At 36.6% G+C, this 142626-nt stretch overlaps 15 protein-coding genes and 1 non-coding gene across 24 annotated transcripts in view; 7 read left to right on the top strand and 9 right to left on the bottom strand.

Moving 5' to 3' along the window:
* Positions 1-473, bottom strand: part of LOC140796248 (uncharacterized) — a 5884-nt gene extending 5411 nt beyond the window's left edge. For 2 of the 4 annotated variants that reach the window (XM_073149186.1, XM_073149187.1), the window contains exons 1-2: positions 189-473; positions 65-115 (exon numbers count right to left, since the gene is read on the bottom strand). In XM_073149186.1, the coding sequence (XP_073005287.1) occupies positions 65-115; positions 189-334 (197 nt within the window). In that variant the 5' untranslated portion in view covers positions 335-473. Of the gene's footprint in view, positions 1-64 lie in introns of all 4 variants that reach the window. The other 2 variants (XM_073149188.1, XM_073149189.1) reach the window with 2 other exon arrangements.
* Positions 474-2615: 2142 nt separating this feature from the next.
* Positions 2616-9657, bottom strand: LOC140796247 (signal recognition particle subunit SRP54 2). The gene is made up of 9 exons (XM_073149185.1): positions 9203-9657; positions 7617-7716; positions 5918-6071; positions 5223-5373; positions 4986-5134; positions 3835-3935; positions 3589-3746; positions 3366-3480; positions 2616-3290 (listed from the first exon to the last, which is right to left on the bottom strand). Exons 1-9 carry the CDS (start codon positions 9431-9433, stop codon positions 2938-2940), a joined length of 1512 nt encoding a protein of 503 aa, XP_073005286.1. The 5' UTR covers positions 9434-9657; the 3' UTR covers positions 2616-2937.
* Positions 9658-13941: 4284 nt separating this feature from the next.
* On the bottom strand, positions 13942-16900 carry LOC140797018 (rRNA-processing protein fcf2-like). The gene is made up of 6 exons (XM_073150283.1): positions 16627-16900; positions 16030-16252; positions 15897-15957; positions 14951-15029; positions 14720-14831; positions 13942-14379 (listed from the first exon to the last, which is right to left on the bottom strand). The coding sequence occupies exons 2-6, from the start codon at positions 16245-16247 to the stop codon at positions 14271-14273; spliced, it is 579 nt and encodes a 192-aa protein (XP_073006384.1). The 5' UTR covers positions 16248-16252; positions 16627-16900; the 3' UTR covers positions 13942-14270.
* A 3722-nt stretch (positions 16901-20622) lies between these two features.
* On the top strand, positions 20623-21924 carry LOC140796473 (uncharacterized). Its single transcript, XM_073149516.1, has 2 exons — positions 20623-21382; positions 21479-21924. Exons 1-2 carry the CDS (start codon positions 20623-20625, stop codon positions 21922-21924), a joined length of 1206 nt encoding a protein of 401 aa, XP_073005617.1.
* Positions 21925-24816: 2892 nt separating this feature from the next.
* TRNAF-GAA (transfer RNA phenylalanine (anticodon GAA)) lies at positions 24817-24889 on the bottom strand. The gene has a single exon. It is a non-coding gene; the product is annotated as a tRNA-Phe (tRNA).
* A 2028-nt stretch (positions 24890-26917) lies between these two features.
* LOC140796470 (vicilin Cor a 11.0101-like) lies at positions 26918-28969 on the bottom strand. The gene is made up of 5 exons (XM_073149514.1): positions 28339-28969; positions 28092-28267; positions 27928-28008; positions 27552-27827; positions 26918-27454 (listed from the first exon to the last, which is right to left on the bottom strand). Exons 1-5 carry the CDS (start codon positions 28967-28969, stop codon positions 26918-26920), a joined length of 1701 nt encoding a protein of 566 aa, XP_073005615.1.
* Positions 28970-30295: 1326 nt separating this feature from the next.
* Positions 30296-35424, top strand: LOC140796752 (proteasome subunit beta type-2-B-like). The gene is made up of 3 exons (XM_073149842.1): positions 30296-30503; positions 30602-30725; positions 34908-35424. The coding sequence occupies exons 1-3, from the start codon at positions 30346-30348 to the stop codon at positions 35238-35240; spliced, it is 615 nt and encodes a 204-aa protein (XP_073005943.1). The 5' UTR covers positions 30296-30345; the 3' UTR covers positions 35241-35424.
* A 105-nt stretch (positions 35425-35529) lies between these two features.
* LOC140796753 (non-specific lipid transfer protein GPI-anchored 5-like) lies at positions 35530-37752 on the top strand. Its single transcript, XM_073149843.1, has 3 exons — positions 35530-36098; positions 36819-36914; positions 37471-37752. Exons 1-3 carry the CDS (start codon positions 35750-35752, stop codon positions 37566-37568), a joined length of 543 nt encoding a protein of 180 aa, XP_073005944.1. The 5' UTR covers positions 35530-35749; the 3' UTR covers positions 37569-37752.
* Positions 37753-38397: 645 nt separating this feature from the next.
* Positions 38398-39230, top strand: LOC140796574 (uncharacterized). The gene has a single exon (XM_073149624.1). The coding sequence runs from the start codon at positions 38497-38499 to the stop codon at positions 39007-39009; it is 513 nt and encodes a 170-aa protein (XP_073005725.1). The 5' UTR covers positions 38398-38496; the 3' UTR covers positions 39010-39230.
* Positions 39231-39791: 561 nt separating this feature from the next.
* Positions 39792-42830, bottom strand: LOC140796741 (FCS-Like Zinc finger 8-like). Its single transcript, XM_073149821.1, has 3 exons — positions 42253-42830; positions 41211-42107; positions 39792-40164 (listed from the first exon to the last, which is right to left on the bottom strand). The coding sequence occupies exons 2-3, from the start codon at positions 42089-42091 to the stop codon at positions 40077-40079; spliced, it is 969 nt and encodes a 322-aa protein (XP_073005922.1). The 5' UTR covers positions 42092-42107; positions 42253-42830; the 3' UTR covers positions 39792-40076.
* Positions 42831-60225: 17395 nt separating this feature from the next.
* LOC140796892 (uncharacterized) lies at positions 60226-60840 on the top strand. Its single transcript, XM_073150059.1, has one exon. The coding sequence runs from the start codon at positions 60345-60347 to the stop codon at positions 60639-60641; it is 297 nt and encodes a 98-aa protein (XP_073006160.1). The 5' UTR covers positions 60226-60344; the 3' UTR covers positions 60642-60840.
* Positions 60841-61208: 368 nt separating this feature from the next.
* On the bottom strand, positions 61209-71206 carry LOC140796891 (single-stranded DNA-binding protein, mitochondrial). The gene is made up of 6 exons (XM_073150058.1): positions 71023-71206; positions 70734-70894; positions 70430-70638; positions 70238-70338; positions 68128-68187; positions 61209-61675 (listed from the first exon to the last, which is right to left on the bottom strand). The coding sequence occupies exons 1-6, from the start codon at positions 71093-71095 to the stop codon at positions 61659-61661; spliced, it is 621 nt and encodes a 206-aa protein (XP_073006159.1). The 5' UTR covers positions 71096-71206; the 3' UTR covers positions 61209-61658.
* Positions 71207-81208: 10002 nt separating this feature from the next.
* LOC140796437 (ARF guanine-nucleotide exchange factor GNOM-like) lies at positions 81209-86270 on the top strand. The gene is made up of 2 exons (XM_073149474.1): positions 81209-82309; positions 82454-86270. The coding sequence occupies exons 1-2, from the start codon at positions 81557-81559 to the stop codon at positions 86021-86023; spliced, it is 4323 nt and encodes a 1440-aa protein (XP_073005575.1). The 5' UTR covers positions 81209-81556; the 3' UTR covers positions 86024-86270.
* Positions 86271-87453: 1183 nt separating this feature from the next.
* Positions 87454-93475, bottom strand: LOC140795882 (uncharacterized). Its single transcript, XM_073148657.1, has 4 exons — positions 93206-93475; positions 93027-93118; positions 88540-88656; positions 87454-87799 (listed from the first exon to the last, which is right to left on the bottom strand). The coding sequence occupies exons 1-4, from the start codon at positions 93420-93422 to the stop codon at positions 87632-87634; spliced, it is 594 nt and encodes a 197-aa protein (XP_073004758.1). The 5' UTR covers positions 93423-93475; the 3' UTR covers positions 87454-87631.
* Positions 93476-94345: 870 nt separating this feature from the next.
* Positions 94346-140455, bottom strand: LOC140796198 (uncharacterized). 6 transcript variants are annotated; one of them, XR_012110419.1, is made up of 45 exons: positions 140096-140455; positions 139457-139642; positions 136188-136277; positions 133541-133614; positions 133293-133448; positions 132998-133109; positions 132746-132801; positions 129865-129919; positions 129707-129763; positions 129492-129593; positions 128674-128754; positions 128548-128600; positions 126444-126516; positions 120662-120725; positions 116713-116864; positions 116499-116626; positions 116349-116406; positions 116040-116137; positions 114600-114684; positions 114403-114468; positions 114259-114318; positions 113717-113803; positions 113457-113631; positions 110147-110190; positions 109934-110065; positions 109734-109862; positions 109581-109633; positions 109424-109472; positions 103192-103250; positions 101915-102066; positions 101599-101789; positions 100408-100536; positions 100240-100325; positions 100010-100125; positions 99806-99918; positions 99488-99611; positions 99267-99385; positions 98852-99059; positions 98558-98705; positions 97340-97664; positions 97114-97267; positions 96125-96246; positions 95774-95975; positions 94988-95172; positions 94346-94824 (listed from the first exon to the last, which is right to left on the bottom strand). XR_012110419.1 is itself a non-coding variant. In XM_073149119.1 (44 exons), exons 1-44 carry the CDS (start codon positions 140198-140200, stop codon positions 95094-95096), a joined length of 4893 nt encoding a protein of 1630 aa, XP_073005220.1. In that variant the 5' UTR covers positions 140201-140455; the 3' UTR covers positions 94933-95093. The 6 variants fall into 6 exon arrangements, 1 of the variants encoding a protein (XP_073005220.1); XR_012110418.1 differs by having other exon boundaries at positions 94346-94821; XR_012110415.1 differs by having other exon boundaries at positions 94346-94821; positions 97128-97267.
* A 1139-nt stretch (positions 140456-141594) lies between these two features.
* Positions 141595-142412, top strand: LOC140796542 (ferredoxin C 1, chloroplastic). Its single transcript, XM_073149586.1, has one exon. The coding sequence runs from the start codon at positions 141674-141676 to the stop codon at positions 142154-142156; it is 483 nt and encodes a 160-aa protein (XP_073005687.1). The 5' UTR covers positions 141595-141673; the 3' UTR covers positions 142157-142412.
* The last annotated feature ends 214 nt before the right edge of the window (positions 142413-142626 follow it).

Below are 142626 nucleotides of genomic sequence, written 5' to 3'. Positions count from 1 at the left end.
TTACTCTATCAGAGAATAAATTAATGCGAAATCCCCGCATAATAGAGTGAAAGAAGAATCTTACAGCTTCAAGCACCTGGATTTCTTACAGCTACAATGCTTGCATCCATCATCCCTGAGCCAATAAAAAGAGCACATCACATAGCAATCAACCGAACTAAACAACAAGTCAGCAAACTCCGCCGTACCTCTTCTTATCCGAATGGCTATCTTGGCTCAGTAGCTCTTCCGCGCTCCCGTGCGCGTCCTTCTCGGCCTCTATTCGATCTTCGCTCATAGACGTCGTCGTAGCGATCAGCTTCTTCTCGGAGACGGGGGCTTCCGCGGTCGCCATGGATAGCGACTTACAGGCATCCGACCGTCACGGCGGCGGAGAGCGGAGGAGGAGCCGCTGTCGCCGGAGACGGCGACGGAGGAGAGGAGGTTAGGTTGTGTAGAGAGAGATCGAGGCAGTGAGAGATATGGGCCCTTAGATCTGGAATGTAGGGTTTGAGATTATGCTTTCTGGGCCCGAGGTTAAGATCCAACGGTTGAGATACAGTCTTCTTGATTTGGAAAATGGTAATACGCACAGTTGTAGGAAGTTGGTAAAAATGGTGTATTATTATTATTAGGGAGGGTTTTTTCTTCGTTTTTACCAAACTAACCCTCCCAAACTATTTTTTTTATTTTACGGTCCAAAAACTTTATATATATATATATATATATATATATATAAAAGATATAAATTACTTTTCGATTCAGCGGTTTATATTTAAAAATTTTAGTTCAAAAAATTCTCCGCTCCCTCTCAAAATTTAAGCAATTTACTAAATAATTTTCAAAATATTTGCATAAATTATTGAATTAGAAAACTTATATTTAAAAATTATGGTCTTGATTCTTAGTGACAAACTTAATATAGTAAAAAAAATCTCATGTTTTTACCTATAGTTGCCACCAAATTTTTTTAAATATTATAATTATCATTGTATCATTTAAAAATATCATAATTATCACTAAAATCATTTAAATCTTCTAAAATTATCATTATGATTAGATTTTGAGGAAATATTCTTAACAAAAGTTGTCATGATAACAAAAAATAACCCTCGCTCTTTTAAAGCATAAACTATTAATCACTATTTTTTTCTTACAAAAAAAAATAATAAGATTTTCTTTCTGGTAACTTTTTAGAACCACTTTAAATAATTTATAATAATCTTTTGTTAATAAAGCCCTCGTGTATTGCCAGTATTAAATTTGAATTGTATTCGAATCGAATAGTTTCAGAAGAATAATTCGAATGGGATACTATGTTTATTTAGATATAAATGTACCATAATTACATAGAATGCTATTATATCTAATATATAAATTTTCTACTTATATACCTGTATATATAAACATGTAAATTTTATATATGAGCTATATTATATTCGATCTATTACTTCTATGATTTTTTTCTTTATATTTTATATATATATATATGAGAGAAATTTGCATGTATATCCTTTAAAGCCTTTAATCTCCTAACTATTAAAATTTGAATAATTTAAATATATAAAAAAATATTGTTATTCTAGTTTTCATATATTTGTTTTAGCTAAGAGTATATATACGGATATCAAATAATTCATAATAACCTCCAAATAATAAAGATAAGCATATCTCATTCTCATATTATCTTCTAATTAATCTTCAAACTAGTGTTTCCTTCCTTAAAGGATCTATGATTATTAACATGCAAACAAAAAATATTAGGTTAAGGGATACTGTTCCTAAGAGTTTTTTTTTTTTTTTTTTTTCTCTGAGAGAGAGAAAGTCTGTAGACTAAATTCATTCATGTTCAGAATTATATAAGGCTTCAAGAGGTAGGCCTAACCAGGCTTTACAACATACATTGAGAACAGAGAGCCTATCTAGTGAGATTATTAGCAGTTATAGTGTTACATCTATCCGTAAAATAGATCATAATAGAGAGATACATAGTCAACCACCTGGAGTATCAAAAGGATAGTCTGAAAAGTATGAGCCATTAACTAGTTTTAACATGTTAAGAGCCATGGTAGAGCCATTAACTAGTTTGTGGGTATAAATGAGGATATGAAGTACATTAGGATGCCACTAAGAACCAAACAATTTAACAAGAACCTACTTCATGAGAACAAAATATGTTGCATGGAAAAGAAGTTTACTCTTCCAGCCTTCCAATTTTGATTGTAAGCAGAGGCCGGATTTTGGTTGGAGAAGAGGCGAGACCAGGTAATTCTCTCCAACGGCGAAGGTAGACCTTTCGAAAGCATATAATTATTCATCTGCTTCTCACGTTATGTAAATAACTGAGACACTGAGGAAGATCTAAAAAGGCATTTCGAGAATCTGTTCCTTTCGTTTGAAGAAAGGAACAGATTCCTAATTCATATCTTTGTTGAAATTATTATTATTATTTTTTTCTAATTCCTAATATACTGAGGAAGGATTCCTAATTCACATACAAGAGATATGAATTATGACTTATTTACCTATGTCCAAGATCCTGCATGAAATCGGAGCAAGTACTTTGGCAATGATCTTTTGCACGTCCAAGACTCCCCGCTCTCTCCAGCCAATTGAGAATTATCAACTCAAATTAGTTCAGATGCTACAATCCAATTCTTTCATCCGAATAAACACCAAAATCACATTTCTAACCTGGTCTGGCCATTCACCAAACAAACTATCTGTCAAGTAATAAACTTGTTAAACAAATTTCAATGCCTTTCTCAATGCCATAGGCTATTGGTTACAGCGAATACAGCTCTCAATCTACAACTAGATGTATGATTCAACTGAGCCTTGATGGACCGCGGCTCTCTGCAGTGTTTCCTTACGGTGACCATTGAAACTAAAAATCCTGGATGGCTGATGATCTGTAAACTAGTCTTTCCCGTGCTAATACTTGTGTTGGATTAGATTTTATCTTTCCCCGCCTCCAAACATTCCACCCAATCCACCCAATCCACCCATTCCACCCATTTCCTTGGAGCCCATTTGTTTCATCAAGCTCTGCAGACCACCCATGCCACCAATCTGCTTCAGCATCTGCGGGGGAAGAACCTTGCTCATGTGCTGGGCATTCATGTTGCGAGACAGCGCACTCATTTCACCCTTCTTTGGGATCTTGAGCCCCTTCATCTTGCTCCAGATCTTGGCCAGCCGCTTGTATTCTTCAAGCATATCCATAACATCCCTCATGGGCCTGCCTGATCCCCTGGCTATCCGCAATATTCTCGACTCATTCATGAGCTTAGGGTTTGTACTATCCAGCTCTGCATTGTTTAGCAGCCAAGAAGAATATTAGTTTTTGGCGTCACTACTTACTAAGACATACAGACAAGATTTACCTGCATTTGTCATTGAATCCATCATCGTCATGAACCGCTTGATCTTAGCCTGGCTTTCTTTTTCATGACCTTTTGGCATTAACTCTGCACTAAATCCAGGTAACATAGAGAAGACCTGCAAGACGAGTAATGCAGATTAAATGCTGTGTGTTATTCAATTTTATCTCTCCAGAATAAGGAAAAAAGAAGTCTGATACATCCCAAAAAACTATACATAACCAACCTGTCCTATAGGACCCATTTTCAGTATGTTCTGAAACTGCTCATACATAAGTCGCAGAGTAAAGCTTCCTTCAGAGAGCTTCTGCAGAAGCTCAGGTTGTTGATCAGTAGGTACAACCTCGTGAATTTTGTCCATAAATCCAGACCAGTCACCCATACCTAGTAATAGAATCGTGGATCAGTAAGCCAACTACACAATAGAGCAAACAAAAATGATATCAACGAAAATAACAGGTCCATGGATCACCTAAAAGACGGCTAACAAATGGTTTGACATCAAAAATTTCAAACTCATCCATGTGCTCTCCAGTTCCAATAAATATAACTGGACTTTTTGTGGCTGCAACCCTGCAGATGAAACAAGTGGAATATCAATGTCACAACAAGGTTTGTCGGTTAGATGTGTTCAAATACGATAGATGTGATGTGTTCTGCCTTTCAGAATGCCAGCTTACAAGTACAAGAACAATTAACTTTCTGAGAGCCATTTGGACTGCTTATCAACCAAAGAGGAGTGTGCATAGATGCAAGAACATACAGTCCAAGTGACACAAATATTACAATTTCTACTTTTTTAGGTTATCTTACATTAAGATATCCTAATTGAATGTCTCTGTGCTTGATGTTCCCATCCAACATGGGGTCCAGCAAAGGAGACGAGCATAGCTTAACATTACTGGGATAGGTTGTCTCAATTACTTGAAACCACGAGACCATGACACTTGATGTAAGAGGCAAGCCTTATTTGTCACACCAAGCGACACCCTCTATAAGCCAAATATCTGTACATAAAAAAGATAGAACAAACAGGAAATAAAACCGACTATATTTCATTAACTAGTGATACTCTCTTGATATATTTCATATCAGTTTGCTTACATGGTGCAAACATATTTCCAGCCCATTAACATTGATATATAAGACGAAGAGCTTTCAAATGCATGCTTCTGCCAGTGCAAGGTCCAAGGGAGGACAGATGTGCAATCATTACCCCCATTTGCTGAAGCGGTTGTTTGCCTTACACAAACCCTCTAGATCAAAGGGAATGGCGACCATTGGCAAGACTCACACTACAGATGCTTAAATTAAACTTATATCTGTATTTAATTGCTTAGTATTCTAATTAAATAGGAAAAAAAAGGCAGATCTTCTCCCAGTCATTTGGTGCCTATTAAGAAGCAAGTCCCATTCAGGATAGATTGGAAACATATCAAGTGCTTTGGATGTTTGAAACAAAGAGTATCTCAGGATAACATTGCATCAAGAAGAAACACTAAAATTCTAGAAGTAATAATTTCTAAATGAAAGAGGCAGTAAAGAAGTGAATAAGATCCGACAGAAGAGCTTGTCCTATAAAACTATTTGAAAATTGTAGCTTGTCCTACCAACAGTACTTACGCACTAAGTGCTCCACCACCTTTTGCATGACCATCCATCTTGGTAATAATCACAGCTCCAACTGCAACACTTTGTTTAAATGCTTGTGCCTGATCAAATGCAGCCTGACCAATGCTGCTGTCCATGACAAATATAATAAGATCGGGTTTCTGCAGGAAGGGTACAACAAAAGTTAATTGATTTGGTTGCTAGATGGATAGTTTGGTGGAACATCCTTAAGCATGAGAATATATCTACCGTTGCTTCTGAGACTTGACGCATTTCTTCAAAAAGTGCAGCCTCTTGTTTGTGCCTTCCACTTGTATCTACAATAATCAGATCACAGTTTTCTTTCTTGAACCTTTCTACACCCTCAACAGCAATTTTCACAGGATCAGACTCCATATAGCTGTAAAAGAAGTGACTAATCAAAACTCCCGGAGAGAAACAAAATTTTCAATGTCTTAACAAACAAAATAGGAGACACAAAATTAGGCCGCTTGAAGCAAGATCCTGTGCTCTCTAATATTTATGACTACACAGTCTGTAGAAGAAAAAAAAGACCCATATCCGCAAGAAAATCATATTTACAGATGAGAGACATTGAGCTCTTTACTACTATGAAAAACAGCCTGCAGTTATGAAAGAAAATAGAAAAAGTCCATGTGATAAATAGACAAGTACTATAAGGAGCAGCTATCCTCGCCTTCACTAATTCTACACCTCATTCAACAAATACAATAAGTTCAACCGAAAGGAGTACACATGCTACAGGGTACAGAAGATTTTACAGAGAAGCAACAAAAAGAACATTGAAAAATTGACTGTGATCATCACTAGGCTTTATATAGATTTGATGATTTAATAAAATCAATTATCAAGTAAATCATAATCAGAAGCATGTAATCACAGTATGTTTAAGACAGGCAACTTAAGTAGGAAATATACAATACCTTCCATAAAAAGGAATCTTAGTTTTGGTTGCGTTTTGCTTTAACTGATCAAATGCACCAGCTCTAAATGTATCAGCACAAACCAATGCAGGTTTCCATCCCTTCTTCTGATGATAATATGCATATTTTGTACATGTCGTGGTTTTTCCAGAACCTGGAAACACAGTGACAAGAGCAAATCAAGAGCCAACACATGAGAAGTTCCCAGATCAATTAAGAAACCTTTACAAACTAGCAAAAGCAATTATGATGCATGTTATATCATGAAAAAATGAACTAACAGAGTGTGTATTGGTCCTGATACTACACAGGACCTACTTCAGCAACAAAATATAAGGCCCAGATTTAGACAATTGCAATAAAAAATAAAGCATTTCATTCAAGATAAGGGGATATCAAAAACATTGCCTAAAGTCTATAACATTTGTGCAATCATAATCTGCTTTCAAATGGTCAATGTGATGTTTTTTATGTGTCAAACATTGTAAATATGTGTTGTTTTACAATGATATATACGCTTGCAAGTAGTTCAACAACCCTACCTAATGAGGTAACCATTGCCCCCTTTTTCATTTTTATTGTAAACTACACTCAGAAAATGTAATAGATACAAAACCATATCAGCAAGCTTAACATGACTTATAATCTTGTGATTCTAGTCCAAAATCTTGTCACAACCCTCTCTAATACATATATCAGGCAAAAGGATTCAATCAGTGAAGTTGCCACATAGCACATACACAACATGTAGGTTACACATTGTATATAAGCCTAGCGAAAGAAATATTAAAAGTAGTATATATTTACGTTATACATTGTATGTTTGATTTTTACAAAGAAAAAATTAAAAAAACAAAGTAAGAAATAGAGAAAAACAACTAAAAGATGTGCGAAGAGTCATCTTCATCAAAATCCTAATCATGAATAATCGAATAATTATTGATACTTTCTAATTATATTATACAAGCCAATATTCCTAAAAATATGATGTCACAAGGTACTGCTGACAAAATATAAAAAATGCCAAAAGCTAAACAAGCAAAAACAATAGATTAACTAAACACCAGAAATGCAAATTACAACCACCAAATAGCTATGAAAAAAATGAAGAGATACATAAACATGTCATTAAAACAAAAATGCCACTATAGGTATGTATGTTTATGTGGGCACATCAACGTATTTAGTTCATGTGCCATTCACATGTTGTATATGCTGACGCATATGAATAAGACCAGAAGCTGCATATGCCATATGACGGGCGGTTTACCCAACCCCACTGCTTACCAGCCAACACAAGGTGCTTTTTGAAAACTGGATCCACCAATGCATTGTCTAGGAATTGCAAGATGTATGCTATTCCCACTGATGAAAGGTTTTCTTCATGATGGAACTCGCAAACCTATGCCATTAGGTGCTCTATTGTCAGACTGAACTACAACCTATAGAACTAGAATAGTGCATGAAATTAGTTCAGCTTGCATTTCATGTTGTTTGATTACTCTAGTCACTAACATATAAGCATATAATATTCTTTGCTACTCTCTCCGCTTTTATGTGCATTGGCAAATGCTAAATCATTGTGGGAATGAAACTTAATATTAGAAAATAATCAAAATATAGCTTTGTCATAAGTCATAACATTTTCCGTGATGTTTTATGCTGCAGTATGAATGTTCAAACTGCAAAGTAGCCTTACCTTGTAAACCCACAAACATGATCACACTTGGCTTCCCTTTCTTTGGAGCAAAGGAAGGTTTTCCAGGATCCAACATCTTGCATAGTTCATTAAAGATAGCCTGAGGAAGGAAAAATCAAACAGATTTTCTTATAACATGGCAAGAGAGGAAAAAGAAAGGCTATCAAATTAATTTCTAGAGACAAATGTAGGTGCTGTCCCAGAAAAATAAGGATATTATTTTAATAATCACAACAATCGCAATTAACTAGCAACAAGTCATACAAGCAAAAAATAACACAAGCATTTTGTTCTCTACATCAGACCACTGGCACTACCATACATAATAGTATAATACCATTCATTACCCAACGCAAAGAAAGAAAAACATACACTTATGGTCCCACAGCCAGGACATGAACTATAAAAAAATCAAGATTTACAGTTGTGAACAGTAACACTAAAACAGTAATGTACCAAGTACCTGACTATCTAAAATTCAGGTGCTCAACCATCTATCGCCTGAAAGATCCTTTAGTTTAACTTTTCAAACTCTTCATCATGTAGAAACTGGATGAAAAAATTTTAAACTACTGATAACATAAGAAATGATGAAGCAGTCAAGAAGTAGTCAGTAGTCACGCATATAATTGTTATGTTATTATTAAGCAATGCGACAGCCTTATTTGCACTATATGAAATAAGTGATCTTATCATGTAAAAATTTAAGATTAGTGCAAAGCCTATTACAAGAATTTTAGACCCATCACCCATATAAGGGAAGAGAAGAACTTTTACTGCAATAAGAGAATTAATTGGTCACTCAAACTCCATCAGCAACACTCTTGCCAAAACTAGTTCATAAGCTTTAAAGTGTAATCTAGATAAAACAATAAATAAATTACTAAAAATGAATACCGAATCATTTCCCTCCATCAGAAAACATCTTTCTGATTTTCAAAGTCCCAATGAACATCCATCTCACATCTTTAGTTTCACTTAAATCATAATGCTGCAAGCATCTTCATAGCCATTCACCAACCAGGTGTGCTCAGGCTTAATTAGGCTTCTAAAACTTAGAAACATCACACAATTCATCAACTCGTTCTTGACCCAATGCCAATTTTTTATATGACTACATATCTAATAATGTTTATAAGCACAAAGTCATCATGTGATCCATTGCCCTCATTCATTTCTTCAATACATCATCAACATAGATCAAAGCTTATATGTAGTTCTATCTTACAAAGAAAATGGTCGATAGGTCTCTTTATCTCCCACTTCCCTTCCAAAGATAATATGCCACAAATCATCAAATGACTCATGAAACATATGCTAACAAAACAATTCCTCATCATATGATAACAAATTATAACATCCAATTGTTTCAAATATGAAACATCCTTTTCATTAGATTCATAAATTTCGGTAATGAAAACTATAATATCAATAAATTTTAATAAAAATATGTCAAATTTGATTAATTATATCCAGATCATCCATCATGAATCAAAATCTAACCTAATTCTGAATCAACGCAGCGCACGCACAATCGATGATACAAGAAGCAAACGGATTGAAAGGGTAGGGGAGAGAGAAATCACCTGCTGGATGATGCGGCGCTTGTTGTGGCCGGCGGCGAGGTCGTCGAGGTTGACGATCCGCTTGATGTTGGCCTGCATGTCGCGGACCATCTTGAACTGGACATCAGACTGGAGGAGCGCGCGAGAGATCTCGTTGAGGCACTCGCTGAGGACCTTCTCGTCAATGACGGTGGCGTTGCTCATCTGCTGCAACGCGCGGGAGATGCTCCCGCCCAGCTCCGCGAGCACCATGGCGCCGACCTTGTTGATCTGTCGCCCAAGGAGGGAATTAGGATAAGGGTTAGGGTTTTGGGAGGAGGAGGTGGGAGGAAGGAAGGCTGAGAGGAGAGGAAGGAGAGGGTGGGATTTGGGGGAGATGGGCGTCGATGGAGAACGACGAAGAAATTAAATTAGAATTCGATTTATTTGTTTTTCTTCAACTCGGAATCTCGGATAGACTCGGACCTGCACGGAGCGAGTCGGAGGCGAGCTCGACTAGATAGATTAATAACTTATTTCACGGGATAATTACACTAACACCCCGAAACTATAGCCCATTTACTCATGCACCCACTCGTTAAAAAACAAAAGGGAAATTTGCATATGATACCCAGGCTTATAACGAAATTACAATTTGCACCCTATATTTTTATTATTTGTAAATAGATCCTTATAATTTAACGAACTAAACTTAATCAAACTCCTATGTTAAATTAATTATACTAAAAAGATTAAGAAACTATCCTCAATTATGTTATACTTACCTAATATATACTCAACTCAACTATACACAATTTAACATAATCCAACCCAATATAAGGGTATTTTAGATTTTAGCCATCTTATTTATAAAAATTAAATTTGATAGAATATTATCATCTGCCCAAATAGTGTTAAGTTCAAACCTAACCTGAGGTGTTTCCTATACATATTCGCTAAATTATGGGGACTCAATTTATAAATAGTTAAAATATATGGTGTAAACTGCAATTTCATTAAAATGCAAAGTGTTATATGTTAATTTTATTTTAAAAATTCACTTTACCCCCTACTTATTTTTGTATCAATTTTTTATTTACTTAAGAGAGTTGTTCTATCATAGTCTCGAAGTTGTCAAATAAAATAAAATCCTTAAGTGGGAGGAGTATTTCCTCTGTCTCACTCTCCTAATACTAAATTCTCATAAGGTTGTAATTCTTCCTATATTGCTAGCTTAATAGCTATCATGTTACATTATCTATAGACATATCACTTTAAACTAGAGCTACCAAATAGCTCATTGGCTCATGAGCTCAGCTTGTCTAAAGCATCAGTCGAACCCTAAATGAGTCGAGTTGAGCTAGATTTTTTTTGTTCGAATTTGAGCCAAGTCAAGCCAAACTCAACTCACTCGAGCTCGGCTCAATAAGGGCTCGATCATTGTATCTTATATATATATATATATATATATATATATATATATATATATATATATATATAATATGAGTTATAAGAACTATTGGATCTTAGATCCAATGATTCTAATAAAAAAACCATAAACCTCACTATGTCAAAACATATCTCATCCAAATGCCAAATTCATCTCATCTTTCTTCTTCCTTGTCGACGTTTGCACAAATCCACCGGCCACTCCTCCACGATGCCCTAGGATTCATGCCAACCTCGCCACCACTATCACCGAAATTTTCACGTCCGCCTTTGAGATCGAAGTCGGTTCTCTTCTCGCATGACATTAACCTACTTAGCCCGTCCTATGTCCATTCTCTTTCTGTTGCTGCTCAACCTCCTTTTATACCCATCTCTTCTGCGTCGTCATCCTCCATCTCAAGATCTACGCCACTAAATTGTGCTCTAGTTCGCACTAGGATTTGATCTTCCCTACTCGAATTCTCCCTTAAATCTTTGTTATAACATTGTTTGGAGTTGGCTATTTAGTTATGTTACAACTATTCGACAATTTGTTTAAATTTATTATTTGGCTCAAAATTCTAATTATCAGTTTGTTGTTGGCTTCCAATTATTTTTGTAGTAAAATTTTGTTGAGAGCATGGTAGAATATTTCATACTCTCTTACCTACTTTAGGTATTCTAAAGTATTTTCTCTTGAGTTTTATATTTCTGGTTCTAAAGATTGATTTTTTTTTGTTGTAATCAAACTAGGTTCTCTTCCTACACCGCACCAACTTGCTTGGCTTCCTCCTATGCCCATTCTCCCTCTAATGTGGCTTTGACCGGCATCTCGCCTCCTCCTAGGGCTTGTGAGAGATGAAAAATTCTTGAGCTATCAAGCTTGAGATGAGCTAAGCCGAGCTAGCTTTATCCAACTTGTCTCAAGCTCGAGCCAAGCCGAGCTAGGCCCAGCTCACTCAAGCTTTGCTCATTTACACTCCTATCTTAAACCCAACAAAAAAGTCTAAATTTATAAGAATTTCATGTGTACATAATCTAATGTGATTCAATACATTATTTACTCTTGTCAAAATGTAGGCTAACTCAAGAGAGTCTGATTCCAAAATAACTCTAGGCAGCCCTTTGTCTTGTGCCATCCTTAGCCCTCTAAGGGCCTCCTTTGCTTTTGTGCCAGTGTCATCCAATTTCACATGGTTCACACCTACAATCAAAAGTTCACCATTAGTGTCCCTAACAATCCATCCAATTCCGCCTTGTTGTGCTAAGGGCCCTTATATGACCCATCCACATTTATCTTAGCCCTACCTAATGGGGAGGGACTCCATTTAGTCAGAAGCACCATTTGGGTGCCCATATTAGAGTGCTCAAACATAATTGTACATAGATCTCAGTATACCATTTGTCTAGGTGAACTCTTTTTACCACCAAAGACCTTAGTGTTTCACCGTTAGGCTGGTAGGCACTTTCCAAAGCAAACTCACCTAGGCCATGAGCTCTTATTAGCACTTCGAAGGAAAGTATCAATGGACTTGGCCTTTGGCAACCTAGCAGCACTTAGCCCCCTATATTTATGACTAGTAAAACTAATTACTGTCATTAATAGAATATTTAAAATTAATGAAATACTTTTATTATTTCTAATAAGCAATGATCTATTTGGGGAGAAGGATTTAGGTTTAGACAATAATACTTGTCTATTTTTCTATTGCACTAGATTAAAAGATAGATCTTTCAACTTATTCTCTAGTTTATATATAAAGGAATATTTTAATCCATAAAAGTAATTAAAAAAAGTGGAAATGAAGATGGTCAACTAATTTTGGAAGTCAAATGAGATGATATGTTAATTTTGATAAAAATTCTAATTGTTTCACTTTACACATAAGTATAATGTATTGAATCATGTATACATAATTTTGAGTTAGTCTACCTTTTGACAAGAGTAAATAATGTATTGAATCACATTAGATTATGCATTATAATTAGAATGAGATACAAGAGGGTAAAGAGGGTTTAACCCCTTTTTTGTATGCATTATAATTCTCTAAATTATAAAAAACTTCTCACCCATTGACGATGTTACCAGAAAATATTAAACGACTATTTTACTTTTAACTTTATTTTCTCTCTTTTCTTTTATAAGGTAAAACTAAAATAGTCCTTTGGATAGTTTAAAATCGATCGTGTGACACTCATATACTATTTTTTAACAAAAAAAACTATAACATATAACTAACATAACGAGACATTTTAGAGGTTTATTTTTATAGTTAAGGAGTCAATATATCATGAAAAATAAATGAGAGCTATATGAAAATGAGCAATAGTTTATGAGATCTAGGTGAAATTATCCCAAATTTTAATCAGAATAGCTTAAAGAGCAATTGCATATTCTCTATCTAGATTCTCTATCGTGTTTAAGAGAATCAACTTTTTATAGTTGTCCCTGTCAAATTCAAAGCATGTCATTGCAACATATATTCTTTTTGAAGGATTTAAATATATTTTACCTCTTATAATTTAGATGAAAACTATTTTATCCCTAAAGTTTTATTTGTGTTACTATGTCTCCTTAAATTTTTAAGTGGAACTAGATCTAAAAATGTCTTTAATCGAAATGTCAATCTATTAAATAAATATGGATAGAAGAAAAAGTTTGAGGTAACTTAGTCATACAAGAAGTTAGAGAGTGATATAGCTTTTGTTCAAACTAAGTAATATTTTTTAGGATAGAAAATCAAAGACAGGTAAATTGAAGCCAAAGATTGCATTCAAACGAAAAGTTGTAGAAGTATAATAATGTATTTGACTCAATATGTGTGATTGCTAAAAAGTAAGAAAATAAAATTCACTTTTAGAGGCTTCTTTATTTTTTATGTTTGATTGCAGAAATAGCTTCATTTTTTCTTTTGAACTTTTTTTTTCTTAAAAGGAGTCACTTTATTAAAGAAAAGTATTTTTCAGAAACCAAAAACACATTTAAGATAGATAGAAAAACTGATATAAAAAGCATAGGGAAATTATTATTATTATTATTATTTTATCCCCATATGGTTAGATCTAAATTTACTTCATCTCTTTTTATAGGTTTAAATAGTTCACCTAATGTGCTGTAATAAATTCCCTGTAAAACTGACAAATTTAGCTAAGGCAGAAGGAAAATTGCTTGATGAATTACATGTTAAATGACACAGGAAACTTTTGCTTAAAATGTTTTCAAGTTCCCAAAGAATGCCTTATGCATTGCATCCTGTGGGAAAAGATGGCTTTGTTACATATGGTACCTTCTTCTTCATGGCTGCTAATCAATGATAATCCCCAACCCCCATAATAGTAAAACCAATTCCTGGTTATAAAAATGTAAAGACTGCCAGTGTAGCACAGCAGTTTGAATTGTTCAAGTTCAGTGGTATTTGATTTGTATCCACTTACATGTCTCTTTTCTGAAGGATGAAAGATACAAGTTTGAAGTTTGAACAGTTTCTCAGCATTTCCATTATCTTTCCTTTCCAAGAACATTTTGGTCTAGTACCAATACAAGTAGATGGAACTCATAAATGGAACATCACAAGGCAAAATGTGGGCCTCTATCACTACCAATGTGCTAGATATGATCCGGATCTAAATCTTTTGAACAACATGTATGATTTTCCGTAGCTTGCACAGATCATCCTTAACATCATTCTCTTCTATGTTTGGCTCGTTTCCATGACTTTTTGCCCTTGATCTTCCACTTGTCGACACCGCCAGGTTGACGAATCTCCTCGATTTCTTGCACCTTACGCTTCCTGCATTACATTGGAAGCATTGATGAAGGGATCCACAAAAAAACAATCAGAAAGACTCAGTTGTATCTTCTAATGAGCAGACTTAGAACACTAAACAAGGATTAAGTTACTTGGTGGAAAGAATATCAGAGCTCCTGCTAACAAGTAGCTGATTTGTATCTACGACAGAACAGGAAGATTTGGTAATGATAAAACATTTCGATTTGCATGTGTCTGGGGGCTTAAACCTTGTGAACCAAAGCTTGCCATCCAATTCCAAGAAAATATTCAGCTCGGAAACCAGATCAAACTTAAAGTTGATGATTGATGCCCAAGAACTCACTCTAATAGACAATCTTACCTATAAGCCTTAAGAGCATGGTCAGATAGCAGTTCATCAGCCAATGTCATCTTCCTCTGTTTCTTGGTCAACCTGCCTGAGAAGAACTCAGTGGCAGGTTCAATAACTGTACCTACCTAAACATATGAGGAGGAAACAAGTCGGTTATTAATACGCACATATATCAGTTAGTAACAAGGAATAAAATGGTGCGGAGTACTAGAGATAACGATTTACTTTGCATAAAGAGACTTGCCTGAAAATACTTGGGTGGGGCTTTGGACTTCTCCCCTTTCTTGAAGTGCCTTTTGGGATCAATTACACTCCTCAACTGCAGCACAGGTAAAATGTGATATCGCAATAAAATCCAGATAAATCATAAATAATACAACCAGCATACGTTTGTCTAAGTTATATCCCAATTAGAAAGAATTTCACTAAGAAGCATTTTCTGAAACTAAATCTAAGCCACATGACAATCTTCCTCTCAAATTAAGTACCAAATATGGACAAATAAGTCAAAAACAAACATATATGAACTTGCTAAAGGTAGTGAAAAAAAAAAGAGATTAGGGATATAAGCAAGGTAAAATGAGTAAAAATGAGTATCAAACACTCAAATAGTACCAAGTTTAGGTTATTTTGATATATCATTCAATATATCAAAATTTTATATTAAAAGAATCACACTCCTCAAATGCTTCTCCAGAATCTAGCACATCCAAAAGATCAAGCTCAACTTTATGGTGAAAATACATAAAAATACAAGCTGAGATGTATAATAAACTGCATTCCTCACTCTGTTCAGATTTGTATGTTACTGTGGTGTGTTAATTCCATGTTTAGATACATCACCTCTCTCACAATCAAACCTATCTCTTTACATATGTATTGGGGTGTGTGTGGATGGGTGGATGTGCAAGTGCATGCACATCTATTCATGTATGCATTCACAGAGAAAATTAGAAATACGCCTACTTATCAATTCTCCTTCCAACACCAACACCACAAGCTCAAGAAACTAATCATCTTTTCTTTCCTCTATAAAGGAAACTTAATAAAAACATAAGAATCCAGAACCTGCGAATTGGATATATTCTCCTTAGTTTCAAAACATTTTTAAGGCATTAAACAAATAGCTGAAAAGAAAATTGAACTTTGCTTTCAGGTACTTCAAATAATGTAGTATGAAACACACCTTGAGAATCTCTAGATCTTTCTTCAACTCAGGGGTGATATTTGGGGCAGGCATGTCAAACCTATGACACTAATAATTATCGAAAACCATGTATAACAAAATAATCAACAGGATTTGTTGTGAATCAACTTACCAACTAGCGCCTGCGGTATCTTTCACATTTTTCCTCAGCAACATATTCAATTTTCTTGGGTCCCTAGGAGGAACAAACAATCCATCCACAAGTTCATTCTCAGGCTTCCAAATAGACTCTTTTATTCGTAACTTTGCCTCATTATTCTTTACTCCGTTAGATAAAGGAGGCATCTTTGGAGCCCATGATAGACCAATTACCGTCTTGTTCTCTGACATTTCAGCTGAAACAAACGTAGAAAGAGATATGAAACAAGAAATAAACAGCAGATGCACTATTCTTTTCCATCTTTCCAAGTTCCAACCTTGCCATAATTCTATAAACTAGCACCCGAATAAAATTTAAACAAATCATAATAGCGAAAGTGTAAGGCTCTTATTCGAATCTAGATTTGCCAATTCTGCAGTCAGTTCTGCAATCCAACAAAATACTCAGCATGCAAAACATGATGAAAAATCTGAACAAAACTGATACAAATCTAAAACAAAACAACAATTCTAATAGTAAGCATGCCCTGAATACTTAAACTATCATATCTCAGAACTTTTCAGCTCAAACAACATCAAACAACCAGAAACAAACAAATCTGATGCAGACCGCGTTTTATAGTCCGGGGACCGACTCCGCCCAAACCCTCTAAACCCTGATCGACGAAGCCGCGTCGGAGTTGGAAGTCCGCCGGCGACGACCTCCTTGACGAGTCCAAGTACCAAGAAACTGCGTGTCTAATCAATGAATCGAGATCTGGATGACGAAGAGAGAGCGGTGAGGAGATCGGCGGCGAAGAGAACGGAGGAGTTCGGGAAGAGATTGGTTTTGATGACCTATTCAGGGTGGCCCAGTTAATGGGCCTTGATGGGCTGAAACTTTTAAACCCAATTAAACTTTGGGCTGGACCTCATAGTATTGCCCTTTTATTTGGGTTTTTTACACAATTGCCACCGAATTTGAAGGAAAATCTCTGGTGGGTTAGGCGTGACGGTAACACGAATTAATTTAAGTGAACACCCCTTCAACTATACCCAATTTTTAAACTCCTAAACGATTTTAAGTTACAATGTCACCCCTAAATATTCTAAAAATTTTAATGTCACCCTTCCGTTAGTGTACCGTCAGCAAAATTGGACGAATCATCTTACGTTACAGTTATATCATACGTAATTAATATTAAATAACCTAAATGTCCTCATAATATTTACGCAAACCATTAATTAGATTAGAATAAAAAAAAATTCTTCTTCCTCCACTCCTCACCGTGTGACCAGTCTATTCTCTCCCTCTCTCTTTCCCTCCCTTCTGCCCCGAACTGTCGCGCCGCATAGGAACGGGAGGCCACGGCGAGTTCACTACTGCGCCACGTGGGAGCGGAGGCCGCGGTGAGCTCCGTTTGTCGAGCCACGTGAGACGCGAGCCCGTAGGAGAGGTAAGAGAATAAGGAGAGAGAAGTGTGAAGTACGCCGGAGAGAGAGTAAGGAGGGAGAAAAAAGAAGAGACTAGGAGAGAGAATTAATTTTTTTTTTAAATTAATAATATTGTGATATATTAATTATAAGTAAATTTTAGGTGACATTGTTATCTCCATAAAAAGTAAGTATAATTCAGGTAGTGTCAACGTAATTAACGCATTATCAATCATAATACCTCCGGGATTCAAATTCTCCACTCATGTTCAAATTCTTATTTGTTAGATAAATTTAACCCGAATAGATTTTTGCATAGGGTAAAAATAGAGTGTAAATTTTAATTTTGATAAAAAGCTAAGTATTATATACAATGTTTTATTTTTTAATAATATAAAATAAATAAATAAAGGAATACTTTTTTTCATATACTCAATAACAATTTTTGTCAAAGAAATTGTAAATATGAGATCTTTCAAATTCTTATAAGAAAGATCTCATATTTACAATTTCTTTGACAAAAATTGTTATTGAGTATATGAAAAAAAGTATTCCTTTATTTATTTATTTTATATTATTAAAAAATAAAACATTGTATATAATACTTAGCTTTTTATCAAAATTAAAATTTACACTCTATTTTTACCCTATGCAAAAATCTATTCGGGTTAAATTTATCTAACACCGTACAAAAAGGTTATTCCTTTTATTGATTTATTTTATATTATATAGTGTCACTTTCATGGGCCTTTTCCTTTTGTATGTTCTTTGGAGAATGATTTCATGAACAGATTGGTGGGTGTGTGTCTTGTTTGTTGTCTTCTCTATTAGGACTTGCTTGTATTGATGGCGACGACGGGGGGAGAGGATGTGCACCAGCGAAGAGCTACATCGTCAAAGGTGTCGGAGCCGGAGGAAACCAAGCAGACAGCAACGGAGGGCGCGAGATCCTGGGCCTCCGTTGCGGCGGGGTGCAGGAAGGCGAAAGCTAAACCGGGATCAATCCGGCGGAGATGCGGCAAAGCCGCGACACCGCCTAGAGGATAGTGTGGTGATAGAACCAGAGGTCTTTGGAGCAATGCCGACAGCGGCGGTGGAAGCTAACCTTATTCGGTAGATTCTGGGCAAGGGAATACCGATGGTGTGGCTGAAAAACCGGCTAGCTAGCCATGCTATGGGAGGGAATAGAAGGTTTCTCGATCTCCGACATGGCCGAGGATACTATGTATTCAGATTTGAAAAGCAGGAGGATCTCGACCACGTCCTGACCAATGGACCATGGACAGTCCAAGGCCAAGTCCTCAACCTTATTCCTTGGCGAAACAACTTCCGGCCGTCCCCGGAGGCCTTCACCTCGGCGCCGGTCTGGATCCAGCTACATAATCTGCCGCAGGAATACTGGGAACTGGAGGCGCTCATCCCGGTGGCAGCCTTCTTTGGCAAACCTCTACGGGTAGACGAAACTACCTTAGATCATTCCAGAAGCAGGTTTGCTCGGGTGTGCATTGAGGTAGACCTCAGCAGACCTCTGAAAACGGCGGTCTGGCTCGGGCTGAAGGACGAACGAGTGGATCAACGAGTGCAGTACGAAAGCATCCCGATCATATGTTTTAAATGTGGAAGAATCGGGCATAAGGAGGAAGAATGTGCGTTCTCAACTAAAGAACGGGAAGTGGAGACGCCGGCGATGAATGCCGGCGAAGGAGGCGGAGTACAGCAAGGCACCAACCCTAACAGGGAGAAGGACGCTACGGAGGAAGACCACATTTATTATGGGCCATGGTGCACCGTGCACAGGAAGTCCAGAAGGCAGGCCAATCAGACAGGAAAGCGACCCAGCTACGCCAACGGCACCACGGAGACGGTCAGGAGAGAGCAGTCCTCCTCGGGTACCAAGGACGGTGAGGGAAACCCTAGAGCAAAGCCACAGTTCTCACAGAGATACATGGCCCAAGGCAAGGAAAGAAACGCGGACAAGCAAGGCACAGAGCACTATCAGGCCAGTACCAGCAGGAAGGCTGAGCAAGGCGGGGGTGCAGAGCAACGGTGCAATCGGCATCAGGATCTGCATGCAGCTGCCGAGTACGTAGAGAAGAAGAAGAAGACGAGGGCGCCTAACAAAGGCGTGGAAAGAGTGCATCAGAACAGGCCGTACGCAACGCCAATCACGTCAGAGGGCATCGCATTAAAAGCTACAGAGGCGGGCCCCGGCCGAAGGAGGCATGTGATTGGTGAGGAACGAATGGAAGAAAAGGAGGCCGAACCGGCAGTTGACACCGAGGGAGATCATTTAATGCCAGAAGTGATGGAAGCGGATGGCAGAGAGGGTAGCCAGTCACATGCTGGAGAAGCGATCGGCAGATCGGCTGTTGTCCAAGGGATAACGGTCCTGCTTGGCTCGGGAGACCGCCGGTCGCAAAGGTCGGGCTATGTCAAAACCTCCAAGAGCACGGGAGGAGTTCGAACGAGCTCCGGTCAATACCCGCCCCAGCTCGTCCAAGATGGCCTGGTATCAGCAGCTTTCAACCCTTCCTCCGGGCAACAATCCAGCCCACCCGGAAAGCACGAGGCCACAGTGGCTAGAGTTAAGCGCTGCCTCCTTCTGGCGGACCGAGGGGGTAAGGAGCTGGAAGGAGATGCGAGGCAATTACGTGGTGGTGCGGCGTCAAACAAGGAAAAAGAAGCCGATGGAGAGATGGACCCGGAGCGCCCCGGCTATCGAGAACCCTAAAGGAGGTGGGGCGGTCTTGCCAACCTCCAAGAGGGGCGGGACGCACCGACGATCGGTGGCAATCCATACTTCAAGGTTTCCCAAATGTTAAAAACCTTAGTGTGGAATTGTAGAGGCGCCGCAAGAAGGAGGCGCTCGACCAGGTGTAGGGTTACGATTAGAGATCATAAACCGGAGACATGCCGGTGTTACTCAAACGCACACCAACCGGCTTTGAAGCGGAGCAAGTGCAAAAAAAAACTAGGGCGAGGATGGCGGTGGTTTGCCGTCCGGCGCAAGGACGATCGGGAGGCATTCGGTCCTCTCGGAACAAAGAGCTAGGGTGGGTAGATGTGGCGGCGGTCTCACGATATGCCGCCCACCTTACTATCACCCTTCCCTCAGACAAACCCGGATATGGACCACCGTCTATGCTAGCACCAACCTTGAAAGAAAGCATGAGCTCGGGAGGAAGCGAAGAACATGGTACCCATCAACGTGCCGTGGGCGATCATGGGAGACTTCAATGCGTTCCTGTCAGTAGAGGAGAAGAGATGCAGTGGAGTCGCTGCTCTCGGGCCTAAAGGGCAGGCATTCGCGCGGTTCGTGGATGAGTCCGGGCTGTGCGACCTAGGCTATGAAGGCATTCCATATACCTGGTGCAACAACCAACAAGGTGCGCGACGAATCCGGATCCGGCTTGACAGGGCTCTAGCCAACACTGCCTGGGTGAGTGAGCATCCGGAGTGCAAAGTCCAGCACTTAGACCGGGGTGCGTCGGATCACGCTCCGCTGCTCCTCACAGTGCCTGCTGGAATGCCGAGAAGCAAGAGACCGTTCCGTTTTGAGCTCCTCTGGATGGAGTATGAGGAATGTCTGAACGTAGTTCAGGAATCCTGGAAGCGGCACGCAAACGGAAACCCCATGCAAGCCTTCACGCACCGCCTGAGTGAGCTGAGAAGGAGCCTGACCAACTGGAACCGCTCGGCGGTGGGGAACGTGGAAAGACGGCTAAGGGACACCAACCAGAAGCTGGCTGACCTAGAGGAGCTTGACGCCAATGGGCTGCTGTCGGAGGGGGGCACGCAGAGCCTGAGAAGCTGCTACAACTACAAGCTCGCCCTCAACAGGCAACTTAACATTAAATGGCTGCAACGATCCCGCCTAAAGTGGACGGAGGAAGGAGATCGCAACACCAAATTCTTCCACCTCTCGGCTACCATGGCGCAGACGCAACTCGATTGTCGGCATCCGGGGTAACGACGGAGAGCTGGTTCCGAGAGCGCGGGAGGCGGTGAGCCGCTGTTTCACCGACTTCTACCATCGGCTCGGGGTGAAGCGGATGAGGTAGACCACGGGAGCCAGTGTGGCCAGCCCTTCCTTCCATCTCGTCGGCGGAAGCGTCACTCCCGCAAAGACCCGGTGACGGAGGAGGAGATCAAGGAAGCGGTGTGGAGCCTACCGAAAGGAAAGGCCCGGGCCGGACGGGATGCGGCGGAAGTCTACACCAAATTCTGGGATACTATGGGTGGTGACCTCTGCAGGGCCGTCGGGCACTTCTTCACCAGCGCCTCGATGCCAAAAGCCTGGGGGGATACCTTCATCACCTTGATCCCAAAGAAGGAGCACCCTGTTAAAGTGGAGGACTATCGGCCGATCGCCCTGTGCAATGTCAGTTACAAGGTAATAGCAAAGATCATGGCTAACAGGCTTAAGGCAGTGCTGGCAAAGCTCATTGGACCGGAGCAGGTGGCTTTTGTGGCTGGTCGGAGCATTGCGAGATAACACTTTGGTCGCCCGGGAGGTGGCGCACTCCATGGCCACCGACAAGAGCAAGAGCGAGAGCCTATCATGATGATCAAAATGGACATGGAAAAGGCGTATGATCGGGTCAGTTGGCCGGCAGTGGTAGAGGCGCTCCGGCGGATGGGTTTTCCTCTTAGGTGGTGCAACCGGGTGTGCTTGTATCGCCTCCCTAGGTTTGCACCGCCGATCAACGGGAGCCCGACCTCCGGATAACGCCTAGGAGTGGTCTACGTCAAGGTGACCCGATATCTCCTACCTCTTCATTATAGTTACGCAAGTGCTATCGGGACTTATCAACGAGAAGGCAGCCCAAGGCCTTCTGCGAGGATTCAGAGTCAGAGAAGTGCAGCTGACTCACCTGCTATACGCGGACGACCCGTCGGCGTCTTTGGAAGCCACGCCTACAAACGCCCACAGCATCCTGGAGAGCCTGAGCCAGTACGAGAGTCTCACTCACCAGCGGGTGAACTCTGACAAGTCGGAGCCGTCAGATCCGCCTAGCGGTGGCCTGGGGCCGAGGCGGGATCAAACCTCGGTGCCCGGCTCGGGGTGAAGGTGGCGGCATGCCTTTCAAATACCTCGGGGTGCTTATCTCGGGGAGGAGGGTGAAGGTGCGGGGAGCGGCGGGAGCTAGTGGAAAGGATCGGCAAGAGACTAGCGGGCGGGAAAGGGACGATCCTCTCCCAGCCGGCAAGCTCACCCGATCAAGGCGGCGCTGCTAGCGATCCCGTCTTACTGGCTAGGTAGCACGTGGGTGCCGAACGGAGTGCTGGAGGAGATAGAGAAAAAAGCCCGTAACTTCCTTTGGAAAAATCCCAGGAAGGCCATGGCCTACACACGATGGGCGGGCGCGGTGACGCTCCCCAAACGGCAGGGAGGTCTTGGGGTCCGTAGGCTGCGGGAGGCCAGAATGGCTCACCTGGGTAAGCTAGTGTTCAAATTCCTAAACAAGGAGCAGGCGCCTTGGATCCATCTCATGCAGGCTAAATACGGGAGTCTTCACCCATGGGAGACTTCGAAGAGCCTGCATCCTTCATGGATGTGGAGGGCGCTAACAAAAACTGCAAACCAGATTAGAATGGGTTGCAGAGTTCTGATAGGAAATGGAGTAGGCACTCGTGCTGCGTTCGACCCGTGGCTGCATGCGACCCCATGGTCCAGACAGCCTCGGATCCTGGCGCCCGGGCTCATGGACGAAACTCTGAGTGTGGCACATCTCACCAGAGACGGTCGATGGACCCCGGAGCAATTGGCTAGGGAGGCAGGATCTGAGCTGGCGTCCGAGATTACCAACTGCACCATGGGAGCCGCCGGCACCGAGGACAGGTGGATCTGGTGGCCGCACCCTCGGGGAACGCCCTCGGTCAAGGCGATATACCAGTCCCTGCTCCCTCAAAATGCTCAGCTCTGGGCAGGGTGGAGTAACCTATGGCGTCTCCAGGTATCGCCAAGGATCAGAGTCTTCTGCTGGAAGCTCCTGTGGGGCAGGCTCCCGACGCGCGCCTACCTCCGCTACCTTCATATCGGCCCAGAGGATCGCTGTGCCATGTGCGGGCTATTCAGTGAGACGAGCGAGCACCTCCTCTTCACGTGTAGATACAGCAGGGAGGTATGGGAGATCCTGGGTACCAGAGAACGGCTGCCGGCGGCGGAGATCGACCTAGACTGGATCACGAAGGAGTGGAGTGTGGGCGCGAGGGAGACGGACGGGCCAAAGGTTTGATAGCATGCACACTATGGTCCCTGTGGAAGAGCAGGAATGGCGTGGTGTTTAGAGAGAAGCGTACGCCGGAGCTGGCCGTGGTCAGGGCTGCGGTTCAAATGGCGGAGGAGTACAGGTGCGTAAGCAAGCGGAAGATCCCGAAGCTTCGCACGACAAGGAAACCCTGGGAGCCGCCGGAGCCGGGATGGATCAAAGCAAACACCGACGGAGCCCTGCGAGTTGGTGCGTACCAAGGCGGAGCAGCGGCCATCTTCCGTACCGCGGAGGGAGAGTTTCTTCAGGCAGGGTGGGAGCCGTGCCCGGGCGCCGCCGCGCTTCAATCCGAACTGGGGCTATCCCGCCGGGCGTTGAGGATGGCGGGGAGGATCCGGACTACGGTAGAGACCGACCGCACCGAGGCCATCGGTTGCGTGCAGAACCCAGAGTGATCCATGGCGCGTCCGAAACCTCGCGAGTGAATGCGCGCGTTTAGCTAGTGAGTGTGGTGAGGTCAGGTTAACCCATGTTGGGAGAGAGGCCAATGCGGTCGCAGACTGGGCAGCAGCGAAGGCCAGTTTGGCCTCGGCGTACTGCCACGTGGAGCGTCTAAATAACGCTCCACCGGAATTATGTAACCTGTTAGCTGTCGACGCGGACACGTGGCGACAGCAAAATAATTGAAGCTGACCTCAGCTCTTTTGCAGTCAAAAAAAAAAAAAATTTATTTTATATTATTAAAAAAAAGAAAATTTTGTATATAATACTCGGGTTTTTTACAAAATTAAAATTTACACCCTATTTTTACCTATAATTTAAAAACATAGGTGCAAAAAAGCTATTGTGGGTTAGATTTAAACTAACACTTAAATAAAAATATTTTATTTGTTAAAACTAAAATATTTTTATTTCTAAAATAAAAAAATGGTTAAATTTAAAATTATTGAATATAACGGGTAATTTTAGTATTTTCAAAAAATTGATGTGACAAATAGAGCCTGGCTCCATTTTCATGGTGGGGCTCCCACTATTTATGGCTCCAAATTTGGAGTCTCATATAGAGCCCGGTTTGAGCTAATTTGGAGATTTGAAGCCCGGTTGGAGATGCTCTTATATATTTAAAGTGCAATTAACCCTAAATAATACTATAAAAAAAGATAAAATAAAACGAATGCGGTGAGCGTGGATCGAACACGCGACCTTCAGATCTTCAGTCTGACGCTCTCCCAACTGAGCTATCCCCGCACGTGAGTAACATGTTTCCATATTTAGATATACTAATATACATTTGCCTTCTCTTACAGTCTCACTTCTCTGATATTAATTTTAACCACACATGTAAATGATTAAACTATGTATATTATCATTTAAATAAATCTAAAATTAAGTGATCTAATTAATTGTCTTAAGTATAATTGTCATATAATTTATTATGTAATTTTCTTTTTTTTTTATAAGAGTCAGAATTAGAAATAAAAAAAAAACTATAACCGTCAAAAAATAATAATGATCTCCACTACTTTTCAGAGAGAATTTCATGATATTAAAAAAAAATAGAGGAAAAAAACAGAAGAGGAAAACCATTACAAGGATAATCTCGCTTTATTTCCTCCATCTAATCTCTTTCTACTCACGGTTTTAACATCATAATTTTAACACGAATATAAAGCATATTGTTTTTTAATCTCTAGGAATTAAACTAGAAATATTAATATCTATGATTATTCTCTAACACACCAGACTCACCGCCCTCTCTCTCCCCTCCTTATACTCCTCCTGCACTCCTGCCTCCGCCGCCGCCCTCGCTCTACGCTTCGGCACTGCTTCTGCTTGCACTGGTGAAGCCTCTCGTCCAACCCCTCACCCCCTTCTCCATCTCCTTCACATCCACCAGCGTCCTCCCTTCGTACTCCTCCTCGCATCGGCGCTCGCACTCTCTTTGCTCGTCCTCGCTCCGCCGGCTCGCCCGGCACTCGTGCTTGCAGTGCTCGCGCTTGCGCTCCGGCTCCTCCTGGGTGCCGGCGCCCCCGGGTTTTGTTCTCCTCTCGATCTCCTTCTTTAGTCTGCCGTACTCCTCGCAGCCTTGGATGCATTGCTTTTTCTGGGTTTGGTCGAATTGTTGTTGGAGCTGGCATTGCTTCTTGCAGAGCTGGACCTCGGGGTCTTCTGACGATGATGGTGATGAGTTGGAGTGGATTGATGAAAGGTCGGAGAAGAGGAAGAGAGTGAGGAAGAGGAGGCGTTGGGTTTTGCTGTTCATCATGGCTCCATAGAGAGAGTAGTAGTTGTTGCTATATATATATATATAAAAAGAGAGAGTGAAGATGATTAATATAATAATATACGTTGGGGTTGGGTAGCCATGCAACTGTCCACGTGTTTTATTATGAGGTGTAGACGTGGCAACTTACGCTGATGCTTGTGTTAGTAATATTCAAAGCAAGCCAACTTACGTGCCCATCATTGGTGCATGAAAAATTCGCCAGGCTGTGCAATATATCATGCCTCGGAAATCGCGAGTAAGAGAAAAACATTAAATGACTACGAATTAAGCTTCAGGATGGAGATTGGCAGAAAATTATGCATGTAGACGAAAGTAAAATATTTAATCAGAGCTGAAGAAGATAATGAGTACTCTTCACGTTTGGCCTTCAAAGAAACAACTAACAAGCCAAATAATGAGCTAAAGTGACTCTTATTTGACATTGATTATAAGAGAGAGAGTAACAAGTTAATTAAAGTGGATCTCGTATTACGAATTACCTGAGTACGAACACAGAATATCAAAAGGAAAAATTATCCACATAACTTCTTATTATTATTATTATTATTATTATTATTTGAGAAATTACACTGGTGATATTACCGGTGGAGGAAACGAAGTACTCCTCGAACTCCTAGCTAATTAAAATCCATCTTTTACAATCCATCTTTTACAATGAGCCTTGGCAGTGCAGTATGTATACGTAATCTAACATCAATGTACGTAAATCCACGTACGAATGCATGCATATACATTGTCTATCTAGTGTACGTAACAATATTGACGAACTATAACACAAGAAAACTTAAACAAAGAACATATATAAAGAGAATTATAACCAGGAAACTTAGGTACATATTATAGAAAAGCTTTGAGCATTGCAGCAGTGCACTCCGAAGTGCTTATTATTCCTTGTTACTCCATTACATTACACTCAGCCCCTCCCCCACTCTGGTACTTACAAAACTAGCCTCTTACACTCTCTCTCTTTCTCTCTCTGTCGTACACTCTCAGAACCCAGCTGCTACCTCCAAGATATTATACCCCTCGACTCCCCTCCCACGCCTCTGCCACTCCTCCGGCCCGGCGACGAAACCCTCCTCTTCCTGCGCATCAAACACCTCCTCCACCTCCCTCGCCGAGCTATCGAAGGATAGCTCCTTCGCCTCCCTGGGGAGATTCTTCAGCACGTTGTTCTTCCCGGCCACGAATATCCTCTCGTTGTTCTCCGCACGGATCTCAAAGCAGATGACCTGGAGGTTCTGGCTCCTGCCGCCAGAAGATGACGCGATCTCGACCGTCGGATGACCCGCCGGGACGACGAACGCCACGCCGGGGGACACCTGGGCCCGGACGTTTTGGTATTGTTGACCGGTTTGGCCCTCCCCCTGCTCCTCCTCCTGCTCCTCTTCTCGGCGATGACCATGGCCCTTGTGTCGACTCTGTCTTGTTATGTGGGGGCAGATGATCTCGATCTCGCCGTTGCCTTCAACGACCAGGGCTATCTTGGTCGACCGGGAGTTATAGAAGGGCGCCGTCATGGATCCCTATATGCATGCCACCAAAAGGGACGTTAATCACAAAACTTCCAAAATATGGGGTGTGATTTGAAAACTTTTAAAAGAGACTAGTATTAGTACTTACACTGCTGATATTTGCAAAAGTAACCTTGACGTCGAGCTGACGGAGCCATTGGTAGTCGTTGGCGTCGGCCTCGTGGAGGTTCCCGTGTCGGTTTGCAAAGGTCGGACGCTTCCTCAGAAGGTTGAAAGTGCCTCGAGATTCGCTACCGCGGCCGCCGAAAGGCCAACGTCCGCCGCCTTCCTGTCGGCTCAATGCTCGGATTTGTTCCTCCGATGCTCGGATTATGGCTCCTTTGCTCTGCTTACCAAAGATCCTCTCCAGCCTCTCACTTGGAGTCTAAATAAATCACAACCATCAAATATACTTCAACTCTCTCAATATAAGAAATATTATACTAGTAATTAGCTAGTAGTTGTTTAAAAACAAGAAGCCTTACATTAAAGGCAGCTTGTAGGACTTGGTCGCTAAATGCTCGATAAAATGACTGTGGGTTTTGTCCTCCAGCTCCAAAAAAGTTCTACATAGATCTCAGTATAAGTATACACATATAAACACACGTACACTTAGAAGTTGTAATAGATTATGCTCGATTAATATTACCTCAAAGCGTCCTGGAATATTCACAGGCTGGAGAAGCTTAACTATGACTAGCCTCTCACTGTTGTCACTATTAATCAAGTAGATGACTGCACCTGCAGGCGTTGCAAAGATGTCCCCTTGGTTGATCTCGAACGACTGCTTCTGCTCCCCCCAAAGAACACTTAGTGTACCTCTCCCTGCATATATACAAGAACAAAGTTGAGACTTTTCTACTAACAAGCTATAACTATAACTATAATGTGTTTACCTTTCACTACGTAACAAACGCAGTCGGCATCCCCGTGATTAGGCAGCACAAAAGCATGAGGGTCGGCCTCGAAGATAGCCAATCGATAATTCGCAATACCAGACAAAAGATTAGACTTCTCATCGAACCTCTTTAGCACCCTAATATGCCCATGCTCGGTTCTAACTCGATGCCTAAAGCTCTGGCGATCGAAAACGTAAGGGTTCTCCTGCGTCCACTCCTCTTCCTCCTCTCCTTGGTACGGATTCGATCCAGTACCCCTCTCTCTCTCCCCACTATACCTCTCCTCGCACCTTCGAGTGCATTGCTGCTGCTTCTGCGACCCTTGGTGTTGCTGGTAGCATCTCTGCTTGCATTCTTGGAGCCTCTCTTGTGGGTCTTCTCGATCTTCCGTCCCTCTCTCTCTCTCCTGTCGCTGTTGCTTCTCTTGTTGGTATCTTTTCTCGCACTGAAGCTTGCACTGTTGGCGCTGCTCGCCGCGCTGCCCGCTCTCTTCGCATCGTTGGCGGCATTGCTGGAAGCGCTGCTCCGGGCCTTCTCTCTGGTAAGCTATGGCAAACGTCGTGGCGAGGAAGAAGAAGAGGGCGAAGAATAGAAGGAAAGGGAGAAGTGATTTGGGTTTGATAGCCATGGCGCTCAGCTTAGTGGAGTGATGTGAGAAACAAGAGGAGGCGGAGGAGCATTTATAGCGGCGGAAAATGGAGAAGATGATAAGGTCTAACGCACTACGTACGTGGCGACGGGTTCCTGCGTGCATGGCTACGCGCATGCGGCTCGCCACGTCCGCACGTGAGCTCGGTGCTATCACCCCATACTACACGTGGATGTGACGTTGCCGCCACGTCGCGGGGGTGAGCATGGCACGAGATTTAAAGGGCTCTTGCTTGGAATCTCACCGCACTGAGAGTTGGAGATTTGTGCGAATGTGATTAATATTTCTTTGTAATGCATAAGAAAAGAATGGTATTCATATTAATAAGGATATATAACTTCTTTTTTTCCTATTTATCTTGTAGTATAAATCCAAGAGATGTTCGAAACTTCGAATACGACGTGAAAACCTATATATCCTTATCTCTACGTATCCACACGGCAGCATGCATGACCTCCAGTGTCACAGAAGCATCTCCTAATGATCAATTAATACACTACCAGCTAATTAGCCAACTATTTCTCGTCAGGTAGTCAATTGTTTATTTATTGGCTATTGTTGTTATCCTAATGTTGTTTGAGTTTAGTTTAGCTTCTTCTTCTTTTTCGTTTTACTTTATGGTTAACCCGGAAGGAATGGAGACATGTTCAGGGGCACATTCATAGGGCTTTTATAATTTAATTTTAATGGTTTTTTTTTATTTAATAAGATTGGGCTTTTAAAAATGGACGACTTGTACCAAATTTTTTTTCTTCTGTTTTTTAATTAATAGAAATATGCAATGCTATTATTGAATTGCAAATAGAGTGTACATTTTGTATAAGCGATGCGTATAAATTACATAAATGATGATCGACATTTTTCTTTTTAAATCTCAGTGCATATATAATTGAAAATTAGAATGTACTTTTTGTATAGACAATGCGTATAAATTACATAAGTGATGCGTGATTTTTTTTAAAAGCTTGAGATACATATTTTTAAAAATTAAAGCGTATATTCTGTATAGACAATGTGTATAAATTATATAGGTGATGTATAATTTTTTAAGAATTTATTATGACTAAATCAGTAAAAAAATCAGAAATTATAATTTGATGATAAGGACGCATATTTCTACAAATTAAAAAAATTAAAAGATTTCTTTTGCAAATCGCCCATAGCTCAATTGGCCCGATTCCTAGTCAGACTCCCGGGTCGGGTAAATTTGTAGCTCAACCCGGTCCAATTAGCGCCTTGGGCCGGGTTCGGTTAGACCCAGGTCCGGCCCATGGATCACCCCCCCTTTACTTCTCTCTCAAGTCTACTTCTCTCTACTCCTCGCTTCCTCTTCTTCTTCTACCAAATCGCCAACAATGGAGTGCGTGTTCGGGTTAGTCGGCGATGGTTTCGCCCTGATCGCGGCGGACATGTCGGCAGTCCACAGCATCCTGGTCCACAAGACAAACGAGGACAAGGTCATGCTCCTCGACTCCCACAAGCTCCTCGGCGCCTCCGGCGAGGGCGGTGACCGGTTCGTCTTCTCCGAAAGATCTAATCGCCCAATATCGATGTCTTTTTCATCATGTGCTGATCTGATCTAATCTGGTGTGGTTTGATTTGATCTCGCAGGGTGCAGTTCACGGAGTACATCCAGAAGAATGTCCATCTGTACCAGTTCCGGAATGGTATTCCCCTCACCACCGCTGCCGCAGCTAACTTTACCCGCGGCGAGCTTGCCACCGCGCTCAGGAAGGTAGGGTTTTGTTGATCTGATCTATATTCCTTGGGCTAGGGTTTTGGGACTAGGGAACTTGCAGATTGCGAGCAAATCAAATTTGTTTGAGAATAATTAGGTTGATGTTTTAATTATTTGTTCGGCTAACTAGTCATATTATCCCCGTTTTATTGCTCATGTGTTTTTGACTATTTTGCGATGCTTATAGTCTCAAACGGATTTATGCTTATACAACACGACCTGTGTAGTATTCGTGTAATGATTATTCAAGTGCCAATTACTTTACTGATCTTTGTGGTGTCAGGAATTGCAAGAGATTTTGACCAAACTAGCCCTCTTTTAGATTTTATTTATCCAAATAGATCACACCTTAAATATCAAAATGAGTCTGTCTACTCTTATCTGCATTTTACTTTTAAATGAAATTGTCAAAAAATTCCTTCTATAAAAAGCTAGATTGTTCATCATCTTACGTTAAAAAAAACGCAGAATAGTTGATCATTTTTTTAAGAAAATTAAAAAATTTAAAAGTAAAATTTGGAGCGCTGTTGGCTGCAAGGAATGACTACATGATTCTAATTTATAAATTCTTCTTATATCTTCATAACGACATATTTTATGACTAAAATGGATAACAGAGCAAAAAGTTATAATGCTACAAACTTTTTCTTTATATTTATACTTATATATTTCTTGTTTGAGATCCAATTAAGCTTCATCAACATTATTATATTCGTTTTTCTTTTACCTTTATAACAACATATCATATGTCCAAAATGGACTATTAGTTAGAAAGTTATGCTTGAGAAGTTCAGCATTTTAATAAGATGTTAAATAATTAACAATAAGGTGTTTAACTGTTCATTTTATGCGTATTTGCTTTATCTAGTAAAACATTTTAATAGATATACTAATAAGATTAGCGTTTTACATAGAAAATACTGATATAATCAACATTTTATTTTTAGATGAGGAAAATGCTTAATAGTTCAGCGTTTTAGTTATTGTTATAATGAATAGACTCTTTTCAGTATGACGTTTGGGGCGGTGCCTATTTTGGTAAATAAAGTTTAAAAGATGGCTAATTTAGTCAAAAACTCCTTTTCTTTTATTTCTTTTTCTGAATGCTGCCTTTTGGATCTATTTCTAGGGCTAGGGTATTGAGATATGTAATTGAGGCTGAAATCTAGGATTGCGGTTGGGGAATTTGTGATATTTTAGTGGGTCTTGATCGCATTAAGTTTATTGGAAATTATTTTGATTAACTTTGGAGATCTTTAAGAATTTTTAAGATTGCCCGGTAGATAGTGTTGTCCAATACTCAATAGTGGTATGTCTCCTGGCGGCCATACACGCTTGTATATTTTTGGGCTACTTTGTGATCTCTACTTTGTTGGAACTGTGGACTCCTGGGTATTGCCCACGGAACCAGCCATGTGAGCTGCACGTGTCAGGGAGGATGCGTGGGATATGCATGGCTGAAAGGGATGCTATATAAGAGTGAAAGGGGATGCATATCTAATTCCACCGTTCTATGTGTAATCTTGCATGGAATTATGCGTAACATGGCTTTTCTTGTCTTGGATAATGATAACTTAAGCATACAAAAAATTGGATATTATTGTTTGACTTTGGCAACTAGTGATTCTTGTTGTGGACTGGGAAACACACTTGGAAACTAATGAATAGTTTAAAAAGGAGATTTGGAGACAACATACTAATTTATATGTTTAAGACTGGTAGATAGTTGTATTTTCTTAGTGCCCTTATATTTTTCAACACCAACTACCTTATCTATGAAAGTCACAAAGAAGCTGATGAGGAACAGATATATCAACTATTGATGACTAATGAAACCACAAATTGCACAATCTTCCTAATTTGATTGGCCCTAGGTAGGTGGTTTATGCATTTCATTGCTTAACTTTCTTATGGTATAGCTATCCATTCAATATGATTGGCCCTAGGTAGGTGGTGTATGCACCCACTATCTCATATGCATAAGGGATGCACTTAGGTCCTTAGGATGCCCAAGGGATCACATATGTTGCCATAATTGGAGATAAATAAACCACAGTCTAATAATGGAAGGGCCGATACCATATTAAGTGCAGGCATCCAGCAAAGAATCTATTTATGGAGAAGTCATGTTGACAGAGAATATTCAAAGACGCTGTGGTCCTAAACATTATAAAAGGGACCAACTGATTTAATATTGCAATTATCGCATTATTCTGAGTTTTATGATCTAGACAATCCCTTGGGACCTTTCTGCAAATTAGTTTGTTATTTCACTATGGCTTCATGGATGCTATTTCTTACCAAGGTGATGTGAGGAATATAGTTTAGTTAAACTGATAGAGAAATCCTTGTATTGAAGCAAGCCTGTTGCCATTGTTTGTTCCGAGATTTTCCACAAGCTGACTTTGGTGAGGAGCTCAACCACAGTAATGATGGTGGAGTAGTGAAAGAGATGCCTCACATTCTCATTAGTCGAGTTCTCAAGCAAATTTTGTATAGATTTTGAATTTAATTCTGAAGGAATAAGCAAAGCTACATATATGTAGCATTGCAAAATATTCTAGTGAGGATACAACAGAATAATGTAACTGTTTGATGCATCAATTATATTAGAATGACTACAGAAGTGCATAGTGGAGGTCAGACAGCTCGGCTCTTTTTTATTTTGAATCGCTGTGGAAGAGAAGCTTCTTTTTATTGCATGGATCATTCAGTAGGCCAAGACAAACTAAGAAAAGAGACATTCATCTATTTGTCTTCTTTCCTTGGTGTGTCAGTTTGAATTTTGTTCCTACACCAAAGAATTCATGCTCTTAAGACTGCTATATTGCTATGGTTGATGTGGTATTTAAATCATTAAACTAGACATAGAAAGATAGCTAGATGGTAAATGCTATACCCGGACCTTCTTGGTGTGACATGCTCAATCAATAAACTCATCCCATGGATCTTATTTTATACCAAATAATGGCTGCATGTGCCAGCCAGTATGAGCATCACAGGAATCTCTTGTTTCGAGCTTACAACAGAAATTTTAACATAGATTCCTTTTCTCTTACAGCCTTTTTATGAATTTTAGCCCTCTCTAAGTAGGAGGTCTTGTTTAACTGCATTTAAATGACGCATGGAACAAGTGCCTATTCTAGGTCAGGAAAATCGACAGAGTAATTCTGTCGATGTGTTTTTTAAAATGATTGTGCAATGCTTTATGACCACTTCTTGTTTTGAGCTTTACAATAGAACTTTTAACATGATTCCTTTTCTCTTACAGCCTTTTTGTGAATTTTAGCCCTCTCTAGGTAGGAGCACTTGTTTAACTGCATTTAAGTGCCTTCCCTAGGTCAGGAAAACATCCCAGTTGTGATGTTAATCAATTGTTTACATCTAAATTTTCTGAGACCTAATTTTCATTTATATACTGAATATAAAGGTTTCTGAATAGTCAGTTGCATTGCCTTTCTTGTGTGGGCGTCCAAATGCCATATTTTCAGTTCGGACAACCTTATGAAAAAATGATGATTTCGATGTTCTTTTTTCGAACTTTGTTTTCTTTGCACAATCTGATCTTCCATAAAACGAGTGACTTGACCATATACATGAATCTAATTTGTAATACTCTAATACAACTACAAGTGATTTTGTCCAAGAATTTGCCACTATAGAGACAACTTTTGTTATCCTAGGGTAAATATTGTCTGTAAATTCATAATGAACTGAAGGTTACTTCTTTTAAGGTGGTATGAATGCAGATGTTGTGTGTTGATAGAAAATTTATCTATTTGGAAGATAACCATTGTCATGGTCATTGTGCCACTGGACAACTAACTTGGATCAACTGAGTGTTTACTAGGTGTTTCAATGTTATCAATTAGACAACTCTTGATATAACCTATAAAGTGATTAATGGGATTATCTGGTTCGCCATTTCGTTATTACAATTATTTCTGGACACTGGAGGAGTGTACACTTGACTGTGAATGTTTAACTATATGGTTATCAAATGTATTGAAGACCTGGATATTTGTATCGCTGTCCACGACAATAGGCCTGGATCTTTGATCCTTATGGAATTCCTTCTCTTTTTTTCTTTCTCTTTTGTTGAGAAAATGACCCTTATAGCAGTTTTGCCAGATATTTTTCAACTACTTTGGTTTGCTGCTGATGATCTTTTTCATACAGAATCCTTACTCTGTCAATGTTCTACTGGCTGGGTACGACAAGGATATTGGTCCATCTCTCTACTACATCGACTACATTGCAACTCTTCATAAAATCGAGAAGGGTGCATTTGGTTATGGGTCCTACTTCTCTTTGGCAATGATGGATCGGCATTATCATCCTGGTATGTCTCTGGAAGAAGCTGTCGATCTGGCCGACAAGTGCATAACGGAAATCAGATCCAGATTGGTTATTGCTCCACCCAACTTTGTGATCAAAATCGTTGATAAGGATGGAGCTAGGTTGCATGCTTGGCGTGAAACCGTTAAAGACACCGATGTTCAAGCAGCTTGAGGTGTGTTAATTTTCCTCGCCCGACGTATGGATTTATTCTGTGATGGAACTTAGGATGGAACTTGAATTAAAACCAGACGTCTTGACAGTTTGTTGTTTCTACTGTTATTTCACAAATCTCTCTGACAGCATAAACTCTTTTGTTGAACAGTAGATCTGATAAAAATTCTTAGCAGATTTCTCAGCTTTTGCATCATTAGGTAGCTGTATTGGGTTTGTCTATTCTTGCCATTTTGATGCAATCTCATCTTAATAATTTTGATGGCTCACACAAGCAAACTGCTCTCTCACCTGGCTCTCTCTTGGTAGTCATGGGCTATGTTTTAGAAATTGGAACAGTCGAGCTAAATATGGACCAATCTGCTCCCTTGTTCTTCCCTGCAATAGACTATTTATTCTGTGGTCCATAAGGAGCCGTTAGTCCGAATAACAGAACAACCAAACAAAGCTCATTTCTCACTCCTTACAAAGCCTGAAATATTTCTCTCTCAAATCTTCCTCTCTCTAAGATGACACCCAGAATGCCCAGGATAGTTGTGGAGGTTGGCCTCGGCTTGGCCTCGTTCCCCTTCCTCCTCGCCCTCGCCCTTGCAGACGCCTCCGCCTCTGCCCAAGACAACTGCACGGGGGCGGTTGTCAAGCTCACACCGTGCATCGACTTCATCGACGGTGACTCACCTGCCCCGGCCTTGTCGTGCTGCCCGGCATTCGCTGATGTTCTCCGGGCCCAGCCCGAGTGCCTCTGTGCATTGCTCAATGGCCAAGCCTCGTCTTTCGGGATCAAGATGAACCGGACTTCGGCGTTGGAGCTCCCGGAGAAATGTGGTATTCAGGCGCCACCGGCTAGCAAATGCAAATGTTAGATCCTTTCATTTCACCTTCTTTTTTTTATTTAATTTTTTTAAAATTTTAAGGAATACCCTACATTTTAGTGATTTTATCATTAATAGCCCGTCTTTGAGCTATTTATACCACACCTCCCTCGGGTTAATTTATACTAATCGATCTCTAAACAAAATAATATAAACCGAAATATTTCATTAGGAATACTAAGTCTTACCTTTTAAAATACCTTAAATATCATTCTCTTCCCTTTTTATCCTTTATCTTAACTTTTAAAATACCCTGGCCTACAATATCATTACAAAAATCCTACCTTCTACCAGAATCATTTTTAAGAGCATTTAAGGCTTTGTTTGGTTTGAGGCTAAGTTCTGGACTCAATTAGTTAGTCTTATTTTTTATTTTAATTTTTAAAAATTTAAATTTAATTAGATATAAAAAAGATAAAAAAAATATTTGATTATTGAACTAGTTTAGAGTAGAGAATGATATAGAAAAAAAAAAAAATCCTTTTACTCTAGTCCAGGGCGAAAAATTAAGTAGTCAAACTATAGAAAAAGTTTATGACAAAAAGAGATGTAGGATTACAAATAGCTCAAAGACGAGGTCTAATTCATAAAATCACCAGAATATACGGTGTTAATTTGAAAAAAATTTCCTTGTCTAGCAATGCAATTAGTTTCATTTATTTCCGTTTAAGAGCATGAGCTAAGAAGACAGAGATGATCATGGCAGCCTTAGCCGACCCACCGGCAAAATCATCGTCTCCGGCGCCGGCTGCCGCACCCTCTGAGCCACCGCCTTCCTCATCAGTGCCAAGCAAACCTTCAGGTGCAGTTCAGAGGAATCAATTTGAATCCAAAAACTAACTGTCAAAGATAATTTTCGTTTAAAACTGTTCAACTTTTAATAAATATTTTCCTTTATATTATCTCTTTTTAATATATATTGTAAGGTTTAAAAATATAAAATTGAGATCAAATAAGCAGAAGACAAAATAATTTTCACAAACTTTTTCTTCTAATTAGTTGTTGTAAAATAGGAAAAGAATTTTGTCTTTCTTATTGTTTCAGATTAATGTTTGCTGGGTAATTATCTATAAAATGATTAAGTGACATAAATAAAAATGGAGAAACTAAGTTTTCCTTTCTATAATTTTATTTATATCACTTTAATCCTTATAATTATATTCAAACTAATATCGTTATTTTTTACATTATATTTGACCAATCTACCGGCTGAATTTGAGATGTATATTTTTATCATCTGAAATTCGATCAGTATTATTTTAAATTAATTATCTATAATTTTATCTCCGATAATAAGTTTAAAAGACCACCGCTACTTGTCTCATATAATTGACCAAAATTTGAGGCATTTGGTGCAGGAAGTGGAGGTCCATCGTCCTCAGATGGGAATTCTAATAAATCCACGGCGAGATCCATCTTCTTCCTTGCTGCGGTCTTCCTCCTCGCCATTTACTAGAGTCTTGAAGCTTTGATTGAGTTTCATCTTCTACGTGACGTACCTTTTAAAAGTATTTTCTTCTTCGTTGATGTCACTTGCGTCATGATATGTAATATCGACCTTAAAACTGGGGGTTTTTTTTTTTTTTTCCAGTTTGCTCATCATTCTCTGTTTGTATTTATATTTTTCTATTGCAGAATCATCAAACCACAGTATTTTATTTTTTGGATGGGAAAAAATATTTATGTTTTCCAATTATTCTCTTTCTTATTATTTTTAGATATTTTTATAAATCAAGACTCTGCGTTAACACATTCGGTTAACTTAATCGGTACTAAAAAAAATATATTATATTATAATATATAAAATAATTATATTACTCCTGTCTACTTTATTCTATTTTTCTCTTATCAAAAAAAGAAGAAAATGAGGAGGGGGAAGATGAGGAAAGGTGGCGGCTACGCGACGACGGTAGAAAAGACGGTGAAGGAATATATAAAATAAAATAAAAATAGTGATGGTATTTGAGTCATTTAGTCTATATTAATTAGTCAAAATAATATTAGGATGTTAGACGAGTATTATAGCGAAAAATGAGAGATCAGGTTACAAAATCTTTAAAAGCAGAGTGAGAATCATAAAATAAATAAAAATGTTGGGTGTGATTTATAAAAATAACTTAAAATGTAATAATTGATGATTATTTTGCACCAAATGACATTTTCTGAACTGTAAAAATTGTAGATTGACTTGGATAAGCTTTTCAAGTCAATCTTTGAATCTTCAAACCTTAGATCCTCCTCGTTGCGTGGTCGCCAAGTTTGACATCCTCTAAAGGAGTCAACCGGTCCTACAACCCACTCAGCAGCCAATCTCATCTCTCCCTCTATAAAAATTAGAGAAGAAACCAGCGGCCAAGGCGAAGACACCAAGCGAGGACGGGAAAATGACGGAAATAACCCTCCGCCCGTTCGACCTCTCCGACGCCGACGATTTCATGGTGTGGGCGTCGGACGAGAAGGTGAGCGCCTTCTGCAGCTGGGACGCGTACACCGACAAGTCGGACCTCCTGAAATACATGGCCGATTCCGTCCTCCCCCACCCGTGGCTCCGCGCCATCTGCCTCGACTCCCGGCCGATCGGCGCCATCTCGCTCACCCCGGTCCCGAGCGGCGGCCGGCACAGGGCGGAGCTGGGCTACGTCCTCGCGTCGGAGCACTGGGGGAGGGGGATCGTGTCCGAGGCGGTGCGGATGGCGTTGGGGCGCGCCTTCGGCGACGTGGCGGGACTGGAGAGGGTGGAGGCGCTGGTGGATTCGGAGAACAAGGCGAGCCAGAGGGTGCTGGAGAAGGTTGGGTTTGTGAGGGAAGGGGTTTTGAGGAAGTATTGGTTTATGAAGGGGAAGACAAGGGATATGGTTAGCTATAGCTTCTTGGCCACCGATAGAATTATTAGATAGAGAGATAGATTTTTTTTTTTTTTTTTTTTTTTTTTTTTTTTTTTTGATTTTGGTGGTGATGATGATAAATGTATGATCTTAAAATGTGTTGTTAAATGACCATGATTTTTCCTAGTTTTTTTAATTAAGCAAAGAAAATTAAAAAAAAAAAATTGTTATGTTGGTCTTGGAGAGAAATTTAGATGGTATTATAAAATTAATGGATGAAAATGCCTCTTTTATTTTGATGATCATATTAGAAGAGCTTCCAACCACTTTGTTCATGGAATAGCTTTTACTATGTCTAGCCTTCGGATCTTCCTCTCGGATATCAGAGAAGCTTTTACTATGTTTTCTCTGCCTCCTTTCTCCTCCTTAGTTGAATAAATAATGTTCAGTAGATCCATATTTCTACTATTTTCAGATATTAATCATACACACTTGTTCCTTTTTCCATCAATGTAAGTTTCATTTAGTATGTAGAATTTATCTCAGTTACTAGTTCATTTGGCTAATAGAGAGAGGGAAGGCAAGTTATAGCTGAACTCAAATGTAGCCGAATAAAGCTCGAGTCAACATTTCTCCACACAGTTTTCAGATTAAAGTACTAAAAAGAAGAGAGATATAAAATGGTGGCTCTGTTCATCCTAACTTGGGACTAATACTCACTTTCTATTTCTTTTCATTCCAACTACTGGGCCTAATCCTTGCTTCCTTCCTTTAGAGAAAGCCGAAAAAAAAGGAGACACGATTGAGTTCAATGTGAAAGTAGTAGCATAATAATACATCACAAAGTTCAAACATCAGCAAGTTGATAATAATAATAATGATAAAAAAAGCCTACATTTCCTTTTAAGAACTCATCATCGTCTCTCTACCTTCCAGCAAAAATTGGTAAGCAAAGAACACCAACAAAGATAAATAGATGAACCCTGCCAAGCCTGGGATCATTTTCCATCCTCTTGGATCAAAAACGGACTTTACAGGAGCAAGAACGAAAACAAAAGGGGGAAAAAAAGAAGGAAAAATCGCATCTATGGCTGCCGATAACTTTATTCAGCCCCCTTACATAGCATGAAGTTTTCTGGTCAGATTGAATCCTCTTTCTCCATCTCTTCTTCATCATCTTGCATCTCTTGATCACGGCACTCGTTGCTGCAGAAAGATTTCTCACCTCTGAGAGGAACAAAGAACCAAATCAATTGAGTCCATTATATCATATTAGCAACAACAACAAGGGCGAATCAGTTTAATTCGCCTAAGGTGAAGCAAGAACGACGTAAACTTAGTTTGGAGCACCGAAGGCAGAAGTATAAATGAGCCAGAAGACAAGCACCACCAAGGCAGAGCAGGTCCACTTCTATGCTTTCTCAAGTTAAGTAACCAATATTCAAGACATAGCCTTGTGATGAATGCAGGACCTGCCTGGGGGTGGTAGAGGACCCAAGCAAAAACTATTTTGGTCCATGGGACCCCACAGCAATGGCGTCAATTCTTCAAAGGTATTTAAATCACCTCCCAATTTGATCAAATGCCGACAAAAGATTAATGAGATATCTATTTCCATAGAAGATGTGATCATAACCATGGATAAAATGGCCCAGAAGACAAGCACAAGGCAGAGCAGGTCCACTTCTATGGCTTACTCAAGTAAATAGCCCAAATTTAGGGCATCAAGCAATGTCATTCTCAAATATAATCAGCGTACGCTTTATTAATGATGGAAGGCAGAACCTGGCCATGGGGTAAGGGACCCAAGATCAACTATTTTGGTAGAGGGGACACCATTAGTAATAGCCTTATAATTATTTAATGGATAGAAGTTCTTTACATCATCTCCTAATAAGAAAAATAAGCAGTGGTTTGTATTCTCCGTTATGAAAGCAACATGGAATCAAAACATCACAATCTGTATAATTAGTATACTTACTACATTATATACCACAGAATTAATCACGACTAGTTTACTACAATAATTGTTGATGAAATAATTGCTTGTCTACTACACTATTTGACAAAAGTAATCCTCCAATCAAGAGTATTCTCATCAATTGAAACATAGTGAGTTTGCATTTGGAGTTCATAGTAAGGCAAAATAAGAATAAGAGCTGCATTCAATAGATAATATCAGATTATATCACACAAATTATTCCAAGAAAGAATCAAAAGTGCAGCTAATTCAAGAGAATTTAACAGGAACTTAAAAGAGATTGTATACTAACCTATACATGAAGATGTCAGCCCCTTGTCCAAGGCTCTTCTTGCATGCATGGCAGAAGCTCAAGAAATCATTTGATGGAGAACCCCCATGATCAGCAGCAATCCTACTCTCCTTCCACGGCGTGAGCACATCGCCGCAGCTTCTAATGATGCAGTTGTCAAAGATGTGAGTGGTCCTCGGATTCGGCCCATGAGATATCACACAGGTGTAATCCTCGGAGAGCTCCATTTCACTGGGAGAGATGCTCCCAGTGAAGACTCGCGGGGAGGAGGAAACCGCCGCCTCCGAACCCGAATTCACCGCCATCATTAGCGACCTCTTGACAGGGGAGAGCAGCGCCAATTGCGAATCCTTATTCTTGACACCGAATTCTATCGGGGAATAAGGCGATTCGATCGTCCCAGTTGGATAAATGGAGTTTGCATTATCAGAGGGGATCTGAATCTTAAGCTTTGATCCAAACAACACCATTCTCCTCTCAACCATTGAAGACTTCTTCTTCTCTGGTTTATCGAGAACATCTACGAGACCGAGGCTGATTGCTTTCGACTCTGTTCTGCCCCAAGAATGGAGCCTGCTCTCCGTACTAATGTGAGTACAAGTAGTAGACTCTGATGATGGGGGCTTCCTTGGGGTTCTATTAGAGAAGAAGGGGCTCCCGACGGAAGACAAGTGCTTGGCTTCTAAAATGGAGGTTGGGCTCATGGCAGCCTCAGTGTCTGAGAAGCCTTTCACAGATAAGCTCAAAGAAAGCCTCGGAGAGGGGAAGAGGGAGGAAGATCTCCTCTTGTTTTGGTTCTCAGTGGGAGATTGAACTGAAGGGGAATCCGATATCAAGCCTTGTTTAGACCCTACTGCTCTTGATCTAGTCCTCAGCATCATTTCCTTTGAGAAACCACTGCAGAACAAAGTAAAGGAGAAGCTCTTTTCTTTTAGCTCTCATGGAGATCAAGAATGCAACCAAAAGAAAAAAAAAAAAAAGTATAGCAAAATATAACTGAAGGATCTCAAACAGATGCATGCAAACAAAGCCATGAACTCACCACCAACTAGTGTTCTGCAAGGTCTTTCTTCGTGTCTCACTTTCTTCAATTTCTCACCCCAAGGTTCGATTGATCAAAAGATTGGATTGTAAAAAAAAAAAACCCCACTCCTAAACCTCACTATCGCTCAAGAACACTTGGGAACTCGAAAGACACCAAACCAGACCAATCCAATCCAAAAGCGGCCTATTTTATTTCATTTTTCTCTACCCAAAAATTGAACCAAGAACAAACCGCACAACAAAAACACAACCAAAAATCCCAACTTCTAACAGAAAACCCGCAAAACAACAACTACCCAAATCGCAAAATCGCAGCTTGACATCGATCGAATCGGAAAGATCACTCCTTTCCCCTTCCCTTCCTCACTCCTTAAGATTTAATCCACTCCCAAGGATTTAATTTTAATCCTTAAAAAGAGAGAGAGGGAGGCTAATGGTTCTTCCAAGTCGAAGTGGGCGAGACCAAAATTGGATTCTGGTACTGCCCAGGGGAAACGGGAACCAGGGGGTCCTTATTTAAAGACGGGAGTCAGGTGTGGTTTCGACTTTCGTGCGTCGGATGAGAGAGAGAGAGAGAGAGAGAGAGAGAGAGAGGTTTTGTTAATAAAAAGAAACCGCCATTGATCCCGTTGTGGGGGCTAATTCGGTAAACTTACCTCCTCCTTCTTCCTCTCTGAGCTCGAGTCGTGTCTTTTGCGGTGAGCTTACCTTCCGGAGCAGTGGTGATCGCCGTAGAGAAGGGGCGGCGGGGTTAAATGAAATCTACTCTCTCTCTCCAAATATCTATTAACCGCCATTCTTCTCGAAATGTTAAAAAACTTTCCCATATCTATGTATTTGTTACGGCGAATCTTGATCAGATTCTCTTGTATTTATTATTATATTTATAGTACATCATTAAATAGTCTAAATCCTTTTTGTTTGGTTTTTTTTTTACATAATAAGGGTAAAATAATATATGCCACCATCCTTGTTAAAATTATATATATATATATATATATATATATATATATATATATATATATAAGATTAAGGTATGAGTTCGATATAGAGATAGGTTGTTTCTGATTAATTTCTCTAATAATTAAAAATCTCCACTGTTTAAATCCAATCCACAAAGAGAGAGATTGGATATTTAGACTATGGCTTTGTTTATATAGGGACTAGGATATGTACTAGATTTGCATGTATATTAAGTCCCCTACCAGAAGATCAATTTGGTACCAAATTGAGATATTATAATGATGATTGCTGCCTAATTGGTAGGCCATCAAGATTAGTTTTCTTTTGTTTGTTTTTCCTAATGAAATCTTAATTAGGCCTCGTTATCTTAATTTTTTTATTACTGGACTAACCTTTTCATAGAAATAGTGCACAGTTATTTTTGAAAAAATTATAAAAAATTATTGCATTTAGACGTTCCGAATTATTATTATTTTTTATATATCTCTTTAACTTCTTTCTTACACACCTTTATAACAGCTTCGTCCTTCAACCAAAGGAACTCCCCCAGTGGGCGAAGAAAAAGAAACCTTTTTAGGCTAAAGAAAAGGCTTCGATAAGAGATATAAAACATCCTCTTTATATGGATGATGCCTCTAAATATATCTTCTTGAATCTCCCCGAAGAGGGAGGGGCAGAAAAAGATAGCACAAAACTAAACTTCCACCGGTTCACTTAATGATGACTTTCTTTGTTCTAATTCACCTCCCCGATAGGGGAATCGGAATTGTAAAAGAGTTGAGAAGATTAAGATAAAAATATTTTAGTAAACACAATAATTTATAAAAATATAAAAATAAATATGTCACATAGCTAACTGCTCATAAGACTAAATAAAGAAGCCTAAACAAATGAGGTATTTAAGATATTTTGAATAATTTAGAGGGGTCTATATATTTTTAAAAAGTTTAGGAGATATACTTGAAAAAAAAAATGATAGCCCCGAGGATCTAATAACTATCATTAACCCAAAATAAAAATAACCACTTAGTGGTAATTATTCGACCTATACTACATGCATATAATTTCCATCTCTATGTAAAAATTCAAATCGTTATGTTTTATAATATGAAACAAAATTTATACAAATAAACAAAAGTAACCAAAAAGAAAAACTACTAGTTAAAAACATCTTACGTGTACCTTGGATCAAAAATAACTTTATACCCACTTCAAATTCAAAAGTGGTTAATAAAATTAACAAAATAAACTTACCTAACCCTATTTTTATTAATCGCGCAAAATAAATGCGTAAAAGTATAAATAACTTTTATTCAAATTAAGAAAAAAATAATAATTATATAATTTAGACAGAGTAGGTGCAGAAGGTTACAACCATAGAGTAATTTTGATCCAAGAATACAACTAAAATATTAATGTCCGAATAAGTTTAGCAAGAATTTATATTTAGTTACCGACTACAAATAAGTATTTTAATTGTACTAAAAACATTGCTTACAAAACATGCATAACTAAAATATACATAAATAAGTATTTAATTATAAAAATATATTTAAAAAAGTTCTAATTTATAAGCAAGTATTTCTGAATTCTTTGCTGGTTAGCTTTTTTTATTTTTATTTTTTATTTTCCAGTTAAAAATCCGTAGCTTTTAAGAGAGAGAGAGAGAGACAGAGAGAGAGAGTAAACCGGAATCCGAGAAAGAGGAGGAGGGGGAGAAAGTGACAATTGGATTTCTTTTACTTTTTCCCTTTTAGTTTTAGAGTCCGAGTTGGCTCGGAAACCGAGTCAAACATTGGATGTTCACGGACTTTCCTGCACCTTCGTGGGGGTCCCACCAACGTCCTTAACCTCTGCCCCGGACCCACATTAACTTCCAATTGTTTTTTTTTTTTCCTTAATCCTGGGGGCGGGGGGGGGAGGGTAATTTTTTTTATGAGTCAAATATAAATAGCTTTAATTTTGATATATAATAAATTAGAGAATTGGATTAGATTATGCACATATACTTAAAACAGTTTATTAGACACTAACCCTAATATCCACTAGAGATTCATAACTATGGAATCTGTTACGGCCTGATTCAACACCTCTTTCTAAAGCCAATCAAAATAAAATCTAGGAGTTTGTGATAAATATCCAACGAGAGTGTTTTAACAAATGGCATAAGTTAAAGAGACCCTTTAGTTTATAACGACTAGAAAAGCTCTTAGTACGGATAGTTATGTGTGTATAAGTATTATTGGGGGTATAGTTAGTGAGGATTTGGTTAAGATCTTTATTGTATTTTCAACACACTTTTTCTCTTACTTAGACTTAGGGTTAAAACGTTTGTCGCCCTCGATTAGACTTAGGGTTAAAACATTTGTCACCCTCGACCCAAAAAGGGAGAATCCTGGTAGGATGATAGTCTTTAGGCCTATTTCTTTTGCAATGTTAATTACAAAATTCTGACTGAAATTCTAGCAAATATGGATTAAGTTTGTCGTTACCTCTTTGGTTAGATCTAAGCGGACATCCTTTATAGATAGCAGACGTATTCATTATAATATCACTTTAGCCTAGAAAATTGCTCATTATATAAATGCCCCTAAATTTAAGGATAATATTATCATGATTAAAGTGGACTTAGAGAAAGCCTACGATCGGCTAAACCTAGGAGGTAGTCTCGGAAGCCATGTGAAGAAAGAGTTTTTCCTTGGGATTTTGTGGATTGGATTTCTTCTTGTATCTTTTCTCCCAATTTCATTGTTTTCTTATTGGTTTAAAGGGATAATGAGTATTTGTCATGAGGACCCTCCTTCACCCTATCTTTTTATATTGGTTCATAAATTCTTCTCCTCTCTTATGGAAGAATCTTAATTTGTAAAAAAGTAATATATATATATATATATTCAAAGCATATAAATTACTGTGTATTTAGTCATAGTTTGTATATTGATGACCTGTTATTTTGTATAAATGCTAGTGATGTTTCATGTGGGAATCATATGAATATATTTCAAAAGTATGAAAAGATTACCAATTTATGTACTAATTTTCTCAAGTCTAAAGTATCTTTTTCTTTTCTATCCAAGCTCCCAGCACTGCACATTTTCAATATGCTTGAAGGTTTGTGTCCCCTTTTTAAGTGCTTAAGAGCAAATCTTCTTCAAGAGTCTCTTAATTCATGAGCACGAGGAATTTTTGGCAAAAGTTAGATCCAAATTAGTGGGTTGAAAGCATATTTTGCTCTCGTAATCAGGGCAGATTATATGGAAGGTTTGTTTGTTAGAATTCAGATCATCAGCACCAAAAATCTGGATAGAAATAGAAATTGATTCGATGCTTATACTGTGAAATTAACAAATGTGTTGATTGACTAGCAAACTTAGATAGAACTCATAGTTATGCTTACTCACATATACCATAAAATTAACACATATATATATATATATATATATCTTTTAATTAAAAAAAAATGAAGAAGAGAGCTAGAGAGGACACAATAATGGTAGTTATAAGAACACCAAAACTTTTCATTTTAACTTATTTTCTTGGTAACAATTATTGGTTGTTCAAAAAGGCAATGGTGATGATGCCTCTCTAGTGAGTATATTGAGCTCCTAGGGCTAAGGGGGAGGAAATTTAGTGGGAGAAGGATGACTCCATATGGTACTCATAAATGACATTCAAGTGATGTGATACTTTTACTTCATGGCTTTGACCAGCCAATAGTCACCAAGTAAAGAAAAAAGAGAGTTACTTAGCAACACAGAAAGGACCACCTTTGAGAATAGTTCATTTTTGAGAAGAGAGTTTGTGTGTGTGAGAGAGAGAGAGAGAGAGAGAGCATCTTGGTCTCACAGTAGATTTGAAGTGAATTCCTTTCCTTGGATGTAAGTTTCAGAGCTTTCTTCCATTTCTCCTCATGCCCACCTCACTAATGATCTTTTAAATGATGAAGCCAATCAGAAGCACACTGGGATGCTCCAATATTGTGTGGGGTTTTTTTTAGTTAAATATATATATATATTTTTTATACTTATGCTTATAATTATCTCCTGTATTTTAAAAAGTCTCCGACTAGATCTTACATTTATAACTAAAGTAAAACAATTAATATTTTTTTAGTTAAACTTAACTAAATAATATCAAGATGACTAAAATGCTTATATTGTGTTTATTAGAGAAGACATGTAGATTTTAATATAATATAGCAAAATTACTAAATAATTAACAAAAAATTAACTGTCTAACTTTAGTCATAAGCATATAGATAATTTTGAGTATAAGTACATGAGTAAAATATATTTAATCTTTTTTTAATTGTGCACTCAATTTTGGAATTCAAAAAGTTCTCTAAGAATGTTAATAAGAATTTAAATAAAAAATAAATTAGGTTAATAGTGTAGTCTAATCGTTGAGTCCTACCGGCTTATAATAGTGGTTATAAGTTGAGCTAATTAATTTTTTATGATTTGTTTATTAAGATTATTGATTTAGTTGCCTAATTTATATATCCAAAATTGCTAGTCTCTTTATTTCACTTATGATTAATCTACGAGCTTTTGTTTTGTCGAAATAAAAATTAAATAATTCAAATATTTAGTTCAGTGTGGTTAATTTGTTTCTTAAAAAAATTTGACTTAGTTATCTAATTTATATATTCAAAAATATTAATCTCTTTGCTTAGCGTAAGATTAACCTACAACTTTCATGATCTAACTTTTTGATGGGCTATTTTGTTGCATGACCTACAAATTATTTGCCTAAGGTGAGGAAAATTTCTTTTCTTTTTTCCTTTGGCATATTAATAGAATATGATATCATCTTATTGCAAGAAACAAAAAGAGAGAAATATTTTATTTTGTAGCACTTCAAAACTCTTATTATATTTGGCTACATCAAAAATTCTCCTTGGTGTCTAGAGGTTCAATAGACCATAAATAACTAATCCACACATAGTAGTAATTTGGTGATGTATAATTGGCTATGCTTAGTTATGTAGAGTAAAAATAAAACTTGGGCCATCATATAAAATGAGAAGATCATTTCAATTTTTCAGGCAAATACTGAATCACTATCCAATAGTTTATAACGAACTTTTAGGTATATTCTCCTCTATGAACAATACATTCATAATTTATACGCAAATATGTATAATATAAAATTTCTTAGGGTTTCGTTTCGCTGCTGAATAAGAAAATTAAAATAAAATTGAGATAAAATGAGAGTGAAAAAAAAACAACTACATTTACACATATAAATTGCAACATAAAAATTAAGTTTTGGTCATAAAAAGTACAGAGGAAAGATTTAATTTTTTTTGTGTGCCTATGTTGGTTTCTTATTCTTATATAATTAAGAGGAGACCACTAAGCTTGAGTGGTGTGCAAAAATTTAATTAATCTGTATATAAGAAGACTTTATATCCATTGATACTTGTGGAGTTATTAATGTGCATTGCCTTACTTGAGGAGAATATAAATTAATATCCAAGCCTTTGAGGTAGCACAAGGGATTTTATATATAGTCTTGGGTACTCTAGCAATTAAACAAAATCATCTACTAATCTCTGACCTAAAGCTCCAATGGTATTTTTCTTTTTTTGAATTGAAGGGCATTAGGATCCATAGAGTCTAATTGAGACTCAACCAACTTGACTTTATTAAGTTATCATGCAAGATGTCTTTTTTTTTCTTCTCTGGGTCTCAAATTTTATATCTTATATTCTCTTTCATCCTGTCCTCTTATGATTTTGTATGACTTCATGAAGCTTGAAATTGATCACTTTGACATAGTCTTCAGGTAGATGAATCCAATGAACCATGTAGTTGAAATTATAGAGAGAAACTGCAACCACCATCACTATATTGTTATGTACAAGAAATCTTCATTCTTTCTCAAAGGCTAGACAAGGACATTATATATATATATATATATACTTGAAAGCTTCATATTTCTATAATACACACTTCAAAATTCTTTGTTTGAATAATTACCCCCTCAAATCCTCATTTTTTTTTGGCCAAAGCCTGTCTGAACCAAAACAATAATTGGGTCATTTTGATCAAATAATCTAATTGATTTCTTATTTCATAGGACCACCACCTTTTGTTTTACTTCACAAAACTAACTACATTCATCTATGTAGTACTTAGTAATAACCAGGAGTTGGGTAGTTTTGCCATGTAAAATAATAATAATAATAATAATAAAAATAAAAATTCAAACTCTTATCTCTTTTTTTCAAAAGAATTTGTCAAATAAAACATGGAGCAAAATCATTATGGTTAATTTTTCTCGTTGAGTTAATGTGAAAACAAGTCATTATGATTCAATATCCAACTTCTAAGGGGCACAAATATGCAACTAGAAAAAGGAAAATCTTAAGATATATATATAGATTTGGTTTGGTCTTCAGGTAGGAGGATTGGTAGTGGAAAGGGTAGAAGATGACAATCATACAGTGACCACCACAAAGTGGTGTCTTCTCTAATCTTTTTGTTCACTTGTTAAGGTGTAGGCCCAACCCTAAAGTTGGAGTTGGAGCAAGTGGACTAAATATTTAAAAAGAACAAGCTATGATGGCATTTTTATAGAGCAATCTAGGAGCAGGAATTAAACATCTTAACTAGAAAATTATATAGTTATTAACAAATAATTGTCCTAATTATGATAGTCATGATTATTGATGGGTATTATTATTACTACTACTACTACTACTTCTTCTACTGCTTTTGATGCTAAACATCTTGAAGTACAAAGGAGACTAGTGGCCAGAGTTGAAAATGACAACTTGAATTATTAATGTTACTTCTCTATCAACACTTTTTTACAACCATTTTCAAGATTTGGTATCTTGGAGAATCCATTATACTCTCAAAATCTCAAGTTGTTAGACTAAACTTGTGAGAATTGTAAAAATTAAACTTACTTATCAAAGCTTTAAGAGAAAATAAACATAGTTTATAGGAATAAGTATATCTAGTTCATTTTCTTCGATTATGTAAAAATTTCTCTAATGCCCCATTTTGTTAGATTTTTTTCTTTGATTTTTCTATTAAGAAGTGTGATTAATTTTAAATATTTTAGTAACTATTTTACTCTTTCATTAGAGGAAAGAAAGAGAGAAATCGAGAGCAAAATAATTATTCGATATTTTTTATTTGTGCCATTAGAGAGTGTAAGAGATATTAGATAGTTGAGGAGAAGAATAAATGAAGAGATCTGTATGAAAAAATAAGCAATAGTTAAAAGAGTCAAGTGTAACTAATCCTAATTTTATAATCATTTAATGGGAAATTAAATTGATTGATTTGATTAGATAAAGAAGAGGGGGGGATTGTTCACTAGTATCATCCTTATGTCAAGGCTAGAGGGTCAAAGATAGAAAAAGATGTGTCATCATAGTGAACTAAAGTAATTAGGCCTTAGTAAACCTAGTTGGCCTAGTTGGTTTTCTTTAATCTCCAAAAAAATTTCAATGATGTCATGGGAAGAAGAGATGGGGACCTCCTTCTTAATTGAGCCCATTTAATGGGTCTTTCAAGGAGGAACAAGATAATGGAGTACCAAAGTTATCAATGCTAGAGTTCTTGTGAATTTGGAACTATGGGCATCAGAAGAGCATTCTTTGGAGAATCAATCAAACAACAGTTAGTATTGCCAAAACTAATCAAATAATGCAAATTGGAAGGCAAGAAGTAGGATGGGTACTATTTGCATTAGGTGGTATCTCCTTATGGCCAAGAGAAATTATGGCTTATAATAGGACATTCCTCGCACCACCCGTATAATTAATCTAGCTGTAAAGCGATCAATCTTATGATTCTTTTTATCCCGTTGTTGGTTTGTTATCTAATAGCTTAAATTTTTTTGACATAATATCATAGATATTCTAGTACTATTATTGCTCGCTTTACGGAAATTTGCTAATGATTTTTTTTTTTTATCATTTGAACTTCTTATGCATCTATTTTACACACACATACACACACAAAAGAGAAAATTCTCTCTAGAAGATTGGGTTTCTCTTGTTGTTGTCAAAGCATAAAAAGAACCTCTTGCCAGTGGTAATATAACCAAGCACATTTTAATGATAGAGATAAAAGAGCAATAGACCTAGCTTTCATCTTTAGGTCAGTGAAGCAGATTGCATAAATTCCTCTAACAAAACCATTGGCTTGATCCATTCAAATATCTAAATCCATCAGGAGGAGGAGGGGGAGGAGGGGGTAAATAGACCCACAATATATCCATCCATTCAACTGCATGTAGCTTTCACTGGTGATGATAATTGTAGGGTGACAAAGGAAGCAAAGGAATAAACTTATCATGTACTTCAGCTTGATTGGGACAAAACCTATGTTCCTCATGAATGACTCCTTGTTGCAAACTGTACTCCTTTTTTCTCTTACACATAACCAAACCATGGCCTTGGATGTGCCACATTTCAATTTGAAGGACAATGACCTACACTGTTAAATTATCAACTCTTGTAGGACCCATTCAGCCTAAATTTGAGATGAGGGAGAGAGATGGAGGGATTTGTACTTTTATTTTTCCCATGTATGTCTCTCTCTATAATGGTGTTAGGTCTGAAAAGAAGGGAGTGCTAGTATTCCAATCCATAGTTTTGGAACAGAAAAAGGCAAAAGGAGGCATAAAGAAGTGGAGTGCCTAATAATTCCTCATCACAATTATAGTATTACCCTAGTTTTTGTATTAGAATTGAGGAAAGTGTAGAAATATCTTACATTTTGTCTTTATTATTATTCGCCCGCTATCTTATATTTTATTTGTTTATTACCAGAGGTTTAATTTTTATTTATTTATTTTTGACAGGTAAACTAGTAACACAAGATTTATGCAACTAATTTAAGATGCCCTTCTTTTTGGAAGTTTAAGAAATAATGGAATTTTGTTTTTGAGCTAAATGACAATGAGAAAACTTCACCCTAAATACCTTATCAATATTTGTGACTAAGGGCTTGCCAACCAAAGAAGAAAGACATTATTGTAGTGAAAGTGGCTGCCTAAATACCCTCTCAAGATTTAGAGAGAGAGAGAGAGAGAGAGAGAGAGAGAGATTAATTATAAAGCTATGAGGAGATATCTAAGTTTAAAAGGTTGGAATCCCTTTCTCTTTTTCTGTCTAAGGAATAGACTAATCAACTCAAACCATTAGTCTGATGGCTCACCTAACCTTTGCCAGTTAGCAAGTTTGACATGCAGAAGGAACTGATAGCATTCCATCAAAATAAGACCTCAAGAAAGCAAAAGGAAGAGAAGATATGCAACAGATTAACTGCTTTCTCTATGATGCAGTAGAAGAAAGAATGAAGTAAAATTGCTATTTATACTTCTCTAGAAGAGAAAGGATAAGAAGTATACAAAAGAGATCAAGAATTATGTGACAAATTCTAGCATAGTTTTGTCAATGAGGTGAAAGCTAATTGTATAGCAACCCAAAACTTGGCAACTGAATGCATTTGATCATGCTGTATCTCATACATTTACAAACTATGATCCAGTTGCATGATAAATTTAGCCGTAAGTTTTGGATTTTCCAGCTTTAGTTGGTAGTCTTATGACTGAACATTGAAGATCAAACCATGATGTTCACTCATTTGCTAGGATTTAAATGTTGCTCCTTCCTTGACACTGCATATCCAGGGTATTCAACATCAAGATTCGACGTAGGATTGCGACATTTACCAACTGACATTATTTGATCAACAGCGGAGCTTATAATGGTATTAACTCAAATGTACATCAATTTTGAAATATATAAGAGGATAAAATGAATTTCGTCAGCAATACAACGATGATTAGGCGTCGCACACAGACTAAACAAACAGACAGTGATTAAATTATGCCACACACAATCAGTGCAGCCCATAGTTAAGAAGATATAGCAGAGAGCAACCTCTTAAGGTGTGAAGGTGACACATCTTGTAAATAATAACACTAGAAAGTATTTAATTTCTCTCATTGGTGTGCTCATCTAGTTGCCTTAGTTTATGATAGGCAATGGATTCCCTCACCACTTCATTTAAGGAGACACAATCAAGAAAAACCATCACCACTGCATGAGAAGTAGACAGGAACATTTGAAAAGATCAAGAGGCCAAGCAAAATTGTCACTTTATATGGAACGACAACATTTCTTCCTTTTTTTTTTTTTTTGACAATAGTGCATAAAGATTGGATGATCTATTTATCCTTATGAAACTACCTAACTGTGCATGATAAGCTTATCATATATGATCAGTTGGATATATATGCACTACATTTGGTCCAAGATCTGAATATCTAGCAAAATGTTTACATCCCTTTCTAGATGATCAGTACTTTGTGAGAAGAGGAATGAAGCAAGCTTAACAAATAAAGAATTGATCTCTTTGATGGAGGCTTTAATATATAAGTACACATTTTCTTGATGAAATTATAGCCCACAGAATCTTATAGTTCACTGGCTTTTAAATATCAATTGATTAAATTTCTTGCAAAGATTTCAGTTGCTTCTTGGTGTTTCATATTTCCTTTTATTAATCTACAATGACATTTTTGTTTTTGCTTAACATAACTAGACCAGAGAATAGAGACATTATCTATTATTATTCAATTCATCAAGAATTCCTAGGTTGCACACTATACCTATTCTGAGGTAGATAGTTGATTATCTATAAGAACAGTCTTCTGAATAGGATTTCATAACCTAGTTCTACTGAGATTAGTGTTAATATTATAGGACTTAAGCCCAGACAAGGCCCATTTGCACACCTAGTCATGCCTAAGCTCTGGGCTTTTGTGTTAAGAGTACTGTTAGAGATTAAAATCTTATCATCACCATAAATTAAGAGTAATCATAGCCTGGGCTCTTTATAGCACAATGCATGTCTGGAAACAATTCTTTTAGGTAAAATTCAGCTCCTATTTGGCATGTAAAATTTAAATCTTGTTGTTTTCTCAGGTGTTTCTTGTCACTGATCTGAATCAACAGTTCAGAATAAGTGAGTATGAGTTCTCCATGAGACTCTTCAGTCTTCAGTCAAATTGCTTATCCAACATGGTATTAGAGCAAAAGTTTCACGAGGTTATGGATTCAAACCTTGCAGACCTCCTTACAGATCCCTATTGCTACTCTTTGTCTTCGGCTTTTTGTAGGGATATTAGTCCATTACTTAACAGCTTAAGCTCTCCCCGACCAATCCACTCCCCGCCGCTCTCCCTCTATATACAAATATAGATAGATATCTCTATCCATCACTCATGCACATGCTTTTGTTCTAGCAATGTTTCTAGCTATTAAACTAACATAACATGCTACGTTTAGAAAACTGCATCTTGTTGATAGTTTCGATAGAATATGCACAAATAGGGGTCAGCATTTCAGAGAAAGAACAAAGTTCAAAAGGCTCAGATATAACTTCCTAAATATACTATCCAGTTCCTTGGATTAACATGCATGTGAGATCCAATGCACCATCATATGAAATTGCCATACTTGCATATATCTTTTGGAGGATCCAAATGGAAGTTGACAAATGATTTGAGGTGGTTTCAGTTGGGCATTATCCCATGAGCCAGAAGTAATCAATTATGCATCAGAGAATAAAAACCTAACAAATTCTCATAACGATCATGGTAGATAGAGTCCAAGCAACTCCCATGTGGCCAATCATTGAAAAATATTTGCATAAATATATAACCAATTAGCCAATGAGATAAGGTTAGATATGGAAGATAATTAATCTTCTCAAGATTAGTCTAAGTAATGCCTCTCTGCTCTAATTTATGTTATATATATATATATATTTTTTTTTTTTTTGAGAAGAAAGAAAGCCTGAAATAAGGGTGTAAAAAGACAAAATCCTGAAATTTGCTTGCAAAAAAAAAAAAAAAAAAAAAAAAGTGATTCACATGGAGATGCAGAGAAATGAGTAATAGGATGAAATATATTGGCCTGCCTGCCTGCCTGCTTGTTCTTAAGGAGGACCACCTGCTTGACTGTTCTTATGGATGGGCCAAAGTAGATCTTACCTCTCACATGGACACTTGCTCCATTTATTACCCTAATTCAACTCCTCTTGCCCAATTTTTTTTTAATGATGTGTGTAATTTATCTTGAAACTTTAAATAGGAGGCTAGATGAGTTGCAGAATCGCTGACTAGGACGGTGACTTCTCAATATAAAATTTGAAAAACTCGATAAGAAAATTGCTAAGTCTTGAATAAAATTTTCATATATGTTGTTTTTCAGTTTATTTTTCCCATAAGATTTAGTAATTTTTGTTTGTAGTTTTCAAATTTTTTGAGTAGGTTGTTGATTGATGACCGGATAAGTGTCTTATATTTAGAAATCGTCATCTCGATCAGCGGTTTTGCTGACGTGAAAAAATAGATCTAGTTTTGTATTTGAGTGTTAAAATGTGGTAGATATTTTTTAATAAAGGACTAAAATATATTATGAAGTTAGCTAGGTACAAAAGTTTCCACCAAAATTGGAGATAAAAAATTGAACTAAATTCTCAAGGTCCTATTCCAAGTACACTTGAAGTTGAGGGTTTTTTTTTTGTAAGGCAATCAACTAGATTAGCTTGACGAGAAGTATAAATAATTTTACAATTGTTAAAATTGCTAGTTAGATTTTTAATGTCATCTATGACATATGCAATAGACCATCAAGATAGTTGAGTTGAGCCACACATTTGAGAAATCCCTCTGAACTGTGCTGATAAAAGCTTCTTTCATTGCATTTGCTTTTGTGATAAATACCGATTTGTATGATCCACATCTGCACCCTGCAATGAGAGGACAATTATCAGTTTGTCGAATTATGAAGCCAACCCTATCAACCACAGATCTATTAACAAAAGAATTATCATAATTCACTTTAATCTATCCAAAGGGTGGGGGATCCCACTTAACAGATATAAGGGTGAGACTAGGTTTCATTTTTTTTTTTCAAAATATAGTTGAGCATGATATTTATTAGTAAGGGCTATTGTTTGGGCCCAAAACTTATGAAAATCTTTCCTCTCATTAGAGAAAGTGAATTTGTTTTAACTTCCAAATATGCCACGGTAAGACAACACAATAGTCTTGAACCTACGCATTCTCAGGATCCAATAACTTATTACCCACATGCATCCGAAAACCAGCAGACGATGTCTCCCCTAAACTTAACACGATTTGCTAGATGAACTTTCAAGAAATCCTAAAGAGTCGAGATCACTCTACAATTAAAGAAGAGATAATTGATGGTCAAAACCTTTCTTTTTCACCTTTTGTGGGCCCTATAAGCTTGTGTGAAATCTTTTATTTTCCTATTTAGGTGTGTAATATTAGGGGTTCATACACAATATACTACACTCAAAGAAATAAAAACCTTAAATGATTTTCTATTTTGCAGGTTTGCCCATTCTCTATTTCGCTCCGAAGAAGTAATCAAATCCGGTTATATTATATATATATGAACTCCCTACTTATTACTATCGTTTGATCAAACAATTACACAACCTTGGACAAACTTTTGCCAATTTCTACATATATTCCCTCATTTATTTTTCATGATATATATCATCGTCTTAACTATAGAAAACCTTTGAAATATTATTTTTTTTCCATTAATTACCCATTAGATTTTTAGTTTAAAAATAGTATATGAGTGTCACATGATTAATTTTAGACATTTTAGGGACCATTTTACTTTTGTTTTAGAGAAAAGGAAAGAGAGTAATATTAAAATTATAATAGTTATTTGGCGTTTCTGAAAATAAGCAAGAGTTCAGGAAGCCTTGTGTAATTATCCATACTAAAAATGAATTTTCTATTCTTGTAGAGTGAAACGATAAACGAGTGATGCTGCAAAATAAAAAGTTTGTTTAATTTTTCGTACAAATGATTTTTTTTAATTGCTATTTCTTTTATTTTCAAGACAAGAGTTTTATAATTTAATTATTTTTAATATTTTAATTTAGTATATAAAACTGAGAACATATATTCTATAGTCAATGCACATATTTATTATAATAGAGTGCAAATAATTTACATATGCGATATGAGGGCTGCAAATAATTTAATAATGAGACCCTCTTCATTTCGGACTTGTCAGAAGAATCGAGCCTTTCTTTCGTCGCTAGCAAAGAACGAGGGTTCAACCCTCGCGAGTGGAAGGGAGAGCTTATTGAAGAGCATAGCGACAGAGAATTCGATCAAAAGAAAAGTCTTCGCAAGGCTCTCACACTGGCCAAATCAGAGCTCTCACAACACCAACATCAACACCACTAGAAGCCCAGTCTCCATCCTCGACCGCATCGATCATGTCCGCTTTTGTTGTGGCCTTACAAAGGCCCTTGTCGGAACCCTAAACCTAGCCTCGGTACTGCTCTAGACTCGATCACTAAGATTTGACAAAAGGGACGATGAGCGAGAGGAGAAGACGTTTGGTGAGGATGCTCGATGAGTAGGGGTGAAAATGGGTTGGATTAACTCCGACCTAACTCGATTCGAATTAGATTCGGATAAAAGATTTCTATTCGATTCAGATATGGATTCGGATACAGATATAATTTTTGAAAAAAACCTAGATACGGATTCGGATACGGGTTGAAATAATTTTCAGATTCAGATATGGATATCGCATATCTGTTAACCCTCATATTTTTTTGAATGATTTACGATTTTTAGTTAGCTTATTTAAATAGTAAATATCAATATTGTTACTAATGATGTGTGATATATTATTTGTAGAGATTAATTTTTCTAATTTTATATGTATTTGACATACAATAAGCTTATTTTCTATGAAACTCTTAATATTTTTATGTTAATTATATCTAAATAAAATATTATAATTTGTTTAAAATTTGATCAACATCCGTTTAAGATCTGATCTTCTATCCAAAAATTATTTGTATCCGTTTAGTTAAGATATGATTTTAAATTTTGCTATTCGTCCAATATCCGTATCAAAACTAAAAATATAGATTCGGATGTAGGTTGAGCACTGTTTGATTTGTATCCAATCCATTTTCATCCCTATCGATGAGGCTTCGATCTTCTAGGGTTAAGAAATAAGAATTGAGAGAGACTAAGAGTACACACACACACATATATATATATATATATATGTATGTATGTATTGCTATAGTATCGAACCTAATCGAGCCAAGCTCGAGAGAGCTAGCTCTAGCTCGGCTTGGCTCGATAATATATTCGAGCTCAAAAAATCAACTCGGTTCAGCTCGACTCATTCAGAGCTTGAGTGGAGGTCTAAAAGAGTTGAGCCCATGACCTCACGAGTCCGCAGACTTTTTTGAGGGCACTATTATTACAAATGAAAAGAAAAATCAAACATAAATACCCATCTATTCTCAAGTAAACCAAAAGAGAAGAAGTCATACATATAATAACAAGAATTTATCACAGAATTATCCACATGACATATACCTACATCCAGAAGTGTACTTTTTAAGCAAAGAAGTAGCTTATCATCTCATCTCTTTCTCATCTTGGTGATGTAGAATTGTACTTCTATATAGAAAAAATGGGTGTTGCAACAAATATTCTAACTTCTCCTAATAAATTCCATCACTTCTTCCCTTATTGAGATTAGGTCTCTTCTTGACTTTGAACTCACTTCTGCATTGATTGATCTTATCAATTAATTATCAACTTGCAAAGGACATTTACCTAATCGCCTGCCCTGTTTGAAAGAAGAAAAAAACAGAAGAATGAAGAAAATTCCAGGGGTTGGCACATTGAAAAAAAAAACCCTATTCATTCTTCAAGTGATCTCAGTGTATGGTCTTTATCATTATCATGTAATGCACTAGATGAATCCTATGGCCATCACCAACACTGTTAGGATTTAAATGGGCCAAGGCAATCCCACAAATTTAGCACTCCAAGCTCTAATCAAACAGTAAGAAAACAATAAAAAAATAGTATAGGGGGCCTCTTTTTGCCAATCCCTTACCTACCTTTGTGAGAGTTATTGTGAAAGGGATCATTTCTTTGTAAATCTAGTCACAAATTAGACCCCTCAAAATGGCACATATCTCCTCTAAACTAACTGCCCCTTGCATCCATTCGAGAGCAACCTCGAACATGAGAATAAGGTTGCATATATCTCACCTTCCTAAGTTACGAAAGAAAAATGACACAAAAACCTAAATAGAAGTGTTTCTTTTTTTCTTCAATCATACCTAACAAGCAGTTGACCTATCTCAAAATAGCTAGGTCAACTTGATGGTATTGCCCTAAATAAATAAGTGAAGAAACAATTTACAAAAGAGAACCAATAAAAATTAAGGAAATTATATATATATATATATATAACACTCTACATTTTCACTATTTATAAATTAAGTCCTATAATTTAACGAATATGTGCAGAAAATATCATGTCGTTAGGTCTGATAGTTAAATTTAACTCAACCTTTGGGGTTTAGAAATAAAATATTTATACTTAATGAAATATTATCACGGTGTTAGCTCAAATCTAACCCAGGGTATTTTCTGCACATATTTTCTAAATAATACGGAGCTCGATTTATTAATAATAAAAATATAAGGTATAAATCATAATTTTATTTAAAAGCAAGGGGTTATATGCAAATTTCTCAAAAAATTAAATATATATATCTAGATTTTAACTCATCGCCTTATACTTTAAAATTTAAATACTCCAGATGGAAACTGTTAAATTTTCCATCCAAAAGTACTAGCATTTCATTAATACCATTATATCTCACCATGAATAAATATAAAAAGTTGACTGAATTATCCTTTCATCTACAAGTCCGACTATATATCTATATGGGTAATTAAGTATTTTTACGGCGTAGTTAACAATTAAGTTTATAAAGTATATGAGAGTTAAATTCTCAAGATAACTAATACAGTTGAGAACGGAAAGAAACAAGTGACATTGAGGCAGACCATGAGGCCAAGAAAAGGCCAAGCATGAGGCCCCCAACTAACCTTGTCTGATATCTCATCATTAGTACATGAACCAGGTGATGTCTCTTCACTACAAATAGCCTACCTCTGCTCAACTCCACTACTCTCTCTGCCACCCAAGACAAACACACACAAAAACCCATCGAGCTTCTTCTCTTCTATCCTCCTAGCATGGAGATTGAGTCAGTTAAGTGTGAGTGCTGTGGATTGAAAGAGGACTGCACCCAAGATTACATAAGTAGTGTGAAGGCCAACTTTGATGGGAAATGGCTATGTGGGCTTTGCTCTGAGGCAGTGAGAGACGAGGTTGGCAAGGAGACGAAGAAGGGTCATGGGGTGGAAGAGGCCATGAGAGCTCACATGGCATTCTGCAGGAGAACCAGAGCAAACCCTGCAGTTGAAGTGGCTGATGGGATGAGGCAGATGCTTAGGAGGAGATCAGCAGAGATGTCTAGGCCTGCATCATGAGTTGCTGTTTTCATAAGTTTCATCTCTATTTGTTTTCTATCTTCTTCTTCTTCTTCTTCTTCTTCTTCTTCTTCTTCTTCTTCTTCTTCTTCTTCTTCTTTTCCATTGTAATGTGTAAGGGATCAATCTGATTAGAGATTTCACAATTGCTGATGCTGTAGAAGTGACTGAATTACTGGACCTTTATATTTGCAATGTTTGATTTGATTTGATTTGATTCTCTAAATAGAGTTGTCATGCATTGAGATGCAGGGCTTGACCTCTCTGAAGCTTTTCAATTAGTTGGTTTAATAACGGCATACATGGTCACCTTTTAATTAAGTCTGTGAATTTGAAACTTAGTAGTATTCCATTATTATAGTTTAGGAAAGACGCCAATCTTTTTGTCTTTTTGCTCAACTTGGCTTTGCCCAGTGAAGCATCAAACCAGCATCAGCTGCATCTAATAAACAAGTTTCTAAAATCCACTACCAGAGATTGATTAACTGCTACTTTTTGAGAAAAATCTAATCATAGTGAATGCATAAAATATGCCTCACAAGGCAGATAGGATGAAGAGATCCAACAAAACTAAAACCGCAGATGCAATTGACAGTAACTTCTGTTCATCTGATCTGATACAGGAGGTAAGGGTTGCAGAAAGGTGTTCAGGTTTCTAATTTAGCAGAAACAGGTAATAACAAGACCTCGGGGATTTACAAAATAAGCTCTCAATTTGCCCATGGCTGAAGCTGAGATATATTCCATCGTCTTAACAAGTCAACTGAAGGCCTCAAGCATTCAAAAAACTTCAACCATGAAATTGCCAAAAGAAATATTTTAGTGTGTCACTTTCATCACAAGACTTGGAAAGAGTGCCTTTCCTGATTTAAGGCATTTGGCATTCGGCTCCATTGAGACAAGTACAGGTCCAAAATGCGTCGTCGTAATTAATAACTCCATGAAACCATGATCCACATTTTTCTTGCATCTTTCCTGCCGTGCATGCTATTGCAGCTTTCAGCAACAGGGATCTATCTAGAATAACCCATCACCTGCAATGACAGTTGGAACATTATTACAGCTTACATGTATGTTTTCTCTGCTGACTTTTTGGTCATTGGATATTAAATGTATATATCAAATTTTGGAAGAAATCCTAAAAAGTAATCATGATATGATAATATAATTGTAGTAAAATAAGATTATAATTTCTATTTTTAGGATTAATTACATTTACCCTCTGAACTATCACAGCTTTTCAAGATTATTACATAGACCTCCTGACTTAAGAAAGTTCTTAGTTTAGGGAGTTCATGTAGTTACTTTTTTTTCTTAGTTGCAAGATCTATGTTATTTTCTTAGTCCAAGTGTTTTAAGTGGATAATAAAAAGTTCCAAAGATGTATATAGAAATCTGTGATAATTTAAGGAGGCTAAGTATAATTATTCCTTAATTTTAAACCTATTTCTTATCTTTCTCCAAAACTAATAATACTAATAATAATTATCTATTTATATTAAACTAGGAAAGGGTAATAAGGTCAATTTGATTAATTTTATCCCTTATCCTAACTATCACAATCATATACCATCTTATCCCATATTTTTATCCCAGCATATATCCTTCTTTTCATAACTAAACACCTAGTAAGAAATTGAGATAAAAATTACTTTTACTTGGATAAGTTCTTAATCTCAATCCCAATTTTTCTTATCCTGTACCCAAATAGTCCCTAAGTTAGGGGACTTAAATGTGTAAATTTTCATTCAGTTGTATTTATTTGAACTATAAGTTAAGTGAACAAGTGAATATCTCAGAGATTCTTATTAGTCGGGAACTTTTTATAAATTATTGCCCAAATTAAAGGAACGCAGGTTACTGAATTGAAAGTGGCAACCTATTGTAAAGTAAGCAATAAAGGGATGGAAATGCAATCACAAAGAATTTATGAGTGAGTATTACACCAAGAATTTAGAAGCAGATGGTGTTTGAATATCTCAGGGATTCTTATTAGTTGGGAATTTTTTATAAATTATTGCCCAAATTAAAGGAAAGCAAGTTGCTGAATTGAAAGTGGCAACTTATTGTAAAGTAGGCAATAGAGGGATGGAAATGCAATCACAAAGAATTTATGAGTGAGTATTACACCAAGAATTTACAAGCAGATGTATTAACTCAGTTGTCTCAATGTATATTCTTGTTATACAAGGCGAGAAAAAATCGACTAAGGGAGAACCCGTAACACCCTAAAAAATTAAAAAAGAAAATAAAGCGCACGTGCTCGGCACGTGTGCTATAGTGGCTTCTTTTTTCCCTTTCCTTCGTGATTCTGTTACTCCAATTTTAATTCTTTTCTTCCTTTTCTACTTCATAAGCTGCATTTTCTTCCCCTCTCTTCTTCCTTTTTATCATACCTAGGGCTATCAAAATAATCAAGCTGAGTTGATATATATATATATATATATATATATATATATATATATAATATGAGTAATACTTTCTATACTATACTATAATTCTATTATACTCTAAAATTTACTTAAGTGGATTGTTATGTATTATGATCTTATAGAATTTAGTTCTGAACTTTGATCACATCATATCCTTTCTAAATACACGACTATTTCTATTCGTTTATATTTTTGAATTAGGCCTTATTTTAAGCTTGATTCAAGCCTATATTAAACTTAATTTAATTCAAGCTTGATTAAATTCAAAATTTGGCTTGAATTGATTAAGGCTTAATATTGCTTATTGATCGGTTAATTTTGGCTCGAGCTCAAAATTGACTCAGATTGAAATAATTTCAATTCAAGTTTGATTAGAGTTAGGCTCGATCAAGCTCGCCTCGATTACACCCCCTATCCGTACCTATTTGGTGATGACCGTTCATCTTCTTTGATCAAATTCGTCATCAAATGATCACCGGACGACCTTGCTTCAACTCGAGAAGCTTCCTCTCGGTATCACCTTATAGCCGATACCCTTTATCGATCACGCATTTCCTTTGGGGTGAGACTACATGACCTAAACTTTTTTGCCAACCTCGTGTCATGCTTTTGGTTGTCGCCACCATCCCCACTCCTTTTTCGGCTGGTATCACTCCCTTCTACAAGCCCAAGCTATTGAGTCCCTTTTCTCTTCACCTAGTGGCCGCAGGCCATGGGAGTCAATTTCCCTTGCCGTTAGTCACTCTGACCAATGGCGTAATGCATTAGTCCATCTCCTAGTGCTCGCCCTTATATTTATGTTGGATTCTTAGGCCAGCTTTTCTTATTTTTCATTGATCTAGCAATCCTTATAGTAGTGGCTTACTCCCCTCCTCCATGAATGAAACATTTGCTGATCAAAGGAGGAGGTGGGGTTTGGATTGGGCAAACCCCTTACCTTTGTGACCTCTGGGCCCCAACTCAAGAGCTTTGGTTGAGGTGAGCTGTGGGAGCTCGCAGCCTATCCCTTTATTTGGGTTGTGGGTCAGCTCAAATAATTTGGTTTTAATTTTGATTTCCTTAGTTATTTTATTTATTTTGACTTTATTAAATTGAGACATACAAATTTAATTATTAGAAAATGGTAATTCATCTGTTTATAATATTAAGAGGACATGAACTGTAGTAACTATGGATAACATTTATTTAGATTATTTACTTCTAACAATTAGTGGGGTTGGTATTCTTAATAGTTATTTTGGCTAAACAAATAATTAAACCTACCCAAACCCGTGAAGGAAGTTTCAGAATAAATTTAATTATTTAGTTCTAAGTTAGGTTATTTTACTTATGTTGCAATTATATTCATCATATGGGTAAATCCAATACCATATGAGGGACATCTTGAGATGCAGTAGGAATTGGAAAACTGAAGAACAATTGCAGTATTCAAATACAATTTAGGTAAGTGACTTCTCTGTAATCTAAAGATAGTGTAGACATATAGTGATGACGCTAATATTTTAACACTGTAATAATATTATGGCATTCATGTACATGCTTTTATTATTAGCATTTATATATTATTACTTCATAATAACTGAATACATGCTTTGCACATTGTATGCATTTTAAGTATGCTGATTATGCCATGTGTATTAGACATTACACCACGTGCACATATCGCTAAGTAGTTAAAGTAGTTAAATCATGTCTTGATAGTACTATTTTACTCGCTCAAGTAGAGTTAGGAGCAATTTATATATATATATATATATACGTCTTAGATTGTTAGTCTTGGAAAGATAATCAGTTAACCTATAAAACGGATTTGAGCATGCATGATTACTATCGAGTATGAAGGTCAGGCATTTGATGATATTATAAATAATGATTTGTGAGGTAAGGTTTATAGCTCTAGTTGTATCCGATAACGCAAGGTTAGGACGTTTTTCCAAGCTGGGGGCTCGTGATTTTCACACAGGGTGCGGTGATGAGTGTGAGGATGAGCTTATGATTGAGGTCTTTAGTTTGACGGCCACAGACCGGTCATGTGCAACATTGTTAGGCATGTACGGATGACATTACAAATATTTGTCTATCCCTTATTAATTGATGCTCTAGGAGAGCATGTGATATTATTATCTGATATGATCTTGAGGCTCTAGGAGAATATGTTGTTATGAGTTATGATCTTATTTTGTCGTTAAATGATGAACCATAATTTTTAAATTTATGAGTTTATTACATTATTATTAAGCATGATCTATATTGTTACATTATGTATTATATCTTTTTTTAGATTATAAAAGTGTATATTTCTTGGGCTTTATGCTCACCATAATTTAGTGGAATATGTTTTTCATATTAGTAGAAGCTAAGATCGTGGAGTAGAGAAAACTAGCTCAATTTTAATTTAATTTTTTTTTTATTTGATAAACGTATTAGTCATGATGCCCCTACGTGGGTTATTTTATGAATATATAATTTAGAGGCCTATTGTAGCTTGTAATAATTTGGATATTCTTGTTTGAATCATTTTTGATAAATTTTAATTTATTATCTTGGATACCTTGTGGAATAGCACGATTAGCTACCAAACAATATTAACAAGATGGTTTATCAAGATGAATAGCACGATTAGCTACCAAACAATATTAACAAGATGATTTACCAAGACAAGTAGATTGATTGATTATCGATCAAAGTTAACAAAATAATTCACCAAGACAAGTAGTGCAATTGATTACCTATCAAGGTTAGCAAGACAATTTACTAAGACAAGTAGTGCGATTAACTACTGATCAAGGTTAACAAGATAATTTACCAAGACAAGCAGTGGCTGATCAAGATTAGCAAGATAGTTGATATATTGGCTAAGGTAGACAAAACTCTTGAGCCTCAGTCATAATGGTGACAGGATGATCTTCAAATGATCATCTTGTCATGAGAATCTATAGGTTGATGAGCGACGTCTAAGCAATCTCCTTCTTCCTTGAACTTATAAGTAGTCTCTTTCTCTTTATGCAAAATAAGTGGTCTTGGTATCTCCCTGATGTGATGCGAAAATGAGCGATCCCCAGGGTAGTCCCTTTGATCTTTATTTATAGGTGATGAACTCGAAACAGATAAAATCTTCTCTTGTGATTCGGCTTTATCTCCAAGGAGTTGCAGATCAACTCAAATATTAGAGAGCTTTTGTTGAGGTGACACATGGGTTTAGCGGGAGTAAATCTGAACTCTCTTTGCAGATAAACTTCGTATTAGATGTAACGAGGTTTAGCTGGATTCAAATAATTCATATCCAATTATGATTCAGCATTTAGCTCTTCCAACAGGAATCAGCTTCCTCAAGAGAATAATTCTAAAATAGTTAGTTAACCAAGTCATAGAACCAATGACTCAAGTTAATGACTTCCAAAGTGAAATAGGATTTGGAAACAACGCCGAGGAATTAGACTGACTAAAATTGTAGAAGTCATCTCTTGAATCGGCTTTAAACATCCTATTAGATGTAATGGGTTTTGGATGGATTCAAATAATTCATATCCACTGATGATTCAGTATTTTGTTCTTCTAAAAGAAAATCAACTTTCTCAAGAAACTTTGCACTCTTCAAAGACTAACTTAAAATAGTTAGTTAACCAAATCATATAACCAATGACTCAAGTTAATGAAATCCAAATTTAAATAGTATTTGGATATAATGCCAGGGGATTAGATGGACAAATTTATAAGTCATCTTCTGAATCGGCTTTCAACTTGTTGTCAATAAGGTTGAAACTGGATTCTGATAAATAAGACTAGGAAACTTGCATATTGATTTGGATAGGCTTTAGAAAAGAAGCCACAAAGCTTAACTACTGAATTGAGTACTCCCGAATTGATTTAATAGGAAATGCTTGAAAGTGACAACATCGCTATCCTAATCAAATGGGTTTCACGAGTAAATCATAAAGATGACTTGCTTATAAGTTAAATGTACTGAATTAGATCACTCCCTCGAATTGGATGATGCTAAACCCCAAAAAATTGATATCTGGTGGAGATAGAAGCTGTCAGGAAATACTAACTTCAACTACATCGATAGGATTCTTGATACAATTTCAATCGGTGAAACCTGTTTAAGTAACTCAGATTTAATTAGATGCACATTAGTCTAGTCAAGTCTGAACTTAAATGAGAACTTAATGAAGATGACTCTGATTTGGTCGAATTTGAATTGATAGACCAAGGTAATCTAATTTTTCCGCTTCTGTTATAGTAATATCAACCTTCGGATGTTAAAAATGCACCCAAATACTGTAATAGAGAAAGTTAATGTAAAAACAGATAGCAACGTTTCTAGGTCCTTTTGTCAAAAAAAAAAAAAAAAAGAAAAGAAAAAGCTTTTCTTGGTTCAATGGAGAATTTCATGACTCACTATAAATTTCAGCTTCCATTTAATAAACTCCAGTATAACATCACAACTAAAACTTTTGCAGTGTCCAACAATTAAAAGTTCAAAAGCAATCAAGAAAAGCAATGTAAAGTTGATCTTCTCTCATGCTCTCTTTGTATCCCCCCACCCCCGGCACACACACAGACAAAAAAAGAAGAAAAAAACTGAGACTAACTATTTTGCACAGGCCAATTTGGTAATTAAACTGTTACAAGTAGCTACCTAATGCAACATTGCTCTATACTCTTCGCAGCTCATATAATGCAATCCTATCACTCATTTCACAATTATGCAGTCTCTATTCTGGTTAACCTGAGCTTTGTGTAAAACATGATAATTATGACGGAGAAACATTACATGATTGTAATTTCTAAAGGCTAGTTGATAAAACTGGTGTCTGATCCTGTCAACATAATGCAGTAGATATCCAGAGATAATAAATATCTTTATATACTAGTCTTTGTACTCATATACTTTCCTATTATCTGACATATATTCAACAAAACAATCAGTATCTGAAGGATGCTACAAATTTTGAAATTTTGCGATGACAGATATCATATTGTCCGCAGAGAAGAAAGTAGAATAATAACATCGGTTAAAACAACAGATAAACAGAAATGAGAAAACTTACGCAGTTCATTCAATGATATACTGGCAGCACTTTCCCCAGATTTGATCAACCGGACCTTACCTACATTAAGAAAAGAAATCCATAGTAACATTTTGAAAAAAGAATCATCTAAATCAAAATTCAGAAAATGAGAAAAGCAAATAAATGGTCTAAGCAAAAAGGCAGATGGAACATATTGAACATATTCCAACCAGTAAATTGATATATTGCAAAGAGTAGAACATCTTTAGAAAAACAAATTTAAATGCTTCTGTGCCATTTATACAAGCCATACTGCATTTGTTTGCATTGAATGATAAATAATAACAAGCCTGGGTTGCTTCAACTCTTCAGGGTTCCATTATTTGGCCAACCAAAGATGGCAAGAAACACAAGCTTTTAATAAGTGATCCAAAACCTTACACTAATCACAGATACTCCTGTTCCATTTGAACAATCGCTTCCCTTGCAAGTTTCACATACATTATTTTAAGAATGGCAATTTATGCAGATGCCTATTTATTGTGATGGATTCCATGTCCAACACTTGCTGACAGTAATATATGCCTTTCTATATTACACATGGATGTAACTCCCTCTGTTACATGGGCGTGATGAACAACCATGCTGTAAACTGACAAATAAAACAATGATTTGTACAACCTCAATAATCAGCCATTGCATGATTTATACAACCTCAATAATCAACCAATGAACAGTGACAAATTGGACCAGGAAATATTTTCAACCTCAGGCTAATAAATGCTATTTGGCAAACAGTAAAAGTTGTCCAATAAACACCAGTGCTCAATAAATCTGCATCCTCTTGAAACAAGGCAGAAGAAGCTTTCATCATATGTAAAGACTATTCATATAACATCAACGATCCCATTGTATAGGTTAAACAGAAAGAAAGTGACTCTCAGCAATAAAATACTCCATGCTGAACTCCACAAATAAGATAAAAGTTCCACAGTTAAAAACTATAACATGTGGCTCATGTCTCTTCTAGCAAAGGAGATATTTTAATGCTAAAAACAACAAGTGGAGATCATTTCATGTCTTCGATCATCCTACTAGTTAGTATGGTTCCTGCTACACTTACTGGGGATCTAGTAACCCGACATATGGACTTGAATGCTTTTTTTCTGGTTAAGGAAAGTTGACTTGAATGTGAAGCCATAGTAAAATGAATCAGATATTGTGCCACAGAGAACTTTCCTCCAGGCTATCTGACCATAAACAACATGGATGAGCAAAATATTTTATTTCTTGACATAGTCCATATCATTTGATTTAACCATTCCATTGCCTATATTATCAAGAAATTATTCCTAGAAAACTAAGAGTCACCACGTAATGGTCATGTTAACGGATTATCTATACAAATACTCAATCCCAAGTGACTGACTAACAAGTATGTGACTCATAATGTTTCGAACCTACTGAAGTAGACAAACTAAAAATCTAAGATTGTTAGCTCTGTAAATTTCAACCTGCAGTTCCTGTTCTGACTCAGAAGCTAAGCAACATAATAGGTATAACATAATGACATGACATTGCCAACTATGACTTTTATTATTTATCTCTGTAAGCCAAATCAGCTCCAGCCTTTCAGGAAGGGTGAGGAAAAGAGCAGTGAGACTGGAGGCCAAACTGAAAACTATTACTGCACAAGGAGATGGAAACTGAAGAGTAAATCTCTTTTATATTCAAACCAAAGCTTTATGACATGAGAGTTTTTCTATAAAGTAGAACTATTACATCAGCATCCTCCTTGCCTTTCTTAATTTTGAAGAATTTTCTCTCATTTTAATATTTAGCAAACTGTACCATCATTTACATCAGAACCATCAGTTCAATCATCTTTTCATAACCTCAAAGGCTTATCTATCTCAATATGTGGAATGCTCAGGGAATAACTATATATTGGATCTTAAACTTCCTATTCCTGATAGACTATTCAACAGTGTTGGACATAATTCAGAATTTAATAATAACGATGTAAACCAAATAAGAAGAAAAGGCAGCACATTTAGACTAAATACATGAAAAAACCATATCAGATTAGTCTCCATGATGCAAGCAATTAAGCAAACATCTACAAGAAACAAGTAGCATATGAGAGTACCATCTCGCCGCACACATATCTCAGGTATGTTTTTTATTTGACCATTGATGCTGTCATTGTAGACTCTAGTCTCAATATCCCCCTCAACAAAAACAGCAGAACTGGATTGACACCAAACAAAAACACAATAAAAGGAATTGTCTCCAAAAATATAACCTATAGATTAAGTTGCTTGGGGGAAATTTTACATACTTCTTCACTAATTTTTGAACAGCATATGCACCAAGATGTTCGTTATGAACGGCTATTCGGTGCCATTGAGCTGGTCTTGGCAAATTCTCACCTCCAATAATTCTCTGATCATACATACCCCCTGTTCCGACAGTAAATATAGTCACAGTTCGACCATTTCTTAATATTTTCTGCACAGGAGGCTGTCCAACTTTGCCACAAATAATTGCCTATCCACAAAAATAAAGTTAATTCGATAAGACACTCATATTTGTACCACATAGTTAGCTTAAATCTAGCAGAGTTTGTTAAATAGCAATGGTACCTTATGCACACCTCTAAAAGTCCAACCCTTTTGAGGGTCTACTCCCTGGGGTTCTAAATTTCGCTTGTCATCCATTAGATCATCCTCCTCCACATCATTCTTCTCCACAAACTCATCAAATGACATTGTGGAGTTCCAAGCTTGGAATTTCCTGCAGACATCTACAAAAAGATACATGTTAATGAATAAAAAAAAGACTTATTTGTTGCTGCATATATCTACGGATTTTGATATGCTTGATATTATTCAACCATAAGGGAAATGTCTAAATTAGAGTAATAGTACTCACCGATCGAGGTCTGCGATCGTACAAAACCACCCTTCAAGCTCTTGAGAACTCCAGCTCTCAGTGAACTCATCATTATAAACTGAGAGAGAGAGAGAGAGAGAGAGAGAGGGAGGGTTTTCTAGGGTTTTTCACGGAGAGCGAAGACGACGACGACGACGACGAAGAAGCTGGAGGAGCGGGTCGGGTTTAGGGTTGCGAGCCCGGATCTAGCTCTAGTCCGGCCTGAGACTTACTGGGTTAGGATTTTTTTGTGAAACCCGGCCCGGCCCGTTACAGCTGAGCCCGATAGGCACTATTTGGATTGGGTTTTTGTTGAATAATTACGGGTGATTTGCCCAAAAAAAATACACTTTACTTTTGATTTTGGACGACTAACTCCATTTTTTTAACGTTTTCTTTTACTTTAGACTTTTACCTTTTTCTCTTTCAATTTTGGGCCAAGCATCAAACTCATGGAGTGGTGAGTAGAAAACTTGTAAGGTTTTATTTTTATTTATGTAGTTGACAAATTAAACTGTAAAAAGAATTTTATTTATGTAACATGTCTAAGTTTTATCTCTGAGTTTTAGCACAAGTTATAAAATATTTAATTAAAAAATATTATAATGAAAGATTGATTCAATATTAAGAATTTCAATACATGGCATTGGTTTGGTGTGGTGCAGTAGTTCGAACCTTACAAAAAAAAGTGGTTCTAATTAGAAAGGTAGAGAGTTTTTTTTATGTTTTTCAAATTCCGTTTTGCATAATTTTGAAAGGCAATTTGGGTTTTTCTTGAAAGATCTATATTAGAGCTTTAGACCTAATTTTTAAGGTATCTATTTTGGATGATTGGAGTCACCACTTTTAACTTTTGAAAAGATCATCATCTTTGTCTTAAGAAGTTTCGTAACATAACGTGTTGAATAGAGTTTCTATCGATCCCATTTTTCTCAGAACTTGAAGGGCTACGTCTCGAGAGTTGCTGAGACGATTGTAATAATATTAAAGATTACTTGAGTTTCAGAATCAATCATCATAGGAAGCGGCGCATTGTAGGTTCTAGCGAGCATACATGCTACAAATATAATTGTGGATATCAATTAGTGATCTGTAAATCATTCTTATAATTGCTATGATTATTTTAGTGATTAGTTTGATTTGAATTTATATCTATTATTTTTTATCCAATCTTGGGATTTTTCTAAACAAAATCTATATATTCATGATTGTTTTATTATTATTATTATTATTATTATTATTATTATTGTGTGTGAACAGAGATGCTGAAAAATTAATATGGTCCAAGCCAAACCGAGCTAGAATCAAGTGTCATGGGCCCACACAGGTTGAATAGGTTATTTATCTTTTATTTAGTTCATGTTAATTTATTTATTCATACAAGCACTGAGAATTATTTATTTAGCATTAGACTACCACAGGAGTAAGGATAACTAAGAGAAGCGATAGCTTAATCTACCTTAATCATCACCGTTTGTCATCTCTCTCTCTCTCTCTCTCTCCATCGTGCTCCACCACCTTCCACCACTCTAGGCACTCATCGGCCCACCTTAGTTGACTCCTAGACCTTTGTTACGGATGACGCCCTAGTCAAACCGTAACAATATGGTATTAGAGCTATCATTATCCTTGGACCAAATGACAACCACACGAGGAAGGGTGGCACACGTGGTTGTGGAGACTTCCATAGCCAGGGGGCCACCACCGACGATAACTAGCTCATAGCTTAAGAACACCACTCCATCGCTAGAACCACATACTCCGCCACTGTCAATGGCCCAACTGGAGATGGTGTAGGCATTGATCGCCATCTAGGCGACCATGGTAGAAATAATGATAGTTCTCTATGAACTCTATGGTGCACAAACACTGGAAGGCCAGATGGAAGGGCGTTCGGTTGAGTCGTGGCCACCTGCATGCACTGCAGCATACGCTGAACTGGTTAAAGATAGGGACACCGTAAGGTTTGGAGCAGACCCACCCTTTGGGCACGTCTCCCAAGGCCCAACCTCACCAAGGATTGGCCTATAGGATGGCTCGCTACTAGCCAAAACCCCCAACTCACCTGACAGCTGATCCAACGACACATAGGACTTGGCCAAAACCACATGCGCTTAGGGCATGGACCGAGCCATTTACAGCCACAGTTTGGCTCGAACCAAAGCATGCTAAACCCTGACTTGAACCGTCCTCATCAAGATCCTAGCTTGAGCCACCCGCAACTAGGGTGGACTATGGCTGAACTAGTGGACCTTGGAGCAAAACATATAGTGCATCCCCTCTCCACGTGGCAAATGGACACCACACAAAGATCAAGGACACATGATCTGGGAGGACAAATTGTTTGGTGGGGCTCAAGTTTGAACCATACGGCTTAAGTGTAACACCCACAACTATAAAAAAAAATTTAGCGCATGCGCCATGCACGTGCACTCTAAGCGCAGCGCATGCGCTGACCCAGTCCTCCTCTCCCCCATCTCTCATAGTCAGTTGTGAGAGGTGGGAGAGGTGCTGGAGTGGAGCCGGACTCCACTCCGCCCTCACTCTTCCCCTCATCTCTATATATAATTCCACACACCCCCCTTGTGCTTTCTTCTTCCGTAGTCTCTCTCTCTCTCAATCTCTTCCTCTCTTTTCTCTTTTCGAGCTGCCGAAGATCTCGTCGCGGACAGTGGATCATCGGAGCGCCGATGGCCAATCAAAACCCCCTCACCTCAATCCTCGGGTCAACCTCCTCCTCCTCTTTAAATTAATTTGAATATTGCTTAGTAAATTATAGTTAATTGTAGTTTATTCATTTCTATCCTCACCGGAGAAATTCGTCGGCCGACGAATTCGGGTCGACTACCCACCGGTCCGAGAAGTTTCCCTGTATCAGCCCCTTGCCGTCGGTACCCACGGGGTGCGTGGGAGGCGATGCCATGTCGCCTCCCACTGCTGGGTTCGATGGTGGCCTCACACATTAGCCTCGATCGACTCACCTCTTCACATGAAAGAGGTGGGTATTCAAGATGAGGGCTTCGAGCCCATTTTCACATGACCGTCGGCCATGGAGTTCCTCACTTCTCACCCTCGGCCACACTGGTTGATGGTTCAACCCTGGCTTCAACCCAAGTCGACCCCGTTGACTTTAGGGAGCCGGTGGAGCTTGGTTGCCAGCAATGGTGATCGCCGGCAATAGCAGCTCCATCTCAATCTCTCTATCTTAGTGTTCTTCTCTAAAGGAAGACTAAGATGGGTGGGGGTTGGATCAAACCCTCACCAACTTGTGTTGGCTATGGGTTAGGCTGCAGCCCATGCCCGTAGCCAGCGGTCCACCCACCTCTATGGGCTACGGGGTGGGACGCAGCCCACGCCCGTAGCTAGCGGTGGATTGGGCCCAACCCAGTCCACCCAAATTTTTTTGCGTGGTTGTAGTGGTGGATTGGACTCGTAAGCCCAGCCCACCCAATCTCTAGGCAGGCTACAGGGTGGGCCGTGGCCCACACCTGTAGCCAGCCTATCATTTGGCCTAGTGTGCTGTTGGTAGGCCGCAACCCACTTCCTCAACACTGATGCTGGCTAGGCATTGAGCCCAGCCCAACCTGCGAATCATAAGCCAACCCTTAGTCTTTTAATATTTTTATAAATTTATGTTAGCTACCTTTCTAGAACTTTCTCAATCATTTTATCGACATAAATTCAGAATAATACAGAACCAAGTTAGATAGTTAAATTTATTATTCATTGCATTTATTATTATTATTATTAACATCCTTGACATTTATAACTAGGGATAATCCTAATTTATCAGTGACCAATTTAGCTAATAAAAATGACATTATAGATAAATAATGCAAGATCAAGTCACCTATCCGGATCTAGAAATCAAACTTAATTTTTCCAACAAGGTAGATAATTCTATAAGTTCATTTTTCTTATGTTTTATTTTATTTTATAAATTATTAGACCCATTATTGTGCGAGGAGGGACTCGAGATTTAGGAGGAGCCGACTATTTAGGAAAGTGAGACAGATTCCAAATATTTCAAGCGAGTTAGATCCTATGCTAGTCTACGAATAATGATATTGTTATGATGATGATTACATAGTCATTAATAATTTCTTACTTGTATTAATTATTATTTATTACTTATGTATGATAGACTCCATGCTTAGTATGATACATGTTACCTTGATGATCATGATATAATAAATAATAAAAATCATGGCATCACATGCACGTATCGTTATTAGTCTAGTTCCAACTAAATAGTGCCCCTCACCCACTCAACCTAGGGTTAAGGGTAGAATGTATTATATAAGTACTATATTAGCGGTCTACACCTGAGGTCGTTAGCTGGTGGAGTGTTCAGGTGATTATGTTGTCCTATTTGGAGACTAACCTAGGATGATATTAGTAAGATGTTTGAGAGGTAGGGATTATAGCTCTAGCGGTACCTGAGGACATAGGGTCAGGGCATCTAATGAGCTGTGAGCTCTTTGCAATGATGTATGTAATGATTCTGCTTTATGTGATGATTCAACTACAAGTAATGATTCTGCTCCGTGCGATAATTTACTATAGCGGTGATGATGTTGAGGATAGGCCTACGACTTGGGTCTTTAGTCTGATGGCCATAGATAATTGGTCATATGCAGCGTCGTCAGGCATGTACGGACGATAATACCGCTAGATGACTAATCCCCCTCGTTATTATGTTGCCTTGTGGAATATGACATTATGGACTCAGTTGTTTTATGGATTTTTATACATTGAGTTATGATGTTAATGTACATTCATGTGTGTTATGAGTAAATGAAAGTTTATTAAAAATTTTACTGTATACTTTTACCTTAAAAATATTGATAATTATGGGCATGCATATTTATTTATCGCACAATACATTATTCATAGATTACTATTGGATTATACTTGTTGGGCTCTGTGCTTACCACCATTTTGGTGAAAAATATTTCAGAGCTAATTATAGAGGACACAGATATCGAGGAGTAGTAAATTTATTTTCCTATTAGCATTGTTTATTCTATTATTCATAGTTGGACTTTAGTCTCTACAAGGATTATTGTGCTTTAAATTTGTATATGGACTTGTATTCCTATAGGCTTATTGAGGCTTGTGATAATTGTAACTTTAGATTATTTGCTTGGATTATTATGGTATTTCTAGACTTAGCTTAGATACTTTATGAGATTATTACACTGATAGATCATGTGAGAGTCACGTGGATCTCTCCACGTGAGAAACACGTGATTTTTAGAAGTGAGTGTTTCATTAAGTTCTCCAAGTTTGCAGGAGGCAACTCGCATGATTGGCTCTATTGAGCGGAACAGTTCTTTGCTTATGAAGGAACCTCGAACTAGCAAAATGTCATATTGACATCGTTCCACTTAGATGAAAGCCATTATCAAATGTTTTAGATGGCTCAACAAACTCAAACTTTTCTGACTTGGGATAGTTTGTATTCGCATTATATACTCGATTCGATCCAACTATGTATGAAAACTTCTAGGTGGTCCAAACTAAGCTTACCTAGCGAACCACAATACATGCTTGCCGGTCATGCCGGAAGAGAATGAGAGAAAAAGGTAAGGGATACTTACCTTCGCCTTTGCAGTCGCTATTGCCCGCCGCTCGTCGTCGTCGTCGCTTCGTCGAGTACCCTAGCCCGCCCGAGAGAGAGGAGAGATCTGGATCCGAACCCGCAACTTAAGTTTTTAACTCCTCTCTCTCTCTCGATCTCTCTTCTCTCTCGAGCGGGCTAGGGCACCCGACGAAGTGAGGGCGACGGCGGGCAGCGAGCGGTGATTAGCGAGTGGACATCGGCGACGGGTAGCTCGACGACGAGGTCGATGGTGAGCGATGAAACTATTATTAGGGGTGCCATGCGGGGCACCCCTCCTGCCACGTGCCGGTATGTCGTTGGCAAGGCAAGTGCATTGAGTGGGTCTATAATAGTGTGCCAAGTTAATCCAACTCGACCCTTCACAACACCTTTGTTAGCGGACTCAGGTTTGACATTCAGGAGAAGGTTAAGGCCATGCGGCCTAAGACCTTATTGGAGACCTTCTCTACAACAATCATGATGGAGGAGCAGGTCAAGAACTTCTCACCTTGAGGTCAATATAAGCAAAAGCATAGTAGAGTGATGCAGTCCGAGCCAAACCCGACTAGAATCAAGTGTCACAGGCTAAAGGGGCCGCGTTAGGGGAAGTGGGCCCAACCAAGTTGAACATGCTATTTATTTTTTTATTTAATTCATGTTTATCTCTTATATAATCTTTTAGGGCTAATCTTAGTTTGCTAAAGGGGCCGCGTTAGGGGAAGTGGGCCCAACCAAGTTGAACATGCTATTTATTTATTTTATTTAATTCATGCTTATCTCTTATATAAGCTTTTAGGGCTAATCCTAGTTTGAGTTGTATAAGCTTTTAGAGCTAATCTTAGCCCTAATAAGATTCTTGTACTTGACCTCTATAAATAGGAGGGGCCCATCTATTTGTTTATTCAGCTTGAGAATCATCTACTTAGTATTAGACTATCATAGGAGTAAGAATGATTAGGAGTAGTGGTAACTTAATCTATCTTCATCACCATCATTGTTGCCCATCTTTCCCTCTCTCTCTCTCTCCACCGTGCCCCACACCTTCCGCCCCTCTAACGCACCCGTCAACCCACTTTAATTGATTCCTAGACTGTTATTACAGATCGAGCCCTAGTCAGACCGTAACAATAATAAACATGAACAATGTTGTTGAACAGTAACTGCGAACAATAATCACGAACAATGCATTTGATCTATCTAGTTTAGTTATTCGCTTCCCCTATAATTTGTGATAGATCAATCTCCTTAGGCATTATAATTTTTTTTTCCTCAAAACTAAGAGTGACTACCCTTATACTGAGACAAAAATAGAGAAGTTTGCTATGCATTAAATATAGTCTGATTTGTTTTTCTAGAATGTATTATCCTATCACTTTTGTCTCGGGAAGATATAGATAGTGATATGTATTTGATCTTTCTTATATATATTTATATAATATGTCAAATAATTATAAATTACGTACAATACATGTGAATTATCTTAGATAATTATGAAATTTAAGAGTAATAACTACGAACTATAAGAATAGTAACCGTAAATAATAAATAATTTTGTGAACAACAAGAGTAACATCTACAAATAAGAGTATAACCGTGAACTATAAGAATAATAACTTTAATGTATTGCATAGTTATTATATCTTCTCTTTTAGCTAAATTAAGATACATAACTTCTTCTCTTACATAAAATATTATTCAGTCACCTTTGTCTTGAAAATAAATGGACATTGATAAATAGTCTCTCTTACACTCATTTATCTACATAATAAGTAAAGTATTTGTGAATTATGTTTAATAGCTGCGAATTATGTTTAATAATTGTGAACTTTTAAGGTGTTGTATAATTAGATAAGAGAGGATTACTAGTACTATATTATAATTCTATTAGTAACATCAATTACTATTTTAAACTATTATTGATTATCTCAAACTTAAATTATATCATTAAGTTATATTATATTAATTATAAAAGTTAAGCATGTTCAATTCAAAATAATCAGAATTAAAACCAAATATAATACAAATAATAGAATAAGTTATATATAAATTTTAATAATAAAAAATAAAAATGTAATGTTTTTTTGTTTGTTGATATAGCAATACTTTAAATAAATATAAATATAAAATACTACTAATAATAATAATAATAATTGAGTAATTAAGATAGTTAGTTATTTTTATTTATACATCTAAATTTATTATTTCTTATATAATAAATATAGTAATAAAATAATACCCTCAGGATATATCATCATAACCTTTACGAGGGATGTTATGTCCCTCTTTTGGGATATGGCATTCATTCTTAATCTCATATATTAATTTGTAAACATGAGAGGCCCGCAGAATAACTAATCGAATCTCATCTTTATATCCCTCAAACAAACACACTCTAAGTGTAATAACTGTGAATTACATTCAATAACTATGAAGTAAAAGAGTAATAATTGTAAATTATATTTAATAACTATGAACTACAAAATTAATAACCAAAAATTAATATGCAAATTAAAAAGTAATAATTATGAACTACAAGTAATAACTACAAAATGAGTGTGCTTGGGTGCTATAAAGTAGAGTTCAATGAAATATTTTATTTTAGCAAAGTGACTCTTCTTTTTAAGAAAGGAAGTTAAAGAGAGAAAGTAAAATTATTTTTAGTAGGTAAGTAAGTCATTCTTTAATTTATTTTTTATAATTAAACATCAAAAGTACATAATTTTTTGAAAGTGAGTACTTGCATTCACTTTCTAGCAATTAAATATTTTTAAGAATAATGACTTCAAATATATTATATAATTATTGTATTTTCCACTTTAGTTAGAGAAAGAAGAATGCAAATTTTAATTAATATAAGGCGGTTGCGTGTTTAATATGTCATTTCTATGAAGAAATGAGAAGAAGAAAATTCGATATTATTATAGAATACAGACATGCTCAAATGACATGTTAGGCATCATTTACTTTAGGAATAAAGTCAATTTTAAAATATGTATTCTTTTTTGTTATTCTAAAAATAAGGTCTTTATTCTAAGAATAACTATTCTTAGGCTCACTTGTATTCTAGAATAACGATGCAATAATTATCTTTGATGTGATTAAAGTGAAGGAAAAGATGAAAAATATGTGTTTTATTTTTAGTAAAATTACTATGAATACTCTTTGATTTGATATAAAATAAGTCAATGTGATAGATATCAATGGTAAATTTCTATTTATGTTAAATATCCGGTATAAAATATAATTTTGATGAATAATAGTATATTTTAAAATAGGGTTACGATAATATTTAGCTATTATTTTAGAATAAGGAGTTGTATTTTTGAATAAGAAAAAAGTTATTCCTAAAGTGAATGGGAGTTTAGTCTCTCTTATTTCTTCTTTAATAAAGATAGCTTGAAAAGAAAATAATAAAATAAAATATATATTAAAAAAAAAGCCTATAGGCATCTTAGATAATATAATGTATTGGTTTACCTTACAAACTACCTAAACTTTTCTACAAAAGATATTGTAGGATTGCAATAACTCCCATATTAAATTTATTTACAATTTCCATATTCTCTTTTACGATTACAGTCAATATATTTCTATTTTACTCCTAATCTTATGTATTTGTTTTGCAAATAACTATTGTTCAATTTAGGGATAATTACTATTATATATTTTTATATAGACACTCTTATTTAGTTGGGAAGAATATATATTACCTGTTGTAATAGCCTAAATTCATCTCTCTTATACAGTTTTATTTGTGTCAATTTACCCACTTTGTTGTTTAGATTAAAGTATAATTTTTTTATATTTAATTAAATTTGAGGTCGAATTGGAAGATCCTTGTTAGAGATGAAATTATAAATAATTTAATAAACTTTCTAATATATCTAAAATAATAGAGATTAAATTTTAGAAAATAATAATATAAAAAAAATATTTTTATTCTATTTTTATCGTCTGAAATTCAATCAACATTATTTTAAATGGTACAGATGTTTATATAATTTTTTTTTTAATTTTGTCTCTAATGAAAGTCTTCAAATTCACTAGTTTGGTTAAATATATTAGAAAAAAAAATGACAATTTGCGACACAAATAAAACTATAGAGTATAAATTAAATTTAGATCCGATCACAGACGGATAAATTGTCACATTGACTTCCATAACTATGCAAAGTCTCTTTACTAAAAAAATTATGTAAAATCTCTAAAATATTCATTCGGATTAGTGATACATTATTTTTTTTTGTTAAAAAAAATATGGATAAATTTTAAACCCTTCTAAGAACCATTTTATTACTATTTTAGAAGAAAAATAGTTACATTAAGGATTAAAATGATTATTTGATATTCTTAAAATCAACAAAATTGGTGAAAGATAATATATATAAAAAAAATGAAAATAACTAAGGAGGTCAATTTGAAAATCGGGTAGAGGTCAGAGGTCAAAGTATGATTAACGTACCCTTTGATTTAGAGATCGTTAACAAAGAATGGAGTGGTTAATTGGAAAAATGACTAAAGCTTGACTCACCCAAAGGAGAGTAAAATAAAGCATCCAAAAGAGCCAGCTTTTGCTACAATACGCCGGGGGCGAAGAATTCCAGTCTCCGCCCCTCCCTTAACCCCTCCTCCTCCTCCTCCAGATCTCTCTAATGGCGTCTCCTCTACTCCTCCTCCTCTTCTAGTCTTCTTCTCCCTCTTGTTCTCAATGTCTCTCATCTGCTTTGTTACTCTTCTCATAGTAATATAACACGAAACACCCTCTCTTGTCTTCTCCAAACCCAGATCTACTCCGATCTCCGGTATCCGAGTCCTCATTTCCCTAAACCCCTCATCAAAATCCCATTTTGATCGAGACCCATAAGTACCCACTTACCCTAATGCCCTCTTGAAGCCTCTTCCATATAAATTTGCTTCGATTTCCCAATCATGGGGCGTCCGCGGCTGCAGAATTCCACCATAAATCCCATCGAGGAGGAGTCCTCGGACTCCCCGGAGAGCCCCGGGGCATCCTCCCCTCCTGCCGAGCACGCCGCCTTGGCCTGCGTCATCAACTCCGAGGTCAGCTCCGTCCTCGCCGTGATGCGACGCAACGTGCGGTGGGGTAGCGGCCGCTACGGCTCCTCCTCCGCCGCCGACGACCACCACCTCGAGCATCCCCTTGTCCAGAACCTCAAGTTCCTTCGCCGTCGCCTCTTCTCTTCGGGCCCGGCGAGCTCCCTCGACCCATCAGGCTACCTCCGCCCCTTCTTAGACGTCGTCCGATCCGACGAGACCGGCGCGCCCATCACCAGCATCGCGCTGTCCTCGGTCTACAAGATCTTGACTATGGACGCCGCGCTGGCCGCCCCCGGAATGGGCTCTGCAATGCAGGAGGTGGTCGACGCCGTGACGAGCTGCCGGTTCGAGGTGACGGATGCGGCGTCCGAGGAGACGGTCCTAATGAAGATCCTGCAGGTCCTCCTCGCCTGCATGCGGAGCCGCGCGGCCAGCGCCGCCCTCGGCAACGAGCACGTGTGCACGATCGTCAACACGTGCTTCCGCGTCGTGCACCAGGCCGGGACCAAGGGGGAGCTCCTGCAGAAGTTCTCGCGGTATACGATGCACGAGCTCGTCCGCTGCGTCTTCTTGCATTTGCCCAATGTCGGTGATGGCCCGGAGCAGCCTTACATCAAACCGCAGGTAATAATTTCTATGTATATATACATCAACCAATTCGTGGAAACTGAGATGAAATGAAGTAATGCATTATTAAGGCATGCCGCTCTATAATAGTTTAAAACAAGGTTGTATACTTGTATATCTTCTTGAACTTTACTTGTGCAGATTGGTGGTGTTGACAAGGATCAGGCTTTTGGGATAAAGCAAGAGGAAAATGGAAATGGAAGTTTTGGGTCTGGGACAGGTGCCATCGATGATAATGTAAGCAATTTGGAAGCTTCAAATGGTGGGGGGGTCTTGGTGGAGCCTTATGGGATTCCTTGCATGGTTGAGATATTCCATTTTTTATGTTCTCTTCTGAATGTTGTTGAGCAAATTGGGATGAATCCTAACACCAATGCTGTGGCTTTTGATGAAGATGTGCCATTATTTGCTCTTGGGTTGATCAATACTGCTATTGAATTAGGGGGAGCTTCGATTAGGAAGCACCCGAAATTGTTGGCTTTGATACAGGATGAGCTCTTCCGGAATCTGATGCAGTTTGGCTTGTCAATGAACCCGCTGATCCTTTCGGTGGTCTGCAGCATTGTCTTGAATCTTTATCATCACTTGCGAACAGAGCTCAAATTGCAGCTTGAGGCGTTCTTCTCGTGTGTGATATTGAGGCTAGCACAAACACGGTATGGGGCAAGCTACCATCAGCAGGAAGTTGCTATGGAGGCTCTTGTGGACTTCTGCCGGCAGAAGACTTTTATGGCAGAAATGTATGCCAATCTGGACTGCGACATAACTTGCAGCAATATATTTGAAGAGCTTGCCAACCTTCTTTCAAAAAGTGCATTTCCTGTAAATTGCCCTTTATCTTCTATGCATGTTCTAGCCCTGGATGGTTTGATTGCAGTAATTCAGGGGATGGCTAACAGAATAGGTAATGCACCTCAACGTTCGGAGCAAGAAGCAGTGGAGCTTGAGGAATATATTCCCTTTTGGGCAGTCAAGTGTGAGAATTATTCTGATCCTGACCATTGGGTTAAGTTTGTTCGACGAAGGAAGTATATCAAGAGGAGGCTGATGATAGGTGCTGATCATTTCAATAGGGATCCAAAGAAGGGATTGGAATTTCTTCAAGGGACCCATCTCTTGCCGGAGAAGCTTGACCCGCAGAGTGTTGCTTGTTTTTTCAGATATACAGCTGGTTTGGATAAGAATCTTGTTGGAGATTTCTTGGGTAATCATGACGAGTTTTGTGTTCAGGTGCTTCATGAATTTGCTGGGACTTTTGATTTTCAGGACATGAATCTGGATACTGCTCTGAGGCTCTTTTTGGAGACCTTCCGGCTGCCAGGTGAGTCGCAGAAAATACAGAGGGTTCTCGAGGCTTTTTCAGAGAGATACTATGAACAGTCTCCAAAGATTCTTGCCAACAAGGATGCTGCTCTTCTGTTATCGTACTCACTTATCATGCTGAACACAGATCAACATAATGTGCAGGTGAAAAAGAAGATGACTGAAGAGGACTTCATTAGGAATAACCGCCACATTAATGGAGGCAATGACCTCCCACGGGAATTCCTGTCTGAGCTCTATCACTCAATCTGCAGGAATGAGATAAGAACCATTCCTGACCAGGGTATTGGTTTCTTTGAGATGTCTCCCAGTCGTTGGATAGATTTAATGCGGAAGTCAAAATCGACATCTCCGTATATTGTCTGTGATTTGCGGCCTTTCCTTGACCATGATATGTTTGCAATCATGTCAGGTCCCACAATTGCTGCCATTGCAGTGGTATTTGATTATGCTGAACATGAAGAAGTCCTGCTAACTTGTGTAGATGGCTTCTTGGCTGTGGCAAAGATCTCTGCTTTCCATCATCTAGAAGATGTTTTGGATGATCTAGTTGTTTCCCTTTGTAAATTCACAACCCTATTGAACACATCATTGGTTGAAGAACCAGTTACAGCCTTTGGGGATGATATGAAGGCTAGGTTGGCAACCGAAACATTGTTCAACATAGCTAACAGATATGGTGATTTCATACGCACTGGCTGGAGGAATATATTGGACTGTATCTTAAGGCTGCACAAGCTAGGTCTGCTTCCTGCCCGTGTTGCTAGCGATGCGGCTGATGATTCAGAACTGCCTTCAGAAACAGTCCAGGGGAAACCAGCTCCTAATTCACTTTCCACATCTCACATTCCCGCGATTGGTACTCCTCGCAGATCCTCTGGCCTTATGGGAAGGTTTAGCCAACTATTATCACTTGACACAGAAGAACCAAGATCACAACCAACTGAGCAGCAACTTGCTGCGCACCAAAGAACTCTTCAGACAATCCAGAAGTGTCACATTGATAGTATCTTCACCGAGAGCAAGTTCTTGCAGGCTGATTCATTACTGCAGCTTGCAAGGGCACTTATATGGGCAGCAGGTCGGCCTCAGAAAGTGACAAACTCTCCTGATGATGAAGACACAGCAGTTTTCTGCCTGGAACTTCTTATTGCTATTACTCTAAACAACAGAGATAGAATTGTGATTCTTTGGCAGGGTGTATATGAGCATATTGCCAATATAGTTCAGTCCACTGTGATGCCTTGCGCTCTTGTAGAGAAAGCAGTTTTTGGACTCCTGCGCATTTGTCAAAGACTGCTTCCTTACAAGGAGAATCTTGCTGATGAGCTGCTAAGATCACTTCAATTAGTTTTGAAGCTTGATGCACGTGTTGCAGATGCTTACTGCGAGAATATTACACAAGAGGTGACACGCTTGGTGAAGGCAAATGCTACTCACATCAAGTCTCAGATGGGTTGGCGGACCATTATGTCCTTGCTGTCTATCACAGCTCGGCATCCAGAAGCTTCTGAAGTAGGTTTCGAAGCTCTGGTTTTTATTATGTCTGATGGGGTTCACCTTTCACCAGCAAACTATGTTCTCTGCATTGAAGCTTCAAGACAGTTTGCCGAATCTCGGGTTGGCCTAACAGATAGGTCTGTCCGTGCAATGGATTTTATGGCAGAGTCTGTAAACTGTCTTGTGCGCTGGTCTAAAGAGTCTAAGGAAGCAGGTGAGGAAGCTGAAAAGATATCAGAAGGAATAAGGGAGATGTGGCTGAGACTGCTGCAAGCATTGAGAAAGGTGTGCTTGGATCAGAGGGAGGAAGTGAGGAATCAAGCATTGTCTTCCTTGCAGAGATGCTTGGTTGGATCAGAAGGGATATCCCTCATGCCCACATCTTGGTTGCAGGCATTTGATCACGTTATTTTTGCAATGCTTGACGACTTGCTAGAGATTGCTCAGAACCACTCACAGAAAGATTACAGGAACATGGAAGGAAGCCTTCTGCTTGCCATGAAGTTACTGGCAAAGATTCATCTGCAGCTTCTTCCAGAGCTCTTTGGACTTAGCAGCTTCTGCAAATTTTGGCTGGGGGTTCTTAGTCGGATGGAGAAGTACATGAAGGTTAAGGTGAGAGGTAAGAGGAGTGAGAAGCTACAAGAGTTGATTCCAGAACTCCTCAAAAACACGTTGTTAGTAATGAAAGCAAGAGGGATCCTTGCGAAGAGGAGCACAATAGGTGGCGATAGTTTGTGGGAGTTAACATGGCTTCATGTGAACAACATTTCAACATCTTTGCAGTCGGAAGTGTTCCAAGGTCAGGAATCAGACCTAGTTAGTTCAATACAACCTGATGGTGCTGGTTCGGGGCCGCTAGGTGAGGTATCAGGAGATCAGTCTTGAGGTTGACCTTGATTGATGTTTGGCTTGGTGTAGTTTCTTGAAATCCTTCATGAAGGTGAAGTGTTAGCAGTAGTGGAACTAGTTCAGTGAGAAGCATGCAAACTCTCTGTATTCTATAGTAGTAAATATCATAAGGTTTTGATACTACGATGGTTGTCCCAGCTGGGATTATGTTTTTCTGTTTCATATACTTGTTTTTTGAGTGTGCATTTATTGAGCGGTTAATCTTGATTTTCCTTCCGCAGAATCTGGGTAAAATTCAAAACTTTACGTGCTATATTAGAATTTGACAGGATTTTACTTGTTAGATGCAATTTATCAAATCAGTCTAGTAACTGTATGTGCTTCACATGTCTTGTTTCTGCCCAGATCATGTTGTAGATGAAATTTATGAAATTTCAGTACAGGAGAGATCAAGAGAAAGTAGGTTTACAGATACAACTATTACAGAAATGTTGTTAAGGTCTTCATTTTTCCATGAACTTGGTTACATGTATTTAATGTCTCTTTTGTTTTCTTCCATTTCTCTTTTTATTTTTTTATTATTTTTTAATTTGATCAATCATGAGTTCGTACGCGACATACTAGACAAATTCTTTTCTGATATATACGCTTAGACAACTGGGGCAATTCTTTTGAAAAATAGGCCACAACAAGCTCAAATCATACATTCTTATATGACATGCTGATGGAAAACGAATAAAATATCAATTCTAATATATATGGAAGAAATCCAATTATGGCTTTTGTCGTGAATTAGTAGAATTAAAACTCAGAACTACTTTTTTTTTCTTTCTGCTCTATGTACTAGGTCTTTTTAAAGATTTTTTTCTTTTCTTTTTTGAGAGAATTATATCTTATTGAAGAGTTGGCAGGCCAATAGGCCATTACTTGCATATTTTGACCAGAGTTGTTCCAGATCCAACAATAGGAGAGGGTATCGCCAATCAGATCTTTGGTCCTGATAGATGAACTCTTAGGAATGGTGTATAGAAGGCTCAGGCAGATATCTTTGTACACAGTTTTATCAAGTTGACAGTGGCTTCTGTTATGGTTCATCTTAATTATGTTTTACCACTATATTTGGTCAACAATAACACTATTAAGTGGGAAATTTCCCAAGCTTCGCAATGTACGTCAATGGGCCCATTAGTCCATAATTGCACATCTCCACAGATCTCTCTCTCTCTCTCTCTCGCCCTCTCAGAAGAAGAAGAGAGTGGTTGTATATGTCGAAGATCTATGCTCTTTTCAGTTCATGTAACTCTTGTTGAATTATAAATACATTCCCTGAAGCACCATTTTGTCTATTTTTTCTTTGTAACATCTCTGATCAAAGTAAAGAGAAGAAAAAACTAGGAATTCAGTAGACTATGCAACCAAAAGGGTAAGGCATAGCACTACTATGCAGAATATCAAAATCTAGGAAGTGTAGCAACGGAAGGGTATGAATATGATGCAATAAATAGCAACACAGAATTACAACAGCAGAAGTGCAAAAAAGACAACCAGGACAAACATAACCACAAAATGAACTTTAAGTAAAAGAAAATTATAGCTGTGGTAAAACTCCGTATTAGTAGTTTTAGGCCTGCATACACATTATCCTCACTTTTTGCCCCTGCTGCGCCTGGGGGCAACAACGGACCATCCTTCTTCATCAGGCATTGCTTTACAAGGCTTTGATGGGTCCATATCCATTTCCTTTGGCTCAGCATCATCCACCATCATATCTTCTTCCTCTTCTGTGCTCTCGTCTTCGTTGTCATTAATCATCTGCATCACACGATACAAGTCCATATTATGAAGCACACATACAGATAATTTCACGCTACCACGTCGACTCATAACTCTAGAATTTGGACCAAGCATGACTATGATAGATATTACATGATGTTTTTTTTTTTTTTGAGAAAAGATTGGGGATCAACCCTAATTAAGATGATGTAATATTACATGATTATCTGAAGATATGACGGTTAAAATACTAACCATGTAAGTATGATTAACCTTTTGCCAAGCTATTAGCATAGCTTCACTGAAGCATATCTCTTATCTCGCATACTCAAAATGTGATTATTTGCAAAACGAAGTAGTTCTAAATTTGAGAGAAAATTTTCATCAATTTGATACAAAGGGGTAAATGTTGACTCTTAACGTTGGAAGTAGTGTAGAGTTGCACCAATTAGAAAGGTGCTTTACATTTATCATACTTTTTATACACGTTGTAGAAATGAGAAAAAGTTTAAATAAGATATATAATCAGTAAATAAATTAATGTCAAATAAGTTTTAACCATTTAAATATTTGCAACATAAGCCAATAAGTCCCTACAAGAAGCAGAAAAACAATTGTTAAAGATTATGCATGTGCAGACTGCCTGACTGGTAAATTTGTCACAACTTTTGACAAGAACTAATTCGTATCTTTTCAGGCCTTGCTATCAGCTATAAACACAGCGGCATACTTAAATTAGACAAAAATGCAGATGACTGAAAACTGTGCTAGTTAATTACCTGTCTACTTTGAGAAATAGCATTTGTTCGGAGACCTGCCTCCCTCCTCAGCTTTTGAATTGGTTCATAGCTACCTTTAAGACAATCTTCATGCATAATCATCAATTCCTCTGCTACCTGTTAGATAATGGCAATGTAATAACTGATGAAACAATAAGTAGAAACTCAAGATTGTTGGGACTTGCTATAGTGCTATCTAGCATACACTATACAATTCGCCCGGCAAAGTGACCATTCTAGCATGTTTCTGTCTTTGGTAGCACAGGTTCATGCCTACAACCCTTATTTGATGGCCAAACATACAAGACAAAAGAGTACACATATTTCTCCAAGAGGGGACTCAATGTGGTAGCATTATAATTTTAATGGTTTCACCTAATTACACCCAGAAGGAGAAGAATAAACTACAATTAGCACTTACAATTAGCACTTGTTCTTCAAGCCTTGAAGCACACAAGTGGAACCAAGTTCACCAAGTTAGAAGAGATATATATAGGGCCCATTAAAAGGTCGATTTCTTACAGCATGAATTAAAATTAAACAAGCGATACAATTAGGGGTTAATAGAGCATCAAACAAATGGTTAAAAACAAAACTAGAAAGAAGTACAACAAGAACTATGACTTGATCCCATCTATTTGAAGTCAGATATATGATTCTTTTTCCTCCATCCAAATGTATTCCATGTAACATTCACCATCAACTGAACCACTACCATGCCTTTCCCTGCTACCTAGACTAATATTTGGTCTTTCTCTCCTTAGGGTGCTATCATTCGTATGAAAAAAAAATAAAATAAAAATAAAAATGTAGCATGCGAGGCACGTGCCTCGCTGGTCTCCTCCTCTGCTTCTCCAACTCAGGTTAAGGGTGATTGCTAGATTTTTCGCGATGCCCTGGCTATAAACCCTAGCAAACCTCTCCTCGAGAGGTATTCAGATTTTCTTCTCCTTCCCTTCCTTCTTCCCCTTAGATTTCTTTTTCCTTCACCTCCGAAGTCGCCATTGTTGGGGTTAGTCATTAGAGCACTATCTAAGTAAAATCCCCTCACCAAGCAGGCTGTCGGTGAGTTCTTCTCCATCCCACAAAGTTAATTTAAATTTTTTTAGGTATTTAATGTAATACCTTTGGGCATTTGCGACCTACGGCGAGGTTCGTCGGTCAGCGACTTCAAGTCACTGTTGCCCCTTAGTCTTCGTGACTTGGGAAATTATAGAGGTGAGCTCTATAATTGTCGATGTTGGCTGACCACAGTGGACATCCCATAGGAGTCGCCAAGGTCACGAGTGTGGCCCTCCGACAGTGCCATCGTCGGCGACCTCTCCTTCTCTCCCTCTCTTCTTCTCCCTCTCTTTCCCTCTTGTCGATCTCCTCGAGGAAGGAGGCAGTGCTGGGCTCCGGCTCGACCAGAGCTAACCCTTTTATATTGATGGGTCCAGATATGGATTTTGGATCCAAAAGACCCCGACCTGACCCGACTTCATAAGGTGTGGGCTCCCGGCTAACCCGCAGCTAGTCCATGAGATTTGTGGGTTTGGGCCTTAAGCCCAAACCATTGTGGCACTTAATGTTGTGGGCTGTGGGCCAATCAAAGTATTGGATTTTATTTTAGCCCAATTAGAGGTATACAAGTAATTTTAAATTCTGAAAATACTATTAAAACGCTGAATTATTGATGGAATAAATATGAAGATTTATACTTGTACCTAAACTGAGGATTTGAGTTATCCCACGTGGAGTTCGAGTAAATTTATTCATATAATTAGTGTCTCATATTTCATACTATAATTTTTTTGTATTATTATATTCCATGCATTATCATCTCTTTATGCTATGTTGTATTTCGTATCATGCTGTACTTCGTGAAATACTTTTGTTCATGAAATATTGATCTTCATGCATTTTGTGCAAATAGTAAAATATTGGCTACAGATTGGTAAGACTTTAAGAACAAGCACATGCTAAATATTCTTTGTGTATCTCCCTGTGGTAATTTAAGTCTACTTTGAATGTTAGGGAACAGACTTATACTTGATCATAAAATCTATTTAGATAACTCTAACACGGTTAGAGAACAGTTCATCGGATAGACCTATTCCTGATTAGTATATAATAGGTTTGGGTGACTTTGGCACGGTTAAAAAATAATCCAAACTAGATTAGAAATCTTCTTAAGGTGATTCTAATATCTCTCTATGATTAGTGAAAAAGATAGGTTGCATTTATCACCTAGTGACACCTCCTGATGATACTAACCGGATCAATTTTGAGAAAAATACTTGAGCGCATCTCAATGTAAATTTTAGTTTATGTAAATCCACATGCACAGTCCCAAGCTATAACATGGTTGAGATTAAGAATGTCTGCATAATGAAATAAAACACAATATAAAGCTTGTTAATTGCATCTTTGTGGCTTACTGGCTTATGCTTATTATTCGTATCATGAGTTTGCTAGTTATTGCTGTAATTAGTGAGCTTCAATTAATATCTCGTACTAGATAAATAATAATTTTCTAGCTTTTGAGTGGATTCACTCACTGAGCTAAAATTGCTAGCTTATTAAACTCTTTTGATATTTCAGATGTTGGACAACGTGACGAATGAACCCACTGGGACTCTACCTTCACTTAGAATTTTGGGCCCTTATATCTTTAGTTATAGTAGTGGTTTTTAGTTTCAAATTGAAAAGCTAGATGTTGCTTTAGTGATATTTAGAAGACATTGATTGTATAATATAGGTATTTTATGTTTTTGAAGGTTTTTGAATTAAATTTATTAAATAAATTTCGAGTTTCATTATATTATGGATAATTAGTTAAAGGCTTCGTGAATCTCAAGCTTTTTCAGATACATAGCTAGTCATGATTCCTAGATCAGGTCATGATAGTAACTCTACTTACTTATTTCCTATTTCTTATCCGTTGAACATGGTTCAATTATCAATCTTGCAAATGGTATCCTTTAATTGTTATAAATGTGCACTTATCTAATTATATATCTATAATAACATTACACATCCATTTCAACATTTTCATCTTAGCAAAATTTAGTTTCTTCCTATTATTCCAAGATTTCGATCTGTGGAGTATGGCTAATCTAGTGCTACAAAGGAAAATGCAGTAAACAAGCTTGTTGCTTTCTCTTCTTGTCAGTTCTAAAATTTCTAGTCTCTAGAACAAGATGCACAAGAGAAACATGTGAAAAACAATTTTTAGCAGCATGTCAAGCTTAAATGAATTTTTGATGTAATAAAGCACACCACAAAATAATTGTGGAAATAGATCATATAATAAATGGGCTTGTCCAAACACTAAGAAGAAGGGCCCGTATAAAAAGAAAAATTCTTTAAAGTGCGCATCAACAAAGAAGTTCTTTTATAGAGGTGAGCATAAGGAGGAGATGAGACATTATCACTATCCATTACATAACTATAAAGAAAATAATTACAAGCATACTCCTGATTAAAAGCTTAAAAATGTACCTAAAGTGTAACAATATTAAGATTATTCCAAAATGCCAACCCTACTTCCCTCCTGAAAGAATTTCTTCAAAGTTTGAGTTAGATGAACAAAAACAATTTTTGGCTAAGTTCCAAACTAGTCAAAACGGCCTTCTCAGAACAAATCTTCAAATGTTCAATTTGTCTAATCATAAACCTACATTCTTAACAGATTCTTCATCAACACCACATCTTCTATAGTCTATATTCAAGTTTCCTAAAAATTATAAAAGATATTATAATGTTTGTTTGGCCTATTCCTGAAGGCCTTTTAGTGTCCATAATACCTATTGTTGTTATTTCTTGAAGCTTATAAGGGTATCTAAGATGTATAAATGCAACCTATTTTTGAATGCTTCAGGAAAAAAAAGGGTAAGAATTTATCCAACAGGTACAGGAGAAAATATTTAGCCTACTCCAGTTTAGGAGAAAAATTAAATATTTTAGTAACTAAGCACAAAACTTTTTCATCAGAATTCAGTTTCTCTTTTTCATGATACTCAGGAGTTCTTTCTGAAACTAAATATTTTTTCTCCATCTATGACATATCCATTATTCAATGACCATAGACTATCCAACAATTCTAGGCTGCCTTCTCAGTTCTCCAGCAGATCTGTTCGCAACCACCAAACACATCCATCCACACCCTATCATTAAAATTCTTGAATGACTCCGTGTAAGATAATACAATAACCCATTACTTGGCATTGCCTAACCTAGCCTTCTCATTTTACGAGAGTGCTATCTATAAATACCAATATCTCTCAAATGCACTGGTATCCTAAATTGGATTTTATTTCAAATTTACTTGTGCGCAATCCTTAATCAATACAGTCAACTCATCAATTAGATCTACGAACAATTTCATCCTGCCAATGCACCATGAAATACAATATACATAGTAAAGAAAATTCAAAGGACTGTTCTACTATCATATTGGCTAACAAAATCAAAATCATCATTATTACAATAGAAGAGTAGGATACCTCCTCCACACTCCCATCCTCAATCTCTGTATTAAAGGAAACCACCATACTCTCATCTATCATACTCTCCAGATCATCGATGTAAAGTGGAGCTGAAGCGGATAAGATTACATCAAATTTAACAAATTCTCATCCGAATTGAAAGAAAGAAAGAAAAAACCACCTTTCGAAGCCCTAACCTTTGGATTGGACGAACCAAGAGAAGATGGAATCGGCGAGCTCGTCGGCCTTCCTCCGGGAGTCTCTCCCGCCCCACCCGTTCTCCACCGCCATCTGGAGAGCAGTCCACCGCGAGAGGACGAGGGAGATCCCTTCCCGTAGAAACGACATGGACTCCGGAGATGGCGTCGGAGAAGGACCTCCTCCTCCTCGGTTTTCCACGCTGGTAGAATCCATGGCCTCTCTTTGTTCAGCTTGGAGAGGAATTCCTTCTTATTAGGGTTTTAACTACTACTAGCAGGGGTGTAAAGCTCGTTTAACCCCGTTCACTTTCGGGAATAAATTTTTTTTTTCTTACCAAAGAATACAATTTTTTATTCTAAATAATAGCTAAATATTATAATAATCTTATTCTAAAATATAAATATTTATTTATTAAAATTATATATTTTATACTGCACACTAACTTAAATACTAATTTACCTTTGATATTTTTTCATCAATCTACTTTATATCAAATCAAAAATAAAATAATTATTTGTTTTATATTTTTCTTCGCTTTATATTACATTAAAGATATAAATTTCTCATTTTAATAATAACAAATAGAAATTGTTATTCATATTTCATCCCTATTTCACATGTGAACCAGAAAAAAAGACGTCGATAAGATCAGCATCTTGATGTATAAGTAAAATATTAAACTCATCAACATTTATTTTTCAGGTAAAACTTTGATTAGTTCAGGGTTTTATTGACATTGATGCAGATGCTGTACAACTAGACACCTTTGTATGTTTAAGTTTGGATGTGCCTAGTTCGGTCTATGAAGTTTGGAGTAGATCTAATTTGGCCAAAAACTCTACTAGAGAAGAGAGCACCTACAACATGGAGTTGGGAACAGCGATACAAAGCTATCAGAGTGAGAATGAATGACAGGAACAGCTTAGAATGAGAGAGAGAGAGAGAGAGAGAGAGAGAGAGAGAGAGAGAGAGAGAAGGGAGACGATGATATGTTTACATTAGATAAGTAGATAGAGTGGTAGATATAATCTCATTCGATGATGAAATTTTAGATACTTTCATAGGATATTGTGTAAAGTTTTAAGATCAACTGAATTATCCAACATAGTAAAACATGTGATCCATCAAGGAGAGAATTGAATCCCAAAGGTACAATTTAGAAGTTGGGATCTTTACATCTGCTGATCAATCTTCAGAAAGTATACTTATTTATACAGATGGACAATTCTAAAATCATTAAAATAAGTGATCATTTGCCTATCTGAATTGGTTGTCATTACCAAATTCTGGGGAAAAAGAATCATTTTCCATTCATAAGTTCTTTTTGCTGACGGCCATGCTCATACATTCGACTCAAAAATCTTTACTCTTTAAATACACGTTTGAAGTTAGCATTAATTCATAATGAGATGATGTCTTTCCTTTTTGATGTTCCTATGGTCGGACAATTCTTTAGGAACTCCACGTTGACTTTGGTGATTACCTGATCCTCCAGCAGATGGAGAAGCTCAGATTCCTCAATATTTGAAAATTCACACTTCTTTTCCAGCCAGCAAAGTTGATGGGTTGTGTCTCGACCTATTCTGATGCCGCAAACCGGTGACAGAACAACCTGCTACAAAATGTCCTCTATTAATGAAAATAAAACAACCATTCTAGTTATATTCCATACTTTATGACCTTGGTTTCACTATAAATATCAGAAATAACGAAAAAGATGTGATTGGGATGAAAAAAAAAATTGGGGACTACACTCAAATAAATGACGTATTTCTTACATCAAGTTACAATAATCAGAAGAGAATGATATGGATTCAGCAAACAAAACTTGGGACTGGATATGTGTACAAAGAATACAGGGGGGGGGGGCTTTCTCATTCTTCATCATGTCAGACGTTGTAGCCCTAGCTCTGACGAGATAAGCCTGAGCAGCACTTGCACAAGCTCTCTAACTCTAGCTTCCCTGTTGAATCAGCAAGAAGGAGATTTAAAAGTTCTCTTAAAATCTATTGCGCAAAAGGAACACGAAGGGCAAACAAAACAAAAAAAGCATGTTATTGCCAATATCCCATGCAAAGTTACTATATCACTGGACAGTTGCTGAAAATCAGGAACATGGATCTGCGTTATCATCTGTAGAACAATTAAACACAAGAGTCCAAGCTATTACTTAGGAGATACTGTATTAATAGATCTGAAGTTGGGTGACACCTTGGGTTCAATGTTGTTCAGGTGCCTAGACACCAAATCAGCCCAACCAACTAATAAGCTATAACCACCTATTTCTTTGACTAAATTCTTATTTGTTATGCATTCTCAACATGCAGGTGATTTGAGGTTAAATTTGACTTTCCCACAAATTAAATTGAATACATGATCCAAGAAAGGTCAATTGGGATGACATGCTAAATAGCAGAGTCTGTAAATTTCAAAAGTTTAGTTTACTCATGAATCCCATGTGACTTCTAGACTTCTAGTAGGTATATTTACATGAATTTAAACAAGCAAAGATGATTCAAAAACTTCAAATATCAATTATTTAAGAGGAATCTTAATGTCCAAACCTTGATACGACAAGCTCACAAAAAGACGGAAACAAAACCAATAGATGAGCATGACTCCTGTGCTCGTTCTTTCCCTGAACCTCTTTCAGATATGGTGGTAGAAGAAGACAGCCTGCTGTGTCAGAATGAATAACTAACCTAGCCAGCTCTTGAAGCACACAAACTGTTTCCTCGATTCTGGCACTAGGCAATGGATGTTCACCTACAAGACGTGAAACAGACAAAGAAATCAAGGATTCAGATATAACTATAATATTAAGCAAACTTAGCATCAAGAACTTGAATCTTAAGTCTATAACATTATGGGCAGCAGAGAATAGAATTGATGTGATATACACCTACGAGAAGTACCTAGGACATTTTCATCAGTTAAGAACTGGTTTAGTATAATCTCGCATCTTCTCATAAGAATGACAATTGAAACTTTGCTAACTTCCGATCTTGTTGGATAACAACTATCTGTAGAAGTAAAACTGCAACCAACGAACCACACAAGTTAGCAATTACAAATACTAAGCTAACTTGTGAAGAAGATAATATTCTTTCGTATGTAGCTATATTGGGTGACTGAAAAGAGAATTCAGATGTCAAATTCTTAGCAAATGAAGAATCTAATAAGTTATACAATGCAGTTGTCATCTTATAAAGAGTGACAAGTGCAATGATAAGGCAACTGCAAGATCTTCCACTCACCAACAAATAGTTTTAAGTGGATCCCTATGCAGTATTCAACAAAGAGGTCCTTAGTTCTGCATTTTGAAAGCATACCCATTAAATAGCAACACTAGGCTATTCCACATTCCAATATTTCATTAAATGCATCCTGCTACAGACACTTGGAAGTCAGAAGTTCTTTAGAGCAACTACAACTTCTTGAGGCATTTACTATTGACGAACTGTTCAATGTCCTATTAAGATGACGCACACTTTTTTCTCTTAAAAAATGCATTCCCTCACACTTCCTACTAAAAGCATTAGAATATAATAGTCAAGAGTTAAAAAGGGCCCACTAAAGGCAGACAATTCAGGGAAAACTATAAGTACAATTAGGCCTTAAGACTCAAGATTGCTAACACTTGTATTAATAGGAAAAAGGTCTTAACAGCAAAGTTAACTTCAGGCATCTCATAGGGATCTAAAAGGAGATACAGTACACCAAGAACACACCTCCGAGAACATCACAGAATATCTTCATTTATCTCACAGACCTCACATTGCTGTAGTATATTAATATGGAGATTACTCGCTTATCTAAACTCTGAGATCGTTTTTATTTCTAGACTGCGTTTGACAATGCTTGATTAAATCATGAATAATTTGCTAGGGAACACCCTCCTTACCAAAGGACAGCTACCTGCATAAAGAAAATATCATCTGTAAGCAACTCAATGAGAATCTGCTGCAATGGGGAGGCATTAGCCCAACACTCTCGAGAGGTAAAGAGCCTGTTCTGGATGCACATCGATCAAGAGTTGTTACTAACCGTTGCAATATCTGCATACATAAGTTCCAGATAAGTACAAGAAAAACTATAGAAGTCAAATATATATTTTTTGGGGGAGTGACCTCCATAGGAGCATCAATTTGGCCTTTGAGAACATTGTCACCCAGAACATTCAGAACAGTCATTTCAATGAGCTCATCAGCCTTGAGTTCATCTACTGTAGAAGCATCAGATGATAAAGCACGACCACAAGATCCAACAAGGAATATTTCATATGCATCTGCGACCTCTTTCCAAAGATGTCCTCTGGCAAGTTTGTATGAATGTAGGTCGGTTTTAAAATCAAGAACTACTCTGCTCACATCATCAACAATAACATGGTTGAAGCATTCAACAGCAACTCTCCAGAGTGAACCCTTTGGGTTGTCCCTTCTTGTATTCATGCACCTAAATATAAATGAAGAAAACAGATTTGATTGATCTACAGAAAGAGCATTGTTACATTATTTCTACACTTCAGCATACATTCTGAAGGATTAGATGCCAACAATAGAATGCAGAGCAAGCACAATAACATAGTTGGACAATAAACAAAGAAAGAAAAATAAAAATAAAAAATAAAAAAACTCTTAAGTTCTAGTTAGTGTTGGTCTGTCACAGGAATGCAAATAATGTTCTTTGCATATGTGCTGTCAGATGTTACCAGAATATCCACATTCATAGCTGTCTTGAAGTTAATGGAAGTACATGATTAACCACATTGGTAATTTAGAGCATAATCCCAAGAAAACTTTTAATGTAGGTAGAATGTCAGTTCTACTATCAATTCATATACATCTGTGAACATCTAAAGAAGAGGCATTAAGAGGTTTAAATCATCTTGGTTTGCAAGCGTTCAAATCATATTAGTTTGCTATCTAACGAGAGATAAGAGATGTTTTTTTCCAGATCATTGCTTCCCTTGGATGTAAATTATGTACATCGATGTGTGCTTGTTGTCTATTTAAATTGCTTTTCATCTTTCATGTCCATACTCCATACATCTTAACATTATCTGCTATAAATATGATAGATATCTTAAATGCTACAAAATGCTGCAGCTTATATCATCATAGATAAGCGTTCATTATGCTCTTCTTATATTGCAGAACTTGGGAAGAATTTCAGCCAACTTACTTTTCATACTTCGGCATATAAGCTGGCCGCCACTTCAGGATATAGAAATTATATTTTCACCAATTAAACCGAAGATGAGAAGAACGAAGTATTTCAGCTTATACATAAAGTGTGATATATTTACTGTATTCTAAAACGAAATATAACCAATTAACATGGTTTACCTTCCAAGACCTTGAATGATTTCTGGAGATATATTAGACCTTTCGTTTGGTGGAGCATCTAGATACAGTTCTACGATAATAGGCACAAGCTTTTCTTCAAATAGATGACTCCAACCACATGTCTTCATATCATCACAACTGGTAATACCTGAATAATGAGAATAAGGTCCCACTTTTGTCATACAATTAAAAGCACTATCATTTGGATGTATGAAGCCATGATATTCACTTTTCTATCTGATCTCAGCATTACATCCTTTGAAGAAGAGAATACTATAAAATTACTCAACCTACCCATGTCATTGATAATATCACCATTTGGTTCAGTCTCATTTTTCTTTCTGTCTACCTCATTATTTCTTTTATCTTCAGGAGCTCCATATCCAGTAAGATAGAAGAGAAGCTCCTGGAGTAACGGGGACCACATTGAGGGTAGAAGATCAGTTGGACGCAGCAGAGGTATAATTTTCAAGATTGTGCGTTGCACTGGCGGAACATTACCCTGCAGCAGAAAACTTCAGTAGAAAGTCTAAAGATATAGCGTTTCATTGTATTTGACGCGAAAAATGACAGGATGGTATGATTCCTTAGTTTTTCATATTGATCATCTTGTTTGAATAACATGCAAGAAGTAAGCAAATCGAACAGGAAAAAAAAGCATAAATAATACCTAAAACTAAATGAGCACATTTCTTTGATCTATACTTACCAATTCGCTTTCAAAATCACCAGAACTCTTTGAATTTCTAATTGTCAAATGCAGAATAGTTAGTAGTCTAAGATACATATCAGTATCAAACATTGATTGCGCTTGGATATAAAGATCGCCTGAAATTGTTAAAATAATTAATTGCTAAAAATTTATACAAAAATATGTATATGTATAAATATATAACTAAAGGCTACAAATTTAGGAATTGGTTGCATTACCTAGACCGTGCAAAATCTCCTGCTTCACCTTATCTGCTGAATTGCTTTTATAATTTGGTGATGTTTGAAGTACAAGCTCATAAACATCAAGCATAGATTTGACATATGATGCCTCCAGATTTCCCTGTTCAACTCAAAGATGCTATTGTGAAGTTATTGCTTATCAAATTAATGCATTACAAAACAAAAAAAGGATAGAAATTACGTCATAGAGACAAGGTCCTGACTTGGAGTATTTTGTAATATTCAAATAATTGTTACTTCCAGCTATTACTTGACAGGTCAAATATCATCAGAGATGACACATTTAACAAATACCTTTGGACAATGAGAACTAACGGTTGTCTGTAGACAGCCTATTGCAGCAAGAGCAACTTCTTTGCTACCGTGCAAAATGCTATTTTTGACAAATTCTAGCAAAAGTCCCCAGCCTGCACATTAGTTAATGTAGATAATAATCTGGAGAGTTAAAAATGAACATTTCTTAAGTTACAGTGGAAGCTCACCTACAGAAAAACTCACCAGAAGAAAAGTTTTTTAAACTCTGAAGGAAAGGAAAAAAAGATCGTAATAGTCGTGTTATTCCAGCTAATACAAGTACAATTGTTTCATCCCATTGTTTCTGTGCTGTATTCCGACTGCAAAACCATAAGCAGTAGAAGAAGTATTTATGTTTAACCTTCAGAATATGCAATTATGTAGTCAAACTGGTGGCTGGTAGAACAACCATTCCAGTTTGATACTTTACAGACCTGTGGTGTATGAGCATATGGACAGTTTTCCCCCCTCTAATACCAAGTTCTTTTCCTTGCCATTCATCTCTGGATGAGGTGGACGCCTGTGGAAAGAAGGTTTCACATTATAGAATGCAAAAGCAAAAGGGTAGACAGAAGCACGCATACTGATAATATTCCACCTACCAGATGAGAAACACAGTCTAAGATGGGGAAAACATATATCCAAAGGCAATCCTCCCACATGCTTTTGGAGATTTTCTGCCCATGGCTGCCAAGAGTCTGAAAAAGTGTTCGGATTGCAGAGTTCCTAACCTACGAAAGAAAATGACCTCGCAGAAGTTTATGTTGACATCAAACAAGTGTTATTACTGGTACATGAATTCTCTCATTATTTCAAAATGAAAGCTAGTAATGACGGAATATAAAAAGCTTTAACTCTAAGTTGGAAGGTTAGGCATGCATCTCTTGTTCTAACACTTGAAGTCTACCATGTAGAAGGGCAAATATTTTCATGTCTATTAGGTGAGAGGAAGAATATGCAGCTTCCTGGAAATTGCACCAGTAAGTGATATCAATCATGCAACTTCTTTATAAAAAGAACAATGCTTCTTAGAGAAACAATTATGGTTAAGATGCTTCAATGCATGTTTACACATAATAAAGTTGAAAAAGAGGCTTCGCAATAAGGGGTTTCACAGCGGTGGTTGCAAGAAAGTTCTTCAGCACAATCAAAAGAGGGAGTTTCATCACTTCTGATTATCAGCAAACATAAAAATGCAATAAAAAGTGTCATTTCCAAGACAAAAGAGTAGCTGTTTTAGTACATGCATGACAGCATGATAATATTAAAAACTGGTCGATCCTGTAATGAAGAAAGAAGAGATTGTGATGACGGATGGCATAAGAATAAAATCTCAACGTGATGCAAGATTTTAGGTAGAAGACTTTCACACAAGGTCCTCAAATGATTCTTCGTTTCATGCTGATCACAAGCAAGAAACTAGCCTTGAGACCATGGCCATAATGTGTCCCAACCAAGTAACAGACACACAAAAAAAACACACATAAACAGATGTCTGCAGTATGCACCAACCAACATTCACATAGGATGAGCTTCTTCATTCATGCATGACCATGAACAGAACACATGCCTAAATTCCCATTGGGTGTTCACTTCGTTGAGACCAACAATAGATGATGATCATAATTGATGTGCCCAAAGTGAAGAGATAGGTGGCCTGACACTGCATAACCATGCACTGGCAGTGCAGCTATTCAATATGAACTCATCATTATTTGCACAAACATACAACAAGCAGGTGGTGAAAACAGAGACACAAACAAAGACAGATGCTGATAAAATGAAAAGAGTACCTCTGGCCTCTCATCTGCACCAAGTTTCTGAAGTATGGAAAACACTGAAAACAACAATTTATTATGATCAGCCACATTTCTCAAGGGTATTTGATCAGAAACCCCATCAGTGACATGAGTGGAAAATCCAGCCTCCGAAGTTTCATTGTTATTTTTCTGCACTATGATGGGTTCTACACCAGACTCAATCTCTGTGGGATATAAAATCCAAATATGAGTGTTACATGCAGAGTATCAACCTTTCTGACAAAAAGATAGTTGAAACTTGAAACATCACCAACAAATGTTGTATATTAAGTGAGAGGCAAGAATCTACCATTTTCTGGTAGACCGGTATCTTCTTGGACCGGCCTGTTTATTAATCCCTTAGCAATAAAATCAGTAGCAGTCCAGAGGAGACCAATTGCTGTCAAACTTATATTTATCTCTGTTTTCTGAGCACCATAAGCCCCAGTAACTTCTATACATCTGCAAAAGTTGTAAAGACAATATATCAGAGAACTGGCAAGAAGTAGCAGTTCAACATGGTCAGACAGCTCTGTTCACAATTAAATACATGAAATATTGGATTTCAAACTAAGCAAGATTTTTGTTAGAAAGAAGAAAAAAATGACTATATATATATATCAGAGCAGCTTATACATATATATTATGAAATCAAAGGCATTAATACTCTTATTCATTTCCAACTTTTACATATAATAAAGGCCATTAGTGGAAGAACTTCATTTGTCTCTTAGGATTGACTTTAGCTTAGGACGAAGATAAGTTCCTATATCAATGATTATCATTGTTTACCTTATCTAGAGATTATAGACTATTTTTCTGTCCAAAGGACTTTATGGAGAGATTGCTCTTCTAGATAAGCCAAAACTGCAATAAATAAGGTAGATAACTCTAGGTCTCTAGCGGCTTTACAAGCTTTATACCAAGTCCAGCTTCCTTTTATGATTTTTCTGAGAATATGGCAAAAAAGCGCGTACCCCTCAAAAGAAAATATAATTGAACTGTAATATGCAGAACAAGTCAACAAGTTGTCAGAAAATGCAAGCATCAAGACCATAGGCTATATATATATGTGTGTGTAAAACAGTGACTCCAAAATGTACCAAACGCTAGAATCAAGACATACACTTTATTGTGGCCCTTAACTACATGTGACTGGTTTGGTAATATCTGCAAGACCATAGGCTATATATATGTGTGTGTGTGTGTGTGTGTGTGTGTGTGTGTGTGTGTGTGTGTGTGTGTGTGTGTGTGTGTTTGTGTGTGTATGTGTGTCTCAAGACTCTCAACTGGTGGTCGGGTGTACAGTATCCTCTTTTATGGAAACGAAGGAATAGCAATATATGGGAATAGAAAGTCATGCTTATGAGAAAAAGATAGCATGTGCCGTACTAGATTGAGAATTTTGATATAAATGTAATCCACATGAAGGTCTACTAAGATATGACAATACGAAGCAGATGATTGATTCCTTTTATCTGTAGTATAGGCAAGTACAAAAATAAGATGTCGGCAAGTATGAATATTAAGAAACTGGAAAAGTGGAAAGTATATGAAAAATAATACAACATTAATATATGTTCTTACACATCAAGGCATTCTACAGGTATCGCTGATAATCCGTCATTCATGATGATGCGTATGCTCTGCAGAATGAAGAAGCCACTGAAATGAAGCAGCCATAATAGATCACAACAAATGCATGATTATATGGCAAGCTTTGAAATGTGTTCATCCTATGGGCAACATATCATTATTACTGCTTATGTATTGTTAGACAATAATTTTACGCGACAATCTTGAATCTCAATTTAAGATAATAACCAGAGAACATAAAGCGTCAAATTGGCCGAGCATCAACAACATGGCTCTCAATATGTTTCCACCAATAATGTGATTTGATGATTGCAGTATAAGAAGTACTGAAGATAGTTATTTAGCCTCATCTTATATTAAGAAACACAAAGAACAATCATACGAACCTAGATCTTATGTCCCCCATTTCCTTGACCGCTGTTTCTTGTCCTTTATCTTCTGAAGTAAAAACCTACTGCTTATGTAACAAGATTGTTTTATTATCATTCAATTTCAAATTAGATCTTCCTGAATCACATATGACAGCCAATTAGCAGTATTTGTTGACAAATTTTAATCTTACTGATTGGAGAAAAGGGAAGGTTGTTACTAGATCCTGTACAAGGGCATATTTGTATCAATAGATATAGTATTTAATGCAAACATATGTAACTCTATAAAGCAACAATATTGGATGTGGCTATCCAATCACACAATAAGGTCCACAGGCCTCTCTCTCTCTCTCTCTGCACCCACACCAACAGCCTTCCCTTTGTAAAGTTAGCACTGCCTCCAACATTCTCTCTCATTATTTTACTCTCACTCTCTTCATAACCCCGCCAGCGGCCATCCCAGTGACCACCGCCTCCGACATCCTCTCTCTCTCTCTCTCTCTCCCTCTTTCTCACTATTTCACTATCTCATTCTCACTCCCTCTCTTTTGACTCTCACTCTCACACCCCTAGCAGCCACACTCTTCTCTCTCAGTCTCACTCCCTCTGATTTACTAATTACTGATTTACGGTTATAATTGAACTGGTTCATAATTGATTAATTCATATAATTGTCTTGTAATTACTGCTTGCGAATTGTTGTTTGTGAAATGTAACTTAATTGCTATTCTGCTAGAACCTGAAAGAATTAATTGCTATTCTGCTAATTATAAGTGCTAATTAGTTTGTGAAATGTGTTGCTGCTAGAAGAGTAATTTCTGTTTTGTGAATTAAGCTTTTGAATGAATTTGAAATGTGAATTATATTTGTGTTTTTCTGCCCAATTTATATGAAGATATGACCCCTAATTTCTCTCAAACAACATTTATGCCTCGGTCAACATTATATGATAATTTTGTACATGTTGGCTTGATTGACCTCGGGCAAAAATATGGTTATCTTACTATAAGAATTATTCAAACATAAAACAATGTAGATTTTGTGGGAAGATCAGTGACGCAAAGGCGTGCCGGTTGGCACGGCATGCACCACTGGCACAATCATTGTTGGTGAAAAGATTGAATAACCAAATTCATGTGAAATTTAATGCAAGAACGAAGGACCAAAGGATAATAAAAAAGAATGATCATGACACTTCAGAAGAGAGAAATAATGCAAGGGATTGGCTGGATGATGATCCTTTATAGAAAAAAGTCTTCCCAAATGAAATGATAACTTGAGAGATGATAACAGAAGCATCACAATCTTATTTGAGATAAAGAAGAGTAATTAATTCAATCGAATGAGGAAACAAAGGACGATAATGATGTTAAGCTAGAACTTAATAACAATCTAAATAAAAATTTATTAGCAGATGAAGAACATTTACAAGATTGTGAAAAAGATTAGAAGAGGGCCTTTATGTTGTGATAATTGTGCACTTGTTATGGATTTGCTAATCTTGATTATGTTATTTGTTGTAGTTGTGAACTTGTTATTATGGTCATGAATTGTGATTGTAGTATTGGTATTTTAGTATAGTGCACTATTAAAAAATTTATATATACTATATTGGTATATATTATATATAATTATTTTTTATTTTTGCATATTAAAAATATTATACCGATAGCACTCGCATATTGCCTAGGCACAATGCTATGGAGTTCAGCCTGCACCCTGTGACCACATCACAAAAGATTGTTCCCAATAGTTTGTACTAATAGACTTTGTTTAGAATACATTATTGCGGAAAAGGTAAATATCCGTTATCTTAAAATTCAAATATCTCATGCTTAAAAAGCTTCTATGTCATCTAAACTCCATATTAGACTTAAAAATGGAGAGATAAGTATATCTAATTGGGATGGCACGTACAATAAAAGTACTTGCACAGGCCCTATATACATGATACTGTAATTCACAATCGAACCTATAAACTATACACTGTTTTAACATAATATTCCAGCATAATATCAAGTATAACTACAAATCCAAAATAAATTATCATAAGAACAATAAAAAAGGTACGAAATTGTTACTTGAATTATTAAATCAAATTCCAAGAAAGAGAACTTTGATCCATGACTAGGAATTATCTATAAGTTTAAAGAAAAAATATTAGCGAAAAAGAGACAACATATACTCTTATTTCCTCCATAGGAAACTTGGGGAACATTAATTTTCTGTGAAGCCCTTCTTTCCTTTTTTCCTTAATTTTATATTGAATTCTCAACAACTAGTTCCTCTTCTTCCTCTAGATTTTTTTTCTGTTTTTCCTAGCCTTCATATGTACAAGCCAGATCCTTTTTCCTATCATTAGTAGGTGAAAACCAAAACCACATCATCTAATTATTATTATTTGGAAGTGGAGAAGAAGCTTTTCAATGAAAAAAGAAAACTTAAGCGAAGAGAGAGGGCTCCCCGCCTCAAACCATAGGATGTCGGAATAAATATGTTTTGCATCAAAATATTTACTTGCTGAAAAGAATCTAATTTCAGTCTTGAAATTAATAGCTTTTCCAATATTGTTTTTTCTACTTTATAGTGTAATATTAGAAAATATATAAAAATTGAGCACACATGCAGTGCTTCTCCTTCTCCCTCTAGGAGATAGTTTGATCCAAGGATGACCGTGCCGATCTGTGCCGGTCTGGAACGGCCACGTTCCGTCCGGCACAGCCTTGTGCCGGTCATATACCAATGTAGAGACATTTTTTTTTAAATTTTTTTCTTTCCATCAATCTTTATCAAATTAACTTTACTTATTTTCTTAACAAATATGATATGACATGTAGAACCCATTTTTTAAACTTTTTCTTATTTCCATCAATTAACTTTTGTCATTTGTTATTTTTGAAATGATAACTTATTTGTCATTTTTTAAAATTGGAATGACAATTCATTTGCTAGACCTAGACAACCGCAAAGCTGAATTTATCAGAGACAGAAGAAAGGAAAGAGATCATCTCAAGCTCAATATGATTATAGTCAGATGAAGGAAGGACTTGAGTCTATAGGTAGCAGGACATCAGGAGAGGTGCGCCCATAGGATGATATGAGTTCATCATCATTACCATCATATCAATCACACCCACCAGAGCAACAACACCCTTATTATACTCTATATCCACAATCTTCATATGCTTATAGTGTGTCTGTGCCTATGCCGGTCATTCTCGTGTATATTCAATATCCATATCATATCATCGAAGAATTACAAAATTCTTATTTCTATAAACTATGAAGACTATGTGAGACGTTATAACGAGCAATATTATCAGTGGATAAGTTTTGAATAATATATCGACGGTATTTGACGCAATATTCCCATGTTATTCTTGTGCTAGCAAATGAAGTCTTTGATCCTCCTCGTCATTCTACGTTCAACTAGATATTAGTTTTAATTATTGAACTATTATCAATTATGTATTGAATGTTATTATGTGTTCAATTATATTATGGAGTATTCAATCATATTATGGAGTGTTTAATCATTAATATTAATTTTAATGAATATATTCAATCATATTATGTGTTGAAAAATATTTATATTCAAATGTTGTTTTATCTTTAATAAAATAGGTTATTTACAAAAATAATCTAAAGATAAAACATTGTAATGTAAATTTTAAATTTTAATACATATATTTAGACAAAAAAAATCAAAGATTGGCATACCAAAGACCCAAAAACATCTCTAAATATCTTAAAAAATTTATTAAAAATATTATAGAGGGCGTGCCAGTGGCACAGGGGGTGTGCCACTCGGCACACCCCGTGCCAACCGGCACGTGCCATGCCGATGGTGGCACGGCACGGCACGTGCCACTAGCACAGCCATCACTAGTTTGATCGCGAGATACCTGACGATACCGTTGAGGTGGGTGGTATAAAACCTCCCAATTCTTCTCTTTGGGTTATGTCGTCTCTCGTCTCTATCTCTCTCCCCCTCCTTCCTCTATTGTTCTTCCTCGTCGAAGTCGTCGTGTCAAACCCAACTATCAAAGGGTCACAGAAGTAAGAAAAGACCACCCTACGATCCAACTATAAGTCCTCTTCCACCTCCTACGGCACGGCACGTGCCACTAGCACAGCCATCACTAGTTTGATCGCGAGATACCTGACGATACCGTTGAGGTGGGTGGTATAAAACCTCCCAATTCTTCTCTTTGGGTTATGTTGTCTCTCGTCTCTATCTCTCTCTCCCTCCTTCCTCTATTGTTCTTCCTCGTCGAAGTCGTCGTGTCAAACCCAACTATCAAAGGGTCATAGAAGTAAGAAAAGACCACCCTACGATCCAACTATAAGTCCTCTTCCACCTCCTACAGTTAATTTCAGTTTAATTGTTATTTAGTAGTATAATGATTTTGTATTTTTTGACTTCGTTGGCAAATCTCGCAAGTCAATTATTTCGGGTGGGCACCATTCTCATCCGAGAATCTCCAATGCATCGCCCTCGAACACAATGTATCCTTTGTGGGTTCTTCAAGCTCTCGGGAGAAGCTACACCATGTAGCCTCTTGTCGTCGAGATTTGGGCTCACATCAAACAGTTGTTGTCGGCGTTCGCTATGTCCATCTCTCTCAACATGTTTCCCTCCTTCCAAGGAATTTTTTGATATCGTTAGTTGAAGCTCTTGTGGCTTCGATCATTGAGAGGGTGATCTCCATGAACGTTGGCCATCAAGTAGTGTGCCCCTCCCTGTCCCTGCCTTGGTCAATTTCCCTCCACCTCCAATGGTTCGAGTTGGCCATGAGCGTCATTCTCGTATGGACAGTTTGGTCCACCGACGACGGAGACTGCCGACATCTATCTCCCTCCACCTTTTTCTTGCATTTCTTTTCCTTCCTTAGGGAAGATGGGTCGGGCTTGGCCCAACCTTTGAGCTAGTATTGCCTTGGATTGGGCTAAGCGCAGAACTTGGACTAGGCATGCATAAGTTGGGCCAAGGAGAAGCCCAAATCGACCTAATTACTTATATTTGGGACCCAATTAAATAAGTAAAATTTATTATTAATTCTAGAAAAATTATTAAAATTTATTTACAAATAAAGGTGAAGATTTATAGTAATACCTAGATTAGGGATTTTAACTATTTTGCATGGGCCAAGTGAGTTGATGCACCCACGTATTTATCATTTTGTATTTTGTACTATGATTCCATTGTCTTATCTTTATGCAGTATCTACTTTGTGCATTATCATATCTTTCTGTTATACTTTACGTCATATTCTAATTCTTGCAATATTATAGTTTATGAGATGTTAATATTTGTACTTATAGGTGGTTTTTATTCTATGTAGTATAATTTTTGGTTTTATTGGCTTATAGGTGGATCCATCCACTGAGCTAAAATTGTTAACTCATTAAAATCCTTTATTGTTTTAGTTATTGATTGACATGGTGAATGAACATGGTTTACCAAGCCTCATTTCTCTCAGACTAGGATTTTGGTTTCCTACCTTTAGTTATAGTAGTGGTTTTAGTTTAAATTTGAAAAAAAAAAGTTATTGCCTTAATTTTATTGGAAGTCATTTGTTGTATGACTTGAGCATCTTTATTTGTTTAGGAGTTTTTGGTTGGGAGTTATCATATAAATTTTGAGTTTCTTTATATTGTGGAGTTAGTTATTATTAATCTCAAGTTTATTGAGATATATAGCCGGTCATGATTCCAAAATCAGGTCATGACATCTACTAACTTCATAACAATAACAAGTTGATCTGCATACCCAATTAAAGTCACTAATAAACAATAGAATCTCAGTACAGTAGATGAAGCAACCGCAAGTAGCAATTTACCATACTCACCTGAAATCCTAACGGGATAAGATCTTTCTCTGATGCATCAGCTACACTCCTAGTGAAAAACGAAAATGTGGAAACCATAAAAAATAAGTTGATGCAAAAAAATCCAACTAATTAAAATGGAGATTATAGTTCAGGGTGAGTGAACTGAGAATAAAACCTCAACATTTGAAGTATGCTGGGCCAGCTACAGTATAACTTTTCTCCATGCCTCTGAGAGTTAAATTGCAAGGTAAATGAAGTAAGAATAGCTTTAATTACTAAGTTACTAACACTAACCTTGATTATCAACCTCCGGATCAAACAAGATTACCTCTAAAACATGCAACAGTATTTTTAGTGACCCGAGACGGACATCAAAGTTCTTATTAGAAGTATAAAGAACCACCAATGGAGATAAAACTGCACACTCAAATGATCCCACTTCACTTTCTTTAGCCACCTAACAAAGAAGTATAACCTCCTGTCAATTCAATAGATTGAAGGTCAAACATTAAACTACAGAATGCTCACTTGGAAGTCTGAAAATTGATATGTTGATGTGCTGATTCCCTGAAACTGATCAGAGCCTAAGACTGCACAAATTGACTGATCTAATGCATCAAGCGCCAAATTCCTTAATTGTGGATTAGAACAATCGGCAAGCTGAAGTACACTAATATCATGTTACCTTAAAAGAGATAAGTCATAACAAATAATACCATCCAGAAATTCATCACATTTCACCTCAAGAAGATGACAAACGATTGGATCCCAAATGGGCTCAACTCCTGAAACAAATATATAGTTCAGAATAATTAGACATAACAATATAGAATGCTGTCATAAGAGTGCGAGTATAGGATAATGGGTCTTTGCAAAATGATACTGCTAGCAATGACGGCCGTGCCATAGGCACGGACCGTGCCGACCACTGGCCGGCGCGGCACAGCATGGCACGTGCCACGACACTTGCCAACCGTGCAGTAAGAGAAGGAGAGAGAAAATAAGGGATACTCACCTTCGCCTTCGCCTTCGCCATTGCCATCGCCCAAGCCCGAGGAAAGAGGAAGAGAGAGAGAGAGAGAGATAAGGTTATCGGTTAAAAACTTAAGTTGCAGATAACCGATAACCTTATCTCTCTCTCTCTCGATTTCTCTTCCTCCTCCCTCGGGCTAGGGCACCCAACGCGAGCTCGGGCGACGGTGATCGGTGACAGCGACAGCAATCAATAGCGAGTAGCTCGACGATAAGGTCAATAGCGAACGACAGAACTATTAGGAGGGTTGCCATGCGGCACCCCTCGTGCCACGTGCCAGTACACCGCCGGCACGGCCATCCATGACTACTAGCACTAAAAGACATTTAATTTCACCAAGGAACTTGATACAAAAGATAATTTGATCATGGAACCCTGTTTTGGCCAATCGAGTGGGGAAGAGAGAGAGAGAGAGAGATGGGTTGCGGCAATAAGAGGGAGGGGAAGAAGAGAGAAGGAGAAGAGAAGAGAGAAGAAATGGAAAAAAATGAGAGAGAGGTGGGCTACGACTATAAGAGGGAGAGGGAAGAAGAGAAGGAGAAAAAAGAGAGGGAAAGAGAAGGGAGAGAGAAGTAAAGGAAAAAAGATTATAGGATGTGACAGTTAGGAGAGGGAATGAGAGAGAGGGGAAGAGAAGGCAAAGAGAAATAAGAGGAATATTTAAAGCATAAAAAAATTTGGGTTGTCGCTGTAAGAGAGATAGAGATTTATTTTTTTTAAATTAATACATTTTTTAAATTTTTAGGCTCCATATATGAGTAATTTATTTTCTTATTTTCTTGTTATTTTTCTAAATTTTTAGAATTTTTTCTGTATTTTTTAATAATATTTAGAATTTTATTTAATTAAAAAGTAGTCAAATCCGATACGAGTACTGATACATATCATTTTCCTAGATGGCCAATCCCGATCCTGGTACCGAGTTTTGGAACCATGAATTTGATATATCTGTTTCTGCTTTGTTTTGATTGTCTTGCCTCAAATAATCAGGTTTAGGACATAATGTTTGCTGTATTCTACAGTCCAACTTCCAGAACAGCTATTGCGGTGCTCTGATCTAATAAAGCTTGTGGATAAGATGTGCTAAGTTTGAAAAAATAATAGTTTTTACCATAGATATCCTATTACAAACCCTGAATTGGTCCAGATATTCAAAGTCATCTGAACCAATGCAACATATTGCAGCAGCTATAGACAGCATATTTCATCATTAAGTCATTCTTCAGATGTTATCTGGTAACATACTACTTAACTGTTACCTATTTGAACTTTAAATAATCTAATCTGCTTCAAAAATTTAAAATTCTACTTAAAATATAAATGATCAAACACCAGATGCAGTTAAAACTCAGTCCCTGACCGTATTTATCACTGTAACCACATTCTAATACTCTATTAATGCAATTTAATGATTTGACTTTGGTTCAATTATATAGTCAGTAATCACATCTTATTTCAAATTACAGCACGATGACTAACAGGGTATAATAGGCAAGCAAAGGGATCTTTTAACTCTATCAATTCAGAGTTTTCGTTCCACTCCTTACTTTCTGTTTTTTCTGATTTCTTTTGTTCTTTCTGCGTCCATCTTTTGCATCTATTATCTATTTTCATGCGAAAGACTGCTTCTGATTTATTTCTAGAGCTGCCAACTTCCATTTAGTTAAAAAAAAAAATCAAATGATCAAAATAATTAGTCTCAAAGCATGTAAATTCGCAAATTATTACATCAAAAGTGGTCTATCAAGATTAGTAACTTTTCTGATCATAGTATTTAAATACTTAAGCCTGAAATAGATTGAGTATGGAACACTGGCAACAAGTATGCAATAGCAAGGAACTATGCCCTGACACCATGCAGTCACAGAGAGGATCTATGCACAATCTATCACATCATGACCACCGCCTTTATAGCGAAAAAGTACCTTCAGATCAGAGGAACATGTTCCTTTCCATTCTATAGGCTGTTAAGGATAAAAGTTTCCTCTAGTAACCGTTGGAAAGAATTTGGAAATAAATACATACTCCAAGAATGAATCTGAAGGAGTAAATAAAAAAGTTGAAAACACACTTTTCACATAAGAATTGATTGACTCAATGTTTGCTCAGACAAGGCTAATCTAGTTGACTAGACATATGATTTGGAACCAGGCTCAAATGCTCCACAATTTTCCTATGGTAAATGTTTATTTCATGACTTCTCCACTCAAAAATGTTTACAATCATTCAAAATCAAGTCTGCAACCTGATGAACTTCAATTTCAGATCTATTTTCTATGTGCAACACAAAGAACTCTCTATTTAATTCAAGACAAATTATGAAAGATGTTTATTTACTACTGTTAGAATATAAAAGAGTTATATATATATATATATATATATATATAACCGTCCTCTCACCTTAAGCTTTTAGAGCAATTTGCGGATTAACATAGTATCATAGCAAGAGATTCTGAGTTAGAATTCTACCATGCCTACTTTGTCAATTTAATACAAAAAGACTCCACCCATAACTCAAACCCATTTCTTGAGCCTATAGAAAATGTTTTAATCCTAAAAGTGAGAAAGTGAGTAGGAGTGTTAGAATATAAAATATTAAAAAAAACACTATTAAGCATTTAGAATAGTTAGTGAGATTAACAACTGCAACTTGTTAGATGATGGTACTTTATACATGAAATTGAAATATAAGATTGGAGTTAACCACATGAACCACAGATAGATCATTCAAGGAACTGTGGAAGTGTGAAGAAGCCATAGATTTTGAAACTATTGACGCAATTTATAGAATGTAGACCTAATTGACTGATTTCTCATTTTGGACACAGAAATTACAGATCTTCTTGACTGAAAAGGGTCATAGATGTCGGAACCATAAACTATCTGTCTATCTGAATTCTGAAGGTTCCCTATCCTTAATGCACGCCAACAATAAGAATACATGAAATAAACGCAGAACACAGATAAGTTGAAGTTTTGAATTTTGATATTCCAGTATTTAAATACTTAAATACTTACGGTGCAGGTTATTGACAAGTATTGATGTCATGCGTTCCACTGAAAAAGCAACATTCCCGATCTGCTGCCCTAGTGATTGGGGATTTCCATATATGCACTGACTTGACAGTTGACTTAATGCAGATAGAAGTGACTTTACTGCAGGCACATGCATCAATGCTGAACTTTCAAATAGCTTCCACAATAAAGAAAGACACCATATCAGAACTGATCATGGAAAATAAAACCTGCATGAAAAGTGATCATATTTTTCTGCTGACCTGAGAATTTAAAGAAGATAGAATGTGGAAGTCACTATACTGTCCAGATGTTTCTCTTGTAACCCTTGAAACAATAGTTGAAACTTCCTACACATGCATAGGGACTGCATTACTGCTTCAGAAATTTCAGTATGAAACTCAATTACAGATATGAAAATACACAGTTTAAATAAATTTCTGTAGGTACAATATTTAGGGCCTAATATCTATTATTAATAACAAGTAGTAGCTAACATGTCTCAGCAAACTTATTGTGATATCAGGATATTTCCAGATGCAGTAGGCCCTACTGGAACCAGCATATGTGAGAATGTATCATGATATAATAGCACATTCTGGAATTTTATTCGACAGTTACAAAGTCTGAATAACAGCCATAGCCAACAGAAATTCAAAATTTTCTTTTTTGCTTCAATAAGCGTGTTTCCATGCATAACACTACAAGAAAATAAGCTTTTGAAATAACTTCTAATAAAGACAGAATTTCTAAAATTATTGACTGAAATTAGAACAGAAGAGTTATTAATGATTCCTGATGAAACCTGTGTCGAAGCATGTGGAGAATGGATGGCTCGATCAAGTGCTGCTAGGGTCTCCAACACCTATGCAGTGTATGACAAAGTTAAAATAAACATTTGGGGACATGATTGTTTATTTTCCTGAAAGGAAGCAAAAGTAAAGCATACCAAAACCCAGGATGGACCTAAAACATTGTGCAAACGGTGCGCCACATTAAAAAGAGTCCTCAGAGCCTGACATCACAAAAGGTAGCTACCAATCAAATATTGCAGCCCTTAGCCACCTCAAAATTTAACAGAACTCGCAAGCATACTATTCTAAACATCCACAAAGAAATGATAGGAAAAAAGTCGGACTATGCTACCTGCACATTCTTTGGTGTTAGAACAATGTTATCCCTCTGATCTAGTAAAGATTCTGTCTTCTTGGATGCAGGAGACAATAAAGCACTGAAAAAGATTGTAAGAAAAATAAAAACTGTATAATATCAAGGCAGAAGCCTTCTATACAGCAAGAGTTCTAAACGATGTAAGAATATTGCATTTCACAAATGAATCTTTTTAGCTATTAACTAATGTACCATAAGACCATGTGATAAACTCTGAAGGAATATTATAAGGAACATAAATCTGGATCATCATAAAACAATCAATTTCATACAAAACGACTTTTTCTGGATAACAGACAAATGGTTATGCTGTTTCTCCAGAAAAAGAAACATTTCACTATGATATGATAGATTGACAGCAAAAAATTGGATGGAATCTAACATGTTCCTATATCAATATTGACCCAATTTGAATGAATTTGACATATTAATTTTGAATTTTCTGAAATTTAAAGAAATCTAATCATGCTAAAATTCTAGGACGGAAGATAACTCACTCACAGAGTAGGTTATTTCCTGCATGTCCTTTTGACCCATTTCTCGAGGCAATAAACACTTAACCTCCTAGTTAGCTACAAGAAGGGTATAAATTGCAAGCATCCGTGTCTTTTGTTATGACAAAATGATAACTCTTGAACAGTTATTTTCCAGCTAGTTATTTTAACTTGCTTCTTGACGCAAAAGATACCAAACTCTTGTTGTACAAGGTATAACTACATGCACTTATCTTTGCCCTAGGAAAGAAAAAATATATATAATTTGGGTTCAAATCAACTCATAGAGTTAATCTAGTATGTTTCGATACCAATTTTGACCGACTTTAAATGAATTTGACATATTAATTTTGAAATTTCTATATTTTGATAATTTTGGGGCAAATCAAAATTTTCCTTTGATTCCTATTTTTCTAAACACGTATTTTTTTTATAGATCTAGCACTGAAATGCTAGATTTATGTAGAAACAACCATACAAATAATAGATATAGCAAAATTGAGTTAGATTTATTATGTACAAGGCCGTCCTGGTTCAGCATGCACTTGTGACGGCTGACACGCGTGCCTCAGCATGATCATCCTTCATTACGATTTAGGATTCGAAATAGATAAGCTACTATGGATCACTACACTGGACTTCTAACATAGACTTTAAGAAAGAGGGGTAGATTATCATGAATAAAAATGTTGCACTATTAGAAGAAAATCACATAATTATATTGGAAACAAGGTCTTAACTCTGTTCTAGAAAGATCATAATAGAGCACAAAATTAAAAGGTGGCTTAGAGCATGCTATCTAACAGAGCTAGTGACAAAGGATAAGTTCCCTACAAAAGAGATCGTACTTTTATAGTTTTTATTATATCTAAGCAAAATATAGGCATCATAAAACAGAATGACCCAATCACTGATATTATACCTTCTCTTCTCCCCTTCAGTAGGAATATTGATCGTAAATTTGCAGAGTGATGCCAGGAAAGAGTTCAATGGTTCTACAGCATGAAGAACTCCACATGCCTGAAATAGTAATCAAGATAATCAATTGCCAAAGTATATGGGCCTATTGTCATACAAATGTTTGATAATACACCACTTGGCAGCAAAAGTCTTGTTAATGCTTGCTTTAACTCATTTTTATTGTACAAGGAGGTACATCACCATAGGATGCTCTTGAGAAGCTAAAATAAATTACCCTCAATCATATGAACATGTTGAAGTTTAACTATACCTGAGTAAATGCCTGATACCCTTTCAGTATTTCCAATATTATGGCCTCTCCTTGTGACCTTCCAATGGTAATTTCAAGACATCTTTAGAACGAAAATGGAGTAGTGAAAGATACACGAAATAAGACTTCAAAGCAAATATGTCCTCTGACCTCGTCAAAATAAGAGATAAAGCATCAAGAATGGTCAGCCATGTTGAATTAACCATAGATATACAGATAAGAGCAGTTTGTCCAGTGCATTCAACTGGTTGCTCAGCTTCATACTTAGGGGATTCAAGCTGCATATGAGGAAAAGATAAGCCAAATTATATTAACAATCCCCACAAATGATCAACTTTCACAAGAACAAATTAGTTGATCTCACCTCACCAGCATCAACAGCTTCATCGGTCAAAGTAGCTACTGTAAACACAACACCCAGAAGGCCTTCAACTGCCAAAGTAATGGCATGGGCTTCGCTGGCAACCAAAACAGCAGCAGCATTAGATGCATCATTATCCATGCTCCACTCGATACCTGCAAAGAAATAAAGGATGTGATCAGAAATTGAAGAGGGTGAAAATGATGAAATTTTAGGAAGATTGTAAAAGCTTCCAGATGAAAAGATACAATGTTTGAAAAACGAACATAAAAGAATCAATTTTAATGATGGGTAATGGCCAAAATACAAATTTTGTAATAGCATCTTCATAAGATGCAGTGACCAATGCAGAAGGAGACAAAAAGTGGAATGTACATGTATCCCTCAAGAATAAACAACAATCAACCAAGGTGATCAAAGTTTTAACTTTAAACCAGTGATGGTCGTGCCAGTGGCACGTGCCGTGCCACCATCGGCACGGCACGTGCCGGTCGGCACAAGGCGTGTCAAGCGGCACGCCTCGACAATTATGTATTAAATGTTATTATGTGTTCAATTATATTATAGAGTATTCAATCATATTATAGAGTGTTTAATCACTAATATTAATTTTAATTAATGTATTCAATCATATTATGTGTTGAATAATATTTATATTCATCTGTTGTTTTATCTTTAATAAAATAGGTTATTTACAAAAATAATCTAAAATGTAGATTTTAAATTTTAATACATATATTTAGATAAAGAAAATCAAAAATTGACATACCAAAGACCCAAAAATATCTCTAAATATCCTAAAAATTTATTAAAAATATTATAGGGGCGTGCCACTAGCACAGGGGGGTGTGCCACTAGCACAGGGGGGTGTGCCACTGGCACGGGGGGGGGGGGCACGCCCCATGCCAATGGTGGCACGGCACGTGCCACTCGCACAGCCATAACTGCTTAGAGGAAGTTAATTTATGTACTGAATTGCCCAAACATAATGCAACTTGCTCTAAGTTAGGTCGAGTTGCCTCACTGTATATATAGTTGAAAATGGAGTTACTAGTTTATTTAAAAAACAACAACCAGAAGGTACAAACATTGTTATGCAGCCAGCCAAAAGCAAGCATGCCTCATTTTCATGAAACAAATAGACTCCACATAGGATATCAAATGAAATTAAAGAACAAGATGAGAACTAAAGGAAGGAAAAAAACAACAGCTAATATGACAAAGCCAAATGGGGGCCAAATTGTAATATTAGTTGTATATGTTAAACTTATATGTTGAAAACAATGGCCTCAATGTAAAGCAATTCTTTTTAAGCAATTATCTATAATGTGAATTACAGATTCAGCATCTTTAACTTGATAAAGCCATTAACAAACGTTTAGTATTTTTTGTACTTGAGAAAATAAATCATGGTGTGCTTTTCCTCTTACACATGATTAGAGCGACAAAGGATTGTTCCTTAGATTAGCAAATCAAAACTTTCACTATGCTTGCCAGGATCCTGAGTAAACAGCTCCCAAGCCAGGTTCAGGATCATATAATATTATACATGCATATGCATGTATACATATAAACGTCGTTATATGTTGACTATGGCAGTATGCAGTACCTCAACTCACGGTGTCATGTAATTAGGTCCTACAAAGATATTAACAAATAATTTCATACTAAAATTCTGTCTTGTTGGACTTTTCATGTTGATGTGTCAAATACTTTTGACATCATTAGCTTTCGGTATACATAATAATGTGTTAAATTGCTCAGATAAGAAAGACATATTACTGCTGGTGGCCACAACATTACCATGCATGGCAATCACATCTCACAGTTCAAGTTTGATTCAACAAATATATGGAATTGCCACTATCATGGAAACTCTATGAAGAGATCACCAATAGCTTATACTGATAAGTGATAACTTGCTTTAATATGTCATTATTATTATTATTGGCTGCTGTATCAACGGATGTCAACAACTCAAAAGGCCTTCCATTGTTGACATAAACTCTATTGGAGCATGTTGAAACTTGAATGTACAGAATATGGCATGCCTTGTGCGCTATGCCATTTCTAATATACCTTGTTGTTTATCTGCTTATGTATTTATCTGATCCTGATGATAAACTTGGCAGTAACTAAGAGTTTCACTCTGACAAGGGTCAAGGAGCATTGTGTTTTTGGTTACTGAGCTGACTCAGACAAGCATTTTGTTTATATTATTGTTATGATTGTTATTAACATCGTCTTGTTTGTATTGATGTTAATATTTGTTGTTTGTCTTGCTTTATACTCATGCTGATGTCTTGCTATTCGTTATCCTGCTTTATTTATCCTTGTTGATATAACCATGCTCTTCTTGTTATATGCCAATTATTTTTGTTATGCTTGTCTTAGAACAACTATATGTAAACAAATATCCAGTTACCCTCCCCTCTTTGATTTGCCCTTTTCTTGTTGAGATGAAGATTTTTCTTATAAGTCTTTTGCTAATTCACATAAACTCTCCTCTGCCATGACCCAAATAAACATTCGGAGATTTGTAATTTATTTACTTAGATTATAAATTACAATAAATGGGTTAGAAAACTACAAGCAACCAAAATATAAATTACAAGTCACAAAGATAATTGTGTCCAAAAACTACAAGCAACCAAAATATAAATTACAAACAATAAAGATAATTGTGTCATAAAATAATGGCTGAAATTCTGAATGGGTGAAAGGATTTTAATCTAATGGTTCATATTAGTTTAATATTACTCATATTATATATATATATATATATATATATATATATATATCCGAGCCTTATCGAGCCGACTCGATCGAACCGGTTCAGGATCAAACTTGGCTCGAATTTAATTTCGAGCCTAGCTTTAATGATCAAGCTCGGCTCAGCCTATTTTTCGAGCCGAGCTTAATCGAGCATTATCAAGCCAAGCTCGAGCCGGCTCGATTATTTTGACAGCCCTAATTACTGACACTTAGTTTTGAGTCTTCTGACTTCTCAAAACATACTGTAGAAGTCTACTAAGAATCTAAGAATCCTACATGTTTAAAACATGTGATTTGTAATTTATTTACTTGTGTTGACTTTGTATTTCTCGATTGCTTGTTAAGACAGGTGGGCACGGCCAAAGGAAGTTTGAGGTTGATAATTGTAATTTATATGTCTCTGCGATATCCTCATAGTTTCATTTGTTTGACAACTGTTCTGTTTGTATGAAGGATTGAATCAAGAATAACCTACCAGCAAAGTGCTGCGTCCAATCAATCACATGTAGGTCACTTGCCTAGGTTACATGTGAAGGAAACGTGGCAGGATGGGATAAGCACTATGATATCCATACTGTTTAGGTAATGTGTCTTTCCAAACCTTCAATATAAGCAAACCAATACCTAGCAGTACTGAATAATAGGTTAAAATATGTGTACCAGGTGAATATGTCTGAATAATTAGTAGAATAAAATTTTAGTCCCTACATTCCAAGTAAAAGTATTGCTTTAAAATAAGCTATATGCATGAACCATTGAAAACGTCTCATTCCATTGTCCAGCCATAGTGAGTTCCTACGTCCATTCATAAGAAGACAAGCAATTTTGCCAAGATATATTACACGGCATCATGACTAAATGTTAATAAAAGGTAAAAGGATGAAATGCCTAGAGGAAACTATTGAGGGTCAACTATTGAGAAACACAAGCAAATTGAACAACAAAAACATTTATCAACAAGCTCCAACAAACAAATTGAACTAAAGACTAATGTTTTTCTTTTTTGCATTGTTCTGTTAAAATTGGATAAACAAACTGTTTCCCATAGAAGGCGCCCTTATTGCTACACATTACATTACCAGTAGGCCTTGCAAGTGCATTTTGTAATGTTATCCTTTCGATTATGGCTGTTGGAAAAGCAAATAGCGCTTCCGAAAATTGAATGATTTGATGGTACCTTTAGCTTTACTACTAAACATTCCCGCAACAGCTGCAAGACTCTCTTCACTTGAATCTGGAACCTAGAACAGAAAGATATTGCAGCCCAGAAAGTTAATAGGTCCTACAGAAACTTTAAGGCAGCAACTTCCAAAAGAATAGTTATGCATTCTATCAATTTAATGATTCAATAAGTTCAGACATGAAAGCAAACTATCTGCAGCTAACAATCAGTTAAAGCAAATAACAAAGGAAGAACCTAAGATGAAATTTTGTGTTTCCTCACCAGCATTTTGGTGGTTATCTTGTATTTCTTTAAGCCCAAGAATTGGAAACCAACTTGGAATACCACAACAAATAAAAACGAAATAATAATTTGTTTTGCCTACCATGTCCTCATCTTCATCCCACCTAAACCAACTTTTAGTTATTCCAACTGTTTTTCTTCTTATATGTTATCAATTTACTTCATCTTTTTATAATTTTTTCAGATGCATTTTTCTCATAGTACCAAATAAGAAATGCCAAACAAAGTACTCATCAGATCGTTCCATTGAAAAATGAAAAAAAAAGAAAAAATAAGTCTATCCACAGACTAAGTACTAACCATAAATACAGCATAATTAAATTTGAAAATGCATAAATAATAAGGAGAAGAAAAATATTTCCTTTCCCTGCCCCATTATAGCACACATTCCTCTTTGGTTTCTCCAAAAGTGAAGCAAAGGTTTAAGGACCTGATAAAGATAAAAACTCTAGATTCCACAGGCAAAGACTGGCTTCATAACAGTAATATCATCAATTAAATAAAACATCGACAATATGGCAGACAAATAGAGTTACTCTAAATAACCCAAAATTTCTTCTATAAATAAATTTCACGAGAGTCATAGAATGACAAAAAAAAATTCATTAATATGATTGTAGATGCCCCATTCAATGTTATGTAAGTTTACCAATCATTTATCTTTCCGATGTTTGGTTAAATGCTAATGTAGGCATAAAATGGTCATGTAATGTAAGTTTAATTAGGACATCAAATATTGACATGAAGTCCTACTATTTGATTGATAATCCCACGATCTTGATCGTGAGGTTAGACTTTAAACCGGTTGCAAAGCAGATTAGACTAGATTCAGTTGATCCACTCAGTTGAGTTCTATTGAGTCTAATTCAGAAAAAAAATTATGTTGTTGCCAAGCAGATTAGACTATATTCAATTGATCCACTCAATTGAGTTCAGTTGAGTCTAATTCAGAAAAAAATGATGTTGTGGCTCGCCTAGGTTAGCTATGAGTTAACCTAAACTCTATTTGAGTCAATTGGATGTCCTAATCAAACATGAGGCTAGTTTCACTCAAGTTTGGTTCGTAAACCTCAACCAATCACTTAACCCTAAGTTAGTCATGGGCCCTCCCTTCTTTCAAATCACTACACAGCAGTCAAGAAAGAACAAAATAATGGGGCGGAGGCACTCTAGCAGTGCCACAGTGTCAAAGAAAAAGAAGATGAGATAGAGAAAGAGAAGAAGAAAATGACCTCATGTTCTACCATGAGCAGCTCTTCATCGGACATCAAATCATAAGTGAATTAAGTGTGAGAGGTAGGGTCTCAATCTCTATATCGCGGTTACGTTCTTAAAAAAAAAACCCTATATATAGGATCACAATTAAGTGATAATCAAGTTATAAATTAGTAAAGCATGTTCCAGGAGTTTGCATAAATCTTGTTTAAGAATTATATGTCTAGAATCAGAATTTAAGCATGTAGAAAGAAAAGGATTAGCAAAATAATATTCAAATGTATCTGAAAGTAACCCAGATTCGAACATATATGTTCATATCTGGAAATTGATTAAACCTAAACATGTTCAGATCTAAACAGATCTGGAAATAAGTTAGATTTGATCCGAAATCAATCAACAAGAATTAGAAATTTTGTCAGATATAAAATTCATTAAAATCTGAAAAAATATGAGATAAAATTCTATTCTAAAAATATTGAAACTTGAATCAATTTGGAAATTTCTTTGGCCTAATCCAACTTAAAATTAATTCAGGTCTAATCTAGATCTGAATTAAGTTATATGGACTAGAGTTAATATAGTATGAATTTAATCCATATTTGAGATAAACTCAGATCAGAAATTTATTTAGATTTGAAACTAATTTTCTTGTGAATAAATTTGAAACTAATTCAAAACCAAACTAAACCCAGTTATGAATATTAGAAATAGACTTCTAAGTTTAACGTTAACCAGAATCCAATTAGGAGGTTCTCTTGATTAGATAAATTAATAGTTGTTTTCTTATGACTAAAGGTGACAATTTTTCCTCGCACCTGGATTCTTAATTCAAGATATTTTCTCATGGACCACAAGTGAGTGGATTCATTTATGTTTTCCTCTGTCTTGTATTTTTGTGAAAACACATGTATACTACTGTATTATAAGCTACCATGTTATTCTTCGTGCAAAACTTCAAGTATATTGATCATAATTATCTAGTAGAACCTAAACTATGAAATGAGTAATGACTAGAAAACAGTCTCCTAGTATAGATTGATTTGCAACTTTCCGTGATGACTCGAGTATATCTGGAAGTACAGATGACAGACGTATTCTATATCACTAAATGACTTTTTTAAATGAGTTTGGCGGGTTGGGGAATAACTTCAAACTATATCAAAAGACTTTATATGATGACGTTGATCTCTCTTAGTAGTTAGAGAAAAATAGAGTGAGTTTATCACTTAGTGACACCTCCTCGTGATCCAAACTGAATATATTAATCTAATAATAATATATAAGCCAACGATGGTTGTGTCAATGGCACGTGCCACCATCAACACGAGGCGTGCCGAGCGGCACACCCCTATGTGCCACCAGCACGCATTTAAAATATTTTTAATAAACTTCTTAGGATATTTAAAGATATTTTTCGGTCTTCTATATGTTAATCTTTAGTTTTTAGTTTAAGTATATGTATTAAAAGTTTAAAACCTACATTATAATGTTTTATCTTTAGATTATTTTTATAAATGACATATTTTATTAAAAATAAAGCAACAGTTAAATATAAATATTATTTAACACATACTATGATTGAGAACATTCATTAAAACTAATATTAATGATTGAATACTCCATAATATAATTGAACACATAATATTAATCCATAATAGTTTAATAATTAAAATTAATATCCGAGGAGAATCAAATACTTCATTTGTCGGCACTAGAATAACACAAAAATGTTATATTAAATACTGTCGGTATTCTTCAAAACTCATTCACTGATAGTATTGCTCGTTGTAACGTCTCACATAGTCTTCATACAAATAAAAATTTTGTAATTCTCTTATGATATGATATGAATATTGAATATGCAGGAAAATGAACAACATAGGCACAGGTATAGACACACTATAAGCATATGCAAATTGTAGATATAGAATATAATAATGGTGTTCTGGCTCTGGTGGGTGTGCTTGATATGATGAAAATTATGATGAACTCATATCATCTTATGGGTGCACCTTTCCTAATGTCATGCTACCTACAAACTCAAATCCTTTGTAAAAAAAATACCTCGAGAAGGTTGTGTAAACAGAGACGCATGTCTCATCTCCATTATCACCCCTACCAGATTGAGTCTTGTTATTATCAACATCATTATCATCAATTTTATCTAAGCCTTCTAAATGATTAATTGATCAGTTGATTTGATAACGACTAATCCAAATAGAAAAAATTTTTAAAAAAATGGCTCCACATGGCACAATGAGTGGCATGGGGCCGTGCCAGCCCGGCACAGCATGCTTGTTGGTCGGCACGGGTGGCACGGCACAGCCATCCATGATATAAGCTCTTAAATATATATTCATGTGCAAATATTTATAATTAAAATTAACTAATAATTGTACTTTGGTCATGTTACTTGTTTTAGTGAATTTGGAAGACACTGATTGCCTAGTACTTGGCTTCTTTCTTACCCTTAGGAATTCTTATTTTTCATTGATTTGGAGTTAGTGATATATATTTAGCTTTCTTATATTTTACACTTTGGAAATAAATGTCAAGGCTTCACGTATCTCATATTACATTCAATTCCATAGTCGGTCATAAGTAAAATTTCAAGTTGACATACTCTGTCAATTGGACCAAAGAAAGTAAGAAATGAAATTTGCTTTCCAAGAACTAAACAAACTTTGGGACAAACTAATATGCGTTTTGAGTGTATTCAAACAGGGTCCAGATATATAACTGCAGTATTAGGAAATTGTTGTGATTATATTGACAGAAATCACAGAAGATGTTGTGAGCATTTACTTACGTACTGTTAAACTGATGAATTAAGATTATAAGTTTATGCCTTAATTCATTACAAGCCAACACCTTGTCTTATTCTCCCACACTAACTTGATTAATCTTATAGCAACAGAAGTTAATGTTATAATGGTTCATAACATGGTGAAAAGCACTGAACAAACTATAAGGTGAGTTGTGAATATTGTGAAATAGATGCAAGCAGAAAAAACTCAGAGAATCCTATAACAGCATGTCACTGAATATATGAACATCTGAGTAATTTAATACGTTAAAAAAAGGCATTCAAACACTTTACTCCAAAAATGTTGTAATTCTCTTCGATGCTAGACTAATGAAATGAAATACACTAAAATAGGCATTCAAATAAGATTCTACATATCAGTTTCAGGATCAGGATTGGCCCTTGAAAAAAAGAATATACAACGGTCATATGAATTGTATTGGTTCGGATAATTTGGATTGGGGATTGGCCAATATGGTCAGTCCGTTTCAGCAAATACAGATCAAGATTGGCCAATCCTTCCATCCATGCATTCAGACACTACTCTTGAAATTTTTACCCTGGTTTGAGACATTCTAGAGTTTCATTCTAGTTACTCTAGTAATTAAGTGTTGCAAAACACCACCTTAGTAGGAAATAATGATTACTGAAAAGAACTGAGGAAAATAGTCTGGGGATAGAAACCCTATCAACTAGAATTATAATATTATTTTTCTAATGACCAATATAACATCAGATCATCCAATAGAGAAGCCTCTCCGTTATACTTATCTAAACAACTAGGAAATAATTACCAATGAGAACTTTGACCTACAATTCGATAGGATTCTCCTATAAACAAGTCAAGGTACAGAACAAAATTCTAGAGCAAATAATAGATCATTCAATATCATTTCTGGATACAGTGGCCAAAAATGACACTGATAAAGGGGTTGTTTGTTTTCCAGTCCATGCCCGTTTTAGTGCACAACTTGGCAGCTCCAGTTTTCAATATCATTTTTGAAACTGTCAAACTCTACTATGATGCAACCGAGCATGCAATGCAAGACTGTTGTATTACCAGAGCTACAGTTTGTGTTGGTAAGAACATAGCAGGATAAACGCAGTCACTGCTTCTGCAATCCAAAAAAAATAAAGTGGAATATGCTAACTGGCAAAAATTTGTAACATTACAAAAACAGCCCACCAGCTTCTCTAGGTGATCCTTATTTAACCTAAAGCCTAAACTTTGAACCAGAGTGTGTGGGATACTGTGGTTCACCAACAGTAAAGCCTAACATTAACATTAGAATCAAATGATATCAAATATTCCATCAGATTATTGAGAGACACAGTTAAAAGCAATTCCAAACTGAATCAAAAATAATCAAGCTGAAAATGTCATTTAATTAAGGACAATACAAATATAAAAAACAAATACTGAAATACCAGAACAATGAGTAATTTTTTATGAAAAAAGAAAATCAATACCAGCTGAATAGTTGAAACCACTCGAGCAAGTGCTCTGACCATATTCTCTACAACATTAGTATTTCTAGGATCCCTGCGAAGAAGATGTGACGATTTGCCAGAGAAGCACATTAGCAGCACTAAAAGTCTCAAAAAACCATAAGGAGCCTTAAGAATAAGGCCTCATGACTGCAAATAACATGGTGGCAGAATGATGGAAATAGATGAGCACACATATATAGGGCCTCATGCGGAATAGAGTTGAAACAGGAAATCAGGAATAACAATTCCTATTCATTATTACCAAAATGAGAGATTTATTTTAGGAATAATTATTCCCCAGGGACTGCTTCAAAACAGGTAGTACAAGTGATCTTCTAGGCCTCCACAAGTCCAAATGATCTTATATTTTATAGTCAACAATAATACAATTTTAGTCTACATGAAAAATATATTTTTTATTTTATCTTAAAACATGAGATTATTAATAATATTAAAATATTTTACAAACCTCATATATATTATTTTTTTCCAAATTTCTTATATTATTATGTAAAGAAAAAATATTTGATTAGGTTAATACATAGTTTAAATATTAAATATATTATTTTATCTCTGAATAAATATTTAATTCCATAACATATTGGTTTATTACTATTAAACTTTATTTCTTATTAGTACATACTAAAATTATTTTAATAATAAGATTATTTTTATTTTTACTTTTATTATATCAAATTAAATATTATATTTTTAAGATTTTTTTATATTTACATCTATATTTATGTATAAAGATATTTAAAAATAATATTTAATAATAATAATACTTTTTAAATGTACTTATTTTCATGGAATATTAATTTATTGACATCAACACTTTTTAAGTTGATTTTATTACTTAGTGTAAAACAAAAAAAAATATTACAAACATTACATTATAGATATATTTTTATTATGTCCAACTAAATATTATATTATTAAGCAATTTTGTAATATATATACTTAATTTTAAGAACTCACTATTATAATAATATATTTTTAATAATCTTATTATTATTATATGATGTGGTATTATGTATTATAGGTTTTAAAAAAAATAAATGATAAATTATGATAAGAAATTTGGGAGAACTTATAGTCAAATCAAGGATAAACTAGTAATTTAGTTAGTGTGTAGTATAAAATATAATTTTGATAAATAGTATTTGTATTATGGAATAGGCTATTATGATGTTTAACTGTTATTTTAGCTCTCGTTCACTTCAAGAATAACTTTTTCTTTGTTCTAGAATACAATTCATTATTCTAAAATAACAGGTAAACATTATAATAAACCCATTCTAAAATGCAAATACTATTCATCAAAATTACATCTTATATCACACATTCACTTAATTACTAATTTACCTTTGTTATCTATCCTATCAACTTACTTTATATCAAATCAAACAATATTCATGGTAATTTCATAAAAAACAAAACACATTTTTTTCTATCTTTTTTTAAACTTTACATCACATCAAAAGTAATTATATTACACGCTTATTCTAGAATACAAGTGAAAATAATAATAATTATTCTTGGAACAAAGGTTTTTAAAATAACAAAGAGGAATACATATTCTATAATTGGCATTATTCCTAAAGTAAATAAGGCCGTAGAATAAGGAGTTATATTCTAGAATTAGAAAAGAAATATTCCAGAAGTGAATGGGAGCTAGAAGTCTATAATATAATCAAATGTTCATGATGAAAAACAGAAAAAGAGTATGGTTTTTTATTTTTTATATAAAAGTCTATAACATGATCAAATGTTTGATATTTTGTCTGTATGCACTATCATCAAATCTAGTTCTTCAAATCTTACCAAAACCTCCATATAAAAATACATAAGCACTGTTCATCACATCAAGTGAAAAAAGAAAATTAAAAAATAACAAATTGAGAAACATATTATGTTACGAAGAAAAAGATTGAAGTTTCAGAAGTTAAGATTAGCAACAACAAAAATATGAATATAGATTCATCACTTTAATGTAACTAGTGAAGTCTCAAATACGCATGAGAGAGAGAGAGAGAGCAAACACAAATTTCACTAACAAGAAATTAACAAAACTAGAATTTACATGTCAAAGTTCTGGAAAAGTTGGCGCAGTGTTCGTGCTTCTACACAAAATCCCTAATATAAGAAAGGAGTTATTAGCATATAAAAGTGGCAAGTTTTAGTTGTTGCTAAAGCCAATAAAACTCACCCTCAAAATTTCAAGAACAAGTATTCGATGCCATAGTGGCAAATCGAGACCAGTTACCTTGACCAACATATTAAGAAAAACCTGTCAACACACAAGTCCACATCATCAGATGAAGCATGAATCTGTTTTGGGCAATCAAAATAAGGTACTGCACAAAATGAGCAAGCTCAACCAAAAACTGGACAAATCAACCAGAGACCAACCACAAGGGGCTCTGGACCAAAAATTCATCCCTATAGCTGAACATGTTTCTTGATATACAGTTGCTCACAATTTTAAGATTGGATTCCAGATTGAATCAAGTTATCAGGCCTGGATGACAAGACCATGAATTCTGAATTATTCTGGTTGTGCCTAGTCAAGTAGGTCCTAAATATTGTCCACCCCTCGCAAAACTTTCATTTCGCTGAAGAGGAGGCCGGAATAATTGAGAGTGTTCGGGCGATGCCCTTCTCTTGACTGACTCAACTACTCTCCAGTAGTTATGTTTAACTTTGAATGCAATTTATAGTTTCAACAGCAAGAGTCCCTTGAACTTGAAAAGTAATAATGAAAATGGCTGATCCAATAGCAGATTCCACAGCTGCATTCTCCCCTTCCAGGAACAACAACTTTCACTCTAGCCCCTTCTCGCCGGTAGGCAGTTCCACTTTCCAACATTACCCCCCCTCCCCCCGCACCTCCCCAACCCACCCACCACCACCAACCCCGTGCCAATCACACGCAACAACCGCCAGTCCACAAGAAAAAGGAAAATAATGTCGGAGTTATCCTTTTATGGGAAGAGACAAGAGACAACCAACTGTTCAAAAGTTTACCTCACTTTCAGTAACAAGGGATGAACTATAGAGTCTGATGACATGAGCAACTGAACGAAGGACCAAACGGCGGAAGGTAGGTTCGCCAGCCTCACCTTCAAGCTGAACTTACACCAGACAATCAATCAAATGGAAGACTAGAAATAGAACTTATCCTCAACTGCACATAGAATGTAAACAATCATGTGTCACAGTTGTCTAGGTTAGTACAGTACCTCCACATTCGTCCGGAGTGAAGTCATAAGAAGCGAGCATATTTGATGACGCAAGACCTGATGGATTTTAAGCAAATGCTGAGTATATTAAATTTTATCACCAATCTATAGAACTAGTGTAGGCTGGTATTAGAAGTCATGGATGATGGAAGTGAAACCTGTTCATAAGATACCAACGTTCGGAAGACAGAAACATAATTCGAAAGAATGAACCTGTTATAAGGAAAATCAAGATCTCAAAAGAGTGCAAAATGACTATGGATCTTAGAGCATCCAAACATATAGACCATATTGAAACACATCATTACAGCCATTAACAGTCATCCTAGATATTTTACAAGTTAGAGGAAAACTTTAGGCATGATGGCACAGCATAAAAATATAAATAGGAGTGTACAGTTCAGAATCCTGCTAATTTAGTGCCAGCGAAGACAAAAAGAGCTATTCAGAACTTTTCTGGCTGGGTGTGAGTTACGTTTGGCTCTGTGGAGTCTCTTTGTAGGATACTTAGCCAGGTCCGTCCCTCCTTTTGTTCCTTATTCTTTTTCAAGTATGGAATGTCAGGGGTCCAAAGGAGCGGATGAAGCAGAGAGAAGGTAGGAAATTGATCCTAGAGCACAAGCTTTCTTTAGTGGGATTGGTAGAGAGGAAGCACAAATGCTTTCTAAATTTATCCAAGCATCAAAATGAAGATGGAGCTTAAAGCATCGATCACTATGGAGAACACTGAATGTCTGAAACACATCAATACATCCATTAAGACTAAACAGGTTATTTAATTTAATTTTATGAATAGGGGAAAAACATTAGTCATGCTGACAAAACTTGAAAAGATGGGTGTTTGAATGCACACCAACCAAGGGTCTGCCAAGTTCCGGATGTAAACAGCCTATTGTATATTTCATGTGTTGGGATCATACTACAGAAGTGTTGAATCACAACAAAAAGAAACATAAGTTTCACTTGGAAAACATCTTTCAGAGTTTAAAGTGACGGTGACAATGCGTGAATGCTCAACCAAGGAACACCATGGGATCAATTTGTCCCAGCCTTTTCATTTTACATAGAAAACCATCAACCTAGTAAAAACTAAAAACAACTGGATCAATCACTAGATCCACCACCTATCAAAAGCAGAGTAAGAGGAATATATGTACTCACAGCAGAACCCTCAGAACAACAAACAAAGTCTCTCATCAGAAATTTCTCACCAAATGGACAGTCTAAATCTACTTTGCAAGCTCCATCTATGAGAGCACATGAGGCCCTCCATACTGCTAAGATGTATCCACGAAAATCACGAGTTGCACTACCTCTACACTGCTATAAGTCTCCATAAAACCACAACTGCACCAAACATCACTAAAGGGCCTTCAAACTCTTTTTAATAATGTCGAGTGGGTTATTTATATCCTCAAATCCGGATCTCCTACCAGGAGTAAAACTCTTAAAAGGAAAAAAAAATCTCCAACTTGGAGTGGAAATTCTATTGGTGGCAAGTGTTACCATCATGCTTATAAACAAACTCTTAAAAAGGGTTCTCCAGCACAAGAGGCTCGTAGTACAAATTGCAGAGGTTCCTCCAAACTTATTAAAAGAATCTAGAGGCGAAGTAAAGCATCCATCCAACCATCCCTCACATAAAGGAGCTTTAACTTTCTATCATTTTGTGAGAAACAATTTGAGTTCGAGTGCTCACCAAACATCATCTACAACCTGTAGCATTTTGGAGGAGCTAAACCAGAGGTTAGAAGGAGAATTAATTTAGAGAAAACTTGAAAAGTTTCAAGTTCGTCATCTACGAGTTCCTAGTTCCCTCAAAGAGCATATTTTCTACCAAAATGTGAGGAGAGCTACTATATACATCCATGTGCTAGGGTACATCAAAGTTTGATCATCAAGAACTGGACAAGTTAAATGCCTAAAACAAGCTGTCTACATCATCATCTAAACCGACATGAGAAATTCTAGAGTTTGATCAACATCGAGTTTAGGACAATAAACGATGAGTGATTTATTTTTTAATCAAGTAGTTCAACGACGTCAGAAGTTCGAGCAAGAGAAGGACTTCAATCTAAGAGATCACAGTGAGAGTGGTTGTAAGGTTATATTATATTTAAATTTGAGTGTGAAATAGTTCAGAGGTCTTTTCATGTTAAAAAAAAATTGTGCCGTGGTTTTTGTCATGTTTACTTTTTCTATTTTGTTTTGGCTTTATGTTCCTACTCTTACTTGGTTTTCATTTTCTGACTAGAATTTCATTTATTTTTATAGTTTTAGTACTCGAGTTTTCTAGTCCTAGAATGGTTTGGACTGCTTAATCCAAATAGTATTCAAGTTTTCTATTTCTACTTGGCTTCAGTTTTCAAAGTTCGATTCCGAATCTATTTTCTAAATCTAGTAGGATTTAAACTTTCCTAGCTTGATTTATACGTTTGATTTTTACTTGGGATTTGAATCTCGATCACCTAATTAGTCTAGAAATCCTATCTCCCCCTAAAATTTTACTATCAAATGGATGAGGATTTTACAAATAAATAAGTGAAATACAGAAATATTTGAACTCATTTTCTGAAAAAGAGGCCCAAATACATCAGCTCACCTAGACCAAGTCAATAGAACTGTTAGAAGCATAATAGAATCTCAATACATCATCATCCTCCAAAATAATATATCCCATTTCCTCTTACTTATTGGTGAAAGTATGAATGAAGAAAAAGAACTAAGAAGGAATTAGGAAAAATTTTACATTCTAAAAACAGCATAACATATATATATAAGTAATTAAAAATGGAGCCTTAGTATGTGTCAATTGACTTCATTTCTTTATAATCTTATAAGCATTAGAGAGATAGAGAGTATAAACTATAGACAATGGCATAGATAGATGAGGGAAAAGATCTAGCAGCTGTTACTAGGTAATAGAATCTAACTACTAAGTACTAAAATTAGCCCATAAGAAAAGATAGAATTTTAAAACGAAGAGATCAGAATTCCAGAGAAGATTTTATATGTAACCTAGTAAAATGGAACACTTACTCAAGTATATCAAGAGCAAATGTTCTTTGGAGCGAATGAAGACGCAACCAGATAGCCTAGATGAAAAGGAAAAAGTTTGTTAAGATGTTGGTCTAGCAGGTTGCATTACATCCTAAAGACATAAAAGTTAGTGCCTTCCAGTATGCAAGCTTAATGCTGCAAATAAGTGATATTGTGTGCAGTAATATTATTATCTACCATATAATGGGGTAACTACTTAAACAAAGGCTATCAGCATTCATTTGCACATACTGATCCACCTGCAGCAAGTGCTGTCAGGTCTTCAAGCAGACGAAGCCCAAGCTTTCCTGATTTACTGAGACCTTCCCGCAAAGTTGGCCCTCCAGATATAGGATCAGCTGACCTGTCATAAGCCATGCAAGTTAGATGATCTTAGGTTAAATCTTCTATTGCGTGAAAAGTTGAATAAAAGCATGAGGGCTGCAGATGCGCATCAATGTATCTATGTAGAAATTATTTATATGCATTGGCAACATATTAGTATACAATAAAACATGTAGAGAAAATTATCAGGAAAAAGAATTACATTAACTGATTGAAACTATGAGTAACATTATCAGTGACAGAGCTAGCACGAGAAATAAGACTTGCAGAACCAATTTTGCCTGAGGGAAGTGATTCAGCAACAACAACATTATCAAATACCAAAGCAACAGCTTGCCGGAAGGTAGCTGCTGCGGTGCTGGAGAAAAGCACATAAATATTAGAAAAATGTTAATTAAAGGACATCTCAAGCAATGTTAAGAAAGATATTCTGATAAATGATTATCTTACTTGCGCACACTGTCAAAAGATCGACTACTTTCAAGTAGTCTTAGGCAGATGCCAAGAACTTGAGCCATGTTCTCCTGCAATAGCCAAAAGCATACTGTGCTTTTATACATAGAATAAGGTGGATAACTGTTGAATAACAATAAATACACACAGGATATTTTCCATCTTTATATCAAAACTAGAGCCAACCAACTATTTAAGATTAGGGACAAGAGGCAAGATGACAGTTATATTTATTTCTTTAAATCGAAAGAAGATAAGATTTCATGACAAGGTCAAGGTCATAACTCATAACTCATAACTCATGGATCAATTATATGGACTTTTAGGTCATCATTTGCTGATTAAAGATTTTGGATAATTTTATTTTTCAATTCACTGTGAGGAAAGAAGATAAGATTTCATGACAAGGTCATAACTCATAACTCACGGATCAGTTATATGAACTTTTAGGTCATCATTTGCTGATCAAAGTTGTATAATTTTATGTTTCAATTCACTGTGAGCATTTTGTGAGGTGAGCAATAGAGTAGAAGAAGAATAGGAACAATAAGGAAAACAGGATAGAGTACATTAACGGTTTTAATGTTTTATACTTCGTTAATTTTCAAAGAATGGACTCTATATTCATAGGTTGCATTAATGTGAAGAAGAATGGGGAATCAGGATATGAACTGCAAATGATGACTCAAAGTAGACACTCTAATTATAGGTTTTGCATGTGACATAAACTCAAAGCCAACAATTTTAAGCTCCGTCTAGCATCGTATGAAGCACATTCCGTGCCAACACAAGAACCACCACAAGATATGAAACAAGAAGGGAAGGGGGAAGAGAGAGAGAGAGAGAGAGAGAGAGAGAGAGAGAGAGGACAAAAATGTTCTCTTAGCCCAAAACTCGACCCTATGCACTCAAGGAAAAGACGATAGAGAATAGTCACCTTAAAAACTCTATATTTGCATAGTTGAAGCAACACATTGTGCAGAAATATTAACTCTAGAAGGTTCATTTTTTTATCTTGCCTTACAACACTATAGAACTCAGGTCACAAAACAACCACGCTACAAGTTGTATCCAGTATAAAATGTGAACTATTCAAGTAAAATCACTAGGATCTACAGATGTTAATTACTACTTCAACACCCAGAAGATGATATGGTCCAAGTCAGATTTGAGTCCTAATAAGAAATTAGTCTAAATCCTTAATTGCAGGAAATTGCAGTCTGTGCAGTTCCGAAAAAGAATAACCACAAAACATTCATATGACGTTAGAATAATATGAGATGGATTATATCGGTGACTTTATGATCTAAACTTTTTGTATTTGAATTTTCTTCAGATTCAGACTCTATCAGAGGTGGAATAGAGTTATAATCCGAGAAAGATATGGTAGCTAGTTTAGATAAATTTAATTGTTTGTTTCCTATTTGGTTTTAGGACTCTTTGATTTATTCTCTATAAATAGAGTTGCATGGCTTGTATATTAAGCATGGTTATAAATTAAATTTATCTTCCTCAATCTCTCTATCTAGTTTTCTCTCTATCATCTTGTAAGTCCTTCTCTACCTTGCTACCCTCTTTTCTTGGAGGTTTTTTCTTCACCGTAATAGTACTCTTTCTCACTGTGCATAAATCTACTAAAGCCATTATCCACGTTCCACTATTATCTACATCAACTTTAGCCCTAATTCATCTACTATATACTGCATCTAAACTCTAGATCATCCTGTCGCCAAGCTACGCCTTTCCACAACCTTCCTTTCAATCCAAACACCACCCCATGATCCCCTTCAATCTCTAGAAGTGCCTCCTAAAGTCCCAATTACAACAAACTACCAGATCAGCTTCATCATACTCCTCAACCTATACTGGTGCGCACTGCCCGATACTTGGAGCACACCACTTCCAGACAATTGCTAGAGACTCAACTGTCAGTCTTAGATCAATGCGCACTACCTCCAGACAGCAGCAAGGGTCCTTCCTTACTATCTAGGGCTGATTTGATTGTGATTCTTAGTGGGGTCATAACAGATTATTTTAAAAAAATAAAAAAGAATATAAGAACAAAAGGATACAAGATGAAGATGGCTTCTATATTCTAATGGCTCTTAGTGGGGTCATAACAGATTATTTAAAAAAAATAAAAAAGAATACGAGAACAAAAGGATACAAGATGAAGATGGCTTCTATATTCTAATGGCGTAAACTATCTACTTAATGTTATACACAGTAGTACAATACAAAAAATAAGAAGAAAAACCTATTGATATCAAAATTTGGCAATCATTGGTGTTCATTTGATATAAGATATCCAAAGTTGCTACACACAAGGTTTAAAATCTTTTGAGATATTACACCCATTGTTGGATCGAGCACTAATTGAAATATACTTCTATAAAACAAAAAAAAAGGAAAACTAACTTAAAGATTACAGATCCAACTACCTTATTTTTTTTTCAAAAGGAAAACTAACTTGAATTATGCTAATGGACAATAGAGTAATTCAAGATAGAGCATAATTAAGCCTAGCAAAAATTAAAGTCATCTCCAGAGAAGAATGCATAAGATGTTGCCATTAGAGCACAATAACATGGGAAGATCAACATTGTCTTGAAAGAAGAAAACATAAAAGTGTTGTCAATGTTACCTCAGTTTCAGGTTGCAAATGTGACTGGAATATAATCAATATAGTTTGCAAGGTTTTTAATTGAACACTCTCATCAGCCATTTCTGCATGCTAAATAACATTACAAACAACAGGAGTCAAAGATTATTTATAATACTTACAATGGAAATATAGCAGTAAAAAAATGTGGGCGAGTGTATAAAATGTGGATAGGTTATTTCACATTATCAGAAGAAAAGCTACTGCACAGCAAGTATCAGATGTAAGTGTCAAAACATAAACTCTCTCATGTCTCAATTATTACAAGTTAGGAGTATTGTCTTCCAAGGATATCCGTGCTGGTGGTGGCATGGCAACTGGCACACCTCGTGCCAGTGGTACACCCTCTTACCAAACCGTGCCGTTCCGAAGCAACTGCATGCCGGTCTCCATGCCAATATAGTCTCTCTTTTTTTAAATTTTCTTATTTCCATTAATCAATATCAAATGAACTCTTTGATCCTCCCTATCATTCTATATTCAACTAGATATTAGTTTTAATTATTGAACTATTAATAGTATATGTTGAATATTATTATGTGTTCAATTATATTATAGAGTATTCAATTATATTATAGAGTGTTCAATCATTAATATTAGTTTTAATAAATATATTCAATCATATTATGTATTAAATAATATTTATATTTGACTATTGCTTTATCTTTAATAAAATAAGTCATTTACAAAAATAATCTAAAAATATAATTTTTATATAAAAATAAAACACTATAATATAGGTTTTAATACATATATTTGAACGAAAAACTAAAAATTGACTTGTCAAAGACCTAGAAATATTTCTATATATCCTAAATTTTTTATTAAAAATATGTTAAATACGTGCTAGTGGCACGCAAAGGGGATGGTGGCACGACAGACCGTTGTTTTTGCTTCTAAGGTGATCATATACAAGGATCGCTGTGCCGGCCAACACGCCCAATGCCAATGAAGTATCAACACTTGGCACGGGCTGAGTCAATGGCACAACCCCATGTCAGGATGTGGCGAGCCATGCTAGTCAACACAAGTGCATGCCAACCCATCATGGCCTTAACCAACTCATATCGATCAGCACAGGTTTTTTGTGTTTGTCTTACACTTAAAACTAATTTAGGATGTACAAATGATAGATTTAGCTCAATTTTATTCGATCTATTATTTGTAAGGGTCTTTCTACATAGACCTAACAATTTGGTACTAGATCAATAAAAAATGCTCTTTAAAATGTAGGAATCAAAGGTAAATTGGATCAAAATTGGTATACGAACATATTAAATTAATTCCATATGAGTTGAGTCAAACCCAAATTTTATAATTTTCAGCTAAAAATTCAACATAATTAGATTTTCTCCAAATTTTAAAATTTTCGAAATTTATATGTCAAATACATTCACATTTGGTCAAAATTAATATAGGAACATGTTAGATTAACTACATTCAATTAGGTTTTAGTTTTAATTATTAAACTATTGATAATTAATAAATATATTCAATCATATTATTTGTAAAATCATATTTCAACTTGATTACTGCTATATTTTTAATAAAATAGGTCATTTACAATATTATCTAAGAATAAAATACTCTAATATGGACTTTAATACCTAAATTCAAGCCAAAAACATGTATAAAAATCTAAAAGATATATTAGAGGCATGTCAAAGATGTGCCACTGGCCCATCGGGCCGTGCCACAAGCACGCAGCGGCATGCGAAGTTTACCGAGTAATTATCGACACAGCCATCCTTGATATAGCCACTAAAATTCTCAACTAAAGGAACAACACAAATGTTATAGACGTAGCTTCGAAGAAATCATCGCTAGAGCAACCATAATGACAACGGGAACAACCAAGTTGTAAGCCCAACTACTTAGGATCAGCTATATAGATAAATATTTCTATTTTTCCTTCATTGAACTCTATTAGGTTCAAGATTATGGGTCAAAACAAGTGATTGTTTTTTTCCTTCTTATTTCCTCCAAAATCAGTATAGTCCGCCTCTCCCACTCAAGACATCTTCTACTTGACTAACATCAATCCATTGAACTGTTGCACTCAGTGGTCTCATAATTAATTTAAAATAGTATCAACCAAATTCTCACATTAACTTGTTCAATTTGGCCAGTTATATCTGATGCAGTATCTTTCTAGACATCTAATAAACCCGTCATCCACCTCAACATCCTCACCTTGCTAACTTTCAAGTTCTGCATTTTGTTTACAGCTCCCTATTATGCCAATTTCATCCCATAATAACTTCTTCCTTAAACTTGAGTGTAAGGTTTCCTCGAAAGTTTCTTTGTGAGTCTTGTTATCCATACATCATATTTAGTGTTATAGTCATCCAATCATATTTCCTTAAAGGGTGTGGTTTGAAAAGATTTTAACTGATCATTTTCAACCTGGTCCAGTCTGAAAACAGGACTAAAACCAGGAAATTTGTTGGCTTCAGCTAGCTAGAGTGTTTCCTACCAAAATGGCAAATTATCAAAAAGACTTTTCAAGCCATTGCATCTCAGGATCAATTTGCCTGCTCTAGTTAGCAGTATCATTTTGTGCTGGCACTTTAAAGAAGAGAATATAACATATAATCAACCATTAAAGGAATAGCTGCTTATCAGAGTTCACTTTACAGAAAGCAATAGTTGTATATCAAATATATATAAGAGAAACTAATTTGTTAAATCTCATTTCTTTATGGTTCTAAACTTCGACATGGGTGAGCATGTATTGTTTATCTATCTGCAACTATATCTCCAATTGTTAGTGGTTCATTTCATACAAATTGAAAACAGAAGGGATATAAGAGAGCCTCTGAAATCTTGAATGATGGATGATGTTTTAATCCTGATCAGATAAGTAGAGTCTAGATCCACTATCTCCTTCAGCGAAATTTGTAGAATTACATTAAATTAGTTTCATCATTAACTTGTATATCATTGGAAAGTCATGCCACAAAAGCTACAGTGATACACCACCTCAAATTTTATTCCAACAAATTATATGGAATATGTTGCCATATAAGTATATAAATGTCAGAAAAAATGGGCGTAAATCAGCATACAAGATCTCTTGTACTCTTATAAACTATGAAACAGCAACAGAAATAGAACATTCTTCTTTAAAACAAATTTAGAAAAACAAAAATTCATGGATGCAAATATAAACTCTAGGAATTTCAGGTATACAAATAATGAAATAAACATAATAATGATCACAACAACAATAATAATGAAATTGAACTCACATCCTTCAAAGTAGAAAGTATCTCCTTCAAAGCTGATGGTGCAACAGCATCGTGCGATATGAGCTTTTGCAAACAAGAGAGTCCAATGACACTCAGTTTCACTGACTTAACATCACATGCCATCAGAAATATCCGCAGTATATCATCATTTTGTGCTATTTCGTTTGGACTAGACAGGGAACGTAGCTGGAGATGAAAGCACATTTATTTAAAATTAACACAGTAGCAATTATCAAGCTCGAATGATACCAAAGTTAACAAAAAGCAAAATCACCAAAACAGCATGCTAAAGTTTTAAACCTTTCCACTTCATTGGATTAGTAGGCAGATTCCTACTGACTCAGAAAATAAGTCGTGTACAAATAAGAGAAACACGGTTATCGCAATATTTGGTAAGATAACCGCCAGTACTCCAATTTGGTCGATAATTCTAGTTACTTAAACGAAGAAAAAATTAAATTTTCCAAAAACAATTCGTTTCACAAGAATCTATTCTTCTCATCTAAATTCTACAAACGAGATGTTACCATTTCCCCAATCAATCTAAGGACTAGGATTCCGATGCAAATCATATGTTTGCCGAAACGAAATAAACGACCAGATCTGAGTAGAGAAGCGAGGGAGGAATCCAACGAATACCTTCAGGATCGCGTGCTCGGCCGCGTCCTTCACCGCCGGGTACCTGCGGCGGGCTTCGGACGAGAGGGCGCGCAGATCGGACTCGAGCACCGCCATGAAAGCCATCTTCCTCCTCTCTCTCTCTCTCTCTCTCTCTCTCTCTCTCTCTCTCTCTCTCTCTCTCTCTCTCTCCCCGACGACGAATACTAGATTCTTCGATTTCCAGGAACGTTTAGGGTTAGCGTTTGGATCTCGGAGGACGAGGGAGAGGAGGAAGGCTGGGCATTACGAGATCGTCGAGAAGCGAAGGCGGGGGTAGAGAGGTGGGAGAGCAGCGAGGTGGCACGAGCCTTTCTTTTCCCCTTCTCGCCTTCCCCCTTTAGTCGTGGACGCCAAGGGGAATGACATAATTACCTTCACGATCTTTGTGATGGGAAGGTTTTAGGGCCGTTGGATCGAGATCGGAGGGATCGTTGAGCCGAGTTTGATCCACTGCCACTGGGAGTGGGGAAGGCTTGAAATAATATAAGTTTAGAATCACTATATCAAGATGTTTCATATATATTCTTCAATTCAATTCAAGCTTGATTCAATTTGAATTTGATTTATTATCAACTTTGATCCAATTTAAACTTGAATTAAGTTTGCATCTCGCTCAAACTTGCCCTGACAAATGTTTGGTTCAAAGAAGCTCATCTTAATTATCTTTTTTAATAAATTATGACCGCTAATTATAAACTAGACAAAAAAATTAGCTCTCCCTAATAAATAGATTAAATGGTTGAGTCAAAACATTATGTAACGAATTCAAACCGTGCATATATATAGTACTCTAAGAAACCTACAAAATATCTAACTCTAATATCTACGAAGAAACAAATAACATATATCATGAGTTAGTAAGACATAGCTACTAAACTACACATTAGAGTGTTGCTGCTGAAAAGTCTTCAAAATGCCAAAATTGAATTAGACTCGAGCCACACATTAGAGTATTCTTACTGAAAAATGTAAAGTAGATTTAGTTATAATCACCAATTTGTAAGGCCCACATGTTCAAAATCATTAGTTTGTCTGAGAATAAAACTAGTTCTACGAATCTCTATTGTATTAGCAAATGAATCGTTATAGTTCAATTTGACCAATCTATCATGTAAAAGTTCCCATCTAACAATAATAGACAAAACGTGTTGTGAGCCAACAACTCTGAACCCAAGCATTGTCAGACTCTGGTAGCCCATTTTTCTCGTGCAGCTAAAATTCACCAAACTATCTTTCCTTAAAATTGAGATTAATCGTTGCGTAATCTCTAAAAAATTTCGAGAGAATAGTAGTCACTGTATAGTCGAAAGAAAAGATAGTCAATAGTTTCTACATCTAGTGAGCAGATTAGTATTTGAGGTCAACCTTAAAAGAGGATAAGTGCATTCAAGTGTCAAAACCAAGGTTAGCGGAACACTAACCTCGTTTAAACCCAATCCAAACGGGTTAACTATCGGAGCTCCATTCCGGATTCCTGAGTAACTCCATGCCCACCTTATCCTCTCCACCTTTTAAGTAACCTCTCCCTCTCTATTCCCATCTCTCGACCTTCCTCCCATGGCTTCCTCCCTCCTCTTCCTCCCCTTCTCCCCTCTCATTGAACCCAAACCCAAACCCAAACCCAACCCCAACCCCCACATCAACCCTAAACCCCTCGTCTCTCCTCTCTTCCCTGGCCGCAGCACCCGCCGCCTCCCATCTCCTCCTCCCGCCGCCGCCGCCGCCTCCTCCTACAAGGTCACCTTCGAGCACGCCGGCTCCACCCAAACCCTAGAGGTCGCCCCCGACGAGACCATCCTTGAGCGCGCCCTCGAAGAGGGCCTCGACGTCCCCCACGACTGCAAGCTCGGCGTCTGCATGACGTGCCCGGCGCGCCTCCTCGCCGGGGCCGTCGATCAGAGCGACGGCATGCTCAGCGACGACGTCGTCGAGCGCGGCTACGCGCTGCTCTGCGCCTCCTACCCCCGATCCGACTGCCACATCCGCACGATCCCCGAGGAGGAGCTGCTCTCGCTCCAGCTCGCCACCGCCGACGATTGATCCCGATTCAGGTCGTTCTCTGCCCTAATCGATTCCCCTTCTTGTTGTTGCTTTCCTACACTAAATTAGAACTTTTTTTTTTTCTTTTGGTGGATTTCCATGGTGAGTTATTAATTAGTTGATTACTGCTAGGCCTTTAGAATTAGTGTTTGCTCGTGCTAATTAGAGCTGCCTGTATCTATTCTTGGTGTGAAATTAGTATCTGAGTTATGAAATAAAGCTCTTAGCCTGAGTAAGAGGTTGAATGTTTCTATGATGAATTGGTCTCTGTATGATGGATGAAGCATGCATGACATGAGTTGCAATGACATAGATCTAGTTTCTTTGTAAGGAAATTTGCATTTCCAGCCCCTTGTTTTTAACTTATTACCTTTAACATTGTTTTTTTTTTCCGTAAACCTTGTATCAACGATAACATTTTTTTAATTAAAAAACAATTATTTTTTATTTAATGCTTCAATTTACTGTAT

This window comes from Typha latifolia, chromosome 10 (assembly GCF_019914945.1).
Source record: "Typha latifolia isolate L0001 chromosome 10, TyphaL0001v2, whole genome shotgun sequence".
Classification (NCBI taxonomy): Eukaryota; Viridiplantae; Streptophyta; class Magnoliopsida; order Poales; family Typhaceae; genus Typha; species Typha latifolia.
Note: the sequence above shows the minus strand (reverse complement) of the source record. Positions and strands in the feature narration are given on the sequence as shown.

Bases quoted from the DNA above. Each gene is read 5' to 3' on its own strand.
- LOC140796247 (XM_073149185.1), bottom strand. From the start codon at position 9,433: ATGGTGCTCGCGGAGCTGGGCGGGAGCATCTCCCGCGCGTTGCAGCAG. The intron at 5,135-5,222 runs GTAGATATATTC...CCCTTCCTGCAG, and splicing joins GTCAAGTCTCAGAAGCAACG to AAACCCGATCTTATTATATT. The intron at 3,291-3,365 runs GTAAATCTTGTC...TAAACAATGCAG, and splicing joins GGATTCAATGACAAATGCAG to AGCTGGATAGTACAAACCCT.
- LOC140797018 (XM_073150283.1), bottom strand. From the start codon at position 16,247: ATGTCAGAGAACAAGACGGTAATTGGTCTATCATGGGCTCCAAAGATG. The intron at 14,832-14,950 runs GTCTCTTTATGC...ATGTTTAGGTAG, and splicing joins ACCCAAGTATTTTCAGGCAA to GTACAGTTATTGAACCTGCC. The intron at 14,380-14,719 runs GTAAGATTGTCT...AATGTAATGCAG, and splicing joins CATGCTCTTAAGGCTTATAG to GAAGCGTAAGGTGCAAGAAA.
- LOC140796473 (XM_073149516.1), top strand. From the start codon at position 20,623: ATGGTACCCATCAACGTGCCGTGGGCGATCATGGGAGACTTCAATGCG. The intron at 21,383-21,478 runs GTCGGCATCCGG...CTCGGGGTGAAG, and splicing joins GGCGCAGACGCAACTCGATT to CGGATGAGGTAGACCACGGG.
- LOC140796470 (XM_073149514.1), bottom strand. From the start codon at position 28,969: ATGGCTATCAAACCCAAATCACTTCTCCCTTTCCTTCTATTCTTCGCC. The intron at 28,268-28,338 runs GTAAACACATTA...GTATATATGCAG, and splicing joins CGTTTGTTACGTAGTGAAAG to GGAGAGGTACACTAAGTGTT. The intron at 28,009-28,091 runs GTAATATTAATC...AGATCTATGTAG, and splicing joins ATATTCCAGGACGCTTTGAG to AACTTTTTTGGAGCTGGAGG.
- LOC140796752 (XM_073149842.1), top strand. From the start codon at position 30,346: ATGGAGTGCGTGTTCGGGTTAGTCGGCGATGGTTTCGCCCTGATCGCG. The intron at 30,504-30,601 runs GTTCGTCTTCTC...TTGATCTCGCAG, and splicing joins TCCGGCGAGGGCGGTGACCG to GGTGCAGTTCACGGAGTACA. The intron at 30,726-34,907 runs GTAGGGTTTTGT...TTTTTCATACAG, and splicing joins TTGCCACCGCGCTCAGGAAG to AATCCTTACTCTGTCAATGT.
- LOC140796753 (XM_073149843.1), top strand. From the start codon at position 35,750: ATGACACCCAGAATGCCCAGGATAGTTGTGGAGGTTGGCCTCGGCTTG. The intron at 36,099-36,818 runs GTTAGATCCTTT...TGATCATGGCAG, and splicing joins ACCGGCTAGCAAATGCAAAT to CCTTAGCCGACCCACCGGCA. The intron at 36,915-37,470 runs GTGCAGTTCAGA...CATTTGGTGCAG, and splicing joins AGTGCCAAGCAAACCTTCAG to GAAGTGGAGGTCCATCGTCC.
- LOC140796574 (XM_073149624.1), top strand. From the start codon at position 38,497: ATGACGGAAATAACCCTCCGCCCGTTCGACCTCTCCGACGCCGACGAT.
- LOC140796741 (XM_073149821.1), bottom strand. From the start codon at position 42,091: ATGATGCTGAGGACTAGATCAAGAGCAGTAGGGTCTAAACAAGGCTTG. The intron at 40,165-41,210 runs GTTAGTATACAA...TGTTCCTCTCAG, and splicing joins GCTGACATCTTCATGTATAG to AGGTGAGAAATCTTTCTGCA.
- LOC140796892 (XM_073150059.1), top strand. From the start codon at position 60,345: ATGGAGATTGAGTCAGTTAAGTGTGAGTGCTGTGGATTGAAAGAGGAC.
- LOC140796891 (XM_073150058.1), bottom strand. From the start codon at position 71,095: ATGATGAGTTCACTGAGAGCTGGAGTTCTCAAGAGCTTGAAGGGTGGT. The intron at 70,339-70,429 runs GTATGTAAAATT...GTGTCAATCCAG, and splicing joins GTTCAAAAATTAGTGAAGAA to TTCTGCTGTTTTTGTTGAGG. The intron at 68,188-70,237 runs GTACTCTCATAT...TTCTTAATGTAG, and splicing joins GATATGTGTGCGGCGAGATG to GTAAGGTCCGGTTGATCAAA.
- LOC140796437 (XM_073149474.1), top strand. From the start codon at position 81,557: ATGGGGCGTCCGCGGCTGCAGAATTCCACCATAAATCCCATCGAGGAG. The intron at 82,310-82,453 runs GTAATAATTTCT...TTACTTGTGCAG, and splicing joins AGCCTTACATCAAACCGCAG to ATTGGTGGTGTTGACAAGGA.
- LOC140795882 (XM_073148657.1), bottom strand. From the start codon at position 93,422: ATGGATTCTACCAGCGTGGAAAACCGAGGAGGAGGAGGTCCTTCTCCG. The intron at 93,119-93,205 runs GTTAGGGCTTCG...TATCCGCTTCAG, and splicing joins TTGGTTCGTCCAATCCAAAG to CTCCACTTTACATCGATGAT. The intron at 87,800-88,539 runs GTAATTAACTAG...CGTGTGATGCAG, and splicing joins CTATTTCTCAAAGTAGACAG to ATGATTAATGACAACGAAGA.
- LOC140796198 (XM_073149119.1), bottom strand. From the start codon at position 140,200: ATGGCTTTCATGGCGGTGCTCGAGTCCGATCTGCGCGCCCTCTCGTCC. The intron at 114,319-114,402 runs GTATGCTTTACT...TACACTGCATAG, and splicing joins TAGGTCCATCCTGGGTTTTG to GTGTTGGAGACCCTAGCAGC. The intron at 113,632-113,716 runs GTCAGCAGAAAA...TTATTGTGGAAG, and splicing joins TATCTTCTTTAAATTCTCAG to CTATTTGAAAGTTCAGCATT.
- LOC140796542 (XM_073149586.1), top strand. From the start codon at position 141,674: ATGGCTTCCTCCCTCCTCTTCCTCCCCTTCTCCCCTCTCATTGAACCC.